Source organism: Bubalus kerabau, unplaced genomic scaffold (assembly GCF_029407905.1).
Source record: "Bubalus kerabau isolate K-KA32 ecotype Philippines breed swamp buffalo unplaced genomic scaffold, PCC_UOA_SB_1v2 scaffold_78, whole genome shotgun sequence".
NCBI classification, from domain to species: Eukaryota; Metazoa; Chordata; class Mammalia; order Artiodactyla; family Bovidae; genus Bubalus; species Bubalus kerabau.
This window is the reverse complement of record NW_026577932.1, coordinates 243,823-388,001: the sequence shown is the minus strand read 5'-3', so window position 1 is coordinate 388,001 and position 144,179 is coordinate 243,823. Positions and strand designations below refer to the sequence as shown.

Sequence of the window (144,179 nt, the reverse complement as noted above, 5' to 3'; positions counted from 1 at the left end):
AACTCAAATTTCTATGCAGTCTCTATGCACGCTGAGTGATTTTCAAAAATTGCTAGGAGATATTAATTGGCTGCGGCCATCTGTCAGCATCCCCACCTATGCCTTACAAAATCTATTTAAAATTTTAGAGGGATCCCCTGACCCTAATAGCCCTAGGCAGCTAACAAAAGAGGCCAAAAAAGAGCTGGCCTTAATGGAGAAACGCATTCAACAATCTTTTTCAACTCAGCTAGATTATGATCAACCAATTTCTTTATATATATTCCCCACTGAACATTCGCCCACTGCAATTATAACTCAGCATAGCCCAATAGAATGCGTATATTTACACACTAAACAGTCTAAAAAAATTATATATCAAGAAAATAGGGCACTTAATTGTGTCAGGAAGAAGCCATATACAAACTTTGACTGGATTTGATCCATATGCAATACACGTTCCCTTGACAAAAAAGGAATTGCAAATTGCCTTACAATATAACTTGACCATGCAAATGGCATTAAGTGATTTTCAGAATGTTATCTCATTTCATCTGCCGAAAGGAAAATTGTGAGACTTTCTACAATGTACTAAATTCATTGTAACTAACATCATTGCATCCCAGCCTATTTCCAATGCACCCACCTATTTCATTGATGGCAACAAGAAAGGCATAGCAGGAATTGTCGGCCCTGATATCAAAGAGAAATTACCCACTACCTATTCTTCAATACAAAGAGTTGAACTGTATGCTTTATATGCTCTTTTGTCGCTTCAACCATTATCCTGCAACATATATACTGATTCCAAATACCTTGCTTCCCTTTTTCCTGATTTTGTTACCACCTTTTTATACAACCTAGATGAAGAATTATATATTCTCTTTTCACAGACTCAAACTTTAATTTGCTCATGTATGGGACCTTTCTTTATTGCACATATACGTGCTCATTCAGGTTTACCTGGCCCTCTGGTTGCAAGAAACGATGCTGTTGACAGGCTCATAGCTCCCATTTTTACGTCTGCCAATGACGAACATGCTAATCTTCATACCAATGCTAACAGATTGCACTCTAACTACCATATTCCTCTCACTGAAGTGCAGCATCTTATTAAAACCTATGATGTCTGCACCCCTCTGTACTTACGAACTACGATTTCAGGAATTAATCCCCAGGGGCAACAGCCTAACTCCCTTTGGCAATCTGATTTCACTAACTGCTCCTTAGGAAAGTTTTCTTTGCTTTTTGTCTCAATTGATACATTTTCAGGCTTTATCTGGGCAATACCTATCTCTTCAGAATCCAATAAACATGCCATTTCCACACTCCTACTCACCTTCCCCATTATGGGGATTCCTTCTGTCTTGAAAACAGACAATAGACCTGCATTCACCTCACATTCATTTCATTCATTTTTATCAGAATGGAACATAACACACATTACAGGAATACCCTATAATCCTCAGGGTCAAGCCATTATTGAAAAAGCCCACCACACCCTAAAAACTCATTTATTAAAACAGAAAGGGGGACTATGGAAGAGGAGATACACTTCTTATCCTATGAACCCTCAATTATTATTATCTTTAACTCTTTATTCCCTAAATTTTTAAAACTTAACAAAAAATAATTCTGATACTCGTGCAGATAGACATTTTGCAGAAGACAAAAAGAGCAAATTAGAAATCAATACACCAATATGGTATAAGCAATTTAATCAGTGGCTACCAGGAATCTTACAACTCCTAGGCAAGGGTTATGGTCTTGTCATTGCAGATGGAGAGGAAATCTGGGTTCCCCTTCACCATGTCCATTACTGAGAGGAACCCCGAGACCAGACTCCCTCGGGAAGTGATGTAGTTGACGCGAAGGGTCTCATCAATGACCCTGGAGGAGCCAATGAGTAAACGCCATTGTCTGAATCCTTACCCGACATGGGATCAAGTGAAAAACATGACTCGTCAGGCTGAGCAGACACTGAAGAGTACTGGAACTCCTATGACTCCAGATAAGCTGTTTCTGGCAATGTTAGCTGTTCTTTCCTGTTCCTCTGGGGTAAGTGCAGAATATATTTATTGGGAATACATACCCAACCCACCACTTCTCTCCATAGTGGATTGGGTAGATAAAGCCCCTATGATCTTTACTAATGATAGCATGCATTTTCCAAGTCCCTGGTCCATAAAGCGACCAATTCATGAAGAAGATGAGGGAAAACCAATCAACATTTCCGTGGGATTCAAAACCTTGCCTATCTGTTTCGGATCTCATCCCCTTTGCATGACTATCTTCCCACAGTGGTGGGCATACTCTGCCAATAATGGGACTGCTTTGCATCTGGGAATGTTTGCTACGACATCTTTCTTACTTAATGGCTCTGAGCGACATTATCCAGGCCAGACAGCCAACTATTCGAACTCGCTTTTTCAACCAGAGGAACCTTCATGTCATACTGTATCTTGGAGAAGAAAACAGGAGATACAACCGTTACATTGGTCTGATTGTCGAGGCCAATTTGGGAAAGTTTCTATAATTCAGCAAGATCATACTAATCATACATTTAAATTTGTCGACTGGGGACCTCATGGGTTGTTTGTAAACTGTTCTGAAGAGCAGGAGGAATATCATAATTGCTCCTGGTTTAATAGATAAAGCATTGGAGGCTTTCCTAAGTCTAAGACAAGTTTCTGGACTGATAAGGACATATTGCTGAATTAGTATAACGGGGGCTTATCACCCCCACGACCCAGGATTGTCGTCCCCATTGTGGGGCCAGAGCAATGGCACATTTGGAAAATTCCAGCAGCCTTAGAGCACTTCACTAGTGTTTATGGGACTGTGGGTATGTTTCGTCCTTCTAATTATACCTTCCTATACAATAGTACTGGTTATATTCAATCATGTGTTCACCTTCCGTACTTGTTTATTGTAGGGCATTTTGATATTGACTTATCAGCCAAGATTGTCAATTGTACTGCATGTGCATTGTATACCTGCCTTAATCACACCATTTCATATCACAATGCTAGCATTGCGCTAGTTAAACAAAGATCTGAGTTATGGCTTCCTGTAAATTTAACTGAGCCTTGGACTGATTCTGTATTTCTTTCTGTATTGTTGAAAACTGGACTTAGGTGATCTAAGCGCATCATTGGGTGGATTATTGCAGGCATCTTAAGCCTTATCTCCATTGTGACTGTAGGAACTTTGTCTGGTATGGCTTTACATAATTCTATACAAAATCATGATTTTATCACTGCTTGGCTAAAAGACTCTCATGATCTTTGGACTCGACAAGCTCAAATAGATCAGCAATTACAAACACGAATTAATGAGTTACAAACTGTGGTTATCCACTTAGGAGATCAAGTGCAGCAACTGACTTTCCAAACACGTATATGTTGTCACTGGAATTTTACTTCTTTTTGTCTGACTAACATGCCCTATAATAGCACTGAATATCCTTGGGATAAAGTTAAAGTGCATTTGCAAGATCTCACAGATAACTCAAGTTTAGACATCAATTTGTTGAAACAACAAGTTGCTAATTTTCAAGTTAAAGTACCTAAGGAATTGTACAGCACTCAATTTTATGATACTTTAACCAAAACCCTATCGTCTCTAGACCCTCAAACTTGGTTTTCAGGAAGCAACATTTTTATATATGTATTAATCACCCTGCTTTTTCTGTCATTGTGTATAGGATACAGATGTCTCTACTCAAGACTCCGTGCCTCCTACAATAGAGTCCAACTAGCAGCTGCCATGCTTAAATTAAAAACAAAAGGAGGATATGTTGGGAAGCACAGTACAAAATAGCCGGTTGGAGGAAGTCCTTGGGAAAATGGCAAAAGGCCAGAAGTACCCCGGCTTTGTGTGCTGCAGACAGAAAAACATCTCCTGCCTTTGGTTGTGCCCGGCGCCAAGATTTCATAATAAATATTAAGGATGTTGCTTGAGAAAACGGGTTATGGGATAAGCACATGGGTCACTTAGAGCACGCTGTCCTTGAAATATTTTTACTGATTAGGTGTTAACCATGTATGCGCTCTGCTGGCTATATACTCTAAGCTCTTTGTTCCTGCTTCTATAAAAAGGCTTGACTGCAGAAATAAACTTGTCAGTCCTTGCAAGAGACTGTCCGAATGTCATTCTTTCAGGTTCGTCACTTCCAAGTCCTGGGGAGAAAATCCCCAGCAACTTCAACCTCCTCAATGATGTCTTCCACCAGCAACTGGAACTCTTGCCCAATTCCCGACACCTCTCCCTCCTCCAGGGCCTCACCTTCCTCCACCACCTCCCTGCCTCCTGATAAGGGCGGCCTCCTCGCCTGGTGTGCCACCTGGTCCGTGAACATCCCCAGATGGCTGCATCATGCCAGCGGGTCCAGAGCCCCTGAGCCTTGAAGACCTGGGCTCACAACTAAGCAGATTCAGGTTGGTCCTGGGGTGCTCCTGCCTTCCTCTGGTCTTACTCTTCATGTGGCCCTGGCATTGGCCCAGAGCTGCAAAGGAGCTAGACACCAAAGCACAGCAGGTTCCCACATCCTCAGTCAGTTCAGTTCAGTTGCTCAGTAGTGGCTGACTCTTTGTGACTCCATGAACCACAGCACGCCAGGCCTCCCTGTCCATCAACAACTCCCGTAGTCCACCCAAACCCATGTCCATTGAGTCGGTGGTGCCATCCAACCATCTCATCCTGTTTTCCCCTTCTCCTCTTGCCCTCAATCTTTCCCAGCATCAGGGTCTTTTCAAATGAGTCAGCTCTTCGCATCAGGTGGCCAAAGTATTGGAGTTGCAGCTTCAACATCAATCCTACCAATGAACATCCAGGACTTATCTCCTTTAGGATGGACTGGTTGGATCTCCTTGCAGTCCAATGGACTCTCAAGAGTCTTCTCCAACACCACAGCTCAAAAGCATCAACTTTTTGGCGCTCAGCTTTCTTTATAGTCCAACTCCCACATCCATACACATCCAGCCTCAGTCACTCCCCTCCAATTGGTTTCTTGCCTACAGCCTATGAGCAGGGAATGTAAGACACGCTTGTTCCCACAGCCTTGTGACATCATACACGTGTAATATGTTGGAGAGAGGGGACTGACTTCTATACCCTGACCTCCAGACCCTATCGGGTACCAATGAAATGAATCCTAAAGGCCTTTCCTCACAGGACCACACCCCTTGGAATAATGGGCACTCTGGCAGCGGTGACCCAGCTGACAAACTCGGCTCAAGACAAAGCTATGGCTGAGTCCTCGGAATCCATTTGCATGAACAACAGTGTAGAAGATCCTGACGAGCGAGTGAGACAGCAGGGCCAGTAACAGCCAAATCAAGGAACCTGAACCTGATGCTTCAACCCTCCTCAAGCCTGAAATTGCCTCTGGGGCAGCAGGCAACAACTTGTGCTCTGGAGTCCACACAGGTGAGACAGGGTTCCTGGGTACCTCAGGGACAGAGGTGCTCACCTTGGATCCAAACTGCAAGCCCTGGGCAGGACGTGGGGGTGGGGAGGTCAGGTGCTGCAGAGTCCATCCCAAAACTTGTGCATTAGGCTAGAGCAGTGTCGGGAACGCAGCCAATCTCTGAGGAAGGAGTACACCACTTCCCTTGGCTCCCTGCCTGGCCCTCACATGGCACCCCCTAACCAAAACTTCCTGGAACACCTGGCCCAACATCTGTCAGCTCCAGGCATAGGGACACAAATGGAAACAGGGAACACAGGTGTTTAAGTAGCTGAAGTACCAGTGGCTCACATAAATACAGAGATTTCCTTATTTCTTAGGAAAATAGGAAAATCTCCATTCTGATCTTCAGATGTGAAATATAGAGAATTCCAACTTCCATGAAGGAAGATTAGTGCCTAGATTTTGATACAGGACATACAGAGAATTTCATAGGGGAAAATCGTTGTCTAGATATAGATGAGAATACAAAGAATTCCATATTTCATGGGGGAAAATCGTTGTCTTGATATAAATGAGAAATAGAAAGAATTCCACATTTCATGAAGAAACAGTGGTGGCCAGAATTTCATTTTTGAAATAGAGCTAATTCCAAATTCATATTGCTTCCCCATATCTTAATTGCATTCTTCATGTCAGTAAAACTTAACTGATATGTTCATATAGGATGTATACAATTTCACAATTCAGCCAGGAACATGTAGGCTCAGCTTTAATATGTGAAATATCTAGAATTCCATATTCAGGAAGGAAAAACTGTGTGTATATATATCCATATGTGAAACATACAAGATTCAGTATATGATGAATGAAATATACAAGTAGATTTTTAAACATGAAACAGATTTCTTATTTCATATTTTCTAAAGTGAAATATAGAATATTACATATTTCATGCAGGAAAATCATCATTCAGGTTTTCATAAGCATGAAGCAGGGCATCCAAAGCGAGTGCCCTGGAACAACCTAGAAGAATAGGGTAAGGAAGGATGTGGGAGGGGCTTGACGATGGATGGGACACATTGATACCTATGACTCATTAATGTTGATATATGGCAGAAATAATCACAATATTGTATAGCATTTATCCTCAGATTAAAATGAAAAATAAATACATTTTGAAAGAAAACATAAAACAAGGGACTCTACTCAGTGATCTATGGTGACCTAAATGGGAAAGAAATCCAAAAATGAAGTGATATATGTACAGATGAAATTGGTTCAGCTTGACTGACTTACAACAATAACATGTTTAAAAATATGACAAATCAACTGTACTTCCAACAGTGAATAAATAAATGGTTCCCCTGCTGGCAATATATATGTCCTTGAGGACATTATGCTAGGTAAAATACTAGGTTAGCAGAAGACAAAAATTTTATAATCACATGACATTGTTAAAATACCTGAGTTATAGAAACAGAGTGGAACGTGGTTTCTGAGCTAGTGGAAATGGACCATGATGATCCAGGTTACCAACTTTTGGTCATAGGTTAAATAATCTCTTCAAGGAAGACTGTAATAGAAGCAGGATGGACATGGAATGGCAGCCCTTAGGACAAGAACACAAGTGAAGTTTGAAGTCCAACTCCACCAACAGTCAGCCTCTCAGCAGAGTGTAGTGAAAGTCTCTGGCCTTGGGCTGGGTAGTGAGCAGCAGAGTTTCTGAACCGGCTGGGTCTTGCGGAGGCTTAGAGTCCTTGCGTGAGCCACTCACTGACATGACATGTTTCAAAGCACTAGCCAATGTGTCCCATCCCCACATTCATGACCTAATGGTTGTGGCAATTTGCATGGGTCACTGTTTGTGGGACCCAGTGCCCTATTTGGCTAAACTGAGGAGACTGAAGCCCAGCTGCATACCAGGCACCTGTACCCTCATTGAAGATGGCGGGGTTTGGTATGGGGATCTTGGTAAGTGGAGGGCACAGAACTGAGAGTTGCCTCCTCAGCTGGGACTGGGCACTGGTGGGAGGACCAAGAATGGGTGCTAGATGAATGCACCCAGACAGGGTAGCCAGCCTGCACAGGGACACCATCCTCCTAAGCAGGACCTTGCAAGGTGAAAGTCAAACTTGGGTCCTTTCCTTTCAGGATAGGGAATAATATTTGTTTCTATGGAGGTTTACAGGAGCACCATTACCTGACCCTGACTTTACCTCAAGAACAAAGGATCTACAGGAAGAAGTTTGAAACAGCTAATCACACTCTTCCCTCACCTTTCCTATAAGTGGGCTTTGCTGAAAGCTTTTGGGAAGTTAGCCTTTTTTAAAGGTGTAAGCCACCCGATTCCTTTCATGCCCTGCAATAAAAAATCCCTCAGTTTTAAACGCCGATGTTCTGACATTGCTTAGCTTAACTATGTTGGGCACATGGGTATTTGGTAACAGTAGCACCTTATCTCAAGTCTTTGGAGGGTAGCAGACTATCTGAGAGAATGCCTCATTCCAAAACCAGATTCTCTCATCAAAGTATGAGAATGTGTTTTATCCTTCTTCTGTAATAAAGCAAACTAGGAAAGGCTGATGGTCACCTCAATTACCAAGTGACTTTAGGACAAACTGAAACAAACTGAAAAATGTTGTCATCAGGTCTTATTTAAAGACTACTTATTATTTTGAAAATTCTGTAATGAACTGAGATGCTAGGATACACATATACAGTATACCTTTTGTCTTTATGATTTTTAGTAGTTTCCATATCATGAGCATCACATTATGGTTTAATATTCATTCAAAAACAAAAATGTTTTCCTTCCCTTATGTCTTTGTGGTGAGGATTTCTGGGTTGGTAAGAAATTTTGAATTTTTGTTTCACCTACATTACCCCTGGACAACCCATTTTTCTTAACCAGCTGCTTTCTGGGTTGGGGATACCTGGTTACTGGGGTGAACCTGGGAAACAGATGCATATATAGCAGTACCAAGTGGAAAGAAGAAAATCAATAGAATGCAATAAATTGTGTTCTCTCCAAATTTGTATGTTGAAGCTCTAACTCTCTGTACTTTAGTCAAACTGTGAGTAAATTATAATTTCTTTCTGACCCTATTTGGAAATAGGACCTTTAGATAGGTAGTTGGGTTAATACGATTGGCACTTTGTAAGAAAAGGAGATCGGTCAGAGACAACACAGAAACATGACTACGTGAAGACGAAGCCAGAAAATGGCCACTAAAAATCCAAAAGAGGTTTCAGATGAAAACAAATCAGCTGACTCTTTAGTTACTGGCTTGATCCTCAGAAGTTTGGAAAACATTTATTGAAGCTCCCTGGTATGGGACACTTTGTTATGGCAGCTTTAGCAAAACAATTTATGCATCTCTCTTGAAAAGAATCTGTCAATTCCAAAAGTATCCACCTTTTCTTACATAGATTTTCAGGGAATGGAAACTGGAAAAGAATTCTCCTACCCATCAACTGATAATCCTCACAAAGTCCTAGTGCTCCCTAAGAGTTTTCATTCTTTGTTTAGAGATTCAGCTGGGTTAGAACTTATTCCTACTTCATGGGTAAAGGTGACATAGGAAACATTAAAATGAGCATAATTTACAGGAAATGGTAGAAGAAAATAAGCACAAAGGAAAGCAGCCTGACCTTGTGGAAAAGATACAGGCCTCTCCGTTTATCCTTCCCACACATCTTTTTTAAATCCTGGGGAGAAAAAGGGTAGTGACCAAGGCATTGCTGCCTACTGCTTTGGGGAAGTCACAAAAGTGTGAAGTTGTGGTAACCATGCCAACCTACACCTTCCCTAACCCAGACACTAAGCTGCAGTAGCCATGGGGCAGCCTAGAGGATAACAAACCCTCCAAAACCGTTGCAGCCACCTGGGCCTCTCCACAAGACAGTTGACCAGGCGTGTTTGTGTCACCATTTCCATGGCAGAATTTGTAGTGTATGGCCGCCACTCTTATCACCAGCCCTCTCGATTCCTGAGAACCCCAGGAGACCACCATTCTAGCTTGCAATCTACATATCCTAAAAATATAGGGATACAACCCCAATCCAAACTGAAGGTCTCCAACCCATGGAGATGCACGTGGTCCTCAACCACACCAAGGGCTGTTGTGAGCAGCAAAACCACAACTCCAGGCAAGCTCACCGTTAACACCTGCAGCCATGCCAGACACATATCCCCAGGATTGATAGAGAGGGTAGATGTTAAGTCCTCTACCAACTAGAGAAACAAAACCTCTTGACCTTCTGTCTTAGCCAAGAATAAAAGACAGAGTCTGTTCTCCATCACATCATACCCAAGACATGCATAACTGAGAATATTTGGAGGCAACAGTACCAGGTACAGGACACCTTGGAGAAGAGGTACAACCAAAGTGAAGTAATATAAAAGCCTTTAGTGCCAGTTTCAGAGAGAAAATGTTCATCTCCTGGCTGACACATTCGATGTGATTCAAATCACTAACATTCAACTTAGCCAGAAGGTAGTGCAGGTTCCCTCTATGGAACTTAATCAAGAAGTTTCCGTTCAGGCCACTCTGCAGGCTCACATTTCCATTCCTCAAATGTTTTCATTCAATCAGCAGACAGTTCAAAATATGGACAATGTACATGCATTCTTGGAAGATGACGAAGACTGCAAGAACAAAGAACCTTTCCAGGGCAAGTGACAGAGAGTGCTACAGGTTGGTGATTAGAAGGAGGAAGATGGAGAGGAGAATCAAACAGAGATTTCAGGGCTAGGACCTGGCTTTCTGAGCTGGTGGGAGCAGCTCTAGACCTTCCTGCAGACCACAGGGACACTTTTCAATATTTAATAAGCTAATGTGATTCTGGCCTCAATGAGCTTTTGCAATCTTAACCCTGGGAATACTATACTAGACCAAGTGCAGTGCCACCACTTAGAAATTCAGGAGATATTATTTGGGGGAGGGTGGGTCTTGTGGGAGACTTCTCTATCTGATTTGTTCCAACAAATCTTACTTAATAGCATACTTAATCAAGCTGGAGCCAGAATTCACATATATATCCCATTCTCCTAGAAATATTTCAATTCAGTTCTCTTCAGTCGGTCAATCATGTCAAATCTTTGTGACCCCATGGCCTGCAACATACCAGGCTTCCCTATTCATCACCAACCCCTGGAGTTGCTCAAACTCATGTCTATTGAGCCAGTACTGCCATCCAACCAACTCATTCTCTGCCATCCCCTTCTCGTCCTGCCTTGAATCTATACCAGGCATCAGGGTCTTTTCCAATGAATCTGATCTTTGCATCAGGTGGCTAAAATTTGGAGCTTCAGCTTCAGTCCATCCAATGAATATTCAGGGCTGACCTCCTTTAGGATTGACTGGTTTGATCTTCTTGCAATCCAGTTCACTTTAGTCACTCAGTCGAGTCTGACGCTTTGTGACCCCATGGAGGGAGCACACAGGCCTCCCTGTCCACCACCAAATCCCAGAGTCCATCTAAACTAATGTCCATTGAGTCGGTGATGTCACCCAACTATCTCATCCACTTTCCTCCTACAAAGTGAAAGACAGAAAGTGAAGTCACTAAGTAATGTTTGACTCTTTGCGAACACATGGACTGTAGCCCACCAGGCTCCTCCATACACGGAATTTTCCAGGCAAGAGTACTGGAGTGGATTGCCATTTCCTTCTGCAGGGGATCTTCCTGAACCAGGGATTGAACCCAGGTCTCCTGCATTGCAGGGAGACGGTTTACCTTCTGAGCCACCAGGGAACTCCACAAGGTGGACTTAAAGCTCCTTGAAGACCATTCAATCCTGGGGCACATACCAGAAAACTTCCATCCGACCTCATTTTCTCAGTGTTCACTTAGCTCACCTCAGTTTTGTAGTTTCCAGTCTGAAACCCCTGTCTTCAGGCTGTGAGAACGCACTGAATACGTTTGCCCTTGCTCCACTTGGGGTTGTCTTTTGTCATTTTGAAGACTCGCAGTGGTATGCTCCAGGGCCCCTGAGCACTCCTATATATATTCCTCTTGAGGGGGCCACACCCTTATGATTTATGAGCTCAGCAAATAACTTCCCCAGCCAATGGTGGCCCTGGGTGAGCCTTGGCATCACAAAGCCCGATCCTGACAATTCTAGGGGAGGACAGGGAGAAATTCAGAGGGTTTGGTGGGATAAAAGAGGCATTTTAAATGCCCCTGAGGAGACCTCGAAACTCATCTGCCATCTTCATCTCTAACTCCCCACTGATGTGTCACATGGCAGGGGTAGTGTGTCTCCTCCAAACCTGGCTTCACAGCCACCGTATTCAGGCTTTCATTCTGTTATCTCTCACCTTTCACCATTATCTAGTTTCGAATATCTTGCCCAAAATCCCTCCTTGATAATTAGTCTGTATTTAAGTGTCTGTGGAAATGAGGATCATTCCACTTTCCTCCTACAACATGAAAGAAAGAAAGTCAAGTCACTCAGTCGTGTCAGACTCTTTGTGACCCCATGGACTGTAGCCACCAGGCTCCTTTGTCCATAGAATGTTCCAGGCAAGAGTAGTGGAATGGATTGCCGTTTCCTACTCCAGGAGATTTTCCTGACCCAGGGATCTAGCCCGGGTCTCCTGCATTGCAGGCAGATGCTTTACCTTCTGAGCCACCAGGGAATCCCACAAGGTGGTCTTAGAGCACCTGGAAAACCACTTAATGCTGGGTCACCTACCAGAAAACTTCCATCCCACCTCCTTTTCTCAGTGTTCAGGTAGCATGCCTCAGTTTTCTAGTTTCCAGTCTGAAACCCCCATCTTCAGGCTGTGAGAATGCTCTGAATACCCTTGCCCTTGCTCCACTTGCAGTTGTCTTTTGCCATTTTGAAGACCTGTAGTGGTCTGCTCCATATCCCCTGAGCATACCTATATAGACCTCCTCCGCAGGCGGCCCCACCCTTATGCTTTATGAAATCAGCAAGTCACTTCCCCAGTTCACTGTGGCCCTGGCTGAGCCTTGTCATCACACAGCCCCATCCTGACACCTCAATGTGGGGGCAATGCAGAGAAATTCAGATGGTTTGGGGGGATAAAAGAGGCATTTTACATGCCCCTTATAAGCACTCGAAACTCACCTGCCATCCTCATCTCTCTAACTCTACACCGATGTGTCACATGGCAAAGGTAGTGTGTCTCCTCAAACCTGGCTTCAGTTCAGTTCAGTCGCTCAGTCATGTCCGACTCTTTGCGACCCCATGAATCACAGCACGCCAGGCCTCCCTGTCCATCACCAACTCCCAGAGTTCACCCAGACTCACGTCCATCGAGTCAATGATGCCATCCAGCCATCTCATCCTCTGTCATCCCCCTTCTCCTCCTGCCCCCAATCCCTCCCAGCATCAGAGTCTTTTCCAATGAGTCAACTTTTCGCATGAGGTGGCCAAAGTACTGGAGTTTCAGCTTTAGCATCATTCCTTCCAAAGAAATCCCAGGGCTGATCTCCTTCAGAATGGACTGGTTGGATCTCCTTGCAGTCCAAGGGACTCTCAAGAGTCTTCTCCAACACCACAGATCAAAAGCATCAATTCTTCGGCGCTCCGCCTTCTTCACAGTCCAACTCTCACATCCATGCGTGACCACAGGAAAAACCATAGCCTTGACTAGACGAACCTTTGTCAGCAAAGTAATGTCTCTGCTTTTGAATATGCTATCTAGGTTGGTCATAACTTTCCTTCCAAGGAGTAAGCGTCTTTTAATTTCATGGCTGCAGTCACCATCTGCAGTGATTTTGGAGCCCAAAAAAATAAACACTGTTTCTCCATCTATTTGCCATGAAGTGATGGGACAGGATGCCATGATCTTCGTTTTCTGAATGTTGAGCTTTAAGCCAGCTTTTTTACTCTCCACTTTCACTTTCATCAAGAGGCTTTTGAGTTCCTCTTCACTTTCTGCCATAAGGGTGGTGTCATCTGCATATTTGAGGTTATTGATATTTCTCCTGGCAATCTTGATTCCAGCTTGTGTTTCTTCCAGTCCAGCGTTTCTCATGATGTACTCTGCATATAAGTTAAATAAGCAGGGTGACAATATCCAGCCTTGATGTACTCCTTTTCCTATTTGGAACCAGTCTGTTGTGCCATGTCCAGTTCTAACTGTTGCTTCCTGAGCTGCATATAGGTTTCTCAAGAGGCAGGTCAGGTGGTCTGGGATTCCCATCTCTTTCAGAATTTTCCAGAGTTTATTGTGATCCACACAGTCAAAGGCTTTGGCATAGTCAATTAAGCAGAAATAGATGTTTTTCTGGAACTCTCTTGCTTTTTCCATGATCCAGCGGATGTTGGCAATTTGATCCCTGGTTCCTCTGCCTTTTCTAAAACCAGCTTGAACATCTGGAAGTTCAAGGTTCATGTATTGCTGAAGCCTGGCTTGGAGAATTTTGAGCATTACTTTACTAGCATGTGAGATGAGTGCAATTGTGCAGTAGTTTGAGCACTCTTTGGCATTACCTTTCTTTGGGATTGGAATGAAAACTGACCTTTTCCAGTCCTGTGGCCACTGATGAGATTTCCAAATTTGCTGACATATTGAGTGCAGCACATTTACAGCATCATCTTTTAGAATTTGAAATAGCTCAACTGGAATTCCATCGCCTCCACTAGCTTTGTTCATAGTGATGCTTCCTAAGGCCCACCTGACTTCACATTCCAGGATGTCTGGCTCTAGGTGAGTGGGAGTGATTACACCTTCATGATTATCTGGGTCGTGAAGATCTTTTTTGTACAGATTTTCTGTGTATTCTTGCCACCTCTTCTTAACATCCTCTGCTTCTGTTAGGCCAGGGAATGGCAAACCACTTCAGTATTCTTGCCTCGAGAACCCCATGAACAGTATGAAAAGGCAAAAAGATACAACATTGAGAGATGAATTCCCCAGGTCAGTAGGTACCCAATATGCTACTGGAGATCAGTGGAGAAATAATTCCAGAAAGAATGAAGGGATGGCCACAATATTCATGGAGGGAATTTTCCAGATTTTCCAGGGTCAGTGTTAATTTAAAAGTGTTTTACTCGGTTCTTCTCATGGAAATTTTATCATTTGATAACTGGCATCAATTCATCATAGTCTTCCACACATACGGGTGGAATGAAAAACTCGCTCATCAGATGACATACGCTGGGCAAAAAGCTGGTTCTAGTATGATTAAGGAACTCGCTAGGTGATTCAGTGACCAAAAGGATAAATAGCATCCTCAAAGGATGTTTACAGAAATGCATTATGAAAGCAGAGATATAGCACACATGCCTGCATTTACAGTAGTTAGCACAAACTGAGTCAGTCTCGTGTCAATGCCTCTCTGGTCCATCTTCATCTCTCCCATAAAATACCACACTGCCCTTCACACTGGAGTTTCCCTGTGCCCAAGCTGGTGCCTTTTGTTCCTTTCTCTGATCATCACCAAGGTGATCTTTCTAAAGCAAGAATCTGAGAATGTCACTACCCAGCCTAAAATTTACGTCTCAGGATAGTCTAAAACCTTTAGCCAGGTAAGCATTCATTCATTACCAGGCTCTTTCTTCTCTCTGTAGCCTCATCAAGATACTTCTATCTATATCATATGTCTTGTAGTCAACTGAAGGCACTAGATTATCCCGTGCCTGTACCAAACTGCCACATCTACCTGGAATGCCCCTCCTCTTTTAATTTTTCCCTGCATGACCAACACCCTCATTTATTAAGACTGGGCTCAAATACCTCATCTACTATGAGGCCTTTCCTGGGTGGTCCCATCAACTAACTGTTAACCATTTTTAACTCACTGCTACCACATTACAAGTCGTCGATCATATCAATTCTGAATCCTTCACTACTATATTAGTTCACCGTCTCCATCTGTGAAGAGTTCCCCCTGATGGTAGGCAGAAACAACCAGCATCCTGAGGTGGCTGCAATTAGACAGGGATCTTCCTTTGGGTACCGTAACTTGAAAAGCTTTTGGCACCAGCTGAGTGGAGAGGGCATGACTTTCCATTATAAATCCCTTTACTACCCAGGCAAGAGAAAGTATTCATAAAATGGCAATTAGAAGATAAATCTGCTTATAAGTTTAAAAGGTACTTAATAAATGAGAGAAGGGATCGTAGGATGAATAAAGAATGGAGGAGGAGAGGGGGACCCACATCACTGAAGATTTATGGTTGAACAACGAAAAATTCAGAACCCTGAAGTCAGCCAGGCACAGAATAACATTTCAGCAGGGAGGTGATTTTTGGATTTTTCGCCTTTCTTTTTTTTTCTAAATGTTAAATACACTTTGGTATTTGCTGTACATTATTCTAAGATTGCTTATTTATTCTTCTGTCTTCCCCAAGACATCCACCCCCTGTGAATTTAGAGCCCACAAGCCTCCCAGGAAGGAGTGTGTACTCTTTCTTGTGCTTTATTCATGGAGAAGCCTGCAAGGGCTGCAGAAACACACAGCAGCTGAGCATCCGCCAGACTGCTCCTCGGCAACAGAGGCATCATCATTTATGACTGGATGGCGAACGTGGTCTTTTGGCCAATTTTCAATCTTACTAAATTATTACTATAGCCAATTTGAAATAATTTCCAAGCACAAACAGAGAATGAGTTTTCAGCTTGCCAGTCAAGCCAATAATCACGAGTACCCAAGATGGGCTTTTGCAGTCAAATTTCTCAGTTGACGGAGGCCGTGGGAAGCAAGATTTGGGGAGCAGGCCTATTCACGAATCCTGACTTGGTCACATCTAGCTCATGAGCCACAGTCTCATGAGCCACAGTCTCATGAGCAGTCATTTAACATCCTTGAGCTTTAATTTTCTTATCTCTTAAAATGATGATACAAATATTTATTTCACAGAGGTGGCAGGACAATTCACAGAGTAACATTACAATAAATACCACCTTCCCCTTCTTATGGTATCTTATTTGAGGGCTGGAGTTGAAGAGGAAAACGGTTAATCTACATCCGTTGTTAGCCTAGTTGACTATGAAAGACTTTCAGAAGAAAACATTAGTCCCTCTTATTGTTACAGGGTGATGTTGACAGACAATCTAAGGGCCAATTCTCAGGCTGCTTCTTCTACAGGTCACAATACTCAGAGTGGATGCCATACCCACAATCCCTCCTTGAGGAAGCAGCCAAAGGGGCCTGTTAAACATAGGCTGTCTGCTTGGCAACAAAACTCTTCTGAATGTGACTACAGCTATATTCCTAGCACTGAGAACAATTTCTGATACACAGGAGGCACTTATGGTGTTTTTTCAGTCTTGGATAACAAATAACCCAAATTTAGAAGCTTAAAACATTGATTATCTCACAGTTCCTATGATTCATGAATCTGGTATGGTTTAGCTAGATGCCTCTCTGGATTAAGATCTTTTACGAGGCTAGAAATGAACCACTGGTCAGTTCTGCAGTTTCATCAGGTCGCTTGGTTGGGTGGCAGGAGATGCATAACCACAGTTACTCCATGGTGACTGGCATCCTTGGTCTCGCCATCTGGGGCTCTTCACAACAAGGTGCGTCGATTCCCCAAGAGTGCATGACCCAAGGAGGGGAGACGGCACCCAAGAAAGAAGCCACAGTCTTGTCAGAACTTTCAGAACTTACTTTGTAAAGGGCATCCCGTCACTTTTGCTGTACATATTCTGCTTGTTAAAAGTGAATTAAGTCAGTCTAGTCCACACTCAAAGGGAGGAGATCACACAGAGGATTAAACACTGGAAGGTCAAGATCATTAAGGGTCATCGCACAGGCTGTCTTTCCCAGCCTATTCATTGACTCAAAAAACATCTGGTCAATGAATGAACAAAGTAGCCAATGATGCCTACTGGAAGAGATCCTGTGCCAAATAGGAAACGACTTCTAGGGAAATTTGTGGATTTTTCACTTTTCATAAATGGAAAAAGGGCAAGTGGGCAAATAATCAACTTTGGAAACATAAAGACGACATAAGACTTTTAACAGGCCAGCCTTACTTTTCCTTAGAGTCTTCTAACAGGTCATTTTTCATAGGACTGTCTATGTTTTATTTACGAATAAATTATATTACATCATATTATGCTTCAAAAACTATTTTCTATCCTTTGCGTATTCTACCTGCTCCCTTTATTCTGTGCCTTTGACAATCACATGGGAAAGACAATTCTTTTTTAGATTTGCTCCTTTTTGCTTATCTCCTAAGCTCCTGGCTTTCTGCATTTTTGACAAGATAGGATATGCTTATCAAACAAAACTCTCACCCTGGAAAATAGAAGAAAATGGTGCCTTAAATGAAAATGCATTTAAGAACAGGAATGGAAGGATAATGTTTACAACTGTAATAATACATACAATCTAGCTGAAGGTCAGATGAGAGCAATATATATTGCACATTTAAAAACCCTGAAATAATCACTACTACGTAGCATTAGTAACAAATATATGCCTGGAATATAGAAGGCATTCAATAAACATTTACTGATTATCTCTTCCTTTGAACACATGGCATTTATTAATATCCTTAATGATACTTCTTATATTCAATTATAAATTCATTTGATATGTATTCATACATTTATCCCAATCAACTGTGAGCTTCAAAAGGGCAAGGAGCTTGGCAGTCTTTATTTAAACCTGTTTACAGCACCTAGAACAATGGCACTGAAAATGTGCTCACATAAACAGTTCCTGAATGTATCTGGAATGGATAAAGTCACTCAGTTTGGAATCAAATGAGTCAAATGTTGACTACATCAAAACCAAAGATAAATAGGCAAAATACTGATAAGATTATAGGAGAAAAAATTATGAGTTAATATTCAGTCACCCTGTAAAACTGAGTAAATGTAATGCTTTACAGTCAAGTTTGCAAAGTCACTTCACTCGTGTCCGACTCTTTGTGACCCCACAGACTGTGGCCCACAAGGCTTCTCAATCCATCGGATTCTCCAGACAGGAATACTGGAGTGGGTTGCCATTTCCTTCTCCAATAGTCAAATTCAGTATGATTACAAAATAGCAACAACAAACACCATTAAAATTTAGGGGGGAAATGGACAGCATATGCGTATGCCTGATACGTACAGCTGACTGATCTTCGACAAAGAAACAAAGGCAATACAATGGAGCAAAGACAGTTTTTTCAACAAATGGTGCTGGAACAACTGGACATCCACATGCCAAAAAAAGGAAGGAAAAAAATCAATCTAAACCCAGACCTACATCTTTCACAAAAATTAACTACAAATGGACCTTATACTTAAGCGTAAAACACAAAACTAAAAACTTTTAAGAGATCACATAGGAGAAAATCTAGATGACCTGAGTAGGGATATGAGTTTTCAGATATAATACCAAAGACATAATTCATAAAAGAAATAGTTGATAACTAGACTTTACTAAAGTTAAAAACTTTTGCTCTGAGAAATACAATGTTGAGAAAGTGAGAGACACGCTACAGACGGGAAGAAAATATTTGCAAAAGACACATCTGATAAACTACAGTTATATTAAATATACAAAGAACTCTTAAAACAACAATAAGAAAACAAGCCAGTTAAAAAATGAGCCAAGGACTTTAAAACACATCTCACCAAAGAACATATACAGATGGCAAATAAACATGTAAGAAGATACTGGATATCATATATCCTCAGGGAAATGAAAATTAAAACACCAGTGAGATACCACTACACACAGATCAGAATGGCCAAAATCTAGAACTCTGACACCATCAAATGCTGGCTAGGATGTGGAGAAACAAGAACTCTCATTCATTGCTGGTGGGAATGCAAAATGGTACAGTCACTTTGGAAGACAGTTTGGAAGTTTCTTACAAAATTAAACACACTCTTACCATATAATTGTACTCCTTGGTATTTATCCAAAGGAGCAGAAAACTTACATCCACATAAAAACCTACACATTAATGTTTACAACAGCTCTAATCATAATTGCCAAAACTTAGAAATGACCACATGTCCTGTGGTAGGTGATTGGATAAATAAACCAATATATCCACACAATGGGATATTATTCAGCATTAAAAAGAAATAAACTATCATGCCATGAAAAGACACAGAGAATCTCAAACGTGCATTACTAAGTGAAAGAAGCCATTCTGAAAAGGCTATGGAGCATATGACTATATGCAGCTATAGTCTATATAAAGCATATGACTATATGTAGCTATAGTCTATATAAAAGCATAAACTATACAACATTCTAAAAGAGGCAAAAATATGGACACAGTAAAAAGATCAATGGTTGCCAGGGGTTTGGGGGGGGTCATGAATAGGGAGAACACAGAGGATTTTTAGGGCAATGAAAATACTCTGATATTCAATGTGGTTAGATAATGTCACTATGCATCTGTCCACACCTACAGAAAGAACAACACTAAGGTGAACAGTAAGGTAAACTATGGGCTTTGGGTGACGATGATGTGTCAAGTGTAGGTTTATCAATTAAAAAAACAAAGTATCTCCTAATGAGGGATCTTGAAAGTGGGGGAGATTATACATGTATAGGGGCAGGAACAACTAGGAAACCTCTGTACCTTCCTCTTAATTTTGTTGTGAACCAAAACTGCTCTAAAAAATAGTCCTAAAAAATACATGAGAAAGGAACTTTTCATTCAGAAAAGGATCTTCAGAAATAGTGTCTTCTGAGACAAACATGCATTTGGCATGCATCCTTTCAATTTAAAGAAATTATGAAGATCAAAAGATCTTCATTCACTGTTGTAATGTATACACAAAGATCAATGTGGATATACACACACACACACACCAGTAATTAGAAAGACATGCATGTAGTTTCTTGGGCTTTAAAGTTAGTATGTTTGATCTTAAATAAACTAAGATCAACTGACTTACATATAGGAAAGTATGTATGCATTATGGAACTACATCAGCTTTAAGGGTTTGGTTTTTTTTTTTCAATACTTTACCATTTTTCCATTTTGGTATTAAAAAAAAAAAAACAAAGCTGATGTAGTGCCATAATACATACATACTTTCTTATATGTAAGTCAGTAGATCTTAGTTGATTTAAGATCAAACATACTAACTTTAAAGTCAAAGAAACTAAATGGTATGGACCTAACAGAAGCAGAAGATATTAAGAAGAGGTGGCAAGAATACACAGAAAATCTGTACAAAAGAGATCTTCATGACCCAGATAATCACGATGGTGTCATCACTCACCTAGAGCCAGACATCCTGGAATGTGATGTCAAGCGGGCCTTAGGAAGCATCTCTACTAACAAAACTAGTGGAGGTGATGGAATTTCAGTTGAGCTATTTCAAATCCTGAAGGATGATGCTGTGAATGTGCTGCACTCAATATGTCAGCAAATTTGGAAAATTCAGCAGTGCCCACAGGACTGGAAAAGGTCAGTTTTCATTCCAATCCCAAAGAAAAGTAATGCCAAAGAATGCTCAAACTACTGCACAATTGCACTCATCTCACATGCTAGTAATGCTCAAAATTTTCCAAGCCAGGCTTCGGCAATATGTGAACCGTGAACTTCCTGATGTTCAACCTGGTTTTAGAAAAGGCAGAGGAACCAGGGATCAAATTGCCAACATCCGCTGGATCATGGAAAAAGCAAGAGAGTTCCAGAAAAATATCTATTTCTGCTTTATTGACTATGCCAAAGCCTTTGACTGTGTGGATCACAATAAACTGTGGAAAATTCTGAAAGTGATGGGAATCCCAGACCACCTGACCTGCCTCTTGAGAAACCTGTATGTAGGTCAGGAAGCAACAGTTAGAACTGGACATGGAACAACGGACTGATTCCAAATAGGAAAAGGAGTACATCAAGGCTGGATATTGTCACCCTGCTTATTTAACTTATATGCAGAGTACATCATGAGAAACGCTGGGCTGGAGGAAGCACAAGCTGGAATCAAGATTGCCAGGAGAAATATCAATAACCTTAGATATGCAAAAGTGAAGAAGAACTAAAGAGCTTCTTGATAAAAGTGAAAGAAGAGAGTGAAAAAGTTGGCTTAAAGCTCAACATTCAGAAAACTAAGATCATGGCATCTGGTCCCATCACCTCATGGCAAATAGATGGGGAAACACTGGAAACAGTGTCAGACTTTATTTTGGGGGCTCCAAAATCACTGCAGATGGTGACTGCAGCCATGAAATTAAAAGACGCTTACTCCTTGGAAGGAAAGTTATGACCAACCTAGACAGCATATTAAAAAGCAGAGAGATTACTTTACCAACAAAGGTCGTCTAGTCAAAGCTATGGTTTTTCCAGTAGTCATGTATGGATGTGAGAGTTGGACCACAAAGAAAGCTGAGCACCAAAGAATTGATGCTTTTGAACTGTGGTGTTGGAGAAGACTCTTCAGAGTCCCTTGGACTGTAATGAAATTTAACCAGTCCATCCTAAAGGAGATCAGTCCTGAGTTTTCATTGGAGGGAGTGATGTTGAAGCTGATACTTCAATACTTTGTCCACCTGGTGCGAAGAGCTGACTCATTGGAAAATACCCTGATGCTGGGAAAGATTGAAGGCGGGAGGAGAAGGGGACGACAGAGGATGAGATGGTTGGATGGCATCACCGACTCAATGGACATGAGTTTGAGTAAACTCCAGGAGTTGGTGATAGACAGGGAGGACTGGCGTGCTGCAGTCCAGGGGGTCACAAAGAATAGGACACAAATGCATGACTGAACTGAAGTGTCTAAAACCTTATTACATATAAAAGTAAAGGGTGGCAGAATCACAGTCCCCAAAGAGGTATATCCTAATCCTTGGATCTGCGAACATGCTATGGTAACGGCAAAGGGACTTTGCTGATGTGATTAATGGTCCAGTCCCTGCAATGGGGAGATTATCCAGGGCTTTCCACGCAGGCTCCCATCTTTTCACGTGAGTCCTTGAAAGTGAGACCCTTTCCTGGCTTTGGTTGGAGAGAAGCATGTGAAGACAGAGAATCGGAGAGAGGCAGTGTTGTCGGCTTTGAAGATGGAGGAGAGGGGCCACGAGCCAAAGAAGGGAGTTTCACTTCCTTCACTCACCACTGGATTCTCCCCTGGAACCTCCAACAACAAAGCAGCCCTTCCTAAACCTGCATTTCAGCCCAGAGAGACCCCTGCCCAACCTCTCACCTACAAAATTAAAGACAATTAATGATATTATTTAAGCATTGAGGGGTGTGGTAATCAGTTACAATAGCACTAGGAAAAGTAATACATGGAGGCAATTTTTTTTTTTTTTTTTTTACTTTTTCGTTTCTTTTTTTTTTTTTTTTTTAAAAGAAGAAGCACACACATAAATTGTGTCAAGGAAAAAGTGATTATAAATGAAACACATGAAATCCAGGCTATCTGAGGAATAAAGAAGAAACGGGGCATGAAAGTCTTGGGGGATATATGGTATTTTTATTCCATTTCTCAAAGAGCAAGGAAGGAAGTGGTTCTATTTCTTTTTACAAAAAAGAGACCAGATAAGGGGCAGATGTGGACTCCATATAAGAAATAACATCAATGGATCCAATCTGCTTCAGAAAATAGTGGGTGCCTCCCTGAGGAAAAAAGATTATCATTTCCTGAAGACCTCTAACACTAAACAGATAAGAATAGGATTGGAATTCTGACTCAGCTACTAAGTTGCTTCTGACCTTGAACAAATTACTTAACCTCTAACCTTCAATGTGCTCATTTCAAACTGAGATGTAATATCAACCTTGCAGGGTCACTGTGATGATAACTAGAGAGAAGGTCAAGTGGAGAGCCAGCTTCTGGTACATAATAAGTGAACAATAAATGGGAGCTATTACCACTGTTATTACACAGCACGTGCAGTGATCTCTGTAGATGACAGATAACGCCTGAGGTCTTATAATTTATTGTTAGCTTGACCTTCATTTAGTATGTGTGGCAGGAACCATTTTCCTGTCCTTTGCACAGTTACTACCCAGGCCTGCAGAGGAGGACGTTCCCCGATTGGTCCTGAGAAGGAAAGTACCGCTCCTCTCTTCACCTTTCACTTCCGGGGGAGGAGGAGGGACAGCTGATGACACAAGGGGGAAGACACTGACGCTGGGTGGCTAGTCCTTTCCCGTTCTTTCTGAGATGTGCCTGTGACTTTTCTCCTGCTCTTGTCCTCCCGGTGGCCGACATTTGTGGGATAAGTGTGGACTTTGGTTCAAGTGAGGCATTATGTGTCCAATACATTCATGTGACTACTGAACATTTGAAATGCGACTCGTCTTTATTAACAAGTCCGCAACAGATGGTAAAGAACATGCAAAAATAAAAACAAAACAGCAAAAACAAAAATGTGGAAATATCTCGCTCATATTTTTATGGGCTTCCCTGGTAGCTCGGATGGTAAAGAATCTGATTGCAATGCAGGAGACCTGGGTTGAAATGGTAACATTTAGGACAATTTCACCTATTTTGTGTCACCTTTTTTAAATGTGACTACTAGAACGTCTCAAATTCCACAGGTGGTTCACATCACCGTTCTACTGGGCAGCACTAACCCAGAGGCCACCACTCGGGGTCCCATGGATGGGAATCAAGGTGGGAGGCAGCACTCTTGAGGACGCACTCATGCTCTCCAAATAAAATATCCTCGTGTTTGGCAGGGATGTCTAAAGATCTGGGCAGGGAGCAAGTACGAGGAAGGCTGAATGTATAAAATCAACCATGCTTGCTACACCAACCCTCCCAACAATAAAGTAACTGATCTTCATCTGGCTGATCCCTCTGACTCTTAACTGACTGTAACTTTGGAAGACGAGACACTATTTACTGCTTTTTCCCCATCAAGCCCCAAATATATGATGGAAATACTTCAATTCAGACAAGCACAAAGCAAAGGTAACAGTCTTCTCATGGTCCTTAGGGGCACAGAATTCAAAACCATTTATGTTGATTTCAGTTGAGAGATCTATTGAGGGTGATTTTCAGCAGAAACAAACACCGGCATGAGTGGCAAAGCTCCCTAGAGAAAGGTCTCTGAGACAAGTGGGATTTCATAGAATAAAAGACAGCAACAGTAGCCACTGGGACACAACTGAGAGGAACGCAGAGCTTAAATGGGGAAATGGAAATTAGGTAGGCAGAGTGACTGCAGACGGGGACATGTGAAATACATCAGCCTCAGAGAGGAGACAAGGTGGGTGCTCTTTCTTTTCTCCATGGGGAACACACATCACAGTTAACCTCTTGATGGGAGACCTACCCAACCAATCTCTGGATAAGCGGTTTGACCTGATACGCTGGCAAAGTTAAACCCAGTGGGGGTTTTTTCTGTCAACTCCCCTTTGCTCTCACCCCACCAGGCCTCTTCCATGCTCTCCAGCCTTCTAGGAATGTGTGTCTGGATTGAACTCGGAACAGGATTTTGCTTGGCTCTTTCAGAGCTGGTGATCTGCCTGAGTTTTCTAAATTACAAGGTCATAGAGTTGAGGTTGATACTGTTTTAATTTTTTTCTCTTTTTCTTTTAGAGTTTTTAAAATGCAATGCATGGAAAACTTGGGGCAGGATTAATTTAACTTCAAATTTGCTGAAGAAGCTACTCCTAGAGTGAAAGAAGGTGTATTCTGCTGAAAGAACCTGATTAATCACCCAGACACCTGACGTAGCCCTCTCTGTAAGACTGAGCAGAAACCAGGAAAACCATCTCTGAACTTTACTTTTGTTGAGTTTACGAATTTTGGATTTCGATGGAATTGAACTTTAACTAAAAGGGCAGGTGGATTTGATTTTAAGGATGTCAATTTCTCCCTGGGAATTTAATCACAGGAATTTAAATTTGGGTCATTTTAAAGTTGCTGACCTGTAACACTTGGCCTATTTCTACTCTCATTTAAGCTCGTGGCTTAACTTAAAACTTGTGATGAGTTTTAATCTTCAGTTCAGTTAGGCAAAAATCTGAGATGGGAAACAGAACAGAGAGTGAATTTTTAGCCTCGTCCACAGGAAGGCGGAGGAGGGTCTCTTCTGACCTAGGCTGGAGTCTTCTACAACAGGTTGCACTGCCACGACTGGTCCCAGGAGGATGCACCACACGACTCACAGGGACGAGAGGAGTGGCCTCAGGGAGTGGGCGTGGCAGGGCGGGTAATATCACCAGGTCCCCACAGACTCTGGACTCCTTTCTCCCCTCACTGGCAAGAGGTTTCATTATCAAGCCGAATTAATTAAGCAAGCCAAAAGTCCCCTGTCCTCTCCTCATCTTTCCATTATGAGGAGAAAATTTCCACTCCAACCAAAACTATAGCAAGCGCACCGCGGGCATCCCTCTCCCCGTCTCCTGACTCCTCCCCACTGGATGAGAGCAGACTTCAGAGCCACAGGTTAATGTCCCAACCCCAGTCTGCCCTGCCTGTCAGGGCACACCCATCCTTAGCTTCCTTCTAGAATGACTTTCTGCAGCCGTTCTTAACAAGCCAAGTTTCAAACAAGTGTGAACTTTCATGAAAGACAGACTACTGGGCTGCAGATCCAGGCCATGTTCCCCAATTCCAGCTCTTCCGACAGTATTTATTTATTGTTGATAGTCATTTTCATCCTCCTGAATTCTAAATGGGGGTATGAGTAAAGAAAGAGTGGAGCCATGATTAATCATGACCCTCAAACTACTGCATTCAAGTCCTGGAAAAATCAATCACCTCTTCTCTAAAGCGAAATCCTGGCCTGGCAATGAAACTGAGGAAGAGGAGAATGTACGCCTCTCCCAGAGAACTCTCTGCTAAGCTTGATTAATATTAAAAAATGTATATGTTTGCAAAAAAATTATAAAAGCTAAACTTTGTAGAAGGAAAAGATATATTGCAAGCTCAAAAATTCATAGAGTGTTATCATGACATTACCATGCACACATTCCATTTACATTTTCAAGTTCTTTCTGACACCTCTACATTTGGAAAGCTGATTAGGAATTACACTATTTTGAGGAACTGAACTATAAGACAATCCTTTAGGCACTGACCAGACATATCTTCATTATTTTTTGTATTACACATATTTAGGAAGTTGAAATGCTCTTTCATATGGGCACCAGGATGGCTGTGGTTTTGAAAAGAATAACTTATAACTGGTTCTCAAAGTGTAGGCCACAAACCACAAAGGTCTATGACTCTTCAAGAGTGACCTTGTGAACAAGGTCAAAATTATTTTGATAATGACATGAAAACATTATTTACCTTTTTCGCCATGTTGACACTTAGATGATGGTAAAAAAGCAATGGTGGATAAAACTGTGGGGACTTAGCACAATCAAGGGAGTGGCACCAAGCTGTCCTAAGAGTCACTGGGCTCTCCACTGGTATTTTCATTTGAGAATGTTCTTGATGAAGGAGTAAAAATAATTCATTAAATCTCAACCACTGAATGCATTATCTTTGAAGGACTGATAGATACACATAAAATGCCTCACTGTGTACTGAAATATAATAAAGAAAAAGTGTTTGAATGACTCTCTCAGTCATGAAGAGGTGAAGTAGCTGCTTTGGCATACATTACCATTTATGCTTGAAAGAATGACTTAATAGACAAATTATGGCTATTCAGACTTGAATATTTGGCAAACATTTTCTCCAACGTGAACAAAGTGAGCCTGTCACTTCAAGAAAAATAACTCACAGTATTTGTTGCCAATGACAAAACTTAAGCTTTCAAGCAAAAATTGGAATTTTGGAAAACATGTACCCACAACTGTGAGCGTGACAGCTTCCCAATGCTTAAAGACTCGCTGGATGAGATGAGTGTTCAGAATAATCCATGTGATTTTGTTGATGATATATAAGGCTCTGTATCAACATTTGGATGATTTGTATAACTCAGTGAGCCAATTTTCCAAATGCTTAATGCATTATATTCCAAATCATACACGGGTAAAAGAGCCATTCAAAGTGCAATCTAGAACAACAGTTTTAGTATAACGGAGCATAGAGATATAAAGGATAGGATTTCTGATTCTACACTACAACTAGCCTGTAAGAATCTATCATTTGTTGAGAGTTTAGTGTGGCAAGAACACTCAAAATTACACCACAGGCCATTAAAGCACACCTCCCTTTTCTAACCTTGTATCTGTGTAAGGCTGAAAACTTCATCTTCTTCAACCCACACAACAAAAACTGAACACAGAAACAAACATGAGAGCCTAGCTGTGTTCTGTTAACATTAAGCCAGACATGTAACTGTAAAATGATGTCACACTTTCATTTTGTGTGTGTGTGTGAAATAACTCTCTTTCTATTTTCCATTAAGAGATGCTATTACCAGCAACCTATAAATGGATCTATTATTGGTAGTCTTAAGTGAATTAAACATATATTTTTAAAATATGTTGGTTTTAATTTCTAATATGATAAATATCAACAGATATTACATAAACAAAGGCTGTTTAGGATCTTCAATAACTGTTAAGAATAATAAGGCATTCACAAATTAAAAGATGTAAAAACTGTCCATCTATGATAATAACTATTTTAACAACCACTTTAAGGAGTATCTGTTTTTATACTGTGCTAGATACCTGGAGCTTTGGAGATAAAAGGCAACATCGTTGCCGTCAAAGAATTTCTAATTTCATAGGGAGACTAATTCTCAATTACTATAATTTTACTGTAAAGAAAAAAACCCTTAATTTTAAGTTTCTTATAGGCATGTCTTTTATGTTTTGATGTCTCCAATGGCAACTAATAGAGTATACAGCACACAATAATGCCTAAATACTTAATACATCTGTATAGCATGCATTTGATTGATGCATCAGAAAGTCATATATTATGCCATGCAATCAGGAAATAGGCATTACCTAAACATTTTTACATAGATTTCTGACAGCAATTTTCATTATGGTGAAAAATGCACTCCCATTCTTAGTTAACAGACGGCATTAGCACTGGAAAGATCCTGAAGTTATAGCTAAAATGCAGCCTTTTGCTTGTGACTTAAACTTCTGAAGTAAAATTTATTTTTAGATCATATCATGGTTTTTAAGACAAATCTATTTTCCTAGATTTTTACAGCAATTAGTCTAGACAATGGGAGGAAATAGTAGCTTAGTTCAAGAATCTAAACACTCTTATGAACAAGAGATGGCCTCATGCCGTTTCCACAGCTTCAGAAGGCAGAACCAGAAAGTCGGCAACGTAAGAGAAAGAAAGATTCCTTATGTGCATGTGTGTATATGTGTGTGTGTGTGTGTGTGTGTCTGTGTGTGTGTGTGTGTGTGTAAATAAATATAGAAGCAGAGGTAGTAGCTTAATGAACAATAGAAATGATGCTCAAGGTAAGAGGTCAGACTAAAGAGGTTCTCAAGAATTTTTCTGCTCTAACCCAAAGGAGATACATTTCCCAAATGAACAAACTGGTAGAAGCTGAAACCTCGGGTGCACACGGGTGGGGAGCGGGTGGTAAACGCCTACCCAATCCAGTTTGAGAAGCAGTGCGCAGGACACTGGAAGGCACTTTTAATTCTGCGATTACCGAGCTTTAAAAGAAAGATTCGGGCAAACTCCAGAGGAGCACTTCCTAAATAGGAGGAGTATTTTCCACATCCTTATTTTTGGATGTAGCTCTACCAGCAAACGAGAGTGAGCACTGAGCACAGAACACAAAGGCTGGGATTACATGCAAGTGCTCCCTTTTATTAGAGAAGGCAATGGCACCCCACTCCAGTACTCTTGCCTGGAAAATCCCATGGATGCAGGAGCCTGGTAGGCTGCAGTCCATAGGGTCGTGAAGAGTCGGACACAACTGACTGACTTCACTGTCACTCTTCACTTTCACGCATTGGAGAAGGAAATGGCAACCCACTCCAGTGTTCTTGCCTGGAGAATCCCAGGGATGGAGGAGCCCGGTGGGCTGCCATCTATGGGGTCGCACAGAGCCGGACATGACTGAAGCGACTTAGCAGCAGCAGCAGCAGCCCCCTTCTATAATCACATCATGTTTGAACCAAGCAAATGGTGTTCTGACCTGCTTTTCAGCTTTGCTGACCATTTTCCTGGATTTCTAACCCACGAACTTGTTCCCTGGCCCTTCTATAAAAATGTTTCTAATTACTGATTTGGAAAAGCAATATGAGAGCAACCCTAACCTGACTCAACTGGAAAGGGGCAATTGAGAACTAGAGCCAATGCACTTGAAACATTTGTATTCTTTTTCCTTCTGCATATTCATCACCTCGAATGTTATGCAAATTCAATCTTAGCCTACATGACATAATGTTGTTTTGTGAATATTTTCCCCAGAATGTCTATGAATTCTGCTAACGCAAGCGACTATTATTATGAAGGCAAAATGCCTTAGCAGGCTTATTTCATCACAGAATGGGTATGAAATTCAGGCTTTGGGGATATTCTTCTATGAATTCCAGTATCTGAATACTTGTTAGGCCCTCTAGCAGGAGTTCACCAGTTCTTTCCAAAAGTTTGGCTCTGAATTAAATGTGGGTACACATTTGAAAACTGCACACTATATATGAGTAACATACATTTATTTTACATTTTTTTACATCATGTACAAGCTGTGGCAGCATCTGGTGTTTCGCAAACTTGGCCACATCCAGCCGCATTTCCTTTTCCAAATGTGTCCTCTGACGTGTGAGGGGTGTATTTCAACATGAATTTTATACCCTCTCTCTCTAGGACAGCATTGTGTGATATCGAAGACGCACTGCACCTAAACTTTGTATTTGCCCTCTCTGAATGGAAAACTTAGAGCTTGCCAATTAATAAACCAAGAATAGACATAAAGCTAAAGATAGCAAATTAATGTGGCTGTCTTACTTTTCTATAGCTTGACTTAGTAGGAAACCACCTCTTGACACATTCTATAGCAAAATATCTTGCTGAGAATTAACACCATCTGGGCTAAGAGAAAACAACACCACAATTAACTGACTTGATCCCAACTGGGTTAGCTATGCATCTTTTCCTTGGAAAAAGTGCACATATGCCCACAGACAACTGGGTCATATATTTTCTCGTGGTTTGAGGGTATCTTTAAGAAACTAAGGCGATGAGAATGTGCTGTAACTTAAAATCTTCTGACTGAAAACATAAATAACAATCTGAGTAGACTCTGCATCTAAATCCTAGGTTTGCTTGCTGCTGCTAAGTCGCTTCAGTCGTGTCCGACTCTATGCGACCCCATAGATGGCAGCCCACGAGGCTCCCCCATCCCTAGGATTCTCCAGGCAAGAACACTGGAGTGGGTAGGTTTGCTTAACCATGAGCAAATAACCACTGTTGGAAAGTCTAGGCTGTTTGTCCACCCCCATACCCGTGCTCACAATTAGAACATGGCCTTGGCTGGCTATGCTAGGCTTTGTCTCTGCCCTTAGACAAAATACATAAAACCTTCTTCAGCCTGGGCCACTCCATCTTCCTGGCCAGTCTGTTCACTTGTAGAGCTCCTTCAGCTGGTTCACAGGTCCCACCCAGCTCTGGAGCCATTTTCCTTTCTCAGCCCTTTCCCTCCAAAACACACTTGCAGCGTTGCTAGTACGTAATTGGACTCCAACTTCTCACCCCTTGGAGATCTATCCACTGTTTGCTGGACTCTCGTCTTTTCCCAGACATTGCGAGGCTCCGGCCCGGCCTTCCTCATTTAGACTTAGCCCTGCTCTGGAAAAAGCCATTCATGACAGGCTGCTCCGCTTGGACTGAAAATGCCTGGGGCTCTCTGGCCCTACTTTTCTCCCACAGTTGCTACAAAGACTCCAGGTCCCTTGACTCTAGCTGTTTGTTCTACTTCTTAGAAATAGTATACTTCAGTACTTAAGAGCAAAGACCCTGGAACAAGCCTCCCTGAGCTCAAATCACAGCTCCTCTATTACCAAATTAACCTTGTTCAACCTCAATTTCATTTCCTCACCTACTCAAATCAGGGTAATGCTATTATCTGTTTCATAAATTCCAATTACAGCCTTTGCCCTAAGGAGGCAGAAGTCTAACAGAGATTCCTGAGGCTAAACCAAGGAGCTGAGAAGTGGCAGGTCCAAAGTTCAAAGCCTTGTAACTCTACACGTGTGCTCTTTTCAGATATATCATGCTAAATCCTTTTATAACCATCCTTGCTTTTTTCTTAACAACAACAAAAATGATTATCTCCTTTTCACCGTATTGGTTATAAAATTTCAAACCAAGTTATTAACTGAATTAATTGAGTTATAATAAGGAAATGGAGTCCTTGGTTACCCACAACTATTAATCTAGCAAAGCGGCTAAAACTAGCATTTCTAGTAGATGTTTGAACCTCCACCTGTGCCAATCTCCAAATGAATGACTTGGATTCTTAGACTCTATGCTCAGTTTTCAGGATAACATGAACTACAGTAAAAATACACAAGGTAGGGTCCTGGGCAGACTGGGCAACTTGGTAAAAAGAGAAGGTAGCAGCAAAGACGGGAGAGAAAGTGAAAGGGAGTCCCAAAGATGATGCTGTTTAGATCTGAGACCAGCAGTCAGATTTTCTAGGCGAGACAATGCCCCATGTCCAAGCAATGAGAAATTCACATTTGTGGTAAGCAGGGGAGTCTGGGTGAGAGGGGCAAGAGGGGAGGGGAAGGACCTATACTCTCTATTTCTGTGAAAGTCTACATTGTTGAAGGAGCAACAGCAGGACTTAGAATCCAGTTAAAAGTGCTTACCGAGACACAGAATGGACATTGGAAAATGCCACACAGACTCCAGGCAATTTTACCAGCCAGTCACGTCCTAAGTGTTATTAATGCAAAAATTTTTTAAGATCTTGATTTTCAATGCAGCAAGTTGTTAGCCTGGCTCTGAATGCAGGAAACATGGGCTTGGCCCTGGAGGTTCTTTCCACTCGTCAGTTGGAAAGAAGAGGATGGAGTATTTAATATAAAATGACATATTATGAGAACAACTATAATATGAACAAAATGGATGTGCAAATTACAACCGTCAAGCCTGATTTAGACTACCTGTACAATTATGATAGAGGAAAATGACCTCCCAATGAACATACGTCATGCTCAGCAGAAAACGAAACCACCAACCACGTAAGTATTTCTCATTTCAAGAAAGGAAACAAAAACCAATTGACAGACCAGAAGGGCAATTTTCATTTCTTCTAAAATGGCCAGTCTACGTGAAGCTATCTTTTGGTTACCTTGGTCACAGCTTTTGGAGAAAAGGTCACTGCATCCACCACAGTGATGAGGTCGCCTGGGAGGAGGCGATCGAAGTACTTCATGCAGACGTCACAGGCGTGCAGCCACTCTTGGGGGGATGCCGGGACTTGTTTAACGAGGTGAGGGTCTCCAGTCTAGAACAGCTTCTGTAACCAGATGGTGTACGGAGAGCTTGGGGAAAGCATGCGGCCATCCTTTCCAGGGATTTTGGGAACAAGTTTGGAAACGGATAAGATATTCTGACTTGAAAGGATTGGCTCCAATGCCTCAAGGGGATTCATGTTTTCATCAGTCACCTTTTTGTAGTCAAGACCTATTGGAAAGGCAAGAAAAAGAGAGAGTAGTTCATTCCAACATAAACATACAGGAACTTTCAAACCCACACAGGGCCTCTCTGCATGGTTGAATGAAAAGATTCAGTTCCAACAGACAGCTTCGTTTGTCACTGAGATAAAACTGAAAATCTGAGTTCCAATCCCTGCCTGCAGCTTGGCCAACTGTGCAGCCCTCAACAGGTCACTCTGTGAGTCCCAGCATCCTCACACGTACCCTGGACCTGGCAACATCTCCTCACTTCCTCAGTGCCCCACAGCACCTACATCCTCTTCCAACAGCTCTCTCACCAAACTGCACCAGGTTCATCTGTCATCCAGCTGACATCTCATCAACTACCTAAAGGCAGGGATTGAACCTCACTCCTTTTCCTCTGTGTCTGGTCCAGGGTCGAATTCAGTTACTCAGTAAACCACTGTTAAACTGAAGTAAATTCTCACAATCGTTATGAATAGCAGATGAAAGTACCTTATAAATTATAAAGGCTTCCCAGGTGGCTCAGATGGTAAAGAATCTGCCTGCAATGCCAGGAGACCCGGGTTCAGTAAATTATACAATTTCATACGGATTTGAGAGATTTTAATGTAGTTAACTTCTTTTCTTTTCTTTTTTTCCCCTTTTTCTCTCCCTATCTTTAATTGCATACCTTCTGGTTAACCTCTTAGTTATGAGCATAAAGACAAATAGACACCATTCTACAGATTTCCACAATTCATTAAAGATTCTAAAGCTCTTATTTTAAAGGCTTCATACATTCCTTAAACACATAGGTTCCACTGAAGTAAAATTCTGCCAAATGGCCTATTTTAAAGTGTCTCAACCTTGTCATTTATATAGATAAAATATAAACAATGGGAGTAGGGGAAAAAAGACCTCAAGAACTTTGGATTTGAATACCAGGCCTTCTGTAAGTCACTGTGTGACCTAACTTTCTCTAGTATTTAAGTCTCTCAACAGTAAGTAAAGGAGCTAGAGAGATAACTAAAGTCAATTAGCATCAAAATACTGAGGTTTCACAGTCATGCCAGCCACGGTGCAGGAACACGATCATGTACCAAAAATGAAGTCCGAGACTGAATTTAAAGAATGAATTCAGGCAGGAAGATGATCATCTTACCTGATGCCACTACCTTAAATTTCTTCAGTAGCCGAACATGGGTTTCCGGTTTAATGGCGTACTTCCCGAAATCCGCACAGCCACAGCTCTCCAGCAGAGTGAAATAGTACAGCAGCCTTTCGTGATCAAAACCACTGATCGTAGGGTAAATATACTTGACCATGTGTTTGTGAAAGCCTTCAGGGTCGGTCTTCAATGTCTCAAAGAGATGAAGGGACTGGGCGTGGTTTTCAATTTCTCCTGTGGACAAACTGAAATTAAGAGACAAATTATGTTAAGATTGGTAAGATTTGGTTCCATTTTTTTCTTTTAAGTGCCCTTTTTTCTGGAAACCTAGGAAGAAAGGCTGCTGCTTCTAAGTTGCTTCAGTCGTGTCCGACTCTGTGCGACCCCATAGACGGCAGCCCACCAGGCTCCCCCGTCCCTGGGATTCTCCAGGCAAGAACACTGGAGTGGGTTGCCATTTCCTTCTCCAATGCATGAAAGGGAAAAGTGAAAGTGAAGTCGCTCAGTTGTGTCCCACTCTTAGCGACCCCATGGACTGCAGCCCACCAGGCTCCTCCGTCCATGGGATTTTCCAGGCAAGAGTATTGGAGTGGGGTGCCATTGCCTTCTCCAGGAAGAAAGACTACTTCTCACAAATTCCTTCTTGCTGCCTAATCAAATACAGTAGTACCACTTGTTTCTGGTACAGGTGCAGGTCATTTCCACTTCAAATGGTACTACAGGATTTTCACATTATCTCATGTGGGTCTAAAGTAACCCTAGAAAGTCATATTATTTCACATTCTGCAGCAGAAAGCAGCCCAGTGTTTACTAGCTAGGAAATGAACCCAGATCTGTCACCTTCCACTATGCATTATTTCTTCATGTCATAAGAAAAAAGGTAAAACTTGAGCTTCATTATAGAAATGTAAACAAACTTATTATTTCAGGAATTTAGGAAAAAGGGAGGTGAAGAAAAATGCTCAACTTTCTGGCGTAAATTTTATATTCAAGAGGCTAGAACTGATATTCAGAGGACATAACCTTGATACTGTGTTCAAACAGAATAAAAATAGGAAAGAAGAGATACTTGCACTTGAATTGTCTGTAGTAAAGAAGCCACTTGAATAAAGCACATATCTTAATGTTTCAATCTTGACTTAAATGTTTTTATAATGTAATTTATTAAAAGTCATTTAATGTCAAACTGTTGAAAACAATTTTAAGGGGTTTTGTTTGGTTAATCAGTTTGTGTTAAATGGGTGATGGAGAGGGCTGAATTTTGGTATCATACTTTCCTCTGGACAGAACACAGTGCCTCCTGCCCAGTTTAATCCTGACACCCCACAAAGGAAGAGCTTCAAGCTTTCTAACTGTAAGAGGTCTCCAGGCAGCCCTGGGCTCTAATGGAAACACCCAGCTTCCAGAGTTCATAGTAGCAGCAGAGAAAGAACCTGGGAGCAGAGAATGAGACCTGGAGCATGAAGCGAGACCTCAAGCAGGATAAAAGTTAGGCTTTATATAGTTTAAAAGCAACTCCTCTGAAATACAACATTCTATTCATTGGAATTCCCTCTTTTAGCAAGTGCCAAGACATGTTTTTGTTTTATGTAAATAAAGTTAACACACGATATACTTTAAAATCTGTACAAGGGTGTGATAATACTTGGGATAATGGCAGCAATCTATAAAGTCAAAATATCAAGCAATTCCAAAATGCGTTTTTAACTTTCAGTTTAAGAGAAATCCTATTTTTCTATTAAGATACAATTCAAACATTTGCAAAAATATCCCTCTCTATAAAAATGTTCCTGGACTATAAAAATGCCCCACAGTTTCTTTCTATTCATAATATGCTTTAACTATTTACTAGTCTGCCTGTCCCACATAGACTATGTACCACTTGATGGCAAAAATGACACCACATCTTCTTTAGCTTTAGTTTCTCAGTACCAAGCACCAGCGTGTGGTATGAAGGAAACACTCGACATGTGCCTTGAATGCCAAATAGATGGGAGGATGAACAAAAACTTAGGTGTCCTCTACAGATAAGAGACCTGTGCTCAGCACCAGGGAGGGTATCAAGATTTACAACACAGAGCTCTCAGCTAGCAGTGTGAAAATCCAGTTGCATTCTAAATAATTAAACAACAATGCACAATAATGGTGTGGGCTAACAAAGGACATGCAATTATATCCCAATCAAGAGGAGAACCACTTGTAGACATAGAGAACAGAATTGTAGACAGAGCAGGGGAAGGAAAGGGTGGGATGAAAGAGTAGCACTGAAATATATATATATATACCACATGTAAAATAGATAGCTAGTGGGAAACTGCCATATAACACAAGGAGCTGAACCCGGTGCTCTGTGACAACCGAGGGGGTGGGCGGGAGGCGACATATGTATACTTATGACTGATTCACACTGATGTATGGCAGAAACCAACACAACACTGAAAAGCAATTATCCTTCAATTAAAAAAAATAAATAAAAGGGTAAGGCCACTAAAGCTATAACTTCAGAGTAGGTAGATATCAACGACAACAGAAGGTTTATTGAAAGAAGTGCTTGAAGTTGGTATTGCAGAAAGGAATGAAGCAGAAATAATATGAACGAAAGTATCAAGACAAGCGAGCACAAGGTCTGTATAGGAAAGAGTGAGTATAAATGGATGGCTAGTCCGAAACTCTTCTGGATCCTACAACTATTCAAAGTGTGCAAGGCCATCTCTGAAATACACAGGCAGGCCTTGTTTTACTGTGCTTTGCTTTACTATACTTCACAGATACTTGGTTTTTTTTTTAAGACAAATCAAAGCTTGGTGGCACCCCTGCATCATACAAGATGACTGGTGTCATTTTCCCAAGAGCATTTGCTAACTTCGTGTCTCTGTGTCACATTTTGGTAATTCTCGCAATATTTCAAACTTTGTCATTATCATTATTTGTTATGGTGATCTGTGATCAGTGATCTTTGATGTGACTATTGCAATTGTTTTGGAATTTTCAAGCAATGAATATCTTTTAATTAAGGTCTGCATGTTTTTCTTGCCTGGAAAACCCCATGGACGGAGGAGCCTGGTAGGCTGCAGACCATGGGCTCGCGAAGAGTCAGACACAACTAAGCGACTTCACTTTCACTTTTCCCTTTCATGCATTGGAGAAGGAAATGGCAACCCACTCCAGTGTTCTTGCCTGGAGAATCCCAGGGACGGGGGAGCCTGGTGGGCTGCCGTCTATGGGGTCGCACAGAGTTGGACACGACTGAAGCGACTTAGCAGCAGCAGCAGCAGCACGTTTTTTTAGATGTAATTATTTTTGCACACTTACAGACTACAATACAGTGTAAATGTAACTTTTATATGCACTGTGAAGCAAAAATTCATGGACTAGCTGTATTGTGATATTGGCTTTATTGCAGTGATCTGTAACCAAACCTGCAATATCTCCAACGTATGCCTGTACTGTACACCCAGTGGTATATGCAAGTCACAGAATTTCTGATGTTCCTTTGTAATTTGCTAAGTGAAGTCTGAAAACAATGTAGTGAAGAAGTAAATAAGAAGCTGTGTCATCCTGTTAAGATGATTCATACTCACAAAGATTTGCAAGCAGAAGAACACGCTCGATGGAAGGAAAAAAGAAAACAAAAAAAAAACAAAACAAAAACCTTGCACTTGTTACACTGATAACTGCCAGACAAGTGGAATCTGGGTAATTACCAACTTGAGAGTGAAAATATTAGTCACTCTGTCATGTCCAACTCTTTGTGACCCCATGGACTGTAGCCTGTCAGGTTCCTCTGTCTGTGGGATTCTCCAGCCAAGAATACTGGAGTGGGTTGCCATTTCCTTCTCTAGGAGATCTTCCAGACCCAGGGATTGAACCCAGATCTCCTGCGCTGCAGGCGGATTCTTTACCATCTGAGCCACCAAGCAAGCCCAATTACCAACTTCCAGATGAGACCTGTCATTAGAGACAAGTGACCTGCCTAAGACCAAGTGTCCAGATCTGTCGGGACTCTGTGTGGATGGGTCTGCTCACCTTGTCACAAAGCAGCCACCAATCCATGGAGCTCCAGCACCTGTACTGATAACCATTTCAAAAACAGGATTCTTTCTCTAACACAGACATTAGTTCTCTCTCCCAGTGGCAAAAATCTAAGAGTTCTCCTGTCGTACTTCATTCCTATCACCTGATAAACAGATTATCTAAGACAGACTCATTTACAAAATGGACAATGACTAAATCATAATAGCTTTAGCTCATCTATGTTTGACTTGATTCTGAAAATAGTCTCTTTCAGTCAACATTACCTTCCCCCTTCCCACCCACCTACTCTTCTGTGCCTACAATTCAGTTTGCTCAATGTGCAATTTTCCCTAATTATCTTGTCAAGAGAGATACTGGAATATCTTTACTGACACATGATAAATACGAAAACCTCCCTCTTCAGTAAATGACAAGGTACTAAGATCTTTTATAGATGCCAGTAATCAATAATCCATTTTAATAGTTCCATCGAAAGAAGCTGTTATCTTCCCTTTGGAACAAGAAATGAAATCTCTACTTAGAAAACAATTCCAAAGAACCCACATTCAAGAAGAGTAGGAAGAAATACCATGTGGCCTTTTCACTAATCAAATCAGTGGTTGCCCTTAAAAACTGTTTAAGTGCTTTTTCTAAGTTTTAGCTGTAAGGCAGCTCATTAACTTTCAGAGATTAACTACAGGAAGAAGCTAGCATTAGTTGTACTAAAGGCACAAGGAATAAATTATTGGCACTAATCCCATTATTAAGGGGTTCTGTAATGGCTTCTAGCTGTCAATCACCCAAAAATGTGATTCAAGAACAGCATGAATTGAAAGGACTTCTATTGGTATAGGGAAAAAAATTTATTCAAATGTATTATACTTTACTTAATCTGAGACTGAGTAATACACCATTTCATGAGTTGACTGTAAGGAGTACACAGAAGGGGGTTGGAAGGAGAGAGGTGAGGGCTCCTGGGAGAAGCTGGAAGGAGCAAAGGGATGGGCCTAGGGGTCCCCCAAAGACTAACCCCAGTAGTATGAAGATGCGTAAACCCACGTGAATGACCATGACCACAGGTGAACAGGCCCCCACCACTGACTCTTTCCCCACTGTGGAAAGAGATGATTCTACCCTTTAAATCACAACTCCTCCAATGTGAGGAGGGACACTCCTCCTCGATGTCAGGGAAACAGTTCAAGATATTTACCACACAAATGCCTCCGAAGGAACCTGACATCACAGACCTGATCTGTAGCGCTGCCTGACAGCTGCATATGTGATTAAGTGGGGGAAATGTGGTGAAAAAATGATGGCCTTTTTCAGCTTCTCCAGCATGTTAGCCAAGTGCCTTTGCAAACCAAAAAATGAACTTTCACTCTGCAAGGTCACCTACGAACTTCATGAGAGGCTCAGTAATGAGGACCTCGGAGTCGACTTCTTGACACACTAGCACTTGCCGAGCTCCTCTGTGGAACGGTTTCTATGGACAGAGTGGTTATGTGGGAGGAAGGCCATGTGAACAGGCTTCGTCTCCTCCAGGACAAGCCTGACCCCTTAAGCCTTCTCATTTCTCATAAATTGTCAACTCCGACTGGTTTATGGAGTCTCCTATTATCTCTCTACCAAAAATATTTTAAAAGATATCATAGCACAGACATAGCAATGGGCATCCTCCAAATTCTGAAAGAGATGGGAATACCAGACCACCTGATTTGCCTCTTGAGAAATTTGTATGCAGGTCAGGAAGCAACAGTTAGAACTGGACATGGAACAACACACTGGTTCCAAATAGGAAAAGGAGTTTGTCAAGGCTGTATATTGTCACCCTGCTTATTTAACTTATATGCAGAGTACATCATGAGATACGCTGGACTGGAAGAAACACAAGCTGGAATCAAGATTGCCAGGAGAAATATCAATAACCTCAGATATGCAGATGACACAACCCTTATGGCAGAAAGTGAAGTGGAACTTCACTTGAAGAGGAACTAAAAAGCCTCTTGATGAAAGTGAAAGTGGAGAGTAAAAAAGCTGGCTTAAAGCTCAACATTCAGAAAACGAAGATCATGGCATCTGGTCCCATCACTTCATGGGAAATAGATGGGGAAACAGTGTCAGACTTTATTTTTCTGGGCTCCAAAATCACTGCAGATGGTGACTGCAGCCATGAAATTAAAAGACACTTACTCCTTGGAAGGAAAGTTATGACCAACCTAGATAGCATATTCAAAAGCAGAGACATTACTTTGCCAACAAAGGTTCGTCTAGTCAAGGCTATGGTTTTTCCTGTGGTCATGTATGGATGTGAGATTTGGACTGTGAAGAAGGCTGGGCGCCGAAGAATTGATGCTTTTGAACTGTGGTGTTGGAGAAGACTCTTGAGAGTCCCTTGGACTGCAAGGAGATCCAACCAGTCCATTCTGAAGGAGATCAGCCCTGGGATTTCTTTGGAAGGAATGATGCTAAAGCTGAAACTCCAGTACTTTGGCCACCTCATGCAAAGAGTTGACTCATTGGAAAAGACTCTGATGCTGGGAGGGATTGGGGGCAAGAGGAGAAGGGGATGACAGAGGATGAGATGGCTGGATGGCATCACTGACTCGATGGACGTGAGTCTGAGTGAACTCCGGGAGTTGGTGATGGACAGGGAGGCCTGGCATGCTGCGATTCATGGGGTCGCAAAGAGTCGGACACGACTGAGTAACTGATCTGATCTGATTAAGCACTTCTTAGATAGCAAGTATTATGCTATCTCATTTAATTCTTACAAAGCAGTTATCTTATAATTGATATTCACATTGACCTGAAAAATAACTGTTCAAAAATCAGATCTGCAATCTTAGGTTGACAGCTGTCAGAGGGTGAGTTCAGTAAATCTGGTCTGTTTCCAGAATTAATAGCTGTTGTTGTTTAGTTGTTAAGTCATGTCTGATTCTTTTGTGACTCCATGGGGTCAGCCTACCAGGCTCCTCTGTCCATGGGATTTCCCAGGCCCCAGGCAAGAATACTGGAGAGGGTTGCCATTTCCTTCTCTGGAGGATCTTCCCAACCCAGGGACTGAACCTGCATCTCCTGCTTGGCAGGCAGATTCTTCCCCACTGAGCCACCAAGGAAGCCCAGACTTAAAAATAGCTACTTTTTTTCACCCCTGAGCATCTACTACAACATACCAGGTATTTTATATAAATATCTCAAAGCTTGCAGCAGTTTTGCAAGATGGAGTGAGAATACTCATTTTGCAGAGGAGGAAACTCTAGGAGTAGAAGGATGAAACAACTTGCTCACCAAGGCCACATCAGAAGAAAGTCATGGAGCTGTGGTGTGAATCCAGACCTGTAGGATTCAAGTACTGAGCACTTTTCACAAGATGAGAACAGGCCCCAAATGCATCTTTTTCTTACTACATTTTGTGCCAGTATAAGGAATTTTTTTCTTTACTATTTGGGGGAAAAGTAGCCCTAAGTATCATAACACAGAAAGGGAGGTAGCAGATGTATGAAAAGAATTGCCTCCATTTGGGTAATGGTAGCATTTAGTTTTTCCATTTTTAGGATTGGTAGATTTTTTCTTATGTACAATGCAAATCACAGTCGTGATCAGCATCATGACCCTTTGGGCCAAAGAAAGATCAAAAGTTAATGCATAGCTCAATTTAAAAAAATGGGTAAGACCTATGACCTGAATTTCTATAGTCAAGCCTTCGACTCCAATATGGATTCTTCCTGGACTTGAATTTTTATTTACCTTATTTTTCAATGTTACAAAAAGCTAAGCTGCCTTAAATCCCCCTTTCTACACACTAATTATTCTCACACTAACTCTTCAACTAAGCCAAGAGGAGAAAGCCAGAACTGAGAATTCTCTACAACATGGCACTCTGGACATCAGCCTATGAACAACAGCAACCCTCAGCTTCTGTTTCAACACAGGAGAAGGTAGATACATTACATAGTTCATTGACTTCCTCATAGCTATAACATGCTCTTGCCCATCCTTATATGTGAGACCACAGACTCCTAGTAGACAATATACAACTGATTGTGCAAAGCAGCACAGCACAGGCAGAGTCCCTTCCCAACATCTAAAGATGTGGCACTAAACTGACCAGCTGAGATGAAGAGGTATCTCACTTGATCTCTGCCACCCAAGCAAGATCATGCAGATAATCAATCCCCTGGGTGATGGAAAAGCACATATCAGAGTGAAATAAAAGTGTAGGATATGTGGCCTTCAGGTCTGCAGCTTAAATAAGAAGGAACAGACTGAGGCTGTTCTCAAAGCTGACAGTCAAAGGTATCTCTGGCCCCTGTGTAGTCCTCCTTTGCTCACTGGGCTCCACTCGCTCCAGCCACCAAGGCTGTTCCTTTACTCAAAAATGCCAACAATCCACTGTCCCAGAATGGAGTCCCTCTGCAAATGCCTTTTCTTCCTTTCTCCAAGAGTGATCTGTTTGTATGTCCTAAGACAGGTCTTTTCTATCCGCTCCTTGTGGGTTTCCTTTATGGTACTTACTATGACTAGCAATTTATTTTTAGTTGTTCTTAACTGTGTGTGTGTGGTGTGGGTCTCCCCAGTTAGAATACATGCTATAGAGTAAGGAGGAGCCCATTTTGTTCAACATTTAAAACTGTGCTCAAAATACAAAAGTTCTAGTAAGAAAGATGATAATAATACTTCATGAATAAACAAATGCACTATTCCACCAGCTAGAAGCATCCTCTGCCATTTCAAAATGATCCCGTATTCAAAACTTAAAGACATTGATGGAATCAGCAGAACTGACAAGAGCAGTAACAGGAATAATCTTGACAGATTGAAGAGCCACCTGGCTACACACACACACCACAGATTTTCTCTAATCTTTACAACCATAACCAGGTGGGGATCATGGTCCTCATACCTGAGAAAACAGCAATGCAAGAGGATCGGGAGACTTGCTCAAGGCTACACAGTTAGGGTTATGGGGAGCAGAGCTGGATCTTGAAATGTGGCCTGACTCCAAAACCCATGCCCTCACACCAGACATCGTCTCTAAGATGCACCAAAGTGCCTAGAACAGCCCAGAGGTGAAGAGGGCTGTGGAGGCTGCGGTGAGCGAGAATCAACCCTGAGCTCAGGGAGCTGAACACACTCAGAAGAGCCAGGGTCCGCCAGCTGGAGCTGACTACAGGCACACAGACCCACAAAGCCATCTCTGATGTTGAAAACTACCAAGAAAAAGAAAGAAAATGAGAAAAAATAAGGGGGAAAGGAGGCCAGGAACTCAAGTTTGGGTGTTTATGACAATTATCTCTTTCTTACAGGAGTGAAATTCCAGTAATCACTACCATTCATTAAGGATCGATCATGTGTCAGGTTCTGTAGGTTTGACATTTCACCATGAAATCATTTATGACTTAAGAATATAGGAGAATGAGTTTCTGAGAACTGATTTCTCCCATGCAGGGACACACGGCTGGAGAGACTATCAGGATGTACTCACGGTTTCTTGATCGGAAGCGTCTGCGTTAGTGCACAAGGCTCCCTCATCCAGCCTGTGTGCCTGCTTCTCTGTACATTGGCTGAGATGAGGAAATACCTCCAAATTCAACCAAGAGGAAGGAGAAGGCAAAATTATAGAAAAATCAACTTCAGAGGCGAAGATGGCTTTTTTAAAGGAATAGTAACACAAAAACCCTAAAATAAAGAACGTCTTTTTCTTGTAACTGCAATCTACTGACATCTTATTGGCATTGATTCAGCAAGTAAATATTGGGCAATTTCTACTGTATTAACAGCTGATCTTTAATACTCATGTGACTAAGCTGGACTGAACAGTATGACAAATAACAGTCTTAAGTAAAGAACAGGGAGCACCAAACACCACTTGCTAAATCAACATTAGGTGTTTTGTTGCTCATAAGTAATGGCATCAGCAGATAATGATTTCCTTTTTGTAACTGCTGTGCATCTGCATAATCACACTGTGATCTGCCGTAATGATATGCTGGGAACAGTCATGCACATTACTAGATTGCCTGATAATTTATAATATATTCAGAGACCAATGGGGCATCCTGTTTGGACAGATATGACAACCTTTTATGAAACAGTCAATGAAAAGAGACATTTAATAAAATGCCAAAAATTTTTAAGCCAATATGCATTTTATAATAAACATTTATTTGAACATGTCTATGCCTCTAAAATGGTGAAGTTACTACAATATTTATTACAGATTAATACTGTCATCCATGTAACAATTTCATAAATATTTAAGATGTAGATGGTAGAATTCCAGAAATATTAATAAAATTAAAGCTGATAAGTTATAACAGGTCTTGACCATTCAACCGGGATGCTGGGAAAGACTGAAAGCAGGAGGAGAAGGGGACAACAGAGGATGAGATAGTTGGATGACATCACCGACTCCACGGACATGAGTTTGAGTAAGTTCCGGGAGTTGGTGATGGACAGGGAAGCCTGGCATGCTGCAGTCTGTGGGGTCACAAAGAGTTGGACAAGAATGAGCAGCTGAACTGAACTGACCATTCAACACTACCCCTCTTCTTTAAACCCTTTTGTCCCATAGCTTCTCTAGAACAATATTCCTCCCTCTCAATTGCTGATTTTGTCCCTTTTGCTGGCAGCTCTTCCTCTCCCACTAATTGTGGAAGGTCCTCAAATTTTGTGCTAAGTCTTTCTCCTCTCTTATTCTACATTCACTCCCAAAGAACACCAGCAACATGACTTATTTATTATCTATGTGCCTATAACTCCCAAATTACTATCTCCAAACTCCACCTTTCCTTATGAATCCCAAATCTGTAAGACACACTGTCCACTTGATCTTTCCTCTTGGGAACTGCCACATGTATAACACTTCTATTCCTTTGCCTTTTCCTCACCCTCCCCTAACCTTGTGCCCCTAACTAGTATTTTCTGTCTCAAATGATGTCATCATCCAATGGACTGACCAAGTAGAGTCCTGGATGTAATGTTTAACCCTCCTCCTTTCACTCACCTCCATAGCTAGTTTATCCTTATTATTTGACTTATTTAGTGCCCTCTATTTCACTTTGCAGGTATCTCTGAAGCCCATTCTCATTACTCCTATACTTTCAAAACCCCACTCCAGGCTATGGTCATCCGTCCTATAGTCTATTACTCTCATAGTTTCCTAAACAGTCCATATATGTCTGCAACGGCCTCCCTAAAATCTTTCCTCAACATGGTGGCCACAATGATCTTATCAAAATGAAAACCTGATCATATTACCTCTCTCTCTTATCAGAATCCTTAGGTACCCTCCTATCACTCTTAGGAAAGATCCCACAGCCCTAGATAGGGCCCACATGCTCTTGTTACAAGGTCTGGTTTCCCCCCATCTCACATCATGCTCCAATGACTCTGGGGGCCTCACCATATCACCATCTATTAGGCCTGCAGAAATCATGTTCCATCCTGTCGAGGGGCTTTTTACAGTAAACTGTCCTGCCTTCCTAGAAAACGCTTCTAGTATATTCAATACTTAATTTTGAGTCAATAGTTATGTCTCAGCTCAAGAGTTATTTCCTCAGGAAAGTCCTCCCTAACTATGCCAAATCCCCTAGTTGGGCTCTCTTATACAGGGCCTGTCACAGTTTTAATTTCACATTTGCCTATGTCATTATTCAATTATTATCTGTCTTCTACCCTAGACTAAAAGTTCCAGGACAACTCAAATGTCTGCTTTTGTTCACGACTTGTAACCCTAGGACCTAACACTATTCCTAGTACACAAGAGATTCTCAGTAAATGTCTGTGATTCAATGAATAAAAAGTCTCAAATTCAGGATTATCACTGAAAACAAAAACTAAGACAATCATTAGCATATTGATGTCTAAAGAGATGTATGAAGAGAGATTGTACAAAGAGACCAGTCGACAACAGCTCAAAAGGAAAAGTGAAACTGAACAATACAACTTCAAGATTCCTCTAAAACAGACTCTGAAAAAAGACATGGACGTAAACTTACACAAGTTGTGTGCTTACCCACTGTCGGTGAACAGGAACTCCAAATGGGTCATAAAAATCTCCCAACGGGAGACGCTGTAGCGCTGGGCCAGAGAAAGAGCGATGCTGTAGACGTTTTCCTCCAGCGTCCTTCACAAATGTGCATCAACCACAGGGAAAGGAAAGAAGAGAAACACGTGACCTTAATCAGCAGAGAAAGCGTTCATTACGACTGCTCTCATGCTAAAGGGGGCGCAGCCAGCACAGTCCCTCATAAGACATGTCACAGTAATTCAGGAAAAGTACACCCAAGGGATTTTAATGCTCCTTCTTCACTGTGATGCGTTGCAAATGACCAAGGAATCGTCTAGATCAATGGACCTCAAACGAGGGTGATTCAGCTCCACTCAGGGAACATTTGACAATTTTGTCTGGAGACATTTTTGATTGTCATGGTGGGTGAGGAAAAGGAGAAAGCAGTTGGCATCTAGTGGGCAGAGGTCAGGGAGGCTGTGGACCAACCTACAATGCACAGAACAGCCTTCCTGCAACAAAGAATGACCCAGTCCAAAACGTAGTGAGATAAAAAAATGATGGTCTAGGTACCAGGGCCTACAGTGAAAAAGGAATGCAAAGAAATGGATCCCTGCCCCACAGGTAAATCTCTGAGAAAAACACAGTTAGTCACTCAATAAATTCTCATTTTCTACACTGGGCCAGCTATTATGCCAGCTGTCTAAGATATAAAAACAACAAGATACTTCTTGAGGAACTCGCGGCCTAATGGAGTGTATGAGGTGTGAACCAGGCATCAAACAGAAAGGGGTAATGTCAAAAGACTACAAAATACTGTGAGGATACAGATGAGAGAGTGAACAGGGATTAACTAAGCAGAGGCGATAAAGAGGGAGAAGAGACAAATGGGCTTTTGATAGACGGGGTTTCACAACCATGAATGCACAGGGTCCTCAGGTCTACTGAAGGACCTATACCTTATCCTACAGGCAGTGGAGACTCAATGGAAAGTTCAAATCAGGGAATGGTGTCATCAGATATGAGAATCTCTAGGTATGTAAACAATTCTGGTCCAGAGCACCTACATAAAGGCCATATTGGAGAAATTGTCACAAGACCCCAACTTTCCTGAAGCAAAGGAAACATAAGGATGGGATTCTTCATTAGGAGGATGGTTGTCTATCAGCAGACGAATGGATAAGAAAGCTGTGGTACATATACACAATGGAATATTACTCGGCCATTAAAAAGAATACATTTGAATCAGTTCTAATGAGGTGGATGAAACTGGAGCCTATTATACAGAGTGAAGTAAGCCAGAAAGAAAACATCAATACAGTATACTAATGCATATATATGGAATTTAGAAAGATGGTAATGATAACTCTGTATGTGAGACAGCAAAAGAGACACAGATGAATAGAACAGTCTTTTGGACTCTGTGGGAGGGGGCAAGGGTGGGATGATTTGGGAGAATGGCATTGAAACATGTATATTATCATATGTGAAATGGATCGCCAGTCCAGGTTTGATGCATAGGACAGGGTGCTCGGGGCTGGTGCACTGGGATGACCCAGAGGAATGGTATGGGGAGGGAGGTGGGAGGGGGGTTCAGGATGGGGAACACATGTACACCTATGGCTGATTCATGTCAATGCATGGCAAAACCACTAAGTAATTAGCCTCCAATTAAAATGAATAAATTAAAAAAAAAAAGAAGGATGGTGGATAAAAACCACAGAAACAGGAATGAAATACCTATTACCATCAAGTAATACTGCTAAGACTACACTTAGCCTCACTAAGGAAACCGATATTTGTAAGTTGGATCATCTAGGAGCTGGCAAATGATTTCCGTTCAAAGCCAAATAGTAAATCTTTCAGGCTTTACCACCATATGGTCTCAGAAGCATATTCTTCTATTGCTTTTTACTCCTGCTTTTCCACAAACCTTTAAAAATGTAAGCCATTTTTAAAAATGTAAAGCCATTCAATGCTCATAGACTATAAAAAAGAGACCAAGGACTGAATTCAGTCTGTCAATACCTGGATTATTAGGCAACTGTCATTAAAAATGATTTCTTAAAGGATTTATTGATAAAACTCTCATTTTATCCTGACATCCACAGGATAAAATGAGAGTCTGTGGAGAACAGGGACCATTAGCAGTTCACCCTTCCTATTATGAGAGTCTACCACAGCATCTGACACCAGGTGTGTACTAAGTATTCACATCTTTATTATCTGATAAAAGTGGGAAGAAACCAAACTATATTCTGTTTTCCTCAAAGTCACCCTAGCCACTGAGATAGTAATAACTAAGATAATACAGACAAAAAAGGACAACTATAATGTATGCACAGAAAACAACAGCCATTAAAATGGACATAAAATTGGTAAGAAAATAAAGAATGGCCACGTTTGAAGGTGGAGCTGCAAAACAGCAGGAAGCAGGTTCTTCAAGGATTCTTTTGTGTGAGATGCTAAAATCCTGTCTCCAAACCAGAAGTGCTAACTCAGAAAACTCATAGATACTTTGAGATATTTTGAACGAGCCATCTAAAGACTGCTGTGTATATTTATAAACAACAGATTGTGGAGAAGATTCTATTATTTATTTATCAAAAGCATATATTTGTCCTCTAGGATATGCTTCAAATAGCATGTGCTAGCTGGATGCTTAAAAAAAAAAGACAAGACAAAGCCCTAGCAAAAATGATGTAAGGCATGCCTTATCTTGTTAACTTGTATCTGCATAATAACCCTCTTCTAAGAAACCATAAACAATCTCACTCAGGATTACCAAATGCCCAAAGAAAAGCCCACTGGACTTGGCAATAGGAAGTGCAGGCTCAACTCCTGGCTCTGTGACCTTGAACAATGCTTTAAAGCTCTGTGCTTCTCACATGCCTCTTCCAAAAGTAAGGAGATTGCATGATATTATCTCTTCAGTCACTTTCAAATTGGACATTAAACGAACCTAAGAAATTATGAACCTCCAGGAGAACAGAGGGGAAGAGTAAAAAAAACTGTACATTTCTCTTAACTGAATTCTCCCATAGGCTGTCCCTACTATCTTTCTTTGATCTCCATTTTCCCTGCCTCACTCTAAAAAGAATTTGAGTGTCTTCTCATAGGAAAAAAGCCCAGGATAATATAAAGTACTATTAGAGTACTAAAGTTATTTTGCTGCTTTAAGATTTAAGAATAATGATGAAAAATAGCAACGGCCACTGCCATAATCAAGACCGTCTTTGCTATTTTAAGGTACCTCTCGTGAGTGCATGCTAAGTCACTTCAGTCATGTCTGACTCTGTGACCCCATGGACTATAGCCCATCAGGCTCCTCTGTCCATGTGATTCTCCAGGCAAGAATACTAGAGTGGGTTGCCATGCCCTCCTCCAGGGGATCTTCCTGACCCAGGGATCGAACCCGCATTTCCTACGGCTCCTGCATTGCAGGCAGATTCTTTACCACTGATTTTAAGGTACTTATCAGGAGAGATTAATAACTGTAAAATGTAGGCACAATCTACCCTTGTTTCAAAGGCTGGAAACCTAGACTGAACTGCATACAAATGCTTCTGGGAAAATTCAATCAGGCAGTGTGGGCAGGGTGTGTGGTGCTGAAGATGTGATGCCTTTGGTAGGTAGCAGGAAATCACAGCTGTGATCCTTACCATCTATGGAAACTTGGGCCAATTACTTAATATTAATAAGCCTTAAGTTCTTTGGAAAAGGAAACTGCAACCCACTCCAGTATTCGTGCCTGGAGAATCCCATGGACAGAGGAGCCTGGTGGGCTACAGTCCATGGGGTTGCACAGAGTCAGACATAACTGAGTGACAAACACTTTTAAGTTCTTCAGCTATAACATGGGGATAACATTTTCTATCAGAGGGCTACCTTTAAGGATTAAAAGATGTTTTCAAAATAAAGTTTATAGAGCATCTAACACCATTCTAGGCCCATAAGAAGCACTCCACAAATCAGGGTGTTAAAAACAAAACATACCTCTAACTTAATAACCATTGTGAGTGAGCCCACTTTATAAAAATATCTTGTTTAACTTCCCCAACACCTGGCATGTAATTCTCATTTGATCAGAACTCATTTGATCTAAAACAAAAAATGAGGACCAGTATTAAAACCAAGGGCAACTCCATACCTAGAAGAGAACATTCCCACAGGCCTTGAAGTGTACTGGCATCTCACACAAGGGCTAACTTTTCTCTGGAAAGAGCCAAGGGACAAAGGAAAAAACGGAAGCTGCTACAGGCTTCGAACAAGAGAAACTGCCAGAGTGAAAGATCTGCTTTCTCTCGGAACCCAGGACAGATGAAGGTGCCCTGGACCCACAACACGTGGTCCTTCCTCTTGGATTAAGTCGACTGTACCTATTTTTAACACAGTGAGGAAATTAAACAGCCATGTAGCAGAAAGTGAGATTCCAGCCAGGAATCAAAGGGAATCTTGTTTTTAAATTTCTAAAGTAAGCTTCATGGGCTTCCCAGGTGGCATTCGTAGTAAAGAACCTGTCTGCCAATGCAGGAGACGTAAGAGACATGGGTTCAATCACTGGGTTAGGAAGATCCCCTGGAGGAGGCAAGGCAACCCACTCCAGTATTTCTGCCAGGAGAACCCCACGGACAGAGGAGCCTGGCAGGTTATAGTCCATGGGTTGCCAAGAATAGGACACAACTGAAGTGGCTTAGCACGCACACGGTAAGCTTCATACTTTTAACCCCGATCATACTGCATCACCTCTAACATGGTACTGGGGTCAGGATACCAAAATCATAGGGAAATTTTCTTATAATTATCATCCTTACTATTTTAAATCTGCAAGCCTAAAATACAGTCCGCATCTACTGATCATTCAGAAGGCAGCTATGCTAACCATGATCCCACCAACAATCCATTTGTGAAGACTCACATGTCCCTCACAGGATCGGAAGAAGTAGAGGAAACCCTGCTTACGGTAACCATGAATGTACATCTTTAAGGGACTGTGACTCATAGTCCTGATACCTCAGCTTGTCCTTGTGTGTTTTATCCCATCCCTTTATGAGACAAAGGTATCTCTTACTCGGCCAGGCCAAGGATGGTTTCCCTTTTGTACTGGTCGTCGGCCGTGAACCGCTGCACGTCCACACCCTTCTGCAGGCCCTGGAGGATCTGAGCCTGAGTGAAGTCCAGCAGGCGTTGGTTGTAATAGTGCAACTGCTTGGTCAGTGCAGTGAGCTCCTCGGGCCAGGCCTCTTGTCCGTACAGAGTCACATGCCTGCTGACCATCTTGATCAGTTCTTTGGGATCAGCCTGTGAATAACAAAAAGACTAATTAGAAAAAAAAAGTAACAATGGGAAGAAGGTCACGTCAACTGGACGTCTGTCTGGCCCTTCACACGGCCGCTATCTAATCAAGGTTTACAACCACCCTGGGGAGTCTGTTGCAGAGGTGGTCCATTTTGCAGACCATAAGAACAGGACACAGAAACTGAGTCTAGGAATGGATTTCTGGATGCCTGCTCTGTTCTTTTACCTTAAAAACCTCCATCCACTTAAAAAATACATATGCTTGCTTTTTCAACTACCATTGGATACCTGAGCCTATTCCAGATCTCTTCCCTAATTATCTGATCATTTATAATAATTCACCCTGGAAGCAATTTTTGTCATCATTGCCCCTGGATAAATATTCTTTGGACCATCTAAGTATTCTCAATAACAAAGCTGTAGTTCAATAATCCCATTAGAAATGCCTAGGCAGTTAAGTAGAAGAGTATTTTCTCCAGGGATAAGTAAGGGGGAAAAAAAACCCATCCTTGTTCCTACAATCATCATTTTTTTTCTAGTTTCCTAAGAAAGTATGCAACCAATTTGTACTTTGCTCAATTTGGGGCTCAATGGGATACTGTCCTGTAATTCTTTGACTCATTTGAAAAAACCCTGATGCTGGGAAAGATTGAAGGTGGGAGGAAAAGGGGACGACAGAGGATGAGATGGTTGGATGGCATCACCGACTCAATGGACATGAGTTTGAGTAAACTCTAGGAGTTGGTGATGGACAGGGAGGCCTGGCGTGCTGCAGCGCATGGGGTCACAAAGAGTCGGACACGACTGAGCGACTAAACTGATACTGATGTTACAAAACAATTATTCAAATAGAACAAAGCCCAGAATTGATCAGCTGACAGGAAAGGTAGTTATTTATTTATATTAAATAAATATAATATAACCACATTTATTTAAAGTTGGTCTGGTACATAGCAGCTCCACCATGCTTCCAGAGTTACTTAACATGTGAACAACATTAACTCAATCCCTCCCAGCTTCTGGGAAGACATGGTACATATTCTAATATGAGCAAATTAGAAAGAAAAAAAAAAAAAACACTCCCGAATCTACCTGTGGCTCTCTAAAACACATCTAATTATAATAAGCCATCAGCATTTCTCATGCATAAGTCATTATTCTGAGCTGCACAGGCGATTTATCAGTGTCGGGTCTATATTGCCAAACCTAGCCTGACATTCTCTCTCTTGATCCTATTAAGGAACGGTCTGGAAGTGATGATAAAAACCAATTAAAGAAATCTTCCTGGATTCCAACAGGTAGATTTAAGAAAAGGTCAACTTTACTAAATGCTTCCGCTATCTCTATGCATACACTGAGTCCTGTCTTCAAAAACTGCAGCTATCTATCTCAAGTCAAAAGACCTGGATTTGAAAACCAATGCTCCCAAGTAAGTAGCTGTAAGATCACCTGTCATTCACTCAACAAATACTTTTTGTGCAGCTATTATGTGCCAGGTGATGTCCTAAGAAGATGTGACCCTTTCCTCCAGGAATGTAGTCTATAAGGAAAGACAATCAATCAAACGACAATAAATGGTTTGATACCACTAAGCACAGGGTGCTATGGGAATGAATACAGAGGGGTTGGCTTCAGGCATGTGTCAAGCAGGGCTTCGTGGAAGAGTTAATTCCTAGTCTAACTATTCAGGTGTTAAGTAGTAAAAAGGCCATCAAGAAAAAGGGCTTCCCCTCATGGCTCACTGGTAAAGAATCCACCTGCCAATGCAGGAGACATGGGTTCAATCCCTGGTCCGGGAAGATCCCACATGCTTTGGAGCAACTAAGCCCATGGGCCACAACTGCTGAACCTGTGCTCTAGAGCCTGGGAGCCACAACTGCCGAAGCCCACACACCCTAGAGCCTATGCTCTGCAACAAGAGAAGCCACCACGATGAGAATCCCTTGCACCGCAACTAGTCTCCGCTTGCCGCAGTTAGAAAAACACCTGTGCAGCAAGGAAGACCCAGCATGGCTAAAAATAAATAAAATTATTATATATTAAAAAAAAAACAACAGGGAAACAAATTCCAGTAAAGGTGAGAATATGTGCTAAGCCTAGATGGCTAAGCCCTGATGGGAAGATGGAGTGCACAAAGCTGATCTAACTGCATTTAGAAGTGATTTGGGAATAAGCTGTATAAGGCTGGTATATCTGGCAACGGATTTAGGCAAATCAGATCCCATTCCTAGGCTCTTAGTGCCTCTTCATCTGTCATTTAACCCGGTTCCCTTCTGCTTACAGACTGAAGCTCATGAGGCCCCTCCCTGAACCACCCACCAGAGGCACAGCCCCCTCTGAAGCCGTCTGGCATATGGATGTTGCCAGGGAGCCAGCAGCCCATCTACACCTGCTCTGCATCCTGGTGTGCCCTGTTGTTGCCCGCTCGTCTCACACCTCATCCAGTAAGCACTTTTCTGCCTAGAAAGAGAGAGAGCAGGAGCAAATATGCAGCAACTGGGGTCTTAGGGCAGCAGGACAGCTCTTCTGAGGTGTTCTTTCAGGGAGCTCTTTGTACTGGTTTTGCACTCCACTAGCTAACTCATGTTGATCAAAACAGTGAAGAAGGCTTTTTTCCATGTATATTCTGACCCTCTGATTTTAGACTCAAGTCCTCCAGCCTCAAACAGCCCAGTGTGCTCGGAAGGCAGAGCAACAACCAGGCAGCCCATCTCTGTATGACTCCATGCCCTGCTCTACCAGGCTGTTGGTTCCTACTCCCTACTCATGGAACAGACTACCTTCACTCTCCCAAGGGCTTCTTACGGTTATTGTACCATACTCATTTTCTCACTCAGTTTTCTGGCATCTCATGGATTTGGTACCTGTATTGGGAGAGTACACCAAATATCTGATCTCATTTCTATTCTCTTTCTAACACCATTTATGAAGCAAATTCCCAAACCAGGTTAAAGAGTTCAGCTCCAAGAGTACTGAATAGCACACAGCAATAATGCACATAATTGCTACTACTAACATTACACTGGCTTTTCTTTATCTCACAGAGAGTTTCAAGTCTCCACATACAACCTTCATTTTCATACGTGGCAAAAAAACACCTATTCTTTTTTTCCAATGAAGAAAATGGCATGACAGAGTGTAATAAACATGGATACACATAAGTTACTAGCTGAATGTCCTTGTGCAAGCTACTTAACAACTACAAACTTAATAGTCTTATCTATAAAATGGCAATATACTATAGCTCGCATGGTTGCACAAAGCCTAAGAAACTATACACACACACACATATAAAATACACAAACCAAGACCTGGTCCGTAGGAGGGGCTCCAAAAATGAAAGCAATTATGGAATTTACTCAAAGGTATTCCCAGGTAGCACAGTAGTAAAGAAGCTGCCTGCCAATTCAGGAGACTCAAAAGATACAGGTTTGATCCCTGGACTGGGAAGAGACCCTGGAGAGGGAAATGGCAACCCACTACAGTATTCTTGCCTGGAGAATCCCATGGACAGAGGAGCCTGGCAGGCTGCAGAACATGGAGTTGCAAAGAGTAGGACATGACTCAGTGACTATGCACGCACATTACTGATACATCTGTTACACTTTAATTGTACTTTTATTGCATACTTTACATTGCCTCTCTTTTAAGTATTAAATTAGTTTCTAGAGGGCAGAAACCAGGTGTACTTAGTGGATGTATCTTTCCCACAGCACATTAGAGTTGTGGAGTAAAAGGGGGACACACCAAAGAGCAGCAGCAGCTTTTACATCAGCAGTACTAGTTTATATACCAGATCCTTTGCTTACTAGAGATGCAATTTGGGGCAAAAATTCGAACGAATCTTTTGGCCAACCAATACGTTGTTCTTGACAGACGCTTCATAGAGAGTAGATGGATGAGCATGTTTTAAGTTCTAGCTTTCTATGCAAATTATTTTCTAATCATTATCACTACTACTTTCTATCCCTTCCTCCAGAAACTTTACCTGTCATGATTATTTCCAATGTAAGTTTTTTTTTTTTTTTCTTTTTTTTTTTTTTTTAATTTTATTTTATTTTTAAAGTAAGTTTTAAATTCTAGCAACAATTCTTCCCCTGGGCTCATCACAATTTCTCTCAATATATTCCAAAAGCATCCTCTACTCAGCCCAACACTTCATTTCATACATTCATTCAATCACTTCACAAGTGCACAGCATTAAAGTTTCTAAAGCACTTTCACATGATTTTGATCTGACCTTCATACCAACCCAGTGATGGGCACAGGAGACTGCTGGTAACTGCTTTATAGATGCCAATCTCTAATTAGGCATCCTGAGCTGGAGTCTCACAGCAAGGAAGAGACTCAAGCCTCCTGATCTCTTGTCTTGTGGGCTCTCCACTGTACCAGGCCCTGCTCCCTACCCTGCCAGCAGAGCTCCTTGAATGTCCTACATCCAGCTTTACACATCAAGTCACTAATTTTTGAGCAAAGTATATTCAAACCTTTCTCCCTCTTTTTCCACCTAAGTTCAATGACATGATCCATGAGTACAAAAGTTTTTAGCCTTTAAGAAACTTTTGAAGGACTTTACGGGTAGCTTTGAAATCTCCCATATTCAGTATTGAAATGATACTACAAAAACTGAAAACATAAAAAGGCATAAAAAATTTAAGAAGTGTAGAGAATAAATTATTCTAATCTTCCCCCCAAATCTGGCAATGCAGTTTCTTTAAGGTGTAGAAAAAAAAATATGCTTTCTTTAAAGACTATGGCCAGGTCCCTGTAAAAAAAAAATTAATGTACATAAATATTTATGAGACTAGAACGCTGAATGACTTCATCTAGTACTACTAACTAGTAGAGGTAATAAATCCATTCAGGCTTAATAGTCTCCATTTCTTGGTAATATTGTTTGGAAAGTTTTAAACAGGTGGTATGTTTTCCCTCTAGGGTTGTTACTTGCTTGAGATAATTTTCTACTTAGTATTTTCAATTAGTAGCTTAAAAAAATGCATCTTAGAAATAGTCTACCATAAAGTTTTGAATTTCATCCCCTGCTAGGTTTGATTCTCTAGCATATAAAACTAAAAGACACATTTCCATTTTTAAATGATTTTATCTTCTTAAACTTTTTTTTTTTAAGCTAGAGAAATTACACTTCAAGATGCATATACGTGAAGAGGGATAAATTAGGAGTTTGAGATGAGCAGATACACAGTATTCTGTATAAAATAAATAAACAACAAGGTCATACTGTATAGCACAGGGAACTATATTCAATATCTTGTAATAACCCACAATGGAAAAGAATATATGCACGTGTGTACTTGCATGCTTATATGTATAACTGAACCACTTTGTTTGTATACCAGAAATTAACACTTTGTAAATTTCAATACTTCAATTTGTAAAAAAACTACAATTAAATACTTCAATTTGTAAAAGAGATGCAGTTACAATAATTACAAAAGATACAAATAAACAAGGTACAGAAATGTGTATAGCTTACTCATATATGTATTGAAAAGTTGTTATATAAATATGTACAACCATAACTATTTATGGACTGATACAAAAAGGAAACTGACCTTTTGTTTTATCCTATTTTCGTCATCTGTTTTTTGCCATGTTTTTGCATTGTTTTTTCAACATAAAAAGTTTATTAGGATAAACACTAGAAGAGGAAATTCTCTGCAAGTGACCATTTGCCAATCATCATTATAGATCTCTAAAAAGAAACATGAGGGACTTCCCCAGTGGTCAGGTGGCTAAGACTCCACACTCCCAGGGCAGAGGGCCTGGGGTCGATACCTGGACGGGGAACTAGATTCCATATGCTGCAACTAAGATCTGGTGCAGCCAGCTAAATCAATCCATCAATCAGTCAATCAATAAATATTAAAAAGAAAAAAGGCCTGCTGGGCTGCTCCAATGATCACCCAGGTTTGCTGCCGGGTCCTGGGGGTCTGTGCGGCTGACACAGGATGTGCTTTGCACCAAGATGCACAGGCTTCTTATCAGAAATGACACCACAAATCATATCAACACTTTCATTCAAACCTAGTAATCTACCTAAGTTATCATTCCCGCAGCTCAGAACTGCAGGGAGTGGAAAGAGAAAATGTGAAACAAGCTGGACTGACAATTGAGCGGAAGCAAAGCTTCGTGGAGAGTTATTATGTGTGGGCAACAAATTGAAACCACTTGGATCTCCATTTCCAAGATGATTCATCAGAAATTTGTCATGTCTAATTCAAACTCAGCTGTGTGGTTTTTTGCAGGGAGAGATTCTGAAAAGACTCAAATAATGAGCCATTAGGTAGTCAATGGACAATGCAAACATACTTAAAACATCCAGCTAACAGGCCCGTCCAAGAAAAGTCAGGACTCCCAAAATGTAATACTGATGGCTGTTCACCATAGCAGGTGAAATGATTCCTCAAATTAGTCACATGCCAATAACAGTCACTGAGTAACTAGAAGGAGGTGATGTCCTGGGGATTCTGAATAGACGGGGATTCCTGCCCTCAACAGGATCATATGTGGAAAGAAGACGAGGTGCACCGGCTATCACAGCCTACAAGATCCGCTCTAGGGGAAGTCTGGAAGAGCGCCGTGAGAGACAGAAATTAACTTGTGGCTCAGCTGGTAAAGAATCTGCCTGCAATGTGGGAGACCTGGGTTCGATCCCTGGGTTGGGAAGATTCCCTGGAGAAGGGAAAGGCTACCCACTCCAGTATTCTGGCCTGGAGAATTCCATAGACAGAGGAGCCTGGTAGGCTACAGTCCATGGGGTCGCAAAGAGTCAGACACGACTGAGTGACTTTAACTTTACTTTTCAACTTAAAAAAAAAAGATTATTTACAATAATTAGAAAGGTAAGAAAGAGAATTAAAAACAAAATCATTTCAGGCAGCAGAGAAAGTTTCACACAGCAAGCTTTTTTAAGCTCAGACTCATCTGCTACTAGTGGGAAGAAGTAAGAGGTATTTCAGGCAGGAGAATTACATCTGCACAGACACCAAGGCGTGGGAAAGGATGTCAGATTCAGAGAAATATACAGTCTGAACAGTCAGAGCATAAACTTCAAATGAGCCAGTGTTGGGATCATGACTGGTGGGGTGAGGAAGAGCCACCAGTGTTCACTGAGTGGCTTCCCTGTCAAACACGGGAGTGGAGATTTCAGCCAGCAGCCACTGCAAAGCGGGTAGAAACATCATGCTGGAGTGCAAGCCAGAGATCACTCGGGTCCAAAACACAGGGACACGCTGCTTCTGAAACAAAGCTGGAGTGGCCGCACGACCAGACAATGGGCAGGTAAAGACTGGAATCAGGAGCTCCGGTGACTGAGGTCACGTCCTACCGGAGCGACCCTGAGCAAGTAACCCAATTTCTCTGAGTCTTACCTTCTGCAGAGGCTGCCACTTCTGCAAAATGAGGCTGCTCAATGGAATCAAACGGCAGAATGAATGTGAAAGGTACTGAGACAGCCTATGTCTTCCCACGGTGAGACTCATCCTTCTACCGTTCCCAGACAGCTCCCCTAAACAAGCCCCACATACACCACTGCTGTGACCCCTCCTGACACCTTCCCGGCCTAGAGGAGACCCGATCGGGTCACAGTGAAGTCTGGTCACCGACTCCACTGCTGTCCTTTCCCTCTGGAGTCGGGCAACACTTCTGTGCCTCACATTTTATAAAGTAATACTTTCAATACTTCCTTAAATACTTGTGAAAAAACACTAGAGTACATAGGATGGCACAGGGACATATCAACTTCTCTGTTATAGGTTCCATCCTTTTATCTAGAACGCTCTCCTCCCCTCAGTCTTCCTCGTGCTATGCTCATCCTTTTCTTTAGTCAAAGGTCACCCTCTTAACTCAGGCCTTTCCTGAGCCTGTTTTAAACTGTACTCCACTGCTTAACTTTCTTCTTTGCTTTTTGTTTGCAAAGCTCTTATCATAATCAAACAAAGAATATATTTACTTTTTTTGTTGTTGATGGGGCCCCTCCCCAAACAGAATGTAAATCTGAAAAGGGGAAGTGTTTTTATATACACTGTCCACTACTGTCTTCCCAGGACCTAGAACACTGCCTGGCACAAGCAGTCATCTGACAAATATTTTTGATAAACACACACACATTATCCAACTGCCTCCTATGTACTGAAGGATGACTCATTAATTTTCAGTATTCTACCCCAGGGAACATCTGTTTACTCCCCTTGACATTCCAGGTCCTGCAACGAGGAAACCAATGAATACAACACAGGCACCGGCCTGAAACAGCTCGTTATCCAGTGAGATGAAAATAGATAAATTCAAAGTAACACAGTATAGAAGTCACGAGGTAAGGAAAGGGCAGTACAGGCACACAGAGGAGCATCCAGCACAGCTTGGGAGCATGACAGGATGGTGGCAGGTGGCAGGACCCGAGCACTAAGCAAAGGCATGCTGGCGAAACATTATGGGCAAAAGATTACAAAGTGCTGAAGACAAGGAACAGAGAATACACGGGCTGTGTGAGAAATTTAAGCAGCTTGGTATGGCTGGAACAAAAGGAAAATGAAGGTGAGGAAACAGAGGCCAGACGACCTCGCTAGGGCCACGGGAAACCACTGAAGCACTGAAGTGGAGGAGAGGAAGCCCAGACCTCCATTCCGGAAAGGCTGCTCTGCCAGATGCCTGGAAAAAGATGCAGAAGCGACAGAAAGGAAGAGACGATGCTTGCTCCATTAAGTAAGTACACTGTTCCAGAAATTAACCTGCCACACTTCCACCTATATATAATCACTCTTCCTCTCAATTTATAACACAGTAGGTCAATTCCTTATCTCAAACAAAAACATACCTGTGATATAAAAGCAAAACAAAGGAAAATTACTAGAGTATAGGGGGAAAAAGGAGTACAAAGCAGTAGCTATCAAAACAAGAAATTCAAAATTTCCCAAATAAAGTAATACATGAACTAGACTAAAAAAGACAGTTCTTTTCTTGGCCCAAACTTCATCCTAATATACCCATTTCTGAAAACAATATCCACTCATAATGGTGATGCCCTTGGGAGAGTAACCTGTGTGGCAGAGAGTTCGCTCATTCCCCTTTCTCTTTCTAAATAAAAACTGAAGAATCAAAGCCATAGATTTTGCCATGAACAGAATGTTTTCATATACTTACAGGCTCTTAGATATGTTTTGGATGGCAAAGGCATCCAAATTCTTTCTCTGCAGTCTGCTCTGGGTCAGGGGAGGAAGAATCCTGCCTCAAGAGACACTAAGCCTTGAGTTTGTACACAGAGTGGATTTGAAAGTCTAATCTATTTGCTTATCTATTCTTAAAGTGGTAATTCTCTTAAAATACCCAGTATAAAAAGGAGATAATTTCTGAATGCTGATGCTTAAAGCTGGTGCAGACAAGTAAACCTAGAGGCCTTCCATTTTCTAGCAGCACCTGAAACACTTTTGGGTCCAGAAAAGAAGGCAATGTAACTTGAGGCCAAGCTTAGGTGGGCTCACTCAGAAATTAACAATAAATTTAATAAAAGGTGTCAGAACCATGGGAGTAAGTAGGCATAGTATGTCTCAACATTTCACCTGCACAATTACTACTCTCATACCTCTCTGGCTTAAAAATAAATAAAAGTGCAGTGCTGTTCAAAGAAGAACATTGCATACTGTCCTAAATCAGAGCCATCTTCCTCTTGAGAACGTAGTTACAAAGCCAGTTCTCCGTTTCTCCTCTACTACTTCAGCCTTTCCTAAGAATGCTGTAAAATAAAGTAAATGACAGAGAAGTTAGGGGTGAATCAACACTCACCTTCGGAGAAGGCGATGGCACCCCACTTCAGTACTCTTGCCTGGAGAATCCCAGGGACGGGGGAGCCTGGTAGGCTGCCGTCTACAGGGTCGCACAGAGTTGGACACGACTGAAGCGACTTAGCAGCAGCAGCAGCAACATTCACCTTACATACTATAACCTCTGCCTCTTATTAATGCATGGAAAAGCAACTCCATCTAACACAGCCACTGTGAATCCATTCTGAATGCAAAGCGCTTCAGTCCCTCCGAAGAGGTAAATAAGTGTTGTAACTACTTTAGAAAAGCTTTACCATTTCTCATTAATAAAGTGGAAACTGTGAGGACTCACCCTGTAAAGAGGATGGCATTTGTCCCTGAAACATGGAGCCAACTGGGCGTAGATCTGGAGGCTATAATAATAGGCTGCCAATTGGAGAAGGAGAGCAGAGTGGGACTGCTTTTCAAAGCACTTGTTAGCATCTAACACCTACAAGGGAGAACAAGAGAAAGAGCTCAGCTGAAAGGAAATTGGCACAACCATCATAAACCATTACATTTCTAGTCCTTACTGTAGAATTTTGGTTCAAAGTTTCTATCAAATCGACTCAAGCTCATCTTAACATGACTACATTAAAATTCAGACAGATTATAAAGGCAGATCCTATGCATGTGAAAGAAGATTTAAAAATCAAGATTTCAGCTAACATTGTAGACTTTACTCTTGAGATACTGACCACAGCCCTTCCGTTATGCAGAGGAACAACCAGAAGGAAATGAAACATGCAATAAACAATTCACTGGTGAAAATCCCCAGTAGAGACTTTCAGTTTATTCATTTTTTAAGTCATTTTTTCTTGGTTAAGGGCAAACTTACCTGTGGTAAGGCCAGGAGATAAGCAAGAGCCAATGTCATATCATTTGGTAAAGCGTCACTTGCTAGCTGTAAGAGAACTGGATGCGGGGGAAAAAAAATTCATTGTTTTCTTTGAGGATCCATGTGACAGTCATGGTTACTAAGTGTCACGATTTTAGTCCTTCATGATTTCAACTGTAATTATCTTCAGAGAACTTTTTAAGATGCTTTATAAGAAAGTCTATTCAGCACCATCAAAGTACAGATTATATGAAACTATGTTAAATGGTAGTCTTGCCTTAACTCAAACACATTATGCCATTTGCTACTTACATATGTGAATACTGTTAGTGCAGCTACAAAGTCTAAGTGCAAACAGATCAGTGAGGGTGTCACTTCCAGCTAATCTTCCGGTTTTAGAGACCCAGGCCATGCTATACAATTCTGGATATCAATGCCAGCTACTGTGGAAGATGACCACGTGAGCACTCATGGTCAGAACAACAACACAGATCTGCGAGAGCAGACTTAGGATAACTCTCTTGATTACTACAGTCATGACAATATGGCTGGGTTCTTTCTCTGCACCACACTCCACGAAAAGAAAACAAGTTTCATGCTTTGATTATATAACATCTTAAAATATCCCAACCGTTACAACTTTTATAAGACTTCTTTATATAAGCAACAACCTATCAATGCCATGGATTTAATAAAAGAGAGAACACTGCGAATAACACCTGTGTTTTTATCCATTTTGTATTAACAAGGAGGCATTCATTTAGGACCTTAAGTGGCCAATACCAGACAGTCACTGTCATCACAGTGTAAACTTTTTTTATAGAGAACACACTCTCCTGATCTTCACTAATGATGGTAAACAGCATCTAAATAATTCAAAGTAAGTAATATTTCACTTTGTAAATACACCATATAATTTTATGGTGTATTAGAGGAAGCTGAAAGTTGCTCAGCCATGTCTGACTCTTTGCAACCCCATGGACTATACAGTTCTCCAGGCCAGAATACTGGAGTGGGTAGCCTTTCCTTTCTCCAGGATCTTCCCAACTCAGGGATCGAACCCTGGTCTCCTGCATTGCAGGTGGATTCTTTACCAGCTGAGCCTAGATGAGCCAGCTCTAAGTGGGTGGAGTGTCAGAAGTGACCTAAAACTCCATGTCCTGTGCCTGACTCATCTAAAAGGGAACTAGGCTTCTTGCACAGTACCTCTAGTAAAAGAATCTGAGTTCTCTAAATACTCATTTCCTCTACAATTGCAACCTCCAATCTCATCTAGCTTTTTTCCACTCCATTTTTACTTCCTTCAGATATTTCCCTTCCTTATGTACAAAAGAGGACAGTTTTCAAACCACCCCCTTTTTATGGCTTTTAGAATCTAAACCTACTCATCAAAACCAGCCCTGTCTCGAATGGCTCAGGAGCCCTTATTCCAGGTGAATGGCCGATACCCCAGCTAATGGAGGACCGTCCCTCTCAGAGTTGTGTTTGGGGCTGGTCTGAGCCCTTCCTGGGAAAATCATCCAGTCCCATTACTGACTTCCAGTCAGATCTTTTTTCCTTTCTTTCTTTCCTTGTTTTCTTTTTGTTTTTAATCCTATCATCAACTCAATCTTACACTCCATTTAATGTACATTTGGCGATTTCCAAAAATCAAAGCACCTTCAAGGGATGAAAAAATATGCTACCCCTGAAGTCCTAAGCATATGCTCCAGATCCTGAAGGAAATTCTAAAAGGAAAACAACCCAACAAAAAACAAAAACAACAAAGAACAGTCATGACGACGTGGCTGAAATAAAGCAGAGTTCCCTTGAGAGACCTGAAGGAAATTCTAAAAGGAAAACAACCCAACAAAAAACAAAAACAACAAAGAACAGTCATGATGACGTGGCTGAAATAAAGCAGAGTTCCCTTGAGAGACCTTTGTGAGGGAAAAACTAGATCTGAAAATATAAGTTTCAATAGGTTTATTTTTCAAATAGTTATATTATTTCACAGGTACAACTCAAAAGATGGTCACCAGTGTTTCTTGAACATATTTCATTGAATACAAAGCTTTTAGCAGGCAAAAGAGAAAAGAAATAATTAATTTCCATGAGCTAAAAGTAATGACAAAAATCACCCTCAGAGAAGTCCAAAGAATCATTGTTATTTTTACAAATAGTGAAAATAATCATTTTAAAATACAAATATTTGCTCCAAGTGAATAATAACCACAAAGGCTTCATTTCATATAAACAACTCTTATGTCTGACTCTTGTGACCCCATGGACTGTAGCCTGCCAGGCTCCTCTGTCCATGGAATTCTCCAGCAAAGAGTGCTGCAGTGGGTTGCCATTTCCTTCTCCAGGAGATCTTCCCAACCCAGGGACTGAACCCGGGTCTCGTGCATCACAGGCAGATTCTTTACTGAATGAGCCACCAGGGAAGCCCCATATTCACAACAGTATCCATCAATTTTAAAACTTTTCTGCAATTTATAATGCACTGACATTTGAGGGGGAAGAGTCCTGTCAATCTGGGCTATTGGCAAACTAGTCAGTTGCCAAGTAAAGCAAACAGCTTCCCTGCGGGCACACCACTGATGTGCAAACCAACCAGCTTGGAGCCAATTCTCTGAACCAGCCCCTTTCTCTGGCTTCTGCATTCCAGGCACAATATCACCTCTGCCCTGATCACCCCAGGGCCAAGTGCTAGATAGGCAGAGATCACCCCATAGCCCAGAGTCCACCAAAGTTACCCAAACTCTTCATCTCAAGCTTGCTCAGGCATGCCTACCAGACCTCGCCTGTTATTTCCCATGAAAACCCATACTCTGCCCCCTTCATACCTTCTGCCTCCCTCTCCCTCTCTCTCTGCCCTGAGGTAAAGACACAGTGAGAGGGCAGCTGTGTGCTAGCCAGGAAGAGATAACTCACCAGAACCCAACCACACTGGCATCTGATTTCCAGTCTCCAAACTGTGAGACTGGGAATTTTTGCTGTTTAAGCCACCTGGTCTATAGTATTCTGTCCTGTCAGCCCAAGCTGACTCACGCAGACAGAAAACGAAACATACAAAATAAGATATCCCTCTCCATCGGTATGTATCAGGCTATCGACAATCTTATGCTATTACAAGCAATGAACATGTGCCGTGTTTTCCATGTGTGAGAATTCATGGAATAAATTCCTAGAAGCAGAATCACTAGGTCAAATAACCCCACAACTATAATTTTTATAGCTATCGCCAAATTGCCATGTTTTTCAAATTCTCACTTTAAGCCAAGTGTTTGTTGCAGCATCTCCACCAGGACTGCCATTTAGCTGGCATATCTCATCCACCTGAATGCCCATTTGGCCCATTTCTCAAGAGGTCTCCTGACATCTACTTCAACCACAGAAGATGAAGATCGCTTAAGTTGAGGGTGAGTCCAAAGTCCTCTCCACAGGGTAAGCTTCATTGATATGAGTTGACTCCTCAGAATTAATCCTAAGAGAAAGGTACCCTGGCTTTTTGTTTCATCTTTCTGGGGAATTGATGACTCAGACTTTTGCCCCACTCTCATCAGACGAACTCCAGTGAAATCCAGAATACTACATCCAATTTAAATTCTTCTGGGATTGGGTTCTCTTACTTGTACAGCCCTCCTGCAGATGAAAACTGTACTCTGGATAAAGCATGAAAAACAGGTATCTTAAGGCACTGGTGAGACACTCAAAGCAGACAGAAACTAGAGGGCAGATGCCACTTGGAAAATGAAATGACACCAGTGAGTTTCCCATCTTTACAGCTTCTATCCTGAGGACAAGCTTCTGTCTGCTCCTTGCCAGGCAGGTAAAATTCAGATGGGGAACTTGAAGTCTTAAAGAACCACAGCCCAGAAAAACCACAACAGCCAACAAGAGAGGTCTGATAGTTCCTTAAAAAAAACTTTGGCTCATCAACTCCACCCTTAGATAGTTACCCTAGAGAAATAAAAACAAAGGTCCGTAAAAACACAGGTTCACAAAAACTGCTGAGTTCACAGCAGCTTTTTCATAACAACCCTCAGCTGGAAAAAGCTCCCATGTCCCTCACTAGGAGAAGGGGTAAACTGTGGTATATTCATACAGTGGAATACCTTTCAGTTATTAAAAAAAATAAGAAAGAAAGAATAGAAAAAAACCTACTGATAGAAGCAGATAAATCTCGTTCCACATAAAAGAATATATCCCACTGAATGAATTCTAGAGCAGTCAAAGCTCATCTATAGCAGGGGAAAAACTGAACATGTGTCAGTTCCGATTGGGAGTGTGGGGTGGGTGTTTTCAGGAAAGAGGCATCGACTTTCTGGGGTGACAGTAAAGTTCTGCATCTTGAAAGGAGTCAGGGTTACACAGGTGCTGTGCTTGTCAAAACTCACAGTCTTATGTCTACACTTAGGATTTTTGCATTTCATTGTTGGTAAATGAAAAAAAATAAATAATAAAACTGTTGTAAAATAAAAAAGTAAGAAATATTGACTGTAGTTAAAGATACGCACAGTGCATGTCAAGAGGCGAAGAGTAACGATGCCTACAACTCTGAAATGTGTCAGAGAAAGAAGCTGTATTTGGTGGGAGGACTAGAGCAAGTGTAGTAAAATATTAATTGTTGAAATCCAGGTGGAGAGTATATGGGAGGTTCACTGTAGAAGTTTCTTGACTTTTCTATGCATTTGAAAATTTCCTTAATAAAATATTTAAAGAAAAGGGGAAAAATCCTTCTGAAAACAGGGTCAAATGCTCAAGCTCCCCAACAGTTATTTCCCAAACGGGGTTCCGTGTGGACAAGTATACATGTGCCTCCTCTCTAGCACTCAGGCAGCTGAGTTTCCAGCCACACAAAGCCTGTGGCCTCGCTGCTGCTCCAAGACGGGAAAGGCCACCATCACCCGTGTCAGGCACACCAGCATCTCCTACGTCCCCAGGTTGAAAGGAAAGGGATCATGTCTCTTCCCTGATGCTTAACACAACTGTCAAAGTCACTTTGTGACATCTTTTTTCTCCCACAGCCAGATCACGGCTCATTAATCCCTACAACCCAAGTGCTGACCCAGAACCCCTCCTCCCTAACAACTGAATTATTGAAGGAAACCAACTTGGTGGGGCGCTTGGGGGAAGATGAGAGGGGAGAGACGGGAGGAGGGGAAAGGGGAGACACGTCATAACTGCCCACACTTGACCCCATCCCAACTTTCTCAGCAGCCCTCACTGAGGCGCAATTCAAACCCTCACATATAGGAGAATCTGTGAGCCATGTAAAGCTACATATGACAAAATTATCAAGGAGGATCTGAAGTAGTCCAGAAACCACAGGGTTTCAATCGGATGGGATCCACAAGATATCTTGCTGGCTGTAGACTGTATTGCAGTGATTTTTCATTACCATTTAAAATACATGTATTTATTTAAAAAATAATAATAATAAAGATCTGTCCTACATTTAGCACTGTGTATGAATTTAATTTGCAATGCTTATTTTCTAACCTTGCAGAAAATACACTGCATTTTCTAGACAAGTAATACTTGTCTAGAAATCAGATGAAATCTATGCCTAAGCCTCCAAGCACTAATTCTCTGCAAAATAAGTGCCTCTGGCAAGCACTCTCTGATAAATTTAATTCCAGAACAGAATTCACAGAGGAAAGCTGCCCATATTATTGATTTAGAAATCATTAGCTGTTAAATCATTCATTTAGCTAAATAAATGATCAATTTTCTTCAGCTAGTCTCCATAAAAAACCTTTTCATCAACTTTATTAAAAAATTCTGAAAAGTCAGATCGTGTTGGGAAGTTTAATTTGTTTCATGACCTACTTCTGAACCAAAGTCAGGAGTCACATTTCTATAATTTTAATTTAGGTCATTTAACCTATATCATTCATCAAATCTGTTGAGTTTCTAACAAATATTTGACACTATAAAATAGCTAATGATATCTGTCTCAAATATGTTAGCATCCTCAAGAGAAACCAAACGTGATCATTTTGTAACATACGGAAATATCAAATCATGATGCTATATACCAGGAACTAACAATTTTGTAGGTCAATTACACTCCAGAAACAAACTCACAGAAAAAGAGATTAGATTTGTGGTTACCAGAGGCAGGGGGTAGGGGAAGGTAGAATTAGATGAAAGTAGTCAAAAGGTATCACCAACTTTGAGTTATAATTGAATGTTATACTCCAGGTACAAGGAGAGTAGGTGGCTCAAGGACCAATGCTTCAGTGAATGATGTACACATGGTGAGAAAGGGAACAGGAGGGGATCCCCAATTTATCATTGTGCTACCCCCCAATCCATACAGCTCCTCCACAAAAATCTCTATTTGCTTCATGCTTCCAGATCATTCTGAGGCCTCATCATTTAGTTACCAGCTACCACAAAGATGGTCAGGTATTTTAAGAACACCATGAAAGGGGGAGGCCAAATAATCTAGAAAGTTGTGCCCCACCAGGACCTTATTCTCATGTACTCTCCACCTTCCTCCAAAAACAGCTCTGGAAAACAGCAGAAGCTTTAATAAACTGAGAAATCAGTGTGACAGAGTCTCTCCAAGGACACAGCCATCTTTTAAACCTTTAGCACGTGGTTCCATTTTCTTGCCTTTTTTTGTAAGAGAGGTATGCAAATACACACACACACATATATATGTCATAAGCTAAATCATAAATTAACATATTCTTGACTGGAGATGTATTAATATATCTTTTGTTACCCCAGTGTTTGGAGAAGGGAAAGGCTACCCACTCCAGTATTCTGGCCTAGAGAATTCCATGGACAGTCCATGGGGTCGTAAAGAGTTGGACACGATTGAGCCACTTTCACTTCACTTTCAGAGTTGGAGAAGGCAACGGCACCGAACCCCAGTACTCTTGCCTGGAAAATCCCATGGACGGAGGAGCCTGGAAAGCTGCGGTCCATGGGGTCGCTGAGGGTCGGTCACGACTGAGCGACTTCACTTTCACTTTACCCCAATGTTATTGACCAGAGTGTTTCAGTATTCACTTACACAGCAAATTTCTGGTCACAGGCCTTAGGTTCTGCAAAAATTCTCTAATCGATAATGTGTTAAGATATTACATAAGTCAATGTTTCCGAATTCCTGGTTATTAATTCAGTCCTTTACTACACCAATTAACAGATGATATTTCCATGTCTAACCAGTATTTTCTTAGGGTCTTAGATTTTATCTGTATAAGCTATTCTAACAATCAATCATAATTTAATCCATGAGTAATGTATTACAATATTTGTTTATTTTTTTAATTTTATTTTATTTTTAAACTTTACTATATTTGTAAAGAAAAGAAGAAATAATTAAAAGGGGAAACAGCAATGCAACTATACTCTTATAATTCAATATCACTTATAAGATGTGTCATGATTTAGCAATAGCTTCTGGGAGGCAAAAAAGAAACATGAACGTACCTGTGAATTAGCGTTCAACTGTGACTTGAACACTAATTTCAGAAAAGCAAGGAAGAACTTAAAGAGCCTCTTGATGAAGGTGAAAGAGGAAAGTAAAAAAGCTGGCTGAAAACTCAACATTCAAAAAATTAAGCTCATGGCATCTGGTCCCATCGCTTCATGGCAAATAGAAGGGGAAAAAGTAGAAACTGTGACAGACTTTATTTTCTTGGGCTCCAAAGTCTCTGCGGCTGGTAACTGCAGCCATGAAATTAAAAGATGTTTGCTCTTTGGAAGGAAAACTATGGCAAACCTAGACAGCATATTAAAAAGCAGAGATAGCACTTTGCTGACAAAGGTCCGTCTAGTCAAAGCTATAGTTTTTCCAGTAGTGATGTACAGATGTAAGAGTTGGACCATAAAGAAGGCTGAGTGCTGAAGAATTGATGCTTTCAAACTGTGGCATTGGAGAAGATTCTTGAGAGCCCCTGAATAGCAAGGAGATCAAACCAGCCAATCCTAAAGGAAATCAACTGTGACTATTCACTGGAAGAACTGATGCTGAAGCTCCAATACTTAGGCTACCTGATGCAAAGAGCTGACTCACTGTAAAAGACTCTAATGCTGGGAAAGATTGAGGGCAGGAAGAAAAGAAGCCAAGAAAGGATGAGATGGTTGGATGGCCTCACCATCTCAATGGACACGGGTTTGAGCAAACTCCAGGAGATAGTGAAGGACAGGGAAGCCTGGCATGCTGCAGCCCAGGGGTCGCAGAGAGTTGGACTTGACTTAATGACTGAACAAGGCAGAGAAACTATAGATCATGATATGCATCTCAGAATTGAAGAAAAACGGTAACTTTGTAAAAACCTCCAGCATCCCAGGCTCTGCAGAGTATTTGCTTCCTCTCTTTACAACTGCATATAAATAATGATTGAAAGAAGGATGATCTAAAAATAAGTTATAGTATCAGGTTTCCAGGAACATGGCAGTTCTATTCTCCACATACATTTTTTCCAAGTTTTACTCCACACTGCAATGTGTTCCATTAAAACAGCATCATTCAGGCTCATTAGCAGTTATAGGCTATATGGAAGTGCAAGTCCTGGACAAGATTGCCAAGAAAACTGTTTTTCCCTTCTATACTCCTTACAGATACCTAGAATATAGACAAGATAGCTGGAGCCCCAGTCGTCTTTAAGTCCTGAAGTACCTACTAAGGCTGGCAAAGCAGAGAGGGAAAATTGAAAAATAAAAATAGTCAAGGCAATTACCCTGGAACCTTGAAAAGAAGTAAGGAGGTTAAAGAAGAAAAAAGTACAAATGGCAAGTGGTCTTTGGTCAACTGCATACATTTTCATTCTTTTCAAAAAATTTCACATGGAACAATATGGCACCACGTAGAAAATTCTTAAGACGAAATTCACATCTATAGTCCATGAAACAGGTACATAAGAGTTCTTGATTAACCCATAAAACCAGGAAAGAAAGTAGTATCTATTGAGCTCATTATTCTATATCATTCCCTGTAAGAATCACTTTACATGATTAGCACCCTAAATAGGAATTTTATCTCATTTATCCTTTTAAATCTTCAATATTACAAGTATCCAGAAAATAGTAGGTACTCAATAAATGATTTAAATCAATGAATAAATAAATGTATGAATGATGATGTCAAGTTAAGATATTCAAAATTACTGAAAATGTTACTGGTTTTCCTAACTCTCATTCATTCATACAGTCTCACCTATTATTCTGAGTCACACATTGTTGGGGAACTAGAACCTTTCATACCTTCTGTTGTTGGAAATACTTCTTCTCCTTCGGTTTTAGTTTCTGCCAGTTTCCCAGTTCTCAGTAACACTTCTGCAAAGCTTTCTACCAGGATATGCTGATAGGTGTCATAGGTCACTTCAGACTAGACAAGAGAAGCAGTGACATCATTTGATGGGATGGCTTTTTCTCTATAAAGATATTCTTAGAAAAGATAATGATAGGATTTTTATCTTCCCATAACTTGAATTATAGCTTCTCACTTACTAAAACATATTATTCCATGTAAAATTGTAAAACAGATTTTATTTTAGTCTCATAACATGTAACGAATCACATAAAACCAATGCAAAACATGAGTATGAACAAAAGAAGTACATCTTCAAAAAAACTGCGTATTTTGTTTGTAGTAAAATGCTCGCAGCCACCATGATAGTTAAATCTATGTTCTTAGGCACACTGCCCTTACCTCTACAACAAAGGGATTGGAGATGACAGATTCATAAAAAGGACGACAGCCTTGTTTTTCTAGGCCTTCATTGGCTCTGGTTCCAATTTGATAAACACCACCAAATTCTTGACCCTAAACAGAACAAAGTGACGATCAGTGGATAAAGGAAAGAGAGCTGGGAGAGGAGGTGGAGGAGGAAAGGAAGGAAGAAAGAACAAATAGATTTCAGGAGAAACGGATCAACGTGTACTGTGCAAGCCGAACAGAGAGTGTCAGAGCGACACTGAAACCCAGCAGAGAATATTAAGAATCATCACCACGTTCTAAGAGCAGCGCTTCAGCCTCACCCTGAAGTGCTTTTTGATTCTTCTGGTCACTTTGACATCACTGAATCAGAAACACTGAAGTAATCGGTGTCACACACATGGCCAGTTTTCTATACAACAGTCCGGATAACCTTTCTAAAACATCATTCTGTATATGCTGTTCCTTTGCTCCAAAAAACCTTTAGTAGCTCTGAATAATGCAGTCAGCAGTATCAAATCTAAACTACACAGAATAACATTCAAATTCACTAAATGCTAATTACCATTAAAGGCTAACACTCCATGCAACTACTTTGTCCATTCTACTGGCCTCTATGCCTTCCTCCCGTTACAAGGGTAATGGTCCATGCTGACTGCCCACCTCTCCTCCCAGGCCTGCCACAGACCACACCTGCTGAAACCACAGCAGCTGGAGGCAAGGTAAGACTGGGCTCCCTTCACCAGCCCCACCGCCCCCACAACTACAACCCACAGGAACATCTTTATTAGACTGGTCTTCAGTCCTCTTCATTAGCAATATTTTAGTATCCCTACCATGGTTAATTATCTTTATGCTTTGCTCTCCTCAAACAGACTGTAAAGCCCCTTATTGGAAGAGCCAAGAAGAAGACATTCACCCAATCCTCCAAGGTCATGGAGCACTTACTTAGGGCAAGCACAGCCTAGGAAACAATCAAGCTGCTGCTGCAAATGATGTTAAAATAGTTTCTTCAGAGAAAACTATATACTAGGCACAGTGCTAACCACTTTATCTAAGATGTTGTTGTTCATTAGCTCAGTCATGTCCGACTCTTTGCAACCCCATGGACTGTAGAATGCCAAGCTTCCCTGTCCTTCACTAACTCCCAGAGCATGCTTAAACTCATGTCCATCAAGTCAGTGATGCCATCCAACCATCTCATCCTCTGTAGACTCCTTCTCTTCCTGTCTTCAACCTTTTCCAGTATCATGATCTTTTCTAATGAGCCGGCTCTTCACATCAGGTGGCCGAAGTAGTGGAGCTTCAGCATCAGTCCTTCCAAAGAATATTCAGGACTGATTTCCTTTAGGTTTGACTGGTATGGTCTCCTTGCAGTCCAAGGGACTCTCAAGAGTTTTCTCCAACACCACAGTTCAAAAGCATTAATTCTTCAGCACTCAGCCTGCTTTATTTAATGGTCCAACTCTAAGACATGAACTTTCAAAAAGCCCCAACAGGTGAGACAGAAAATAACCCTAGTCAAAATCCAGTGTGATGCATGAAGTGATGAGATGCACAGACTTCACCCAAAGTCAAGCCCACAGCCCATCAGTAAGTGGTTTCTTCTGGGTGATTATCCTCCATTCTCTCTCCTGCATATCCCACGTTCAGACCATCAGCAGGTCCACAAAGTACACCCTCAAACCAAAGACTTCTCATGTCCCTCATGGCTACCCTAATCTAAGCCATCAACATCTCTGAGCTGGACTCCTGGAAGAGAGAAGCATCTTTTTGCTTCACTACTGACGACTCTCTGCACAGCAGTTAAACAGATGTATTAAAAGTAACCTTGGATCACATGACTGCATTGTCTGAATTTTCAAACAACGCTGTGTTGCTGAGAATCAGATCTGTAGTTCTCTTCACCATCTATGGAAGGCTTTACATCGTGGGTCTCTTCACCATCTCTCCAACCATTCATTTCCAACCATCTTCCCACTCATCATGCTGCTCTCCCTTACCTTGGCCCCCTTCTACAAAGACATCAGGCTATTTCTTCAAAATGTACTTGTCTGCATGGCTCACTCAGCTTTCTGATCAGAGTGATTCCTTTTCTGAGAAACTAACCCCCCTGCTGCAATCAGAACTTCACTCCTCCAGTATCACTCACTATTCCACTACCTTGCTTAAGTTCTCTGCACAGTACTCATCACCACCTGCCATCTCATTATCATACAAGTATTTTATCTGTTGGTTTCTTTTTTGCCCCCACTGAGACACAGGGGACTCAAAGGAAGGAAATCAGACTGAAGGGTTTCCCCACTCTATTTCCAGTGATGAGCACAACATCTGACACATGGAAAATGCCTGGTAAGTATTTGCAGAATGAATGAATAAGATACTCAAGTGTTCGGGGTACCTTTATAAAAAGGCCCATGCTTCTTTTTCCTGTTAGTTTCCTAGTATGTGGCTAAAGGACGGAAAGCAGCATGACGATGCAGGGAAGACAGGAGGGACACAGTGGGCTAAGAAGTCACAGAAAACAACCTCAATGCTTGTCCTGACCTCTACCTGCAGAAACACAAAAGAATCGGTTAAAACATTCCCTTTACCTAGAGGCCCCACTGAAGACTGAATATTTGTGTCCCACCCCCACCCCAAACTCATGTTGAAATCCTAACCTCTGTGTAATAGTGTTAAGAGGTGGGGCCTTTGATAAGTGATTAAGTCATGATGGCAGAGCTGGAAAATGAGATTAGTGCCTTTATAAAAAAAGAGATTCCAGAAAAGTCCCTCACCCCCCTTCTACCATGTGAGGACACAGCAAACAGAAGGCATTCTATGAACCAGGAAGCAGGCCTGCATCAAACACTAAATTCTCCAGGGCCTTGACCTTGGACTTCTCAGTTTCCAGCACTGTGAGAAATAAATTGTCTGTTGTTTAAGTCACCTAGTCTAAAATATTTTTGTCACAGAAGCTGAAGAGAACTAAGACAGCCCCCGGGATGGCTCCTAGCGTTTCTCTTCTTTCTACTGCCCTACAGAAACAGAGCAAAAGAGAGAAAGCCTTAATAAACATCATTTTCCTTTTCATCTCAGTAAACTTCAATTCTGACATAGAAACCAACCTTACTTAAATCTATATCGATGTATTCTTCAAGTATAGTATGGTAGCAAATTACAGTCTATAAAATCAATTACTCATTCCCTATCCGATGGGAGGCCTAGATTTCTTAGGAGATTAATAATCTAAAGATAAACTTAAATAGTGAAACCAACTGAAGAGCATGCTAATGAATTGATATAAACCACCCCAACTGCTTTAAGAAAACAGAATGCCTCGCTCACTTCAAGGGGTCGTAGGTAAGTCAAAGACTTCTTCCACCACTGCTCATCGCTGACGGCCTGCAGCACAACCTTGGTGGTGGTGCTGGTGCTGGAGAGGACTTTCATGGTGGTAGCGGTGGTCCAGTGGAGCACGTCGGTTGAGTTGCTGCCTGGGACACTTACTTCATCCTATGTTTAAAAAAAAAAAAGAGAGAGAGAGAGAAAATGGCAAGAGTAAAAAGAAGAGAACAGAGCAGAGAGTGATAATGCGACAACTTGGAGTTATCAGACATGAAATTAAACAGATTTAAAAATTCATCTTTACCAATAACAACCAAAAAAAAAATGTGAACGTGATATTAGCATACTGTAGCTCCTTGAATCATATACAAAAGAAAATTCAGTAAAGGAAAATACATCTTAATGCATTAGTCAAAGAATCTCTTTCAGAAGTATTTATAAAGCAAATAGCGGGTTCTTATTTTTTTTTTTTTTTTACTAATCTAATATCCTCCAATGAGGTACTCATGTTTGTTTCTTTAACAAGACATTTTAAACTATTTATGGTTTAGATTAAGAAATAAATTATCCACTTCAACAACGCTACTGTGACCCAGACAAAGGTACAAGATTCTGATGATCCACCTTTACATACTGAAAGGCATTTTGTTTTTCATCTAAACAAGTGGATGATTAATAGCATTTAAAAGGTTTCTAACGTGGAACCTCCTGCCAATCTCGAAGCAATCAGCTACAATTCCAACTCCCCATGTACTAACCCAAGAGGTTTCATGGGGAGAAAAATGCCAATATATCGACATTTGTTTAAACAGAAATGACAGTGACCACAGCTGCTTTTTGATCAAAGAAAGGGAAATTTGTTCTATGAAAACCCAGCCTTTGGTTTAGTATCTGCCTACTTCTACTTACTTTTCCTGTAGCATTCTAGTCAAAGGAAAGAAAAATGAAGGTCTAGTCTTCCAATCTGAACAACTTTCTTGCCACTCACAGGAGAGTTTAGTTCGGCTATTTGGGTCTGCATCACATCATTCATTAATTTGTTATCTGAATAATAAAAAATGATAAATCGTGGAATCACTCAATAATTACCAAGATATCATCACAACACACACTTAGGAGAAATTCACCATTTTAGACCAACTTGAAAGCCTCCATATAGGGTGGGTAGAATTATGGCCCCCGAAAAGACTCTGATGCCGGGAGGGATTGGGGGCAGGAGGAAAAGGGGACGACAGAGGATGAGATGGGTTGATGGCATCACCGACTCAATGGATGTGAGTTTGAGTGAACTCCGGGAGATGGTGATGGACTGGGAGGCCTGGCATGCTGCAGTTCATGGGGTCGCAAAGAGTAGGACACGACTGAGCAACTGAACTGAACTGAACTGAAAATACATGCATTCTAATCCCTAGAACCCGCAAATACATTACATTAGATGGCAAAATACCTTGGCAGATATGATTATGGACACAAACCTTAAGGTGAGGAGATAAATCTTGAATTATCTGAGTGGAACTAACCTAATCACATGAGCCTTTTAAGCAGAGAACCCTCCCCAGCTAGGGTCACACAGACACGCCCTGGGAGAAGAGGCAGGAGAGACGTGAAGCACATCATTGCTGGCTTTGGAGATGGAGAGAGGTGGCCAAGAGTTAAAGAATGTGAGAAGCATCGAGAAGGTGAAAAGAAACTGGAGGTGACAGCCAGCAAGGCAATGAGGACCTCAGTCCTGAAAACACAAGGAATTAAATTCTGTCAACAACATGAATTAGAGAAGGGAATGGCAACCCACTCCAGTGCCTAGAGAATTCCACAGACACAGGAGCCTGGCAGGCTACAGCCCATGGGGTCACAAAGAATCAGACATGACTAAGCAACTAACACTACTACCAACATGAATGAGCATGGAAATGAATTCTCCTCCAGAAAACACAGTCCTGTGGGCACCCTGACTTTGGCTGAGATCCTAAGCAGAAACCCACCCAAGCCTGCCAGGTTTCTGTACTATGGGAATTATAAGAACTTGCATTGTTTCAAAGCTGCTAAATGTCATAGCAGTAAAAGAAAATGATTACATCATGTTGGTACACTTATAATTTCTAGAAAACCATTTTAATTTTATTCTTAGTACTAAAATGAAATGTATTTAAGCTGCATTAACTGATACTTACAATTTCCTCACTGGGCAGTTGGTTAACTTTTCTCAAAAGATTTTCTATTCGTTTAATGCAAAGAAAAAAAAAAGTTGTGTCCCAACACTAGAAGAAATGATAATTATGTGATGCAACAGAGGTGTCAGTTAACGCTACAATGGCAACTATATTATAATATCAGTGTATCAATATATTATATACCTTAAACTTATACAGTGTAATATGTCAAATATATCTTCATTTTCTAAAAAAATTTTTAAACCTGTGTTTCCTATAAGCTTTCTGGACTTTGGGAAAGGTATAAACTATTAACTCGATGCACTATAAATTATAATTTAATTATGAAAACAACACAGATGATATGCTAAGGAAGAAAATACTCATGTTAAACTGATTGTATATAAGGGCAACCACGTCAAAAACAACTGCTAGGGGTTTAGGTGCCCAAAAAAGACCAGCACTTCTCCTGGGTTTCAGATTTTGCAGCAGATACTGCAGCTTGGTTCACTCAACTCAGTTCTAGACTGCTCCCAGGCTGCGTTGCTAGAAGCTGAAAAGCTAAATACTACATTTCCCAGACTCCCTAGGGCTGACATTCTTCACATGACCTAGTTTTCCTCAAACAGATGCACCCACTGTGTAGATTTGCACAGTGAAACTACAGTAGAGACTGTACTTTTGTTATTACTGTGCTTTCCCTGTAGAAAATATACTGAACTTTGTTTTTTCCTCTTTCTATTTTTTTCTGGTCATCCTAGTTGCTCTTCTGCAGTAGTGGTGATGCAAGTACCAGTGACCAGTCCCTAGCCTCACGGGGTAAAGGACAGTGTGGACTACATTCTGCAGGCTTGTTATCCTGGCAGGGTCAAAGCAGCACCAGAGACAGCTGACAAGGAGGGGCTTTCAAGTTCCCCAACTTCTTGTGGCAGATTTCCGCTCCAGTGGTAGTTAATCTCCTCAGTATTTTTCTTACAGTTACTCTAAAAATACACCAAAGCCTGCTTCTCCAGACCTTTGAAGGATTGTGCAAGACTCCAATTCTCGTTAAAATTAAAAAAAAAGTCCCCTTCTGCTTATAAAAGCTAGAATGTTTTCTGTTGCTTACAGCTGAACACTGATTTAAAAAAAAAAACAAAACAAGAAAATATATTTTTGATCTGAAAGAACAACATCATTTTTATTCTGCAGTAGATGAAGACTTTGGCTTAAATCTCCAGCCATCAGATCAGATGAGATCAGATCAGTCGCTCAGTCGTGTCCGACTCTGCGACCCCATGAATCACAGCACGCCAGGCCTCCCTGTCCATCACCAACTCCCGGAGTTCACTCAGACTCACGTCCATCGAGTCAGTGATGCCATCCAGCCATCTCATCCTCTGTCGTCCCCTTCTCCTCTTGCCCCCAATCCCTCCCAGCATCAGAGTCTGGGTCATCAGAGTCCAATGAGTCAACTCTTCGCATGAGGTGGCCAAAGTACTGGAGTTTCAGCTTTAGCATCATTCCTTCCAAAGAAATCCCAGGGCTGATCTCCTTCAGAATGGACTGGTTGGATCTCCTTGCAGTCCAAGGGACTCTCAAGAGTCTTCTCCAACACCACAGTTCAAAAGCATCAATTCTTTGGCGCTCAGCCTTCTTCACAGTCCAACTCTCACATCCATACATGACCACAGGAAAAACCATAGCCTTGACTAGACGAACCTTTGTTGGCAAAGTAATATCTCTGCTTTTCAATATGCTATCTAGGTTGGTCATAACTTTCCTTCCAAGGAGTAAGCGTCTTTTAATTTCATGGCTGCAGTCACCATCTCCAGCCATAATAAGGCTAAAATCTTTCTGCGAGTCTACATCTTGGGAGTCACTTTTCCAAGGAGGAGTTGAGTCTACAGAATAACATCTGAGCAAAATAATCATAGCAGCCCAGTGGTAGAAATGGAGCAGAACAAACTTCCAGAACTGCCCAAACCTGTGCTGTCCAACCCGGCAGCTGGCAGATATACGGGGCAACTGCACTCTGGAAATGCAGCTGCTCCAAATAGCAAGTGCTGTCAGTGTAAAATGCACTGGATTGTAAAGACTTAAGTGCCTAAATGAACAAGTAAATAAACTAGTCCACATGTGTATAACCTCAAGAAACAAAAATTAGAACTGAATGTACCCTTTCTGAGCTTCCTAGGTAACACCAGTGGTAAAGAACTCACCTGCCAATGCAGGAGACGTAAGAGATGTGGGTTCGATCCCTGGGTCAGAAAGATTCCCTGGAGGAGGGCATGGCAACCCACTCCAGTATTCTTGCCTGGAGAATTCCATGGACAGAGGAGCCTGTGGGCTACAGGCCATGGGGTCACAAAGAGTCAGACACGACTGAGCCACTGAAGCGACCTAGCACACATGCACGCATTGTACCCTTTCTGTTGACAGGCAAAATCAAGAGGAAATCCAGGGAGGCTAAACCTCACATTCTCAGTTTTTCCTCTCAATTTCAGCAATTAGGAAGGTTGTGCACCCTGTCCTCTGCATGCCTGTGGAGGTTGGAGGGAAGGGTTAAGGAGACAGAACAGAAGACTGAAGCTCATCAACATGTCTGAAAAGACAAGTAGAAAGACCAACATAGGAAAAAACACAAATCTCCTTTCCAAGAGTAATCATAACGATAGCTGCCATGTCGTGAAAGCTTGGTATGTCAGGGCTTTACAAGGCCCATTATGTGTATACAGGGCATAAACACTGCGAGGGAACATACACACACACACAGTTGTTTCAATGGCAGCATTACTAGAAGTCTTTCCTTAATTTCTTCACTATTTGAGAAGACGGCAGGAGGCTCATTTCTTCTCCACTTTAGTAGCACAGTTGGCTCATCACATCGGGCTCCTGCACTCCAGAGGCTCCTCTTTTCTAACAGGGTCAGGACCGCGGCGAAGAAGCTTCTATTATTAGGCAGCAGTGTAGATGGTACTGCTAACTCCCTCCCTGCATCGTGGGGGCAGGGCCTGCTTACCCTGGACAGCTCGTCATTGAGTGTGTTCATCTATCTGGGCTACTGAAAGCTTTGGATTCAGGTACATTCCTGCTTCATTCTGCTTCTAAGCTTTTGCCCCCAGTAACTCTGCACTGAACAGAACTAGTACTATATATGCACACACACACATATATATATATCCCTCTTTGAATAACATTGCCATAAAAAGCTCGTTGTCAGAAATAAATCTCAGAAGGAATTTGCAGTAACTAGACATTCTCTTTCTCCCTCCCTCTCACTATATGTGTGTATGTGTAGCTATATATATACACACAGATATATATATATATACACACACACAAATATGTGTGTACATATATAAGTATACAGTATAGTAAGCATCTCAATTTATGTTAGATTTTATACCTAAAAAAAACAGAAACCAATCAGAATTCATTCCCCTACTCAGCAAATACTGAGAGACTCCTATTTGATGTCATACTATATTGTACTAGTCAATTAGGTGATAAAAACAAGAAGGACACAGCCTCTGCCCTTGGGAGCCACTGAACTCCAGAAACTACAAAGGGAGGCAAAGATACAGACAAATCACTATGTCCTCTGCCTAGAGGCACCACCATAGAAAGCTTCACAGAAGAAGTAATATTTCAGCAGGAAAGAATTTCAGGCTTCCAAAGAAGAAATGGTGATGATTTCAGGTTGTTTAGTCACTAACTTGTGTCCCACTCTTTGTGACCCCATGGATTGTACCCTGCCAGGCTCCACTGTCCAAGGGATTTCCCAAGCAAGAATACTGGAGTGGGCTGCCATTTTCTTCTGCAGGGGGATCTTCCCAATCCAAGGATCAAACCTGTGTCTCCTGCATTGGCAGATGGATTATTTACCACTGAGCCACCAGAGAAGCGCCCATGATTTCAGGTGAAAAGTGAAAGTAAAATTCGCTCAGTCCTGTCCTACTCTTTGCGACCCCATGGACTATACAGTCCATGGCCTCCTCCAGGCCAGAATATTGGAATGGGTAGCTTTTCCCTCCTCCAGGGGATGTTCCTGGTAGACTTATACAAATAAGAGACATGAAACAACATGGAATATTGGAGGAAACTTGAGTTGATTCAATGACGGTATAGAAAAGAATACACAAAGATGAAGGTCAGGGCACACGAAGATCAAAGATAGGCAGAGGCAAGACCAGCAAGAGACCTACTGACATGACACCAAAGCACCTCCATCATCACCTGGACAATACAACACCCCTGAGAGGCTTTAAACAAAAGGAGTTAACATAACGAGATTTATGTTTTAGAAATCTTTTTCCAGGAGCAGGAATCCATTAGGAGATTGGTGAATTAGTCCAAATTTAAAATATTCAGGGACTCGGGGAATTCCCTAGTGGTCCAGAGGTTAGGACTCTGTGCTTTCACTGCCAAGGGCCTCGGTTTAATTCTTGGTCATGAGGCAGATGGGACTACCCTCGCCATGCCCCCCAACCCAGGGTAAAGTAATTGGAGATTCATTCTCTATTGATGGAAATTCCAAGACAAAAATAGCAGGGGAATAAAGGGAGGAGGCTAGACACTTCACAGACCACACATTTCTTGTTCCCGAAGTTAGAGACCTCCCTAACCACACATGGGCAGAAAAGGCTCCTTGGAGGCCAAAGGAGAGTCATGTCATGGGATGTTCCACCCATATGCCTTTGTGGTAGAATCCATCTTGGCAAAGAGATGCATGTGTCCACATGGGAGGATCCTGAGATAAACCACGTAAGGACTGTGAAGCAGGCAAATCACTGGCCAAAGGAAACCCGGAAGAAATGCCCCATGAAAGTAATTCAAACTACCACAAAGGCACGACTCAGCAACTCAGGGACTCTCCCTCTGAGTCTGCCTGTGTCTATCCACAGGTAATGTACTCTTTTTACTCCTAATAAATACTTTACTTGCTTCACCACTTTCTGTCTTTGTGGCAGTTCTTTTCTGCAAAGCCAAAGGGTCAGGGCCCTTGACACTGACCACTGGCCTAGTGGCTAGGACCTGGTGCTTTTACCACCGCGACCCAGCCCATCTGTGACTGGGAACCCAAGCCTTGTTCCATGTGGTTGTAGCCGGAGGCCACCCAAAATCAGTTAGGGAACTAAGATCCTGCAAGCTGCCTTGCATGGCAAAAAAAAAAAAAAAAAAAAAAACAATTAAAAAGATAAAATAATCGGGAACTGAATTAAGGCAGTGATACTGGGAATAGAAGAGGTTTCCATAAGGTATATTTGAATCTGAAATGCATTTTTAAGTTCATATGCTTTTATTTGTTTCTTCTAAAGATGAAAAGGGACTGAGGTAAGTCAGATAAGAAGAGAAATTCAAGGATTCTGGATCCAACCACAGAAAAATGAAAGTGGACGATCTTCAAGTGCCTGTTCAAATCTTCTGCCCATTCTTCTGTTGGTTGTCTATCTTTCTTATTCATTCGCCATTTTTTTGGTTTTTCTTTGTATATTTTGGATACATAGCCCTTATTAGATAAATGATTTATGGACATTTTCTATTATTCTGCAGATTATATTTTATTATCTTAATGATGTCTTGATTAAGAGAAGTTTTTAAACTTCTAAATTAGTTTAATTTATCAGCTTTTAAACCTTATAATTAGTATTTTTTTTGTATGAAGTCTTTTCCTGCTCCAAGGTCACAAAGAAATTCTATATCTTCCTTGAAATGTGGTATTTTTGCTGTCAGTAAAATCCTGTCAAGAAATACTCTTCTCCTTCCCACTCATTACATTACATGCCTACTTTTAATATACTTGCCATAATTATGATTTTTTCTGTCTTTCTTCTCAACTAGACAATAGCTTTTCAAGGGCAGAGATGATGTTTGTTGATTACTACATGCTCAGGGTATATGAAAATTACTGAAGTATAGCTTGTACTGTAGATATGAATAAGAAGTCTGATTCTACTGTACCTATGCTTGAAGAAACATTTTCTAAATCTAATATGTTATGCCTACAGCAACTAACTGTTATTCAGATAAGATTTCGTGTCACACTTTCAATTCTGGTTCATCTTTAGAATCTTCTTACTCGAGAGGGTTATGGAATGATTTGAATGCTATCAACTATAGAAACTAAAAAATATAAACATGATAAGAAAAATGGCACTTAAGTATGAAATAACTTCATTCAGGGGAAAATCAAATTCACTGAAAAATATCAAAAAATATAGGCTATAAGACAATTATACCATTTCATAAAATAAACCTAAACTTTACTCTGTTCATATGGATTGGCTGACTCAAAAAAAAAAAAAAAAAAAAAAAAAAATTTAAACATCTGAAACCGAAAAGTAAATGAAATTTCAATGCACAGAAATGTGCATGACAAAAGGCTTTTCTGTAAGAAATCCCTCCCTTATAGGAATTACAAAAGAGAAAGCAAAATAAAAGGCTCATTTAGACTACAGAAGAAACATTTAATCGGGGAACAGTCTACCAAGATTAGAGTGTAACCAGAGTCATTAATGAGGAAAATACTTTTATTTCAACTTCATGTAATAGGGAAAGAAAAAAGAGGTTAGGAAAATTTACTCCTGAAATGATGACTACTGGCAGTTTTTATATTCATAGTCACATATTGCAATTAATTTAGAGTGTATAACAGCAGAAATAGATTAATCTCCCAAACCAAGTCAACAACTCCCAGCATAAAATTTAACATGAAATCTCATTAGCATCAAGTGTTACATAGCTCAAAGGTTAACTTCATAGGCACTGGTAGTATTTTCCAAGTCCTACAATAGACAACATTACCAAACAGGTTCACAAGAACAAGAACAGTTCCACATGTCAAGTCTGGCTTACAGAAACAATTCTTGTTCATCAATCACTATAGTAAACCCATGCAGGAACTGCTTTCTCTGGTGTCTGATATTGTTGTTGTTCAGTCAGCTGCCAAGTCTTGTCCAACTCTTTCTGACCTCATGGACCACAGCATGCCAGGACTCCCTATCCCTCTGGTGTCTGGTGATCTGAGGGTTGATTTCTAAGAAACTGGTTTGTCAAGTTCAAACTGAGCTGGTGGTACCCATAACAGAGACTAAGGATCACAAACAGCTCAAACTGAGCTAAGCCACTACCCTTTCTCTTCCAACGTATCTTTAAATGATCAAAAGTACTTCCCTTCACCTAACACTTCATCGTGTCATGGGCATGCATGTGCTCAGTCGTGTCTGACACTACGACCCCATGGACTGTATCCTCTGCCCACGGGATTATCCAGGCAAGAATACTCGAGTAGGTTGCCATTTCCTCCTCCAGAGTATCTTTCCAACCCAGGGGTCAAACTCGTGTCTCCTGTGTCTCCTGCACTGCACGTAGATTCTTTACTACTTGAGCCACTGGGGAAGCCCCACACTTGGAGCAAATTGCATCCTGAACTCAAAATATTAAGAATGGAATGCTTATTACTGGTGATGCTGCTTCTGGAATTATTTGTCAGAAGAAGCAGTAGAAGAAAACCCCATGAGGACTAATCACTCTGACGTCTGACTCTGCTTCAGTTCATCTGCTAATTAAAATGCCAGGCTACAATTTCTTATCTTTAGAAGACCCAGCCCCCTACACATTTCTAAGGCAAGCTGTAAGTGCCTTCCCCAGAAAACTGAATGCAAAACTGATGTACTCATTGTGTGAACATACATGAACACACCAAGTCACAGACAGACACACCAGATTTGACACACTATTTCAGGGGCTTTAGGGACTGAACCCTTCTTGAATCTTCTAGCATTCATTCTTGAATCCAAATTAAGAGAACTGTATTTAGGAAAAATAGAGGTATATTTAGTATATTTTTATTTTCTTTTTCATTTTTTAAATCAGCACTTAAAGTTACAGAGGATGGACCACAAGAAACAGGAAATTATCTGTCTTAGGAGCCCATATTTTCCATTATATCCCAGGGCAATACAAGCATGAATATGCAAAGATATGTACATAAAATGCTCAGTGAAGTTCAGTCTAAAATATAGGAAGACTGGGCACAATTCAAATGCCCAAAAGCAAAGGAAAACATAAATAATCATGGCACATGCATCCAATAACCACTATCACGCTATGACATAAATGATCTGTATGTAACGACAAAGGCAGATGGTTCAGGAAACACAACATGAGCTTGAAAACCAAAATTCCAAAACATCTCGAAAAAAGAAAATTACTAAGGCAATAATTATGGTACAAATTCATTTCAGATGAAATCATTTTAAACTTTAAAATATTAATTTGTGCCTTTGTGCAGTGTAAGATTTAAAATCCTTTAAGAAAGAACAAGATCACATAAAAGAGAAAACAAACATGATCCTATCGAGTTCATTTTTGCATATAACAGGAGATAAAATTCTAAACTGATCTTTCTGCATGTGGATTTTCCTCAACCTTATACTTATCTCATACAAAAAGTGGCTCATTACTACCTCTCAATACATATAAAAGCTAAAACTATAAAACTCTTAGGAAAAAGCACAGGAGTAAATCTTCACAGGTTTGAGCTAGGCACAGATTTCTTTGATACAACACCAAAAATGCAAGCAATAAAGGAAAAGGTTAATAAAATGGACTTGAGCAACGTTAAAAGGTTCTGCACTTCAAAAGGCACTATTAAGAAAGTAAAAAGTCAAATCACACACTGACAGAAAAATCTTTTCAAATCGCACATCCAACAACAACTTGTATCCAAGAGTTTAAAAACAACAACAAAAACTCTTATGACTTAATAAGGAGTTGACATAACAGCTAAAAAGAAACTGGGAAAATATTTGTAGCCATTTCATCAAAGAAGGTACAGAAATGGCAAGTAAGCACATGAAAAGAGCTCATTATCGTTACTTATTTGGAAACACATACCAAAACGATAAGGAGATACCACATATATTCATAAGAATGGCTTTAGCAAAAAGCCATTCAAGAGTTAAGTATTAGCAAGGATATGAAGAAAGGGGAAACTTAAAAATTCCTGGTGCAGCCACTTTGGAAAACAATTTGGCAATGTTTTCCAATATTTAGAGCATATACACCATACAATGCTTCAGTTCCACTCCCAGATACCTACACAACAAATCAAAACATATTTTCATACAAAGACTTGTATACAAATGTTCATAGCATAGCAACAGTATTCATTATAGCTAAAAAGTACAAACAACCCAAATGCCCATTAACTGGTGAAGGGGAAGAGAAAGAGTTGTCATGGTACTGAAATACAACTGTCAGAAATTTATTTTAATATTTCTAAATAATCCTTTTATACATTCAAAACAGCTCTATGCCAAGCCCTGCCCCCAGTTCGAAACAATAATTAGTCCAGTCTTATAAATTTGTAGCCACTTAAAATGTTCATAACAGGATTTCCCACAGTGAAGATGATTTTTTAATGGGAACCCTGTATATAATCCATTTTCAACTCTAATTAGATTTATCTGGGGAAAACACTATTGCCTAACTGATATAGCTAACACTATCTAAACAAAATGTTAATACGCTCTAAGTGGTGGAATACTACTACATCTAAAAAACATAATAACCAACATTAAGAAGCTGGAAACTCTAATTTTGGTAGTTATTCATAAATTATGCATTTTATTTAAAAACAAATATCTCGTTCCTGAGAACAACAGCTAATATCTTCAAACTTGAAGGCTCCACTTGTAGTAACACAAATGCAACTGCACAGCAGTTACATCTTTACTTTATTTGGATATATAAGTAAAAATCATCATTTTCACAACTGAGTAATGAAAGTCTTGGGCATTAAGCCGATTACATATACAGTCGGTTCTCATTTATAAGTTATAATTTAATGTGGTTATTGCATTTACTGTTAATGTGTAACACACAGCATCTTATAGCTAAGCACTGTATTTTAATCTAATAATAGTAGCTATAATATTCTGAAATGTGCCTCATGAATCAAAGACATGATGTGTTTGAGGGTTTGGATTAGCACTTTGTCAGATCTAGATCTATTAATATTAGAGCTTGCTGAAAGAGGAGAAAGGAAGACAGGAACGCTTTTAAGGTGCTAAAAAATAAAAAAAAATACAAGAATCATTCTGGAAGAATTCCTCTTCCTCGCAAAGTGGATCCTGTGAAGCACTGCTGGCAGTCTCCCACAGGTACTGAGGACGCTGAATGGATCAGGACGTGCCCTGTGGAGACACAGCATGCCCTACTCCACAGAGGCCACCACGGAGCCTGGCTGACTTTCTAATTCATCAGAGAGCAGGAAATGGAAAACCCAAAGGTCGCAAGAGGCTTCTCGTGGATTTTATAAAGAAGGATGTGGGGATTTCAGAATAAGCTTATGGAGCTGAACTCAGCAGAAACACGGTGCAGTTCTATACTGAATAGAGAAATGATACTCCCCTTACATGGCCAGAACACAACAGGTCCTCAACAGCACCCAGGTCACACACATGCATCTAGTTGGAAATTCCTTCTAGTTTTACTTTCTAATCCATTTTTACCACACACTGATCCTTCTGCAGTGGGAGTTTCCAATGCATCTGTATTAAGCATTCACTAGGCACTCACTCTGTGGCAAGCACTCTCTGGAGAGAGCACCAAAGGTAAGTGACACACTTCCAGTCACCATACACGCCAAACCGTACCACACATGAGCTGATCCAATGCTATGAGATATTTGGGGGATGCAGAAGAGGGAACGACGAGGACTCAAGGAAAACTTGATAAAGACGACGACAGCTTAGGTGAGATCAAGAGGGCAGCAAGATGATCAGAAACAATACAAGAAGGGCAGTACAGGCAGCTGCTGTTGTTCAGTCGCTCAGTCGTGTCCTACCCCCTGCAACCTCATGGACCACGCCAGGCTTCCCTGTCCTTCACTATCTCCTGAACTTTGCCCAAACTCATGTCCATTGATTCAGTAATACCATCCAACCATCTCATCCTCTGTCATCCCATTCTCCTCCTGCCTTCAATCTTTCCCAGCATCAGGGTCTTTTCCAAGGAGTCGGCTCTTCGCATCAGGTGGCCAAAGTTCTGGAGCTTCAGAGAGAACCCTAAATAACACCAAAGCTGTGAGAGAGCCTACTCAGAGAATGGGGTAAGTTCAGCATGAATGGAACACAGCACATGTTTGGAAGGCATGAAAAGAGAGGAGGCTGGAGCAACAGTGAGAGATGTAGCTGAACAAATGGGAAGAGATCAGAGGATCAAAAGGTACAAAAACTGGGATAAAGATCTTGTGAAAAGCAAGTCTTCTACTGGACCTTGAGAAATAGTAAAATCTGCCAAATCTCCAATATAAGATCTGTTCTGAATCCCCTGGAGAAAACACCACAGAATTCAATGTGCTCTCAGATCCAGGAAGGGAAAACCGAATAGTTTCTAATCAATACAAGTCAAAACATGCCAAAGGAAGAAAGCATCCCCATCACTCCAAGCCCCTGGAAAATGCTGTGACTTCAATTCAAAGGGAGTGCAACCATAGAAACAAACACAGTCCTTTGTCTGCAGCACTGATGGCGGAACACCCTCCTCTTCTGAGTATCTCACCTTCTAGAACTGTGATGCCCACTCGGGTACCCAGCAGCCTTAATTAAGTGAAATTAACTTAAATAAAATTAAGCAAAATTTAAATGTTGATTCCTTAGTTGCACTACCTATATGTCACATACTCAGCAGCTCTATGTGACTAGTTGCTGCTATACTGGACAATGTAGATATATAGAATATTCCCCTCACTGTAGAAAATTCTATTGATCACTGCTGTCTTGGAGTTACTATTTATAGGAGGAAGAGGATAAAAATCCTTAAGGGCCAAAAGTCACTTTACAAACTTTTTTGAGATCCTGAGATCACTTGGTACTGAACTGGGGATACACATGTATAATCCATAAATGGTTGCCAAGCAGAAGTTTAATATAAAAGAAAGAATTATGGAAATGAGGTAATTGTGTATATTCGACTGTAGGCAAAATCTAAATAATCTTGCCCTAACTCTATCAATAGACTCCACAGATGAAGCTTTGAACCAGACTTCTAAAAGAACTACAAGGTATACAACTACAAATGAATTTGACAAGATAGTTACAGTCAATTTATAAAGATGTGGTGTATATACACAAGCACACACAATGGAGAGTACTCAGCCATAAAAAAGAATGAAATTTTGTCATCTGCAATAACATGGATGAACTTGGAAGGTGCTGTGTTAGAAAGACAAACACTGTATGAAACCACTTATATGTGGAATATAAAAAATACAACATGCTAGTGAATATAACAAAAGGAAACAGAGTTACAGGTACACAGAACAAATTAGTGGTTATGAGTGAGGAAAGGGAAGGTGGGAGGGGCAAAATAGAGATAATGGATTAAGAGATTAAAAACTATTAGGTATAAAATAAATAAGCTACAAAGACAGACTGTACAGAACCAGGAATGTAGTCAACATTATAATACCTATAAACAGAGTATGATCTTTAAAAATTGTGAATCAATGTATGGAACTATAAAGCAAACAAAACAAAAAAAATAGATAAAAACAAAAAAAGGAGCTAAGATATAGCTCACTTATCACAACAGATGTCTTCTAAAATAGTTGCTAGGAAAATGAATGACATTTTACGCTTTAAAAGTAAAGCCTTACCATTTAAAGGAATCCTGTGGATTCCTATAAAGACGATTATCATCTCTTAACTTACCTAGTTAGACTACCTACTGTTTTTGACCTAAAACAAACAAACAAACAAACGCCACTTCTGTATTGCCAGAAATTGTCATAAGAAGTTAAATTCCAGGGAGCAAAGGTTAAAGAGTTAAAGAGGTATTGGTGAGTACACACTTCCTCCTTCCTTTTCCAGGACCAGCTCTCCTGAGATTCATACATATTAATACTTAATGACTCCAGACAAATTTTATTCATAAGAATTTCAATGAGGAAAGAGAAAAAGGACTAAAATTCAACAGAAAATGGACAAAGGAATTGAACAAGGAACCTCACAAAAGAGGCTCCCTCCTGAGTTAAGTTCATCTCACCAGCAACCAGAAAAATGCAAATCAAAAGCATAAACAGGTATCTCAAAACAGTTAAGAGGTAAAGTTTCGACAACTACCCATGCCAAAGTAGTTGGCACTACCTGGAGGGGAGCAAATGAAAATCCCAGACATGGCTGCTGAGTGTGCAATGGGTAAAACCATTCAAGAGAATCATCAGGGACTATCAACTGGGGTTGAACAAACACACTTATCTAATAACACACACCTCCAAGTCTGTACATGTGCACTAGGAACACTACACAGTGATGATACAGCATTATTTCAGTACCAAAATTGAAAATAAACCAGTGTCGGTCAGTATTACAAAGGATAAACTGGAATGTATGCATATAGCAATTAATCTCTATACCGCAGTAACAATAAGATCAACTGCAATACTTACGATAGCATGGATAAACCTCACAAATGTAATACTGAGTGTAATTATTTCTATACAGTGCAAAAACAGCTAAAATTAAACTACCACTCTGGGATGGGTGTTATAGGTTTCTAAATTACTTTAAAAGAAGAACAGAACACACATGGATCTGGTTATCATGATGAGTCAGGATCTCTGGAAGGACAGCAAAGAGTTAGAAGGGTGTGCGGGGGAAGGCTTGTCATGAGCTCTTTATCTGTGTGATGGGTTTGTGCATGTTTTCTTTATGATACTTTATTAAGATGGACATCTTTGTTCTATAAATTTTTCCATATGAATCCAGGAGTTGGTGAGGGACAGGGAGGCCTGGTGTGCTGCAGTCCATGGGGTCGCAAAGAGTCGGACACGACTGAGCGACTGAACTGAACTGATATGAATGCTACATTTCACACAGACACACAAAGCTTAAAAGAACAGTCTACACATACCACACATACAGTGTGAGATAATTGTTTCATTCCTCTCACAAGCACCTTTCAAACTCCTCCCTCTCACCCAGACTCACCTCTTGCAGTGCTTTACTCATCAATGGTGACATACTGATACTCTCCCCTCCTTCTGGATGGATTTGAAAATTCACTCTTTGATAAAGAATCTGAAAAAGAACACTATATATTATAACAGAATTGTTTTAAAATTTGCCTCATTTTACAATGTAGACTTGAAATTTAAAAAGCATTCTTTCGAGGGGGAAAAACAAACAAACAAAAAAATGCTATCTCCTAGTGGTAACAGGCTTACTTCAGGGCTTCATGAACACCTTCCCAAGGATGCAACCACAGTTTCAGGAGTGGAATTAACTGTGGAAAACCTGATGTACAATGTAATGAATGACCAGGAGATAAAAATATGAATTCCAGAACTCTTCACACACGTTTCACAACTGGCCTAACATCCCCCTGATGCAGATTTAGCCTGTGAATTTTAGGAAACTGAGCTTCTCTCCAACCAAAGACCACACCCTGCTATTTCCAAAGAGCTTCTAAGGGGATGGTGTCACCACTGGTTTTAATTCACATGGTTTCCAGTATACTACACAGGACCTCCTCTTATATATTTTGTTCTTGACAATACTAATGTTCTCCATTATATTCAATAAATTGTTTCCTAATACTCTTCTCTTATTTCTCATACCTGTAGCCTTTCTTTACTGGAATAAAGCCAACAACACTATTTTATAGCTTAATATCTTCAAAATTGTAAGTAACAAACTATTTTTTCCATAAATTAAAATTTTCATATTATTGGAAAAACAAAAAAAGCACAAACCCAAGATCCACAGACCCAACAAAATACACTTGATACAGTTCAGGATTTACTTTATTGGGAGACTTACTTCTGTCTTCAGAGAGCTGCTGGCAGCTAAAAGAAGTTCAATGCTGCTGGGAGGGCAATGTGTCAGAGCAAAAGCCATGAGCTCTTGCCGAGTGGCCAAGTCCTGGTAACCTTCTGATTGTGCTAACTGGCTACAAACATCCCAGCTTTTAGAATAACCTGAAAAATGGGCAAGAAAAAACAAACTGATTTTCACTAGAAGAAAAAAATTTTCAATCCAACTTGAAAAATGTAATGGCTTTTTACTGAGGTCTTATGTTACCAAAGCAAAGTCAGTCATAGTGATATGCATCATTATATAAGCAGAAAAACATAATGATCTAAAATAGAAAAGAAATATTAGGTGAGTGTATTATCCAGAAATTTCAGCAGTGCTCCAGACAAGTTTTTCTGATAAACTATGTTAAATTTCAGATGAAAATGACTACAAATAGTAAATTATCTTCAACCTGGCAATGACTACAGATATGTGAAGTAGATCACCCATCAAACTTTGATGCATGACATAGGACACTCAAAGTCAGTGCACTAGGAAAACCCTGAGGGATGGGATGGGGAGAGAGGTGGTCGGGGTTTCAGGATGGGGAAGACATGTACACCCATGGCTGATTCAACTCAATATATGGCAAAACCCACCACAATGCTGCAAAGTCAATAGCCTCCAATTAAAATAAATACATTAATTTAAAAGAAAAAGACCCATGTACATGCTGTCTACAAGAAACTCACTTCAGACCTAAAGACACATATATACTGAAAGTGACAGGATGGAAAAATATATGCCATGCAAATGGGAATCAAAAGAAAGATGGAATAGCAATCCTCATATCATACCTTAAACTAAAGAAGATTACAATAGATAAGGAAGGACACTACATAGTGATGAAGGGATCAATACAAGATGAAGACATAGCAATTGTAAACATCTATGCCCCCAACACAGGAGCACCTCAATACATAAGACAAACACTAACAGACATTAAAAGAGAAACTGACAGTAAAACAATCATAGTCGACTTTAACACCCCACTCACACCAATGGACAGATCACCAAAACAGAAAATTAATACAGAAACATATCTCTTAAATGACACATGAGATGAGATGAATCTCATTGATATCTTGAGGACATGCCATCCAAATGGAGACGAATACACCTTCTTCTCAAGTGCACATGGAACATTCTCCAGGATAGACCACATCTTGGGTCCCAAATCAAACCTCAGTAAAATTAACAAAATTGAACTTGTATCAAGCATCTTCTCTGACCACAACACTATGAGACTAGATATCAATTAAAAGAAAAAAAAAACTGTAAGAAACACAAACACGTGGAGATTAAACAACATATTTCTAAATAACCAATGGTTACTGAAGAAATAAAAATGGAAATAAAAAACTTTCTAGGAAAAAATGACAATGAAAACATGACAACTGAAAACCTATGGGACGCAGGAAAAGCAGTTCTAAGAGGGAAGTTTGTAGCAATACAATCCTAACTCAAGAAACAAGAAAAGCATCGAATAGACAACCTCAATTGACTCCTAAAACAACCGATAAAGAAGAACAACAAAAAAATAGCCAAAATTAGTACGTGGAAAGAAATCATAAAGATCTGAACGGAAATAAATGAAAAATAAATGAAAGAAACAACAGCAAAGATTAATAAACTGAAAGCTGGTTCTTTGAGAAGATAAACAAAATTGATAAACCTTTAGCCAGACTCATCAAGAACAATAGAGAGATGAATCAAATCAACAAACTTAGGAATGAAAAAGGAGAGGTTACAACAGAAAATGCAGAAATACAAAGGATTATAAGAGACTATTATGAACAACTCTACGGCAATAAAATGGATAACCTGGAAGAAATGGACAGATGTTTAGAAAAGCTCAATCTTTCAAGACTGAACCAGGAAGAAATAGAAATTGTGAACAACCCAATTACAAGCTCCATATCGAAGCTGTGATCGAGAAATTCCCCAAAGCCAAAAGCCCAGGACCAGGTGGCTTCACAGGTGAATTCTATCAAACATTCAGAGACGAGCAAATGTCTATCCTTCTAAAACTCTTTCAAAAAACTGCAGAGGAAGGAACACTTCCAAACTCATTCTGCAAGGCTACCATCACCCTGATATGAAAACCAGACAAAGACAAGACTAAATAAGAAAACTACAGACCAATATCACTGATGAACATGGATGCAAAAACATCCTCAGCAAAATTTTAGCAAACAGAATTCAACAACACATCAAAAACCACGATCAAGTTGGGTTTATTCCAGGGATGCAAGGATTCTTCAATATTTGCAAATCAATCAATGTGACAGACCATATTAACCAGAGGAAAGCTAAAAATCATATGATAACCTAAATAGATGCAGAAAAAGCCATCAAATTTAAATTTTTTAAATTATTAAATTAAAAATAAAGTTTAAAAAGAAATAAACTAAAAAAAGTTTAAAAAGTTGAAATAACTCATATGTCCATCAACTGGTGATTGAATAAATAAAGCATGCAATGCAAAATTATTTGGCCATCAAATGAATGGAGTTCTTATACAAGCTATTACATGCTAGCGCTCTGAAATGATTATGTTAATTAAAAGAAGCCAGGAACAAAAGGCTGTGTATTGCACTATACTGTTCATGTGAATGCATATGTCCCAGATTAGGTAATTCTCTAAAGATCGAAAACAGAGGAGTGAATGCAAGGGCCCAGATGAAAGGGCAAATGAAAAATGTCTGCCAACTGGAGAGTGTTTCCCATTGGAGGGATGAAAATATTCTAGAATGAGGCTGTGGTTATGGTTATTCAACCTATGAATAAGTTACAAATCAATGAATTACACAGCTTAACTAGTAAATCCATGGTACAGGTACAACATGTCAATAAATAAAATGTTTTTTTTTTAATTACTGAAATTAATTTCTACATCCAGGAATATTATCCTTCAAAAACAAAGGAGAAGGAGATATTTTAATATGAACAAAAAATTGGGGAATTCATTCTCAGCCTATACCTTGTCTGTAAGAAATGTTAAAAGAAGTTATTGACACAGGATAAGATGATATTGAAGAGAAACTATGAGTTAAGAAAGACTGTTATGTTGAAGTTTGACAGAAAACAACAAAATTCTGGAAAGCAATCATTCTTCAATGAAAATTTAATTGAAAAAATAAAGGAAGGCAAATTGAAATGAAGGGTTTTTTTTCTTATTATTAATTGGTAAAAGATGAATGCTTGTTTGGGCTTTTCCATCTTTGCTTTTCGCCAATTATGAGTCTTCATAATTAAAGTGGGTTTCACGTATACATGATCTCTTTTCACTCAGTAGTAAAGAATCCGCCTGCAATGCAGGAGCCGTAGCAGGTGCGAATTCCATCTCTGGGTCAGGAAGATCCCCTGAAGGAGAGCATGGCAACCCACTGCAGTATTCTTGCCTGGAGAATCCCCATGAACACAAGAGACTGGTGGGCTTACAGTCCATGGGGTGGCAAAGAGTTGGGACATGACTGTGCAAGTAAACAACAGCAGACACATATGCCTAACAGAGAGACTGAAGATACTAAAAATAGATGAGAAAATTCTCAGCCTAAACAAAGCAAGACAAACAAACAAAAAAACCCTAGATCGTAGAGCTGAATTATGAAAGGTTTTAGGCAATAAAATGTCTCTCAACAGTAGGGTAAACAGTGTGTTCCACACAGGAGAGAGGAGTAATTTTTAATACTCACTTAATAGAAAAATATTGCAGTTACATTCATAAATTAAAGGAAATGAAAATGTTCAGAAAACAAACATAGTATAAAATCTACTGACCATTTTAAGTCTAATTAAGACTGTAAAACTGTAAGGGAATTTCTAAGAAAAAAATCTGTGAAAGTTTAAGCAGCCCCCAATGAAAAGAGTTGGACACGACTGAGCAACTGAACTGAACTGAAGCAGCCTCAATGAATGTAATTTTATTTTCTTTTTTCCCATGTCTCAAAATAACTGACAATTAAAGAATTTCACTTTAAAACATATTTTTCAATTTCAGCAGGATATTTCATATTCAAACGTAAGATTTTTCATGATAAAAAAGTTTGTACCTTGCAGTGAATATTTTGTTTCACTTAGACATAAATAAAATCACATTGTGTGTCTTTGCCTTGACCATCTTTGTGGCATCACTGTGCATTTAGAATCAACTGTTTGAATGTGTGGACTGTGAAGTTCTCAGGTCATATACTGTTGAAGCCTAGCTTGAAGGACTTTGAGCATTACCTTCCTAGCATGTGAAACAAGTGCAGTTGTGCGGTAGTTGGAACATTGTCTGGCATTGCCCTTCTTTGTGATTGAAATGAAAACTGACCTTTTCCAGTCCTGTGGCCACTGCCAAGTTTTCCAAACTGGCTGGCATATTGAGTGCAGCACTTTAACAGCACCACCGTTTAGGATTTGAAAGCATTCAGCTACAATTTAATCACCTCCACTAGCTTTGCTGGTACTGCTGCTTCCTAAGGCCCACGTGTCTGCACTACAGGATGTCTGGCTCTAGGTGAGTGATCACACCATCATGGTTATCCAGGTTATTAAGATTTTTTTTAACAGTTCTTCTGTGTATTCTTGCTACTTTTTCTTAATCTCTTCTGCTTTAGTTAGGCCCATAACGTTTCTGTCCTTTATTGTGCCTGTCTTTGCATGGAATGTTCCCTTGGCATTTCTCATTTTCTTAAAAAGATCTCCAGTCTTTCCCATTGTATTGTTTTCCTCTGTTTCTTTGCTTTACTCAAATCCCTTGTGAGTATACTTTGGAAGTGACAAATAGATTCAAGGGTTAGATCTGGCACACAGAGTACCAAAAGACCTATGGATGGAGGTTCCTAACATTGTACAGGAGGTGGTGATCAAAACCATCCACGAGAAAAAGAAATGCAAAAACGCAAAGTGGGTGTCTGAGGAGGCCTTACAAATAGATGAGAAGAGAAGAGAAAAGCCAAGGAGACACAGAAAGATATAGTGACCTGAATGCCGAGTCCCAAAGACTAGCAAGGAGAGAAAAGAAGGCCTTCTTAAGTGAGCCACCAGGGAAGCCCTTTATCTAACAAAAGGGATTTCTCAGTGGGATCGCTATGCGCTCAGTCCCCTCCTATGGACACTGTCATAGTGCCTCCTCCCCTCCCCAGCTGGGGGTCACCGTCTGCTAGTCTCAGTGCCTGGGGGGAGGGGGCACCCCAGCCTCTCCCATGGGGAAGCCACAGACCCGAGAACCAGGTGTGTCTCCCTGAGGATGTGATTGTACAAATCATGCACTCACCTTTAATCATCGCCTCACCCCCTGCATTCGCGGAGAGACACACGGAGGACTGAGGAGACCATGGACCCTGCCACCTGGCCCACCTCGGCAGTCACCCACATTCAGTGGACGCGTGGACGGATGACAAGCCCCAAAGGACAGGGCTGAGAATAGCCTCCGCAATGCCCAGCTCCTCAACGTGCCGACCGGTAGCCTCGAGGTGGCTTCTCGTTCAGGCCGGTGACGTCACAGGACGTGACTGAGGCGCAGCCTCCATGATACCCAGCTCCACCCATGCGCCGTCCCTCAGCCCCGAAGCAGCTTCCGGTTCAGCCCAGTGACGTCACAGGATGAGAATGAGGAGCTGCCTCCGCAAGGCCCAGCTCCCCAGTGCGCCGTCCCTCCGCCCGGAGGTGGCTTCCGGTTCAGGCCGGTTACGTTGTAGGACGTGACTGAGACGCAGCCTCCGTGACGCCCAGCTCCACACCCGCACCCTCCATCAGCCCCAAAGCAGCTTCCAGTTCAACCCGATGAGGTCGCCAACAAACTCGTCGGCCCAGATGAAGTCGCCTGCGACTGCCAGTGGCCGACCCCGGGCACAGGTCCCGCACCCATGTGCAAAGGTACGGGAGCCCCCACTGGGTCAGCTTCTCCAGGGACCAGGCCGGGTGGACGCGGACAAACTCCAGGTTCTTGGTGAGGTTGATGCTGGCCACCTACAGCCTGCCTGGGACAAGAGAGGGGCTGCTGTTCATGGTGCAGGCTGTGGGGTCAGCTGCCCAGGCGTGCGGCCACTAACTCACCGAGTCATGTGGCCAACCAAACCGTGTGGGCAGCGACTCACGTGGTCACCCACCCACAGGGTCACCACCCCATGCAGTGATCCCTCCACTGGCCACCAACCCCCGTGGGCACCCACCCAAGGGGTCACTAACCTGTGAGGTCATGTGCTAACCTGTCCACATGATTACCCACTCACATCGTCACCCGCCCATGTGGTCACCCACTCACCGGGTCAGCAACTCACATGGTAACACACCTTGCACTCAGCAACTCAAACTGGTCACCCACCCACACAGTCACCCACCCACACAGTCACCTACCCACACGGTCTCACGCCCATGTGACCAGTAACCCATGGGGTCACCCACCCACACAGTCACCCACCCATGCGACCCCTAACCCATGGGGTCACCTGCACATGCAGTCACCAAGCTGTGCCATCACCCACCCAGACTCTGGCCTCCGCAGAGGTCAGAGATTCAGATGTCCGACAGAGACCAAAGTTCAGACAGCAGGGGCTCACAGGGGTGTTGACTCATGAATTTCTCCTGTTACAGAGGGCAGGCGGGCTGGACAGTGACCCCAAAGATGTCCATGTCCTGGCCCCATGTGGTAGACACAATAATGTCCACACGGATGTCCACATCCTGTCTACATCCTGACTCCCTGTGGTGGACACAGTAACGTCCCCAAGGATGTCCATGCTCTGGTCCCCATGTGCTGAACAGAATAACGTCCCCTAATATGTCCTGTTCCATTTCTCCACTTGACCCCAAAGCCAGCCCCATGCACTATGACATGTGTGTGACCAGGTGTCCCGGTTTGAAGGCGGCACTCCCCTGGGTGGCTGCAGCTCTTCATGAGCTCCAGGTAGTGGACGAGGTCTCGGAGCTTCACCTGGTTCCCCCACCAGTAGGGGATACTGGGCCACAGTTCTGCATGCTGACTCATGGATGCCTCGTCCTTGTACGACAGGATGACCTGCTGGCCGTGGGACCACAGCTGGTGCAGAGTCAGCACCTCCTAGGGGGAGAATCATCCGGGTGCCCATGAGACATGTGCACAGGGGTTATTGGGGTGCCTTGTGACACAGTGTGTCAGTTATTGGGGGTGTCCGAGAAGCTACAGTGATGTGTCGATTATTAGGGTGTCTATGAGCAGTGATGGGCTGGTTATTGGGTTCTCTGTGAGAAGGACAGTCATGGGTGGGTTATTGGCATGTCTGAGTAGAGACACTAGTGGGTCGATTACTAGGGTGTCTGAGTGGAGACGGTGATGGGTGGGTTATTGGGGTGTCTTGAGCAGTGATTGGTAGATTTTGGGGGTGTTTGAGTGGAGACAATGGTGGGTAGATTACTTGGGTGTCTTGAGCAGTGATGGGTCGATTATTGGGGTGCCTGAGTGGAAACAGAGGTGGATTGATTATTGGGGTTTTTGATAGAAAATGGCTGGTGGATTACTGGGGCATCGTGAGGGGTGATGGATGGATTTTGGGGGTGTCTGAATAGAGACCAGGCAGGGTGGATTATTTGGGGTGCCTGTGACCAGTGATGGGCTGGTCATTGGGGTGTTTGAGTGGAGAGAGTGGTGGGTGGATTACTGGGGTTCCATGAGCAGCATCACCTGGTGCCTGAATCAGCCTCACACAGCGAGCAGATAGTCTGATTACAGTGAGGCCCAGTGCTCCCACCACCCCCGCTTCCAAGAGCATGGGGAGCCTGTGGCCCCTGCTCACACCCCACGGGGACACAGCATGTCCCCAAAATGTTCTTGATGCAGCCCATCAGGTACTCGTGCAGGTCCTCTATCACGCCCTCGAAGTTCCTGCATGCCAGGATAACCACTTCCTGGGGGTGGTTCTCCAGCCACTCAGATCTCCATGAGCATGTCCTGGGTGGGGTGGGGTGAAGGGCCTTGTAGTTAGAGACAGAGGGTCATGGGTGGGGAATTCCCCCAGCACAGCCACTCTACAGACGGGTGGAGGTGTCCTGACACACAAAGACATAAAGCATGGTGCCTGCTCCCAAGGGACCCAGCCTCTCCTGAGTGGCAGTGAGGAGCCGTGGAATTGCTCTGGTGTGTGTGTGTCTGTGTGTGTCTGTGTATGTACACACTCCAGTAGGTACAGGTGCACACAGGTGTGCATGTGTTCAGGGCCTGTGTGTGCATGGATATGCATGTGTGTGTGCATGGACAGCAGCAGAGAGCAGTGCTTATAATATTGTGTGAAGTCTGTATTCCAGGGAGCGTGCAAGGCCAGCAGGGTACATGTACACTGAGGCCCAGGACAGAACCTCCAGACCCCAAGGGTCATTAGGTTCTGTGGTGGGGGCACTGGGGGCCGAGGCCAGTGTGAGACTTTAAGTGACTTGGCCAGCAGCCGAGAGAATGGACTGGACAGCCCAAAACTAGACACAGGAAAAGACGTGTCAGGGACCTGGTATAGCCAAACTCTGGGAGACACCCCAGAGGCCAGGGGTGCAGGTGTGAGTTCAGAAACGCGTGTTGGTTGGGAATTCTGAGTGACTGATGCCAGAGGTTCTCCCTCTCATGCCTGGAGTGGACGTGTGTCCGTCCCATTAGAGGTCAGTGTCCTCTAATGGGAGTGGACCTGTGTTTTCCCCTTAGAGGTCAGCCTCTCCTGCCTGGAGTGACTGTGTGTCCGTCTGAGTGGACGTGTGTCTGTCCCATTAGAGGTCAGTGTCTTCTAATGGGAGTGGACCTGTGTTGTACCCTTAGAGGTCAGCCTCTCCTGCCTGGAGTGACCATATGTCCATCTCAGTGGAAGTGTGCCTATCCCCTCAGAGGCCCTCCCTCTCCTGCCTGGACCAGACGTGGTGTCCCTGGCGGGCGGACCCCCCGTCCGTACCCCTGCCCCCACCCCCACCTCCATGAGGGCTGTCATGTACACCATGTGGCCAGAGTGCAGGTTCCTCTCAGTGCCCTCCTCCATGTGCGGCATCTGCAGGTCCTCACGCCAGCATCCAGGTACTTCATGATGCTCAGCACCTGCAACAGAGGTCAGTCATCTGTGCTGGGCACAGAGGGCGGCCCACTCAGGGGCTGGGCATGCACTGAGGATGCCCAACTGAGGGCCACATCGGCCACTGTGAAATCAACCGTGTTGGTGCTGCTGGGGTTGAGGCACTGCTTCTGGGAACGGGGTCCCCAGGGTCACTGGTCATGTGGAGCACAGAGCCCGGGTCGAGATTGTGGTCTTGGGGTCGTGTTCCTGCAGAGTTCAGCCTCACGCTCCTTCAGGCAGTCCCTGGGTGGAAGCTCCCTGTGGGTTCAATGCCAAGGCTCCATGAAACCCAAGCTGGACCCTTGGACATGAGGACACACTAGACCCACAGAGGTCTGTGCCCACCCCCACAAACAGTACTAGGAAAGGCAAGAAGGAATCAAGGGAAGAGAACGAAAGGATGAAACATCTGTCCATGACACAAATAAGACAGGAAAAAGCAAAAAATAACTTTAACGTACATTGAAAAGTGAAAGTTGCTTAGTTGTTTCCAGCTCATTTTGATCCGGTGGACTGTAGCCCACCAGACCCCTCTGTCCATGGAATTATCCAGGCAAGATTACCTGAGTGGGTTGCCTTTCCCTTCTCCAGATCTTCCCAACCCCAGATCGAACCCACATCACCCTCATTGCAAGCACATTCTTTACTAACTAGCCACCAGGGAAGCCCTAATATAAATTTGTAGCAGAAAATGTACTGTGTTCTCTACAAGGAGTCATAATGGAAAAAGAAAAAAACACAAGGATAAAAAAATGGGGAAGAAAATAATAGATTCTCTCTATCCAAAATAAAAGAAAAAGCAAAAACTAATATTAACATAAACTAGTCGCAGAAAATGGTACTGTGTTCTCTACACAGAGTCACAATGGAAAAAGAAAAAGATAAAAGGATAAAAAATGGGAAAGGGTGTCACAGCCCCCCTCAATCCAAATTAAAAGAAAAAACAATGACTCATATGAATATTGTCAGCTACTGTTAGGCACTTGCCATCCACCTCTACAAGGATTAAATGAAGTGCTACTACAGCCGCTGATCTTAAACACCCCCTGAAAGACCATCACCTGTGCCCCTACCCCACACACACCGAGGTCTCTTTGGGAGCCATACCACTTGAGACCATGGCACCAAGGTCCCCCAGTATGGAGGGGACCCTGCCCTGGAGGGACGCAGAAGAGAGGGACCCAGCACCAAGGGACCCTCTGAGCAGAGGGACCCCAGTCCTGCAGGACTCCTTGGCTCTGGTGGACCCCCGGCTGCTTGCTCCCTCCTCTGGGTGTGAGCTCTTAGGGCCAGGCTGTAGGCGGCTGATGCAGGCAAGAATGTAGTTGTTCCCATTCCAGCCCTGGCTCTCTGCCAATCAGATCCCCTGAGGAGGATTCCAGCAACCGGGGACCTCCCAGGAGGAAGCAGTTACACAGGTAAGAGCTGTGCTTGACAGCCTCTTGTCCTCTTGGGAGGACCAGCCTGGGAGCAGAAAAACCAGGAATATGAGTGCCCCTCAAGTGTGGGTACAGGAAGGCAGGGGCCATCTGTCCCGTCCAGGTGGGCCCCTGCTCCTGAGGGCACCTGGGCCCAGGTGGGTTTCTACCCTGGCCTGCATCCACCCCCTGGGCAATGTGTGTGCCAGTGACAGGACCACTGTCAATTGGGTGCCCCCTCCCCACAGACAGGGCCCCTGCCATTGACTCCTCTCCATCCTCCACAATGACTGCCTCCCACCCAGGCTTCTCTGCACCCCATAAATCCCCCGATCCACCCAGGAGAAGCACTACAGGGGAGGGGTGTGAGTGCGTGCGTGTGTTGTCAGTCACTTCAGTCATCTCGACTCTCTGTGACCCCATAGACTCTAGCCTGCTGGGCTCCTCTGTCCATGGGACTTCCCATGTGAGAATACTACAGTGGGGTGCCATTTTCTCCTCCATGGGATCTTCCCGATCCAGGGATCTATCCCGGGTCCCACGCATTGCAGGCTGATTCTTTCCCGTCTGCGCCATCAAGAAAGTCTCCCTGAAGGGGGTGCTGGGGTGCAAACGTAAACCCACCTCAGAGGACATGGGAACTCAGCTATTGCTTATCTGGGACCAGGAAGGAGCTCTAGTGTCAGCTCAGCTGCACAAAGGGCGGGAACCAGCCTCCCCCTTCCCCTCCCAGCTCCCCCAGCCTCTGTAACTTCAGACGGTGATGCTGTTAGTCCATGGGTCCCCGTTCTGGCTTCAGGCTGGTTCCACAGTAAAGCTGTGTCCTTTCCTACCTTTCTGGGAGGCTCTCTGGGTGGGGAAGATCTCCTGGAGGAGGACATGGAAACACACTCCAGTATTCTTGCCTGCAGAATCTCATGGACAGAGAAGCCTGGCAGACTACAGTCCATGGGGTCAGACATGACTGAGCAACTAAACAGCAATTCTGCTTTACAGCAGGTTTGTTCTCAATCCCGTTTCCCTAAGAGGGATAAGGACACCGCCCCCTGTGGGGGACACTAGCGGCTGGAGCTGGGTCCAGGGCCCGGGAGTGCCCGCAGACCCTCACCTGGGTGGTGGACCTCTTGAGCACCATGGGCAAGGTGACTCATGGCAGCACTTTGCCCAGAAGCTGCAGCAGCCTCGACTCCTTGTGAGAGATGGGTGACTTCTTGTTCAGGCAGTAGGTCATCATGCTGTGGCTCCCTGCAGGCAAACCAGGCGGGGGACACGTCACCCCTTGAGCCTGTCCTCTGTGCCTCCAAGCCACCCTAAGGATGCACAGCTATAGCACTGCGGGGTATGGGGGAGTCCCGAAAGTCATATCCACTGAGTCCTGGGGACTGAATCTTGTCTCGAAATGGGGTCTCTGCAGATGTGAGAAAGTGAAAGTCAATTTATTTAAGGAATCCCGTTTTTGGACAGGAAAGGCTTAAGATGGCTTTTGATTTTATGGTTTGTTGTTTCCCAGGTGGTACTCGTGGCAAAGAGCCTGCTTGCCAAAGCAGGAGGCATAAAGGATGGAGTGGTGATCCCTGGGTTGGGAAGATCCCCTGGGAAGGGAATGAGAACCTACTCCATTATTCTTGCCTGGAGAATCCCATGAACAGAGGGGCCTGGTGGGCACAGTCCATGGGGCTGCAAAGAGTCAGACACAACTGAGCACAGACAGACCCTCTCTAGTTACAAGTACTTTGAAATTATTCATAGTATTTTCAGGCTTTTTATGACGCCAATGTTGTGGTCATTTATGTGTGGTTTTACTTATTCTTTTCCCTTTTAAATCTGTGTGATCTGTTTCAGAGACAGTGTGGAGAGGTTCACACTTTAGCAGTCACCTGGGGACAATCCAGAAATCCTTCCCTTCTGTCTCTGAACATAGGTTTGGACTAGCTTTATTTCTTTCTCTTTTTTCTTTTCTTATTTATTCTCAGGGTCAAGGGATGGGAAGGAGGATTTACAAGTTCATAATATAATTTGATTTGATGATGTTATGGAAGAGTGGATGGATGGGTGGATAGATAAGTGGATGGATGGATGAATGGATGGTGAGTGGGTGGATGGATCAATCAGTGGATGGGTGGATGATGGATTGGTCGGTGGATGGGTGGATGGATGGATGCTGGATGGCTGGATTTATGGATGGATGAGTGGGTGGTTGGATGGATGAGTGGATGGATAGGTGAGTGGGTGGATGGACAGATAGATGAGTGGATGGATGGGTGTGTGGGTGGATGGGTGAGTCAGCAGCATGTGGTCCATGCACACAGTGGTGTATGAGTCACCATGAAAAGGATTGAAGTTCTGACACAGGCTACATCGTGGATGGACCTTGAACACATGATGGTCAGTGACAGAAGCAGACACAGAAGGACACATTTTACCTGTCCATTTATAAGAGATGTCCAGAACAGGCAAATTTACAAAGACAGAAGCAGATAAGTGGTGCCCGGGCTTAGGGGAGAGGCATCATGAGTTATTTTGTAAGGGGTATGGGAAGGAGAGCGGCCAAGGGCCCCTCTGTGGTCCTGAAGACTCGGAAGCCTCCTCCTTGTGGGGCACCCACAGCTTTTCCCACCTGGAAGCACCCGGAAGGGCCCAGAGACTGGGTCCACAGTTCCCTGTCTGCTCCACACTCTCAAGGGAAGAGCCCTGTGGGGGCCCCTCCTCCCAGGCAGGGTGGGGTGGCAGGCATAGAACCCCACAGCTGTCAAGAGGGTGAGAAAGAGTCTAAAGCTGCCTTCCATAGAAAACAGCACTTCCTGTTTGTCCAACTGTCCATGTGCGCTCCCAGCGGGCAGTGCTCAGGGTCACAGAGCCAGGGCAGGGCCCAGTGTCTGCATGGCCAGAGGAGTGCTGGTGGAGAATGGGGAACGTTTGCACCTTGAGGAGGTGAGCAGGGTGCTGTCTGGCAGGGACCCTCCCCTCCCAGGCCACGGTGTCTGGTGGCCACCCCTCAGATGGCCTGAGCACAGCAGTGTCACCCTGGAAGTGCCCGCCACCCTGGTCACCACTGGCCATCCCCAAATCCAGATGCCCGCCTATAGCTGAGCTTTGCAGCACTTTTTGCAACCAAATTGGCTGGAGTCAGAGGTTCCTCATTTTAATTAGATAGTTCTGGTACCACTTATCGAGTTGTTTTGAGGGCAGGTGGCCCCCTTAAACTTTGGGCCCTCCAGGCTCAAGTGCAGAAGGTGCTGCACAAGCTCTGATGGAAAACGTGGGTGGAAAGGTGAGGGGTCCCCAGGAGTAGGACAGAGTGGCTGAGAAAACACAATCCCGCCCCCCAGGGAGGCCGGCATGTGTCCTGAAGGCAGGCTCTCGGGGGTTCTCGTACCTTCCGGGTTGAATGGGATAAAGTGGACAGACAAGGGAAGGTGCTGGTGTGTGTATGTGTGTGTGTGCAGTATGTGTACATGTGTGTTTGGTGTGTGTGTATGCATGCATGTATGTGTTCAGTGTGCCTGTGTGTGCCTGCATGTGTGCATGTTTGGCTCTGAGGCTTCCCACACTTGGACCCGTCTTGCAGCCGCATCCCCGCTGAGCTGAGCCTGTGGGGCCTCACCTGGGATGGAGAGGTGGTGCAGGGGCATGTCCCGGAGCCGAGAACTCAGTGCCGACATACAGTTGGCATTCACCTTTGTGGCATAGAAAGGAGCCGGGAAAGCTCACCTGCCAGCCCATAAGAGGCCGAGCCTGGGCAATCTGGGGGAGGAAATGGGGTGTTGCATAATGAAAACAGGACATACAGAAGACCCGGTGCTGGCGGCATGGAGGCGTGGCTCTGAGAAACCGGTACCTGTGGACTTCCTTCCAAGAGAAAGGAGGATGGGGTGGTGGAGAGGGGAGAAGTGCTGTAGAGACGGAGAAACTGAGACACAGAAAAAAATGGACAGAGACATGAAGAGAGACAGACAGAAGTAGAGTGAGGGGGCAGAGAGACACAGGAGGTTAAGTGGGGGTTTGAGGAGGAGCAAGGGAGCGGGGAGATAGGGACCAACAGACAGGCTCCAGCAGCTCAAGTCTGTTCTCCCTGAGGCTAGAGCTGGTGACCCCCTCCAGAGGGTCCCCCTTCCTCGCACTGTGCACCAGCCCCCTCCTCTTGGGGCTGAGAGGGGCCCAGTTGAGCCTGTGTGCTCCAGGTATGGGGGCTTCCACCCTAGGGGCGATGGAGCCCAGGCCCAAGGTCACATGCCCTTCACTCCCCAGAGGCGGTCTCTCGATCTGGTGTTGCTGCAGTAAAAGTGACTGGACAGGCTCCCAGGATGAAGCACCCACCTGAGCAGCTAAGAAGCTGGGAATGCCTCCAGTCAGGGTCTGAGTGTCCCCTCTCTCCTGTTATGGGTGGGTGTCCTGGTGGTCTGCATGCCATCAGGACTCCTTTCATGGCAAACACATGCCTGGACCTTTATTTTTGTGTTTACTGCTCTCCATGGACAGGGGTTGTCTCTATTCTTAAGTTCCCCTCTCTATAGTAATAGTTCCCTTCTGTTGTCATAGTCCCCCCTCTACAGTAATACTCCCCTTCTATTGTCATACTCTCCCCTGTACAGTGATAGTTCCCCTTCTATAGTAACAGCCCTCTCTAATATCATAGTTGGAGAAAGGCATGGCAACCCACTCCAGTATTCTTAGCTGGAGAATCCCATGGACAGAGGAGCTTGGTGGGCTCCATGCGGTCAGTCCATGGAGTCACAAAGAGTCGGACACGACTGAACGACCAACACTAATGTCATAGGGTTTAGAGTAATAGCCCTCTATTCTCAAAACTTCACTTCTACAGTAACTGTGTGTTTTGAGTTCAAGTTTATAAACCTTTTCTGTTTCCTGTGTAGAGAAGATCCTTTAGCATTTGCTCAAGAGCTGGTTTGGTAGTGCTGAATTCTCTCAGCTTTTGCTTGTCTGTAAAGCTTTTGATTTCTCCTTCATATTTGAATGAGATCCTTGCTGGGTATAGTAATCTGGGTTGTATGTTTTTCTCTTTCATGACTTTAAGTATGTCCTGCCATTCCCTTCTGGCATGAAGTTTCCATTGAAAGATCAGCTGTTATCCTTTTGGGAATCCCCTTGTGTGTTACTTGTTGCTTTCCCTTGCTGCTTTTAGTATTTGTTCTTTGTGTTTGATCTTCATTAATTTGATTAATATGTGCCTTGGGGTGTTTTTCTTTGGGTTTATCCTGTTTGGGGCCCTCTGGGTTTCTTGGAATTGGGTGGTTATTTCCTTCCCCATTTTAAGGAAGTTTTCAACTATTATCTCCTCAAGTATTTTCTCATGGCCTCTCTTTTTGTCTTCTTCTTCTGGGACTCCTATGATTCGAATGTTGGGGCATTTAGCATTGTCCCAAAAGTCTCTGAGGTTGTCCTCATTTCTTTTCATTCGTTTTCCTTTTTTCCTGTCTGCTTCATATATTTCCACCATTCTATCTTGCACCTCACTTATCCTATTTTCTGCCTCAGTTACTCTACTGTTGGTTCCCTCCAGAGTGCTTTTGATCTCAGTTATTGCATTATTCATTATTGATTGACACTTTTTTATTTCTTCTAGGTCCTTGTTAAACATTTCTTGCATCTGCTCAATCCTTGCCTTCAGTCTCTTTATCTTTAACTCCATTTTGTTTTCAAGATTTTGGATCATCTTTCCTATCATTCTGAATTCTTTCTCAGGTAGACGCCCTATCTCCTCCTCTTTTGTTTGGTTTGGTGGGCGTTTACCATGTTCCTTTACCTGCTGAATATTTCTATGCCTTTTCATTTTGTTTAGATTGCTGTGTTTGGGGTGGCCTTTCTGTATGCTGGAAGTTTTTGGTTCCTCTTTATTGTGGATGTTCCTCCCTGTGGGTGGGGTTGGACTAGTGGCTTGTCAAGATTTCCTGGTTAAGGAAGCTTTCGTCAGTGTTCTGGTGGGTGGGGCTGGATCTCTTCTCTCTGGAGTGCAATGAAGTGTCCAGTAGTGAGTTTTGAGGTGTCTATGGGTTTGGTGTGACTTTGGGCAGCCTGTATTTTAATGCTCAGGGCTATATTCCTGCATTGCTGGAGAATTAGCATGGTGTGTCTTGCTCTGGAACTTGTTGGCTCTTGGGTGGAGCTTTGTTTCAGTGCAGGTATGGAGTCAGGAGTTCTCTGGTTTTCTCAAGTTTTGTATTTAGGCCTCCTGCCCTTGGCTTTCAGTCTTATTCTTACAGTAGCCTCAAGACTTCTCCATCCATACAGCAATGATGATAAAACATCTAGCTTAATGGTGAAAAGATTCTCCACAGTGAGGGACACGCAGAAAGGTTCACAGACTTATATGGAGAAGAGAAGAGGGAGGAGGGAGACAGAGGTGACCAGGAGGAGAAGAGGGTCAGTCAAAAGGGGAGAGAGCAATCTAGCCAGTAATCAGTTCCTTAAGTGTTCTCCACAGCTGAGAACACACTTCACAGGGTTAAGTAGAGAAGAGAAGGGGGAGGGAGGAGATAGAGGTGACATGGGGGAGAAAAGGGAGAGTCAAAAGGGGAGAAAGAAATCAAGCCAGTATTCACACCCCTAAGTAAAAATGGGTACTGAAGATTAGATTCTTAAAGGTACAAAATTGGTAACAAATACCAAAAAGCAAAGATTAAACATCTAGAGTAGAGGTTGGATTCTCAAAAACACAATATTAAAAAAAAAAAATCACAAAAATTATAATATATATATATATATATATGGTTTGCTTTAAAAAATAGGTTTTTGCAAAGTAATAGTAGGTTTTAAAAATGAAAATTAAAGGAGTAATAAAGAACTTAAAAATAAAATAATTAAAAAATTATAATTGTAAAAATATATCTAGGAATTTCTCTGGAGCTGCTGCCGGCAGGGTGGGGTCAGTTCAGTTTCGGATAGTTCCCTGTTCCAGCTTATACTTCTTCTCAAGGTCTATAGGCCCCTTCCAATGCATAGTCAATGCTAGCTACAGGGTTTTAATCTGCTGCAGCTGTCACTTCCAGAGTGGCTCCCTCTTCTTTATTTCTTTTACCTTCCTCTGTTTGCAAGTCCTTTCAGTGTCTAATTTCCACCGTGACACAAGGGAGTGAAGGTGGTCACTTATTTTGGCTCACTTGTTCAGTTGTGTTGTGGAGAGGGAGGAGCACTGAAAACAAATATCTTTGGCATGTGTGGGGAGTACTCATGGTGTATGGACCACATGGGGCTTGCCCCAGCTCATGATGGCCTGTGCTTTCCCAGTCTACACTGCTCAGGCTCCAGGTTGCTCTGCAGGGGAACTGTCCAAAGTTGGCCCTGCATTTCATGCACTTCCCTGGTCTGAGCTGCTCAGGTTCAGGTTCTCGGGTACTCCACAAAGGCACAGACTCAGTTGGACCTGCGTTTTGTGCCCTTCCCAGGTCCAAGCAGCTCAGGCGACCAGGTGCTTGGCAAGCACACTGCCCCAGGTGGGCCATGTGTCTTAATCACCTCCCTGGTCCCGGCTGCTCGGTGTCCCATGTGTGCCAAAAGAGCGGTGTCTCAGGTGTGCTGTATGTCTCCTCTGGGGGGCTGATCTCAGGCTGTGACCCTCCTGGCAGATGCCAATCATCCAGGATCCCAGGAAGATGTGGTTAGCAAGTAGGAGCCTGCTCACAGTTTGGTGCAGGATGCCATCTCTGGGGCAGAGATTGCCCCTCGTCTTCCACCTCTGGCTGTCGCCCACCTGCCTCTCTGCCTCTGGCAGAGTGAGGGGCCAGTCCACAGCTAGCTAGCTCTCCTTTGGTGTTCACTCAGTCCTTTGTTCTGTGAAGTGGCCAGACTGTGCCTTAGGTTAGAGCTTTCACAGGAAAATTCTCTCTCTCTCTGGCTATCCCACAGTTTGGGTTGCTATCTCACCTTAGCTCCCTCAGATTGTCCTCAGGGCATTCAGGCCCAGTCCTTACCCTAAGCATGCAACCCACGCCTCTCCTGCTTGCTGTGGCAGATGTGAGTGTCTAGGCTATTTCTCCGCTGGGAGTTGTGGTTAAGGCACATATTCTGTGGAATTTTTTTTCCCCTCCCACTTATGTTTCCCTCTGCAATTCCAAAACTCCCCACAGGCCTGGTAAGAGGGTTTCCTGGTGATTGGAAACTTCTCCTCCTTCACGACTCCCTCCCCAGGACGGGTCTCCTTCCCTAACTCTTCTGTCTCTCTTTTTGTCTGTTACATTTTGTCATACCTCCTTTTGAAGAGAATGGGCTGCCTTTCTGGGTGCCTGGTGTCCTCCACCAGCGTTCAGAAGTTGTTTTGTGGAAGTTGCTCAGCATTCAAATGATATTTTGATGAATTTGTAGGGAAGAAAGTGGTTTCCTCTTTCTATTCCTCCACCATCTTAGGACCGCCCCACCTCTTACTTTGAAATATTTATTTAATCAGCTGCACTGGGTCTTAGTTGTGGTACACAGGGTATTCAGTTGAGGCATGTGGGATCTAGTGCCCTGACCAGGGATTGAACCCGGCCCCCCTGTGTTGGGAGCTCAGAGTCTTAGCCTCTGGACCAGCAGGGAATGCTGCAGCATCCTACTTTAAAAAAAATGTTATTTATTTTTGGCTGTGCTGGGTCTTTGTTGCTATGCGGGCTTTTCCCTGGTTGTAGGGAGTGGGGGCTACTCTCTAGTTCTTGTGCTTGAACTTCTCACTGTGGTGGCTTCTCTTGTTGGGAAGCATGGGCACTAGGCATTTGGGCTGCAGTAGTTGTGCACAGGCTTAGTTGCTCCACAGCATGTGGGATCTTCCCAGATCGGGGATGAACCCATGTCTCCTGCATTGGCAGGCAGATTTTTAACCACTGCACCACCAAGGAAGTCATTCCCCTCCCTCTTCCTGACAACCTCCTACTTTAAAAAAAAAAAAAGACTAAAAACAACCTGTTTAGTAAATTTTCAGGAGTCTGAGCTCTGAGGTCAGCGTCTGTGGTGTCATTCTCCCAAAGGCATCTTGGCTTCAGATACTGGTTGGGCTCATGGGTCTGGCGACCAGGGCAGGTCTGGCAGCTGAAAACAGGCTTGGCCTCTGGTGCTCTGCACTCACTTACTCACCCAGGGTCCCCGAGTCCTGGCAGCCAAGCAGAGCAGCGCCAGGTGGGTCAGGTACAGCTATGGGGCCTCTGAGGTCCGAGTGGAGCGTGCAATGGAGGCAGTTGGCTGTCCTGTCACTGTGAATGCTGCTGTCTTGTTTGCCCATGCAGGGCAGTTATGGTGTCAGGTGAGGCCTGGCCACTGTCATGGGGACAGGATGGGACCTCAGACAGCTCACATCAACAGCCCCCTCCCTCACCTCTGCTTCATTTTGTGGCTTGTGGCTGCTGGCATCTCTCTGGGCTGGGAGGGTGTGTAAAGCACCAGCCCCCTTGCTCAAGGTCAGCTGAGACCCCAAGCTCTGGGGTCACACACCATCGCTGCCGCCATGCAGGTCTTCCCACTTCTGTGAGGGAGGGCTTGTGAAGGCCTGTGGGTGATGGGGGTTTTGGGGGTGTTGTGGGCTGGCCCAGGATCCAGCTTTTTGAGGGGAAGAGAGGGGAGGGGAGGGGAGGGAGAAGCTTTGACCTGCTCAGGCTTCCAGGGGATTCCAGACCCTGCTCTGGTGGGAGGTGCAGGTGAGAAGCCCCTGCAAGCTTCTGGGTCTCCACTGTATTTCAGTTGAAACTCCTCTGCCTGCATCACCCCCAACTCTCTCTCACTCCTGTGGCCCCAGCCACAAGTCATGGAAGATGGAGAGTTTACGTGGCTTCCCTTCCAATAGGGAAACCAAGCAGACAAACGTGTTCCTTTAGGAAAGCATGAAAGAAACGAGAAAATAACAGTGGGTGGTTATTACTGACACGGTTCATGTAGCGACACTTCACAAGCCTGGAACAGGGAGGGAACTGAGGGCCATTTCCCCCAGTCCTGGAGTTACCACCTCCCACCCCTCCTCCCCCCTGCCCCATAGCCCACTCACCCCTTGATGTCCTCTGGTGACCGATTGGACTTCAGCCTCCTGAACCCATTATGGAAGGATCAGGACACAGCAGAGTTCATTCATAGAGGGATCAGATCAGATCAGTCGCTCAGTCGTGTCCGACTCTTTGCAACCCCATGAATCACAGCACGCCAGGCCTCCCTGTCCATCACCAACTTCCGGAATTCACCCAGCCTCACGTCCATCTAGTCAGTGATGCCATCCAGCCATCTCATCCTCTGTCGTCCCCTTCTCCTCCTGCCCCCAATCTCTCCCAGCATCAGAGTCTTTTCCAATGAGTCAACTCTTTGCATGAGGTGGCCAAAGTACTAGAGTTTCAGTTTTAGCATCATTCGTTCCAAAGAAATCCCAGGGCTGATCTTCAGAATGGACTGGTTGGATCTCCTTGCAGTCCAAGGGACTCTCAAGAGTCTTCTCCAACACCACAGTTCAAAAGCATCAATTCTTCGGCGCTCAGCCTTCTTCACAGTCCAGCTCTCACATCCATACATGACCACAGGAAAAACCATAGCCTTGACTAGACGAACCTTTGTTGGCAAAGTAATGTCTCTGCTTTTGAATATGCTGTCTAGGTTGGTCATAACTTTCCTTCCAAGGAGTAAGCGTCTTTTAATTTCATGGCTGCAGTCACCATCTGTAGTGATTTTCGAGCCCAGAAAAATAAAGTCTAACACTGTTTCCACTGTTTCCCCATCTATTTCCAATGAAGTGGTGGGACCGGATCCCATGATCTTCGTTTTCTGAATGTTGAGCTTTAAGCCAACTTTTCTGCTCTCCACTTTCACTTTCATCAAGAGCCTTTTGAGTTCCTCTTCACTTTCTGCCATAAGGGTGGTGTCATCTGCATATCTGAGGTTATTGATATTTCTCCCGGCAATCTTGATTCCAGCTTGTGTTTCTTCCAGTCCAGCGTTTCTCATGATGTACTCTGCATATAAGTTAAATAAACAGGGTGACGGTATACAGCCTTGACGAACTCCTTTTCCTATTTGGAACCAGTCTGTTGTTCCATGTCCAGTTCTAACTGTTGCTTCCTGACCTGCATACAGATTTCTCAAGAGGCAGGTCAGATGGTCTGGTATTCCCATCTCTTGAAGAATTTCCCACGGTTTATTGTGATCCACAGAGTCAAAGGCTTTGGCATAGTCAATAAAGCAGAAATAGATGTTTTTCTGGAACTCTCTGGCTTTTTTGATGATCCAGCGGATGTTGGCAATTTGATCTCTGGTTCCTCTGCCTTTTCTAAAACCAGCTTGAACATCAGGAAGTTCATGGTTCACATATTGCTGAAGCCTGGCTTGGAGAATTTTGATCATTACTTTACTAGCGTGTGAGATGAGTGCAATTGTGTGGTAGTTTGAGCATTCTTTGGCATTGCCTTTCTTTGGGATTGGAATGAAAACTGACCTTTTCCAGTCCTGTGGCCACTGCTGAGTTTTCCAAATTTGCTGGCATATTGAGTGCAGCACTTTCACAGCATCATCTTTCAGGAGTTGAAATAGCTCAACTGCAATTTCATCACCTCCACTAGCTTTGTTCGTAGTGATGCTTTCTAAGGCCCACTTGACTTCACATTCCAGGATGTCTGGCTCTAGGTCAGTGATCACACCATCGTGATTATCTGGGTCGTGAAGATCTTTTTTGTACAGTTCTTCTGTGTATTCTTGCCATCTCTTCTTAATATCTTCTGCTTCTGCTATGTCCATACCATTTCTGTCCTTTATCGAGCCCATCTTTGCATGAAATGTTCCTTTGGTATCTCTGATTTTCTTGAAGAGATCCCTAGTCTTTCTCATTCTGTTGTTTTCCTCTATTTCTTTGCATTGATCGCTGAAGAAGGCTTTCTTATCTCTTCTTGCTATTCTTTGAAACTCTGCATTCAGATGTTTGTATCTTTCCTTTTCTCCATTGCTTTTCACTTCTCTTCTTTTCACAGCTATTTGTAAGGCCTCCCCAGACAGCCATTTTGCTTTTTTGCATTTCTTTTCTATGGGAATGGTCTTGATCCCTGTCTCCTTTACAATGTCAGGAACCTCCATCCATAGTTCATCAGGCACTCTATCTATCAGATCTAGGCCCTTAAATCTATTTCTCACTTCCACTGTATAATCATAAGGGATTTGATTTAGGTCATACCTGAATGGTTTAGTGGTTTTCCCTACTTTCTTCAATTTAAGTCTGAATTTGGCAATAAGGAGTTCATGGTCTGAGCCACAGTCATCTCCTGGTCTTGTTTTTGCTGACTGTATAGAGCTTCTCCATCTTTGGCTGCAAAGAATATAATCAATGTGATTTCTATGTTGACCATCTGGTGATGTCCATGTATAGAGTCTTCTCTTGTGTTGTTGCAAGAGGGTGTTTGTTATGACCAGTGCATTTTCTTGGCAAAACTCTATTAGTCTTTTCCCTGCTTCATTCCATATTCCAAGGCCAAATTTGCCTGTTACTCCAAGAGTTTCTTGACTTCCTACTTTTGCATTCCTGTCCCCTATAATGAAAAGGACATCTTTTTTGGGTGTTAGTTCTAAAAGGTCTTGTAGGTCTTCATAGAACCGTTCAACTTCAGCTTCTTCAGCGTTACTGGTTGGGGCATAGACTTGGATTACTGTGATATTGAATGATTTGCCTTGGAAACGAACAGAGATCATTCTGTCGTTTTTGAGATTGCATCCAAGTACTGCATTTCGAACTCTTTTGTTGACCATGATGGCCACTCCATTTCTTCTGAGGGATTCCTGCCCGCAGTAGTAGATATAATGGTCATCTGAGTTAAATTCACCCATTGCAGTCCATTTCAGTTCGCTGATTCCTAGAATGTTGTCATTCACTCTTGCCATCTTTTGTTTGACCACTTCCAATTTGCCTTGATTCATGGACCTGACATTCCAGGTTCCTATGCAATATTGCTCTTTACAGCATCGGACCTTACTTCTATCACCAGTAACATCCACAGCTGGGTATTGTTTTTTCTTTGGCTCCATCCCTTCATTCTTTCTGGAGTTATTTCTCCACTCATCTCCAGTAGCATATTGGGCATATGTCTCCGCATATATCAGCCTGAAGGCACCCGATCTCGGCTGATCTCCAAAGCTAAGCAGGGTCAGGCCTGGTTAGGACTTGGATGGGAGACCACCTGGGAATACTGGGTGCTGTAGGCTTTTTGCCTAGATTTTTTTTTCCTCTCTCTCTCTTTTTTTTTTTTTCCATAGAGGGAAGGGTGTGGTCAACTGCTAAGAACACCATTGCCTCCACTCTGTGTTGGAACTCAGTTCTGGGTCTAAGCAAGCGTGGCTTCCTGGTGCAGTCACCACCTTCACTCACCTGCGGGGGTAGACTTTGTGTCCACCTTGTCCCCACGTGCAGACTGGTCAGCTCTGGGGGCTGTGCTGTGTGCATCTGCTCTGCTCACAGTGCACCCTATGGTCCATCAGACTTCACTCATAAAAGGGAAGTGTAAGGATGAACTATTTCATAGTTAAGAATTTCAAGGTTGCAACAGCATTGACCAAAGCACGTGGGCACAGGTACAAGACCCGTGCATTAGAGAAGCCACAGTGTGGGCTTCAAGGACCCTCCAGGTAGGGGGTGGGATGGGGTCTGGACAAGAGTTTCCTGCACACGTGGCTCCAGGCTCTGTTGTCCGCAGGGTGGACGACTGTCAGCACTGCCTGTCTGTGTGGAGGGGCTCTGGGGCTGCCCAGCTCAGTAAGAATGGCAATGGTGGGAAGGGAGGTTGTGCTCCCTTAGCATCCCTGACCTCACATGTCCTCATCAGGGCAGCTAAGTGCCTAAACAGCCCCTTCCTCGTCTAGGTCTGAAGACCTGGAAGATATGGGGGTTGAAGGACATGCAGAAAACACAATTCTGTAAAGCAACTATCCTTCAATTAAAAAATTTAAAAAGATTAAAGAACAAAACACAAATAACAGCAACGGCGGGGCTTGCATTCTCAGCCAGCCTCTGCCAGATTCTGCCTGTGCTTATGCAACAGACCAAAACGCTGGTGCTCCCACCCTGTATCACAGATGAGAATAGAGACACAGAGAGGTTGAGCATCTTGTCCCATGTCACACAGCTGCTGAGGGCAGAGCTGAGAACTGGACCCCTGTGGTCGAGTCTGGAGTCCAGATGCTGTGATGACCCTGCTGAAGTGGCAAAGACAGAGTGAGGGAGACCAGATGGCCCAGGCTGAGCAAGGCACATGCACATGCACACATACACATGCACGTGGCCTTCACTTTTGGGGCTACAGAAGTCAGAGGAGACAGACAGGCCAAAGTAGAGTCTAGGTCTATAAGGAGGAGAGGCCACACTCCCAGGAAGCCAGAGTTTTCTCTTCCCTGATGAGTCTGTCTCAAATCCTAGATTCCTCTCCCTGGACCCTGGAAGTGACTGTCCAGTGACCTAACTGAGTTGGCTCCAGAACAATGCCTTCCCAGGGGTTCACTATCACTGGACCCCACTGCTGTCGGTAATAAGGGGGGAGTGAGTACGTAGTCTGGGCTTCAGATTTGTTTGGAGACAAAATTTATTAGAACAAGTACAAAAAACCGTGAAGGCAATTGGCATGAATAGCTACAGAACACTTAAGAAACCATCTGCTGTTTATCTACTCTCTCTGTCATGAAAGTGGAAGGTCTGTTTAATCAATTCTGTGTTCATCACACTGCTTCTGTAAAATTTTGCTTATGTGTTTATTTACATGGCTGCACTGTGTCTTAGTTGCTGCTGTGGGAGGTAGTTCCCAAATCAGGTACTGAACATGGCTCTACGCATTGGAGTAGTAGCCACTGGACCATCTGGGAAGTCTCTCCTCATACTCTTGGTGACAGTAACGGATCATAACCTGCTCTGAGGCCCCCTAGAGCTGAGGCATGGGTGGCTGCAGTAATTCTCCTGTGGCTAGGATGTGGTTTATTGGTCATGACTCACTCAAACTCCATGCAAACATAGGGCTTCTCCCCTGTGTGTGTCCTTTGGTGTCTGACGAGATTGAACATCACACTGAAGCTTCGCCCACACTCCCTGCAAACATAGGGCTTCTCCCTGTGTGTGTCCTCTGGTGTGTGATGAGAACTGACTTCAAACTGAAGCTTTGCCCACAATCACCACAAACATAGGGCTTTTCCCCTGTGTGGTGTCCTCTTATGTCTGGTGAGACGTGACTTCTCACTGAAGCTTCGCCCACACTCCCTGCCAACATAGGGCTTCTCCCCTGTGTGTGTCCTTTGGTGTCTGACGAGATTGCACATCACACTGAAGCTTCGCTCACACTCCCTGCAAACATAGGGCTTCTCCCCTTGTGTGTCTCTGGTGTGTGATGAGAACTGACTTCAAACTGAAGCTTTGCCCACAATCACCACAAACATAGGGCTTTTCCCCTGTGTGTGTCCTCTTATGTCTGGTGAGACGTGACTTCTCACTGAAGCTTCGCCCACACTCCCTGCAAACATAGGGCTTCTCCCCTGTGTGTGTCCTCTGGTGTGTGATGAGATTTTTCTTCAAACTGAAGCTTCGCCACACTCCCCGCAAACATAGGGCTTCTCCCCTGTGTGTGTCCTCTTATGTTTGGTGAGATTTGACTTCTCAGTGAAGCTTCGCCCACACTCCCCACAAACATAGGGCTTCTCCCCTGTGTGTGTCCTCTTATGTTTGGTGAGATCTGACCTCCAGCTGAAGCTTTTCCCACACTCCTTGCAAACATAGGGCTTCTCCCCTGTGTGTATCTTCTCAGGTGTGATTAGACTTGACCTATCCTTGGAGCCTTGCTCATGCTCTCCGTACTCGAGTCTTATAATCCCTGAGACCCCTGCCTCCATGAATAATTTGCCTGTGTCCTCTGGATTCAGCTTCTGGCTTGTGCTGGGCTCTTCGGCCATTCTCTCATGCACCTCAGAAGCCCCCATTTGTCCTTCAGGTGTGTAGGAAGAGGCCGTTGAAATCCCTTCAGCCTTATGCAAAGTTTGGGCCTTTCAGCAAAGGATGGGGCCCTTTCCTTGGGCTCTCGACCCTCTGGTTTGCCACTCGGTCTGTGTAGATCAGCATATCGCTGCTGCTGATTTTGACTGTCTGGGCAGGGATCCTCTGGTTGGAGGTGGTCTCCTATAGATGGCCTCAGGATGATCTGAGAGGGGTGATTGCGTTGGACATGTTGGCTGAGGAATTTCTGACTGGAGAAGGACAGAGAGCAGGAGGCACATGGGTGGATCTTGGGCTTTGGTTCTGCTGAAAGAGGAAGTTTTAGTCAGGTAGCTGGTTTGCCATGGTAAAGCCTGCCCCAGTAATCATCTTAGTGTTGACGGTGCACGATTTGTCTCCCATCAAGTGTGTCTTTACAGTCCACTTTTCCATTCCATTCTTATTCTCTACATCTACAGAAATCCAGGAAGCTTGCATCAAGGGCCTTTTCTACATACCACCCAGCCTAGGGACCTTTCAGTAGCATCAGAGGCAGCGTCCTCTCCTGATACAGGTGGATCTGCAGGGACCTTTCCCTGCATGTAAGTATCTGAAAAGTCGTGTCACAGTGGCCACAGGTATTTTACCCTACTGAGAGATAAGACTCTTGATGACTTAGGTGGAATCTTCCTGAATGGCTCTGTGTGAGGGGAAAGGGTCTATTAAGTTAGGGCACCTGGCCTAGAGCTCTCTGCATATGTGAGGCAGCACAGGGGGTGGTTAGAGCAGGTGTGAGTAAAGCTGAATTGAGGCTTCTTGTTTAAAGAGCAGCCTTTCAAAGAAACACTCTACAGGAAGTGGTTTGAGACTGGACGAGACCAAGAGGCCCAGGTCCTACTGACTACAGGTCTCTGGCTCCTGCTGCCCTGGTTGGATCATAAATTGCTCCTCTCTGTTTTCTATACATCATACAATAAAGACATGTCCTTTCTCAAGCCTCACCAATATTCATACCTCTAATTTCACACAGTCTTAGTCCATTTAACATGCACTAGAAGTCCTGCTTAAAATACATCTCCAGCCAGACTCTTCACACGCTCACTCCCAAGCATCTTTACCCAGGCCACTTCCCCTCATGTCTGGCAATGAACTGAACTCTGAGGGGACTCCCCACTGCTGTCTCTTCCCAAAAATGAAGTGGAACATCATCTTAGAACAGAGAACATGCTGCTTGGAGCTAATAGCCACATGGTTGTTCTGTGTCACCCAGGAAGACCCTAAGGCCTGCACATGGACATTGACGCTGAGGCTTCTGTGTTCCATCCAGCCTCCTTCCTCTCCCTCTGTGCTTCCTCCTGCAACCACTGACATGGCCTCTCTTCCAGGCCCTGAGGCTGCAGCACTGGCTGCTCCCTTGCCTGGAATCTGGAATCCACAGGTGTTATCTCTGCAGACACCCTGCCCCACCATCCTCCGCCACACCCCACTCTGTTCATGCTGATCCGAGGCACTTTTCATGCACTGGTTTTCCTCAGAGCACCAGCCCCTGTCTGGTATGAAGCCCATGCTGCCCAAGGCAGTGGTTCTGTCTGTTTCAGTGTGTGTAGCCCTGTCTGGCACAAAGTATGAATTCACATGACAACAAACTGAAACAGTAACTGAATGCAAATCACTGTATGCATGTCACTTAGAAATGGGAGAAATGAGGAAGAAACTGGTAAAGGTGAGAGAGCTGGTAGGTGCTAAAAAACTTGCTTTTGCTTCTAAGCCTTTCAGCAGAAGGTGATGTTACATATTTTTTGCATGAAATATTGAAAATTAGAACTAATATTTTTAATATAAATATTTTCCTAACAGTCTATGAAATGAATTCAAATTCTGAGGCATTTTAATTGCAACTTGACTGACTTTAGACTGGATTGGAGTCTGCTTCAGAATCGGACCAGGGAAGCTCCCCAGGATGGGGTGGAGCACTGGAAGAGGGGTGACGCTCACCTCTCCGGGCCGAGAGCTTGCTCTTCCCCCTGTTGTCCTTCTTGATGCCAGAGTTCCTTGCCATACTCGTCTCCGTACCAGACCAGCAGCTCACAGCCCGGCCTGACCACCTGGCAGTTCGGTAGAAGATCTGCCCATGATACTGCAAGGCCACCAGGTTCTGCTCCTCATCATCCCGGGCACAGTTCACATACCTGGGATCAAGGCCAGGAAAGGGAAGAAACCACAGGTGAGGAGACCCTTCCACTATTGGACCCCGCCCAGCTCCTTGCCTTCAGGCTCTGAGGCCGCCATGGTTCCACCGCCCCTCATGGGACCTTCTGTACACACCTTAGACCTGGCTGTGTGAATTCCTATTTCCAGATCCTGTTTCCAGTCCTCTTCCTGGCTGGAATGCTTTTCTCTCCTTACCTAATTAGCCATTGTCCAGAGCCCAGTTCCAGACTTGTCTCCACCTGGACTGTCCATAAGACTGGTGACCTCCAGCTCCTCTAAACTCTAAATTCTCTTTCATTCTGCAGGACTTGGTACTCCTAGGCTAGCATGTACCCTCAGCACTCACCCCAGCCTTCCTTTCCCAGAGGCTTTTCTCCAATCTCCCGACATGTATCCAGGGTCCTATTCACTTGCCCACCCTCTCCCCTGGAAACATGGAGAGTGCTCTGACATAGCTTGAGACAGAGAACAGTAATAGTTTATTCACTTTCTGCCTGCCCTGATGAAAGTAGAGGCCCTCAGAGAATGGCCATGCTCACGGCCATCCTGCTCCCCATTCCTTCTCAGGCCTCAGGGCCCACTTCTCACTGGAACCGAGCCTGGGGAGGTTGTTGCCCACACGGACTCAAGGTCTCCCATGTTAGGTTATCCTGGTGCTGTGCAATTATTCAAAAATAGAAAAAGTAAGGTTACTATTCCTAAAATCAATTGGTTAATGTCTGTCTTCATTATGTTCTCCAAAAGGACATGGGTTGTGTGATCTGCTTCAGTAATGAAGTTCACTGTCTAAACTGGGACATAGAGTGTTTGGTAAGTGTCAATTAAGTGAGGTAAAGTGTCCCTGGTGAATCTAGACTCCTCAAGTTGTTTTCAAGTGCCTCAGTTTTGTTGAGCATATAGACATATTTTGAGGGCACATGCTATCTTTTTCTTTCTTTCTTTCTAATGTCTTTTGAAATGAAAGAGCATGATATGGAGGGAAAAGAGGCAAGAAGATGTGAAAGCTACCGAGGGAAATGGGCTGAAAAGAAAGGGGTGTGGGCTTGAGGGAGGAGCGACATCTACAAACTGCAGGCTCACTGCACCACCTCATCCAGTTGGCCAAAGACGTGTCTTTTCCATCCACATACTCGTAGCTGTTTCTCCTTTGGTGACCTGAGTGTCAGAAAAGAGATACAAGCTTTCTTCTCTTTTACTTTTATTTCTTATTTTTTTTGGTAGTAAGTAATAGAAGAACTTTCCCCCTGCTGGCATTGGTGCTCTTCAGCCTGCATGGATTCAACTGCCAGTCAGACCACACAGTAAGCTCCTTAATCATCATTTCAAGTCTGAGTCTATTGGCACATTGAAGGCAAGGGCTCCACAAGTGAAGGGTCACTTCTGTATGCCTGTACCACTTGTCTGCCACCTCTCCTCTGATCTTTAGATAGAAGTCTTGTGTGCCTGTACCATTGCCTCCCACCTTCCTCTGACCTTTGAATAGAAATCCTGTGTTCATGCCCAGTGCACACAGTACACAGGGCTGGACTGTGTCATTGCCGACCATGTCATCACCATCCGTGTCCTTGCATGTAGACATGAAGTACACCCCCACAACACACAAACGATTAGAGCCAGAGGACAGGGAAAGAGGGCTATTCTCACCATCAGCAGTATCCACTGTGGGAGTCCTCTTCATTGTATATGATCTGACCCTCGTAGGGGCCAAAATGCAGGCCCAGTGGCAGATCGGATGCCTCGTCCACACTCCAAGCCCAGCCTTAGGGATTCCCGATGGCCTGATACTTAACCCAGGGGGCAGAGTGAGGGCTGAGCGGTTGGCATGCCCCTTTTCCACTGCAGAGTCCTTTACAAAGGTTGGGGGCCCATGGGCAGCACAGCTGTCGATGAAGAAGTTCTGACATTCCTCACAATCTGGAGGTGAGAGCAACAGGGATGAGGGGAGGTATAGTGATGTTGCTGGTCGTAAAGACCTTCAGAAAGAGCTGGGCACTCACGGCCTTTGGCCTTGATCTGTACCCCAAGTCCTAGAGGAAGGGGATGATTGGGGGACCAAATGGTGAGTGAGGTTATTGTACCAAGGTCTCATAACCCCTTCTCCATGAGGGGGCCAGCAGGGTCACTCACACAGGTAGTCGTCATCCTGGGGCTCGCTGACCTCTTGGTACACATGGCCCTTTCTTTCTCGTACGCTGTAACCTCTTCACTTTGGTCTCCTTTCTTCTGAGTTCTAACATGGAGAACAGAAGCTAAGCAAGGCTGGTGGGGCTGGAGAATTAGTCCCTGTTTTATCAGAAAGGGTGAGATCTCCTACTTGTCCATCTATACAGTTTGTTAAAACTTTTTCACATTTATTTTTGAAACTTTTACTTTTGTACTTTTATGTTTTAATGATACATTATTTATTGGCCATGCTGCATGGTTTGTGAGATCTTAGTTCCCTGACCAGGAATGGAACCCACACCTCCTGCAGTGGAAGTGTGGAGTCATAACCACTTAACCACCAGGAAGTCCCTTCTCTATACTTTGTTTCTTCTCCCTTTAACTACTGGTTCAGAAGACTGAGGCTCCACACTGACCACAGATGCCCAGTTCAGTGTTAGCTTCCCTGCACTTCCTGTTAGTAGGTTTAACTTCCCAACCTTCTTACTTAGGAAATAGTTCACTGACACATCTACTTAGAAAATATATGTTAAGGCATGACATGTAAAGCATTGAGCAGAGGTCTGTGTATAAATACTAACAAAGTGTGGTCCCTATCATCACAGCTGATTTATTGAACTACTTGTAGGTGTCAGCACTTGTGCATTTCATGTAATCCTTCCAAACACCAATGCTCAGCTTCACTTTACAGATGAGGCAATCAGGACCTCAGAAAATGTATAAGATTTTCCCAAGGCCCCAGTGCTAACTTTATGCCTCAGATCAGTCCAGCTTAAACCCACGCCTACCCAAAGTCCACACCCCACACCTAGGCCATACTTATTAGCTTTTCTACAGGGATTAGAGGAACTCCACAAACTTTATCTTACCGACTTTGTGTCTGGGGTGCTTTCCAGGGGTCCTCGCTTCTCTGGAAGGGGGCACTGGTTTCTGAGCCTGTTTGGAGGCCACTTTTCTTAAGAAATTTTGCTGCTCCCGGCAATTTCTTCAAACTAGATACCTTATTTAATGGTCCCCTGGACAACCTCTTCCATGTGAGTAAAAGACAACATGTATTTCTTTAGTTCTTTAGGACTGTATGAAGTGTTTTTACATGCATGACTTTAGTTAATACTTTAACAATTCTTGGAAATACCTGGTGGAGGGGGGCTCTGAACACTGGGTGTAAAAAAAGGACATAAGTGTGTAGTGAATCAAACTAGAATTCATATCTTAAGATTCTTTCTCTTCAACTTTCTGCATAAAAGTGAGAGCAACGCAGGGAGAATAGCTTGAGGTCAGGGAAAGAAGAGGGTAAGGGCTCATAGAGAAATCCGTGAGGTTTTCTACTAATTAGTGGACCTTTGATGGATGAGGAAGTATGGAAAATTACAGAGGGGACAAAAGGCATCTGGAAAATAAGGTGACAAAGTAGTGAGATTGAGAAGAGAAAAGATGATCTGCAGAAACACATTCAGACAATAAAGAAAATGAGCTGAAAGTTTCAGGTTGCCATGTCCTAGAGACAATGTTTGGAATTAAAATAGCTGGCCTCATCAATTCTCCTTGAAGAAGGCTGTACGACTAGTGGGCTCTCCTAAGTTTCCTGATCTATAAATTGGTATACATGCTGATTCTTAATGTTATAGTGGACATGAAGTTTAATAACATTCAACAAATCATTGTGTGAGCTCTTTAATACAGTATGAATGTGAGTGTACATCCCTGCCATCAATATATCCCCTTGACTGCTTCTATATTTGAAGTCTAGCTCACAAATACCATCCTCAGTATTCCTTGACCTTCTTATTCCTAGATGAATGTTTAAATGTGGAGTCACTCATTCACAAAACATTCAGAGGGCCCTTAGGGGCTTTGAGCTGGGCCTGGACATCTGAGAATTAACGGGTATGGGCTACGCTCTCAAAGCTCACAAAACAGGGGCAGGCTAAACAAATGATTCCAAACAGGAGAGTTGTCTAATCAGAGCTCAGAGGAAGGACTTGTTACTTCCTCCTACAAGAATGAGCATTTGAAATCATGTCCAGATGATGAGTTTCTACTCAAAAGCTGGTAACCTATGTGAAGCCCTTCAGTTATTTTCTTATTTGTTGTTTTTGAGTCATAAACCTGAAGCTTGTCAGAGCTGCAAGTTACTTCCTCTTATTGGAGTAGGAGTCTCTGAGGTAGGGATCATGTCACCTTCTTCATCCTGGACCGTCCACTCTACAAACTGTCCAACATGTCCTTCAGCTTCTTCATCTTGGACCGTCCACTCTACAAACTGCCCAACATGTCCTTAAGCTTCCCTTAGTCAGATATCCCTCACTAGCACAGCACAAAAGAACTGAGGTTGAAAACATCTCTCAGATGAATGATATAAAGATACATGAAGAAACTTTATAGAACTATGGAAGTTCTAACGACTTTGTAAGGGGTTTAGAGAAGGTGCTTTGCATTAGATTGTACCACCAGTGATACTGTGATCCCACGAATATAATCAAACATTTTTTTACCTCAGTTTCTTGATCTATAATGGTGATAGCTATATACCTACTTATAGGTACTGTAGGATTGTTTTAAGGTTTAAGTAAATTTATTCACATAAAATGCTTAAAGTCTGAAATATTGTGAAAATAATGTAACAATAGAACAGCCTACTATATTTGCTGTTCTTACTAACTATAAAGACGGTAATGATATCAGACATTGTGCTAAAGATTCAGAACAGGAAGGCAGCAGTCTCCAGGATCTCTGTGTTTCCTCCTATTCTCACCTGTGACTGGATCCGTGAGGAGGATTCTTTTGTCAACAGGATTTGGGAGACACTCACCTTCTGGTGTTTACTGGGCTCCCCTCTGAAGGCCATCCCAGAAGGTTTACCTAAAAAATGATGAGAATCAGTGTTTTGGTTGGTAAATGTTTCCAAACTCTGGGCATTCTAATTAAGGACACAAAATTCTGAGCCAGAGAGTGACAAGGACAAGGATTACCAAAGGAGGAATGGAAAGTGATTTCTGTATCATCAACTCCTATGCTTCCACTGGGAGCATAATATAATTTTATTAAAATTTAAAAAATATGAAACTTCATCTATGCTTCATCTGATGCCCGTAAAGTATCTAATAAATTTACTAGACTTTCATGACAAAAATACTTAAAGTAAAAATAGAAGGAAGTGACTGCAATATAATAAAGGTCATATATGAAAAGTCTATCTCTAACATCATAGTCATCAATGAAAAACTGAAAACTTCCAAGATCAAGAGAAAAAGGCAAGGATGCCCATTCTTAATACTTCTATTAAATATAATATTAGAAGTCCTAGCCAGGGCATTAGGTTAGAAAAGGAAACAAAAGGCTTCCAGTTGGAAAGAAAGAAGTAAAATTATGTCTGTTCACAGAGGACATGATTTTATGTGCAGAAAATTTTTTAAATTACACACACACACACACACACAAAACCTGCACAGAAAGTTGCATGGTACAAAATCAACATTCAAATATCTTTCCATGCATGAACAACAACCATTCCAAAAAGGAAAATAAGAAAACAATCCTATTTGTGTTTTGTTTTTTAAACCTATAGTCAAGAGCTAAGTGAATTTATAGTCTAGGGTATGTTTAATTGCCTTTCATTAAGGATGTTTAGCAAAAATAATTCTTTTTACAAAGAATGATAAATTTTAAACATAAAACACTGGAAAACCTATACCTTCACCTTCATTCAGGCTCATGTCAATACTCAGCCACAACCACTTTAGAATGCTGAAAATTATGTTTTATTTGCTAATGGCTGAGATGCAGTTGAGACCTAAGCCCAGGCTGGTTTCTTGAAGACACATATAAATCCTTCTGGCCCCTCACCTTGTTGCCTTGGTGTCCATTCTTCATCAGAATCCTCAGTGTCATCTACCTGGTGTTTGAGGACCTGCCTGCGGTGATGCATGAAACCTGGTTGAGTGGCTCTGAAAACCTGGAAAGAAGCAAAATATATGTTCTAAGAAGGAGGCACAAAGCACAGAAGCGATGGAAAGTGTCACAAAGTCAGGGAAATCAGTAAGATGGGCTGGAAGAATGTAGAACAAGGCAAGATGTGAGCATGTAGAACAAGGCAAGATGTGAGCTCTGCACTGACAGGGTCAACCCCACTTTGGTACAAAACAATAAAAATTCCCTCCAGGTTAGTCTCCGCACAAAAGGGACTGTGAGCAGAAGAAGCCACCTAAGAGAGGGCCAAGTAAACACTAAGGGTGAAGACCTGTTTCATGTTTCCCAGGCTCACAGGCACCCAGCACTTCGTGTTACCTATAGCAATCAGCGCTTCGTAATTCCTTTTCACATTCCTATATCGGATTTTTTCCCATTCTCCCATCTCTGCCCATTCTTCCTTGGTGAAGTATATGGAAATGTCTTTGAAAGCATCTTTGGCTTAAGGAAAATAGTAGATTCCATCAGTGACTTACTAATATATGTCAGACCTTAAAGCTGACTTCTCCTCCACCTTTTGTGCAGGGAGTAGCCTGAAGCTACTGGATGGTCTCTGTGAGACAGGGATGAAGACTTTCCTTCCTGCCTGTGTCCTGCTTAACTGAACAAACACTGAGCATTTTCCTAACTCTCCCTGGACACAGAGCAGTTGGTGATGCTAGTGTCCTGTTTTGTCCCACTCTTCCCCACCATCTCAGAGAGGACCAGGCATTCCCATCCTGTGTACATTCACAGAGAAGTTCACTCAGCTGCCCAGGCAAGCAGTTTGTGGTCCTTCAGGGACCAGCGCCATGTCCTTCCTATAGAGCTGGCTTAGAGCCCAGCTTTGCCACCTCCGCCTCTCACCATGGGCTTCCACTCTGTTCTCCCAGCATCTCCCTCAGTGCTGTTCTCTGGAGACCTGTTTGGGCTCATGGCCATGGGACTGCCTCAATGCCAAGGTGCCTGTGGGAGAAGAAGATGCTGAGATGGCCCAGACCACTGTCCAGAGCCTGGTCTGTCTTCCTTGGGTGGAGTGTCCAGGGCAGGAAGGTGTGGGGAAAGTCGGAGTGAGGGTGTTGGTGAGAGGGATGGATCCTGACCAGCTATGACAGGCCAGCCTAATGTGAACTAGATTTGGTTTCTATGGTTCCCCTCCAATTCAGCCCCTCTGGGGAAAGGCACTGGGAGGGACGTGTCTGTGGATGACAGAGGGAGTCCTGAGGAGACTTAGAAGCCCATAACTGCTGGACTGGGGTCAGGCTGAAATCAGGGCTCTGTTCCAGTGCACGAGAGGGAATATTTCTCCAAGAAGTGTTTTGAAGATCTCCGCCTGGGAACTGGGAAAAATCTGGGCATAACATGAGTTCTACGTTTCAGAGACAAGTCGCTCTGCTTGAGGAGATCTGCGACACGGGGGCTGAAGGAACTGGGATCCTCAGACAGAGGAGACCGGGGATGTTTTGGCTGATGTAGAATGTGCAGGGTGAGAGAACTTGGGATCTTTGAGGCTGAGGAAATTGGAGGTTTCTTATTAAGGGGCTTTAGGTCTCTGACAGGCAGGACAGTGGGAGTCTTGAGGATGAAGAGTTTTAAGAGCTCCCAGGCTGAGGTATTCAGGGTCGCCGAGGTTAAGGAAATTTGGTCTCTCTGCGGGTGCTATTTTGAGGGTGCCTCAGCCTGAGGGGAGGAGAAGGCAATGGCACCCCACTCCAGTACTCTTTCCTGGAAAATCCTATGGACAGAGGAGCCTGGTGGGCTGCAGTCCATGGGGTCGCTAAGAGTCAGACACAACTGAACGACTTCACTTTGACTTTTCACTTTCATGCATTGGAGAAGGAAATGGCAACCCACTACAGTGTTCTTGCCTAGAGAGTCCTAGGGACGGGGGAGCCTGGTGGGCTGCCGTCTATGGGGTCACAAAGAGTCGGACATGACTGAGGTGATGCAGCAGCAAGCTGAGGGGAACTGGGGTTACTCTAGGTATTTGAGGGTCACAGCACTAGGGGATTTGGTGTTTCTGGGGGTGAAGGGACTTGTAGTCCCTGAAGCTGATGAGATGCGAGCTCCCTTCAAGTTAGGACCCAGGTTCTTCAAAGCTGACGGGATTTGGGGCCTCTCACCCTGGAATTTGAAGCCGTCAGGGTAAGGGTTTGTGAGGGTTGTGCAGGGTGTGTTCCGGTAAGTCTCCCAGCTGTCCTGCGGTGCTGCCAACCCCGGTCCTAGGCTTGTTAAGAGCTCGATGGCATGGAGTTCTCCCGCGTTGAGGCTAAGTGAAGGGTGAGCAGCCGGCCTGTACCCTGTCAGGCACAAGCGACCAATCGGTGTTGTGATGGAGGCAGTCCTGCCAATAGGCGCTGGGAGGGTGTGGAGAGAGAAGGAGGCCCCACCCAACTGCTCAGGGATTGGCTGCTCAGGGGCCGTTTCTGTCAAGAAGCCTCCAGCGCACAGGCGCATTTTGGCCATTTTCTTTGCTTGTTTTCAGGCATTGCCTCTTAGGCCTGTATCCTCAAGTGGGAGGGATGTCCTCAGGCTAGATGTTTCCTTCCAGTGCCCTCAACTAGAATCTCAGCTCCACCAGATGGCAGTCGTGCTCCCGGACTTTCTCCTAGGCCCACCTGTGCCCTACCTTGTCAAATCCAGTTTTGACAAGATCTCCTATGGGGTGAGTACCGCATTATTCAGGGGAAAACGGTGTAATTAACTAAATTCTGATGAGACACAAGGTAAACAACGTATGGTCAAAGATTTAAATGAAACGCATGGAATAGGTAAGTTAGAAAAAACTTGGAGGATTTTTAACCTCAAAGTAGAAGTGGCACTGATGAGTAATCTGTGTATTTAATGTAGGTATCAAAAGCGTTCAGAAATGAGATATAAATAAAACCTCAAAGTCTTGCAAGTGTTTTCTGTAAAACGATGCATCGAACCGGAGGACAATGGATCCACAGAGCTGAGTTTGCTTGACACCTACTAGCTTCACGAGATAAAATAGGGACACTGTTTCTGGCCGTTAGGTAGATTTGCTCACAGAAAAATAAGGTGATTTCCATGTATTGGAAGCAAGACGACTGACTGTAGAATTAGTATCTAGTGGTGGTTGGGACTCTGGATGGAGAAATGTTACCAGAAAAGTGAGTTTACATCTTGGTGGGTGTTGAGCCAGAAGATACAACCCAGCCAAAGCTCATGGGAAGGAAAAGTGTATTACTTGCAGAACTATGGAGAACACCATGCAGCTTTCCAGAGCAGTGTCTCTCTAAACCGCAAAGGCGGGGAAGCTTTAATCTATGGGAACAGGCATGTTCAAGCTTCCATGGTAGCTCAGACGGTAAGCAATCTGCCCACAGCAGAAGACCTGGGTTCAATCCCTAGGTGGGGAGGATCCCCAGAGGAGGGCATGGTAACGCACTCCAGTATTCTTGCCTGGAGAATCCCATAGACAGAGGAACCTGGTGGTCCATGAGGTTGCAAAGAGTCAGACATGAGTGAGTGACTAACACTGTAAATTTACAGACATGTTCATTAAGGGTCTTGGGCTGTGGCAGACTCCAAGCTTCAGTTGATTGAAGTCTTGAGGGTCAGAACCAGCCTCCATCAGCATCCTTTACATTTCAACTGATCTGGTACAGATATAGATATCTATTCTTCTTCATATTCTTTCCCCTTATCAGTTCAGCTCAGTCCCTCAGTTGTGTGTGACTCTTTGTGATGCCATGTACCACAGTATGGCAGGCTTCCCTATCCATTAATAACTGCTAGAGTTTGCTCAACTCATGTCCATCGAGTCGGTGATGCCATCCAACCATCTCATCCTCTGTCATCTCTTCTCCTCCCACCTTCAGTCTTTCCCAGCATCAGGATCTTTTCCAATGAGTCAGTTCTTCGCATCAGGTGGCCAAAGTATCGGAGCTTCAGCATCAGTCCTTCCAATGAATCTTCAGGACTGATTTCCTTTAGAATGGATTGGTTGGATCTCCTTGCTGTCCAAGGGACTCTCAAGAGTCTTCTCCAAGACCACAGTTCAAAGGTATCAATTCTTCGGCAGCTGGCTTTCTTTATAGTCCAACTCTCACATCCATACATGACTACTGGGAAAACCCATAGCTTTGACTAGATGGACCTTTGTTGACAAAGTAATGATTCTGCTTTTTAATATGCTGTCTAGGTTGGTCAGAGCTTTTCTTCCAAGAAGCAAGCATCTTTGAATTTCATGGCTGCAGTCACCATCTGCAGTGATTTTGGAGCCCAAGAAAATAAAATCTGTTAGTTTTCATTGTTTCCCCATCTATTTCCCATGAAGTGATGGGACCAAATGCCATGATCTTCGTTTTCTGAATGTTGAGCTTTAAGCCAACTTTTTCACTCTCCACTTTCACTTTCATCAAGAGGCTTTTGAGTTCCTCTTCACTTTCTGCCATAAGGGTGGTGTCATCTGCATATCTGAGGTTATTGATATATCTATAGAGGAAGTCAAACCATAAAAATAAAACCTGTTTTTCTTCCATCACTTCTATCAGAGTCTTTTCCCTTGCTGGGTGTCACAGTCCACCTCATCTCTCTAGGATGCCCTCCAAAACTGTGCTGATCTCTGGACTTGATTTGGGGGCAGCTCAGATTCTAATCTGGTCCGACTCCTATGTGTTCTTGCCTCCAATGTTCACAGCTATCAGAACCAGTGCATTTTCTTTTTTGGGAGCTTTCAATGTCCTTTTATATATTCCTTAGACACAGAGTTTGCCTAGTTGATAGTGTAGACTAAATCTGCAGGTTTTACAGGGTCTTCTTCCTTAGCAACACTGCCCCTGGGTTTCAATTGTGGTTTTATTTCCACCTCTGCATGTGGATTATCCCCTGGGTTTTTTCTCCTGAGGCTACCCTGCAGGACTTGGATTTGCCCCTGTGAGGCCAGATGTGGAGGTGCAGTTGCTTGGGTCACAGGGGTTCTGGCAGCACAAGATACTCAGGGGAGTTGGCAGCTAGGGCAGCAGGAAATATAGTGCTCTAGAAGGGTATGTCAACCAGTATTGGCCAATATGCACCAGTATTCTTGCCTGTAGAAGCCCCTTCCCTGACAGAGAAGCCAGGCAGGCCACAGTCTACAGGGTCGCAAAGTGTCGGGCACTACTGAAGTGACCCTGCCCGCATAGACGCAAGACTTTTTTGCCTGTGGCAGCTCTGCCCTAGTGAGAGTTGAGCATGAAGGTGGTGCAGCTTCTTGGCTTGTGCGTACCCTGGAGGCGCCAACTGTGCAGGGACACGGACTGCTCTGCTGCAGGAGTTATGACCCTATCAGAGTCTTTTTCCCAGCGTCTTGTAGCTGGCACTCATGAGGATTCTTTGGCCAGACTTTCTCCATAGTTCTGCTCTTTCAGGCATTTAGAGGGCTCCCTTGCCTGGGGTCATTCTCTGTTATTAGGGCACCAGGCACATAGAGGGGCCACCTGGCTGGGGTCCTACTCTGTAGTCCTGTGAGTCAGGTGCTTGATGGGCCAGCCTCTCTACTGTTTAGCTGCCAGTGCTGACATGTAGGGAGAAAGAGGCTATGATGATGGCTGCACCCCCTAGACCGACTCAGCAGTATCGCCTTGCTTCCATTCTGCCTGGTAATCCTCCACAGGCATTTCCCACCCTGATCTCTTCCCTCACATCCCATTAATCTGTCTCTCCACAGTCAACAGCAGCCCTCGCCCTGGGATTGTTCCACCTTCCCCAAACACCAGCTCCAAGCTGCTGTGCCTTCTAGGGGACCTGTGTCCCTGTGTCTGTGGTGTGTTTGGCTGTGGTGAGGACTGTCTTATTCTCATTCAATTTAAGCTGCCACAGATCAGCTGGTTCACTCTCAGCCTTAAATGTTTCTCCTCTGATCCAGACAGTTGCTCCCATGTCGTGATCGGACATCTACTTCAGTTCTCCCACCCACCGAGGGCAGGTCCAGTCCTACTAACACTCCTGTTTTCCCCCCTAGTTCCTTCATCCTACTGAGATTTGTGGTTTGATATATTCTTTTCCACTGATCAGGTACTCCTGTCCACACTCAACTGGTGTTCTGCAAACACTTCTGTGTCTGAAGGTGTATTCCTGATGTGTGTGGAACAAGATGTATTCCACATCCACCTACCCCTCTGCCATCTGGTTCATCTCGACTTTTTGACTATTGGAAATAAGATTGCTATGAACATTCATGTACAAGTCCTTTTTTTTTCATTCTTGTTGGTATAAATGTAGGAGTGGGATTGCTGGGTCATATGGTAACCCAATGTTTAACTTTTTAAGCAACTTTGAAAGTGTTTTCCACCAGGGCTGTCCCATTTTGTATTCCCAGAAGCAGTACATGAAAGTTCAATTTTTTTCACATCCTTATCACACTTATTATCTGTTCTCTCATTAGAACCATCCTTTTGGTGTGCTCTGCATGCTTAATTGCCATCTGTATATCGTTTAGTGAATTTCATGTTCAAATTTTTTGTCCATTATTTGGCCTTGTGCCTTTCATATATTTTGTCAGTTTCTTAAGTTTCTCATGCTCCAATGTTACTGTTATTTTTTAAATTTAATTTTCAATTATCCATCCTACCATATAAAAAAGCAATTAATTAAATTTTATATATCATCTGTATATCTTGCAAGATTGCGTAAATTAATTCTTAGTTTTATTTATTCTGTTGTTGCTGTAGATTTCATTGGGTATTCTACATAAATGTCACTGACAAATAAAAACAGTTTAATTCTTCTTTTCCAAACTGAATAACTTCATTATCATTGTCTTATAGGACTTCATGGACAGAAATTCAATATAATGAGAGGGGACAACTTTTGCTGATTCTGATCTTAGAAGTAAAACACTCAGTGTTCTAACATAAAGGGTGATGTTAGTTATACAGTTTATTACCTTCATCAGGATAAGGAAGTTTTCTAATGTTAGTTTGCTAAGAGTTTTTTCACAGTATGTGCTCAGTCGCTCAGTTGTGTCCAGCTCTTTGCAACCCCGTGTAGTGTAAGCCAAACAGGCTCCTCTGGCCTTAGGGATTCTCCAGGCAAGAATACTGTAGTGGGTTGCAATCCCTTCCTCCAGGGGATCTTCCCAACCCAGGGATGGAACCCAGGTGTCCTGCCTGCCAGGCAGATCCTTTACCAGCTGAGACACCAGGGAAGCCCAAGAATACTGGAGTGGGTAGCCTATTTCTTCCTCAGGGGATTTCCCAACCCAGGAATAGATGTTTGATTTTATCAAATTGTTTTTCAGCATCTATCGAGATGACCCTACTGTGTTTCATTTTTAGTTCTTTAGTAAGTTGAATTACACTGATTGATTTTCAAATGTTTAACCAATGCTGGACTCATAGGGGGACAAAAATCAATAGATTATGCTGTGTCATACTTTGTATGTATTAGTGTAGTCTGTGCTTCATTCTGGACACTTTCTATTGCTACCTCTTCAAGTGCACAATTTTCTCCAGCTGCCCCGTCTAATCAGTCATTTATTCTATCCACTGTGTTTGTCATCTGACTCTATAGATTTCATGTCTATAAGATGAAAATGCATCTATTTTATTATTTCCATATCTCTACTTAATTTTATAATATACAAAACACAACTATTCCAAGTATTTTAATGTCTCTGTCTGCAGTCTCTAAAATCTATGCACCTTCTGGGTCAGTTTGGTTTGTCATGGGAATTTTAATATGATTGTAGTGAGATTAAATATATTTTTAATGTGGTTAGGGTCTAGTCCCATATTTTTCTTGTCAGTTGGCTGCTCATGTCTTTTAAACATCTCTTAATAAAGTGAATGGCCAGTGCTACATCTTTCTTATAAATGTTTGCTCATGTCTGTTTCACATTTTCTTATCATGATTTAGGTTCTTCTAAAAATTTTTTAAGAGCTCTTTTGGGTTTGTTCTACCTCGTAAAATTTTAAGCAGTGTGATGCATCCCGGGTGAATAAGCAACCCGTGGACACCGTAAAGTAAGCACTTCACAGGAAACACAGGAAGCCCCACGAAGCCAAAAACTGTGTCCCCAGGGGCACACCTTAGGCTGGATGACCCTGCTTGTCAATTCATAACACAAGGACTGAGGTGAAGCACACAACTCATTCCTCTTTCCTCCAGTACCAACCACCTCAATGAGAGACCGTGGGAACTGGATGGACAGGACGTGATTACTCAGTGTTTCCTCCAAGAAGCTGGAAACTTGTGGTAGCTCTTCATGGAAATGAATCCCATAGTGGTCTCGACTGTGGGGTTAGCTCCAATGGAGATGCCAGCAGGAAAACAAAATGAGAAAAGAGATGTGTGAGGGCACACGTTGATAAGACCTTTGCACACCAGGCTCACACACCTCTGGGCAAGCTCCACCCCTTTCCTGGGAATACTAGTCAGTCGCAGGTGGTCATTTCCATCTTGGGATCATCCAGCCCAACCTAAAGCATGCATTTATCTGCTTCAGCCCCATCACCCTCTTAAAACCAAAGCCTGGGTAGCTACACCTAGTGAGATGACCATGAATCCTAGTCTTGAAACAAGGCAGCTCCAAGTGGAGGAAGGGCAAGTGTATTCAGTGCAGTCTTACGGCCTGAAGACTGGGGTTTCAGACTGGAAACTAGAAAACTGAGGAGAGCTATGTGAACATTGAGAAAAGGAGGTGGGATGGAAAAGGTTTCTGGAAGATGGCCCAGAATTAAATGGTCTTCAAGGTGCTTTAAGACCACCTTGTAGGAGGAAAGTGGAATGATTCTGATTTCTGCAAACACTTCAATACAGCCTAATTATCATGGAGGGATTTTAAGCAAAATATTAAAAACTAGATAATGGTGAAAGGTGAGAGAGAACAGAATGAAAGCCTGAGTACTGTGGCTGTGAGGCAAGGTTTGGAGGGGATGCATGCTCCCTGTCATGTAACCCATGAGAGTTGTCTGAGAGAGATGAGGATGAGGTGAATTTGAAGGGCTCTTAAGGGGCATTAAAAATGCCTCATTTCTCCCACAAAATCATCTGAGTTGCTCCGCATCCTTTCCTAATGTTGTCAGGATGGGGCTTTGTGATGTCAAGTTTCACCCAGGGCCACCATTGCCTGGGGAAGTGACATGCTGACCTCATAAAGCATAAGGATATGCCCCCCTGGGTAAGGGTATATATAAGGGTGCTTGGGGGCTGTGGAGCAGACCACTGGGAGTTTTCAAAATGACTAAGGTGACTGGGAAGCCACAAGGCTCTAGAGCAGTTATGGAACAGTGGACTCCGGATGCCCAGGAGGAAAAGATGAAAACCCCCTATCAGCTAAGGTCCAAAAGATGTGTCAAGGTGACCTGAACCCACCCAAGCTCCTCTTACCCATTGACACCTCCCCATAAGAACCCCTCCCCTGTCTTTGCCTGGCATATACCTCTTCTCTGCCCACACCCCTTCTCCTGAAGCCATCATTCCCATCAATCTTCACCCTCTTCCTAAAACCAGTGCCATTCTGTACTCACTCTCTTGTTTTCTCCAGGTGGCCTGGGTAACCACGAGGGTAAATAAGCACATTCAACCAAAGCTGACCGAGGAATCTTCTCAGAAACACCCACCTAAAGAAACTGAACAAAATCAAAGGCTCAAAAATCTGTAGCCAGTGTTCCAAGGTGAATGAAGAGCTGAATCAGAATAACCAGAGGAGGTCCCAGGGATCGTGGGGACCCCTGCCATTCCAGCTAGACCAGTGGGCAGCCAGTGACTTCAGAGCATGGCTAGAGGCCTCAGAAATCTTCAAGGGTCTCGCCGCTGAGAAATGGCCAACAGTACAGACGTTGAATCTTATACCAACAGCATACATTAATAATGAACTTTAAATAAAATCAACCTAATGTGGAATTATCTGTCTCTGAGCTCTCTGATAAGCAGTGGAGGGGGGGGTGCGTGGGGCAGAGAGGACAGGGAAGGGATAAATGTGTGAAGAGGGAGGGAGATGTGTCCTGTGGAGTTGGAGATGGGACCAAAAGGTCCAGTTAGCCAGAAAATAGGAGGAAGAACTGGGTCCAGACTGAGCCCGAAAGATACACTTCCCATGGGAGAAGAGGAAGAGGACTTTGTGTTTCTGTGTGTGACTGCAGAGTTGGGAGCTTAGCTGGGGAGCTGTGCCATGTGAGGGGTGGCAGTGCTATTTGATAAAAAAGGCATACAAAGTAGTTGCCCCTTTGGCACCTACCTCACAGTAGTGTTTATTACACCTCAAGGTATGATGTCAGCAACTAGCAGCCTCAAAAACTCAAACTTGCTTGCTAAAAGGTAGTTCTTAAGAGTAAAATATTTGTGGTTTTCAGTATGGAGATTGTTGGGGGCCAGCATGAGGCACTCCACCCGTGGCAAAGGTCATGAGGAAGGAGGCTCGACATACGCAAAGGCGGGATCGAGCCTCAGGAGTCCCCCTGGAAATCCTCGAGCATCTACCCCCATAACCAAAGCCTGCCTACTTTACTACTTTGTGCTCTCACCTACACCTCTGACTTTACGGGGGGCTGTCCCCCACCACCTCTTTCGGACAAGGAGTTAACTTAGAGCTCCAGTTAATAAAAATTCCTGGGCGTGATAGGAGTGTTTCAACCTACAAACTCCTCTGAAGGTTCTCTAGCCTGCCTGACAGGCTTGTCCGGCCACGTGTGATTGCTCACAGCCTGCCAACCGTGAGAGGCACGAGATGCTTTAAACCTTCTAAAAACAGGTTCTTTAGAGAAGTTAGAAAATTATTAGTATAAGTATAGTGGGCTGATTAGAAATTGTATTGGTGAAGGGTTTTTCATTTGTTGAGTCAATGTTTTTTGCTAAGTGTCCACATCCCCTGCCCTTACACACATTAATGAATATATAGAAATAAGTATTAACCTTTGATATTCATCACGTTAGACCTTAGGCTAAGTAAATTCTTTCCTTAACTAAAACCCAGTACACCCTCACCCTATAGGAATGTAACTTTCTTTGGGTGGCCTCTGTTTTAAGAATAATCACCCCTGGAGAAATTAGTGTCCTGGTTGACTGACTGCTGTCACAAGGAGAAGGTAATAAATTGTCAGCAGACCCCCTGGCCAGAAGATGATGTAACATCCCTAAGACCTCTGTATACATTTGTATGAGGCACCTGACTTTGATAAAAGTCAGGACTGCTGACCCCGCATGACTTTTGCATAACATCTCAGTGTATAAAAGTAGACCATGGAAAATAAAGAATTGGGATAAGTTCCTTGAAAGACTGGTCTCCCCATGTCTCTCTCTCTCTCAAACTGTGGCTGAGTGTCCATCTGGAGCGTGGAACCTGCCATGCTTACTAATTATGCCTGGGCTTCTAAGATCCGACCGGGGAGGCCTCAGTGTCTCCTCTCCTTCGGGAGAACGGAAGGACGCCTGTGGCCTATGTAAGTGGTGCAGACTTCTTGTCTTGAAGTTTTATTGGCCTCCCGCGTAAACCAAGCTACTCAGCCTCTTTTCTCCACTGAATTTTCCTACTGAGCTATCCTCATTCTATTACTCTTTATATCTCTAATTAATATCTAATTGAAGCTATTGTATCCTGATCCCCACTGACGCTGTCCCCACTTCAAACTCCCTGGATCAGCCGGGGCTGGACCCCGGCTGGAGATTTCTCAAAAATGAAAAATGTAACAACACATGACCTAGCAGTGTCATTCTTGTATATTAAAAAAAAAAAAGCACAATGTTAATTAAAAAGACACATGTACCCCAATGTTCCTTGAAGCACACCATTCACCAAGACATGGAAGCAACTTAAATGTCCATCAGATGATAGACAGATGAATGGATAAAGATGCGGTATATATATACTATGGGACAGTCGTTGTTGTTCAGTCACTAAGGGAAATCATTAAGGGAAGTCACTCACTCGTGTCCGACTCTTTGCGACCCCATGGACTGTACCCCACCGGGCTCCTCCATCCATGGAGTTTTCTAGGCAAGAGTACTGGAGTGGGTTGCCATTTCCTTCTCCACGGGATCTTCCCAACCCACGGATCGAACCAGGGTCTCCCACATTTTGGGCAGACACTTTACCATCTGAGCCATCAGGGAATCCCTATATATATACTATGGGACACTCATTGTTCAGTCACTAAGTCATGTCCCACTCTTTGCGACCCTATGGACCCTACCCCTCCAGGCTCCTCTGTCCATGGAATTTTCCAGGCAAGAACACTCCAGTGGGTTGCCATTTCCTTTTCCAAGGGATCTTCCTTACCTAGGGATTGAACCCGTATGTCCTTCTTGACAGGCGGATTCTTTGCCCTGGAGCCACCAAGGAAGACCTATGGAATGCTGCTCAGCCATAAAAGGAATGAAATAATGCCATTTGCTGCAACATGTAAGGTATAATACTTAATAAAATAAGAAAGAAAAATACTGTATGATATCACTTCTAGAACCTTAAAATACCACAAAGTAGAGAATATAACAAAAATAGGGGCTCACAGATAGAGAGAACAATCTACTGGTTATCAGCGAGGAGGGAGGAGGGGAAGGGGCAATACAGAGTTGGAGGAGTTGGAGGTAGAAAGTTTTAGGTGTAAGATGAGCTCATGGATGTATTGTGCAACATGGGGAATATAGCCAGTATTTTGTAATAACTATAAATGGAAAGCAATCTTTAACAATTGTATAATACGAAAGAAAAGGAAAGAAAGAGGGGGCAGGAAGGAGGGAGGAAAGCAAGGGAAATAATGGTGGTTTTTGGAGGTCACAAAGCCAATAATGATTAGGACCTTTTTAGCTAAGGAATTTAGAATGTAACAGTGGCCTTCCACAGGCGGGGCAGAGGGAGTGGCCCACATCCAGTGCAGGCAATACTGGGGGGCATTGCCCATGAAGAGTTTTATTACAAGAATAAAACCAAGTAAAAGCTGGTTCTAGTTTTATTACCATCTCCATACTTCAGAATTTTTAAATAGTGTCAGTAATTAAATATTTTTCCCCTGCAAAACCAAATTTTGTTGGTTTAAGTTGTAAAAGTTTGTTGTGATATATGTCAAGTTTTAATATTTTATTTATTATTCACAAGGTACAAAATTTTAGTCTATATATATACACATATGCACACACATATGTGTAGATAGGTGTGTACATATATATGTAATTTCATACGGCCACAGTTTTAGTACTTATCTTTAAAAATTCACTGTCTTCTATGAGGGGGTTAATTAAGAGAAGACTCTGTTAAACATTTGTCGCCAACACAGGCTGCCATGTTACCATTTCTCCATTCCACAGAGCATCCTTAATGGTTTGCAAGGCCTTGGGACCACTTCCTGCACAGCCTGCAGTCCCTGAAGGAATGTACTAATATACACCCCACGTTCAAACAGTTGATTCTAAATACATAGTGATACCACAAACAGTCAAGGTAAAGACACACGATGTGCTTTTATTTATGTCTAAATCAGTGAAAGAAAGTATTCACTGCAATGTACAAACTTTCTTGGCTTGAAAAGTACAAAATCTTTTTTATATTTGAACATAAAATTTCCTGATGAATTTGGAAAAATATGCTTTAAAGTGAAATTCATTCTTACTTTTCAGTTATTTTGAGACTATGGAAAAAAGAAAATAAAATTACATTCATTGGTGTTTCTAAAACTGCATATTTTGCAAATGTTTTTTCTTAAAATTTCCCTTACACTTTTACAGTCATAATTAGACATAAAATGATCAATAAATTTTATACCATGTTTATTTTCTGAGCATTTTTGTTTCCTTTAATTTCTGAATGTGACTAGAAAGTTCTGTTGAGTGGGTATTAAAAATTACTCTTCTCTGTTGTGTGGATCACACTGCTTACACTACTGTTGGGAGAGATTTTATTGTCTAAAATCTTTTGTACTTCAGCTCTACTCTCTAGGTATTTTTAATTCAGTTCTACTGTCTAAGCATTTTGTTTTGCTTTGTTTAGGCTGAGAATTTTCTCATCTATGTCTCGTATCTTCAGAGTTACTTAGGAAGGTGTGTCTGTTGTTTAGTTGCTCAGTCGTTTCCAACTCTTTTCCACCCCATGGACTGTAAGCCCACCAGTCTCGTGTGTCCACGGCGATTCTCAGGCAAGAATACTGGAGTGGGTTGCCATGCTCTTCTGTAGGGAATCTTCCCGACCCAGAGATGGATCTTGTGTCTGCTATGGCTTCTGCATTGCAGGGGGATCCTATACTGCTGAGCCAAAATATGTCTTATATACATGAAACCCATTTTAATTATGAAGATTCATAATCCATAAAAAGTAAAGATAGAGAAGCCCAAACAAGCATTTATCCTTTACCAATTAATAATAAGAAAGAAACCTTCATTCCAATTTTCCTTCATTTATGCTTCTTCTAATTCATTTTTTCATTGAAGGATAATTCCAGAATTTTGTTGTTTTCTGACAAACTTCAGCATGACACTCTTTCTTAACTCATAGTTTCTCTTCAATATTATCTTATCCTGTGTAAATAACTTCTTGTAACATTTCTTACAGACCAGATATCTGCTGAGAATAAATTCCCTAATTTTTTTTCTATGATAATATCTACTTCTCCTTTATTTTTCAAGGGTAATATTCCAGGACATAGAAGTTAAGTTCAGCAGTTTTTTTAAAAACACTTTTTATTTATTGACATGTTGTCCATGTACCATGAATTTACCAGTTAAACTGTATAATTCATTGATTTGTTATTTATTCATAGGTTGCATAATCATAATCACTGCCTCATTCTAGAATATTTTCATCACTCCAATGGGAAACACTGTCCAGTTGGTAGACATTTTCCATTTCCCCCTTCATCTGGGCCCTGGCATCCACTCCTCTATTTCCTGTCTTCAGAGAATTATCTAATCTGGGACAAATGCATTCACATGAATGGGATAATGCAACAGGCAGCGTTTTGTTCCTGGCTTCTTTTAATTAATGTAATCTTTTTGGAGCTATAGTATGTTATAGCATGTATAACAACTCCACTCATTTGATGAGCGAATACTATTGCATTGCATGTTTTATTTATTTGATCACCAGTTGATGGACATTTGAGTCATTTCAACTTTTTCTCTTTTTTTAGTTTATTTTTTTATTTGTTTTTAATTTAATAATTTTAAATTTTTAAATTTAATGGCTTTCTCTGCATCTATTTAGTTTATCATACGAATTTTGTCTTTCATTTAGTGAATATGGTCTATCACATTGATTGATTTGCATATATTGAAGAATACTTGCATCTCTGGAATAAACCCAACTTGATCATGGTGTATGAGCTTTTTGATATGTTGCTGAGTTCTGTTTGCTAAAATTTTGTTGAGGATTTTTTGCATCTATGTTCATCAGTGATATTGACCTGTACTTTTCTTTTTTCATGTTTTCCTTGTCTGGTTTTGGTATCAGGGTGATGGTAGCCTCATAGAATAAATGTGGAAGTGTTCCTTCCTCTGCAATTCTTTGAACGAGTTTTAGAGGATAGGCATTTGCTCATCTGTAGATGTTTAGAATTTCCCTGTGAAGCCATCTACTCTTGGTCTTTTGTCTTTGGGGAAATTTTTGATCACAGCCTCGATTTGGAACTTTTAATTGGATTGTGCCTAGTTTTTTTTTCTTCCTGGTTCAGTTATGGAAGATTGAGATTTTTAAAGAATCTGTTCATTTCTTCCATGTTATCCATTTTATTGCCATAGAGTTGTTCATAATAGTCTCTTATAATCCTTTGTATTTCAGCTTTGTCTGTTGTAACCTCTTTTTTTTTTTTAATTTCTAAGTTTGTTGATTTGATTCTTTTCTCTTTTTTTTTTTAAATTTAAATTTATTTATTTTAATTGGAGGCTAATTAATTTACAATATTGTATTGGTTTTGCCATACATCAACATGAATCTGCCACGGGTGTACACGTGTTCCCCATCCTGAACCCCCTTCCCACCTCCCTCCCCGTACCATCCCTCTGAGTCATCCCAGTGCAACAGCCCCAAGTATCCTGTATCCTGCATCGAACCTGGACTGGCGATTCTTTTCATATATGATATTATACATGTTTCAATGCCATTCTCCCAAATCATCCCACCCTCTCTCTCTCCCACAGAGTCCAAAAGACTGTTCTATACATCTGTGTCTCTTTTGCTGTCTCACATACAGGGTTATCGTTACCATCTTTCTAAATTCCATATATATGCATTAATATGCTGTATTGGTGTTTTTCTTTCTGACTTACTTCTCTCCATATAATAGGCTTCAGTTTCATCCACATGATTAGTACTGATTCAAATCTGTTCTTTTTAATAGCTGAGTAATATTCCATTGTGTATATGTACCAGGGCTTTCTCATCCATTTGTCTTCTGAAGGACATCTAAGTTGCTTCCAGGCCCTAGCTATTGTAAACAATGCTGCCATGAACATTGGGGTACACATGCCTCTTTCAGTTCTGGTTTCCTCAGTGTGTATGCCCAGCAGTGGGCTTGCTGGGTCATATGCCAGTTCCATTTCCAGTTTTTTAAGGAATTTCCACACTGTTCTCCATAGTGTCTGTACTAGTTTGCATTCCCACCAACAGTGTAAGAGGGTTCCATTGTCTCTGCAGCCTCTCCATTTATTGATTGTAGAATTTTTGATAGCAGCCAATCTGACCGGCATGAGATGGTACCTAATTGTGGTTTTGATTTTAATTTCTCTGATAATGAGTGATGTTGAGCATTTTTTCATGTGTTTGATAGCCATTTGTACATCATCTTGGAGAAATGTCTGTTTAGTTCTTTGGCCCATTTTTTGATTGGGTCGTTTATTTTTCTGGTAGTGAGCTTCTTGTATATTTTTTAGATTAATTCTTTGTCAGTTGCTTCATTTGCTATTATTTTCTCCCATTTTGAAGGCTGTCTTTTCACCCTGCTTATAGTTTCCTTCGTTGTGCAAAAGCTTTTACATTGAATTACGTCCTGTTTGTTTGTTTTTGCTTTTATTTCCATTATTCTGGGAGGCGGGTCATAGAGGATCCTGCTGTGATTTATATCAAAGAGTGTTTTGCCTATGATTTCCTCTAGGAATTTTGTAGCTTCTAGTCCTACATTTGGATCGGTAATCAATTTTGAGTTAATTTTTTGTATGGTGTTAGAAAGTGTTCTAGTTTCATTCTTTTATAAGTGGTTGGCCAGTTTTCCCAGCACCACTTGTTAAAGGGATTGTCTTTTCTGCACTGTATATTCTTGCATCCTTTGTCAAAGATAAGGTGTCCATTGGTGGGTGGATTTATCTCTGGGCTTTGTATTTTGTTCCATTGATCTATATTTCTGTCTTTGTGCCAATACCATATTGTCTTGATGGCTGTAGCTTTGTAGTTTAGTCTGAAGTCAAGCAGGTTGATTCCTCCAGTTCCATCTTCTTTCTCCAGATTGCTTTGGCTAGTGGAGGTTTTTTGTATTTCCATACACATTGTGAAATTATTTGCTCTAGTTCTCTGAAAAATACCGTTGGTAGCTTCATAGGGGTGGCATTGAATCTATAAATTGCTTTGGGTAGTTCACTCATTTTCACTACATTGATTCTTCAGGTCCATAAACATGGTATATTTCTCCATAAATTTGTGTCATCTTT

The 144,179-nt window shown here is 42.7% G+C and overlaps 1 protein-coding gene and 3 pseudogenes across 1 annotated transcript; all 4 read right to left on the bottom strand.

The window, feature by feature from the left end:
• The window catches only part of LOC129641150 (testis-specific Y-encoded protein 1-like), an 11,526-nt pseudogene extending 7,168 nt beyond the window's left edge, over positions 1–4,358 (bottom strand).
• Positions 4,359–32,351: 27,993 nt separating this feature from the next.
• LOC129641149 (NBAS subunit of NRZ tethering complex-like) lies at positions 32,352–97,398 on the bottom strand. Its single transcript, XM_055565930.1, has 13 exons — positions 97,199–97,398; positions 91,900–92,057; positions 91,069–91,158; positions 75,849–75,983; positions 74,940–75,107; positions 71,604–71,717; positions 71,156–71,279; positions 61,946–62,022; positions 61,421–61,558; positions 51,063–51,292; positions 45,998–46,108; positions 33,961–34,211; positions 32,352–32,823 (listed from the first exon to the last, which is right to left on the bottom strand). The coding sequence occupies exons 5-13, from the start codon at positions 75,042–75,044 to the stop codon at positions 32,645–32,647; spliced, it is 1,329 nt and encodes a 442-aa protein (XP_055421905.1). The 5' UTR covers positions 75,045–75,107; positions 75,849–75,983; positions 91,069–91,158; positions 91,900–92,057; positions 97,199–97,398; the 3' UTR covers positions 32,352–32,644.
• Positions 97,399–97,482: 84 nt separating this feature from the next.
• LOC129641144 (PI-PLC X domain-containing protein 1-like) lies at positions 97,483–106,126 on the bottom strand (annotated as a pseudogene).
• An 11,190-nt stretch (positions 106,127–117,316) lies between these two features.
• LOC129641148 (histone-lysine N-methyltransferase PRDM9-like) lies at positions 117,317–127,544 on the bottom strand (annotated as a pseudogene).
• Between the last annotated feature and the right edge of the window lie 16,635 nt (positions 127,545–144,179).

Coding starts and splice junctions, on each gene's coding strand:
- LOC129641149 (XM_055565930.1), bottom strand. CDS start 75,044: ATGAAAGTCCTCTCCAGCACCAGCACCACCACCAAGGTTGTGCTGCAG. Junction 71,280..71,603: donor CCAATCCCTTTGTTGTAGAG/GTAAGGGCAGTG, acceptor TCTCTTGTCTAG/TCTGAAGTGACCTATGACAC. Junction 32,824..33,960: donor ATTTAAGGTAGTGGCATCAG/GTAAGATGATCA, acceptor CCTTTCCAATAG/GTCTTGACTACAAAAAGGTG.